Raw genomic sequence first — 144,179 nt, forward strand, 5'->3', positions numbered from 1 at the left:
TTTTGCATTAATAAAAAGGTTCTTTGTAATTCCGATACATCTAGTTATTTTTACAAATTTTATATTACATTAATGTTGTTATCCTTTCATCTGTGTTAAAGTCATGATTATAATGGGATTGTAATCATGACTTTAACATTCCCTGATATTTCATCAGGGAAATTTTTGGAGCTTGGTCAAGGAACATCAGGGAATTATCAGGGAACTTCATTTCCCGGATTTTGTTACCACCATGTAATAGGAAATCACATTGTTCTGTCACAGACTTTTGACTTTTTAAAAAAATCACCATAGTATACAATTACCATAAGTATTCAGATATTCTTGGTCATCTGTACTTTGGGTTTATCTTGAAAGCATGAACATAATTACTCATTCTACTGGTTGAGTACCATCATTGATAGGAATGTCAATGGTGATGCTTGATTGTTGGAAATTCAAAAGTTCTTTCTCTGGTAAGGACACCTTATATTGCTTAGCATTATTCAACTGGGTTTGGAGAGCTATCACTTTTGCTGCAATAAAAATAAGCTATTATAAGTATGTATATATATATATATATTTCTTTATAAGGTTACCTTTAATGTTTTTAATGCTTTATAATGGGAAAAAATGTGATATTTTTATGTATTCACTTAGTTGAACTTTAAGTGAAGAAAAAAATTTAATACATGAAATTCCACTTTCAAGTGTATTCATAACATGTAATTTCAGATTTAAATTAAGAGACTTGAAAGTAAGTATGGGTTTAACACGGACAAGGCCAGACGAACACTTCGTCAGTCCGTACCCCGGCACTAAGCAAAAAATTGAGAGGTGAAAAATAACTAAATCAAAGTAAGGAACGTGTCACAACATGTATGAAACAAAAAATGTTAGTTCCTTTGTAACTTTGGCTTATTACAGACTTGAAAATCATTTTAAAAGAATAAGAATCATCGGTAGGGTCGTGACCCGGAGCGGAGGGTGAACCACTCACCCCAGTTATTCAGAAAACGAGTCCACCGACGGTAAAAGTAAAAAAAAAAGGAGCAAATGAATAAAAATGACAAAAAGAGTTTTCTGTATATTTTAAGAAAATGCAGATTTAGAATATTATTTCGTAATATGTATTATGATATAATCTCTGTATTGTACGATAACCAAGCGAAGTGCCGCCGAGATGTATGTTTCAGACATCCTTTAACGACAAAATATCTGTTCATTATTCATTCGGTATTCAGTGCGTTTTTGAAACTCATGGTAAGCTACAGCAAGGAAAAAAAATTGGCTTCTTCCGAAGGAGCCACTGACATTTCTATTTCTTTTCTTTTCTTTCTTTTTTTTTTAAATTAAAATATCAACATGAAAATAACACAGCTAAGTGGAGAAAAATACACGCACTGCCGAAATATTTTTCATACAGGAAAGTTAAAATGAAGAGAGAGAGAGAAGAGAAATACACAGAGATGTGTAAAATAGTGTAATGAAAGGTTACATTAGTAGTTTTTAAATGCTTGAGGTAAAAAATAAAAGCAAAACAAGACTTCATGGAGTGATTCCGGATGCATGATAATAATAAAAAAAATAAATAAATGAAATAAAGTGGAAAAAATTACCGCATGTATCACATCACAATACAATTTTAGACTAAAATAATGAAAATATTTGCGATTCAAAAAAATAAAAATGTAAGGATGAAAATTAAAAATCTCTTCATAGAAAACTAGGGGAGAGTTTCCGATACATGTTTTTAAAATATAGATAGTAGAAGAAATGGAAATAGTGGTCGGTGTGTGTGGGGTGGGGGAAGGCGGCTTAGTGGATCCCTGAACCTAATCCGCTCTTTTTACGCCCCCAAAAGTGGCCTAAAATTGTGCTCTTAGAAACATTCCTTTGGAAATTTCCCGACTCCCCTAATACATCATGAATAATCGTCAAATTTGTTTTACAACAACAGTTTTGGAAAATTTCCCTGCAGAATCACAAACCTCATCTTTTCCTCTAAAATCATGAAAGGTTGGCTACAATTGCATTTTAAGGAATCTAATTTTGAAGTATTTCTTGGGGAAAGCCCCCATACTCCGTTATCCTTAATATCGATGAATTAAGTGAAAAATTATTTAAATTATTTACATTAATTGCCGAGTTATCTTGCCGTATTTTGTTTGTTTGCTAATAAAAGCATAAAAGACCGTTTACTTTCAGTAAGATATTTCTTCCCGTGGTTTAAAAGGGATGCAATTTTTTACTTTAGCACAGAAAGGTTCAAGAACCAAATCCTGCCCTGACACCGAGTAAATTAATGAAGTATTGTAAAACTTATACAGTGAGGAGAATTGATTGCATGAAAACAAGATTTTTTTTATATAAAAGTCTTTAATATTGATTAGAAATGAATGGAGTTCCATACCAATTGCATGTAATGCGTGAAAAGCGAATGGCAAAAAGAAATTTTCATTTAAGGAAATTAATAGAAATATGCGTCAAAAATTAGATTTCACAACATGCAAACACGGAAATGGATTTTTGAAATATTTTTCAATGAGTATCGTAAGTATTGTGACGTATTCGGTAAACATAAGTACAGGTTGATTATAGTTAAAGTTACTATATTTAGACCCAGGGCCCGATTAAGATATCGTTGGGACCTAGGTCAAATACTTTTTGGGGGCCCCCTGTATTCCAACTTTTTTCTTTAGCCGTTGGATGAAACAATTTTAGCCATTGCCTTGAGTAATTTCAGCCATTTAGGGACCCCTAAATATCGGGGGCCCTAGACCAGGGCCTAGTTGGCCTATTCAGTAATCAGGCCCTGTTTAGACGCACGTGGAGCCTATTCCAACAGAAATAAGTCATTAAAACTTGGTGTACTTAACATGGAAAATGAGGAAAGAAATCTGCAGTAAGAAATCACTTGTTCATATTTTTAGCACCTGATGAGAAATGGACACAAGAAGAAAATACAATGTTTAGAAAAAAACTTCATTTTAGCACAGAATGTGCTCATTGTGCTTTTCATTTGCTTGAATCACCTGTTCAAAGCATTTACAGTATGTTCAACAGTAGTACGAAAGGTTTCCCTATCAAATGTAGCAACTTGTTGATGAGGATTGCAATTGGTAAAGAATCCAAGAAGCAATCACCTTTGCAGAAAAAATATGAACTACGTAGTATTTTCTTATTCATATTTCTTTTTCATGTGGTTCATTTGAGATATATATATCAAGTTTCACTAGTGCAGCGAGAATTCGCTTTCTGGTGCAGGGGTTGGGCACCTCCACGCAGTAGAATCATGCGTGGTTGTTTTAGTTTAATAATATTGAAAATAAGATGTAATGAAATATTGCCATTGCCATTAAAGATTTTAAAAATCCCGCGTACATATCAGGTTGTGCGGCAGATCGCATGCATGTACTTTAGAATAATGAATACATTAAGAAAACAGTTCTTAAAAAAAATTGCACATGTACGTTTCAGGGGGTGGCGGTGAATTTCTTCCCAAAAAGCATAGACAGTAAGTTAGGAAAAATCTTGTTTACTTCTATTTTGTATCACAAAGATATATTTACATGAAATCCTGCATTGTCAGAACATGTATCTGCAACTTTTAGATCATTAATTTGTTTTGAATCTGAAATTTGATTGAAATCAACATAAATTGGTTTTATTTAACTATTCTCTACATAAATTAAGTAAAAATTTATTTTCCGCCCCAATTTTTCCAAAGACATTTATTATATATATTTATTTACTATATATTTTACATAAATAGACTATATATATTCTAGGAAATCACTTACCACTCAAAGTTTTAACAGATTTATAGTAACTTTTTCTGTAGTTGAGGAACTTGCGCTTGATGAATAATAATACTAAAGGAACTCCAACTATAGCCATAACTAAAACCACGATGTGGCAAATAGTTTGCCCTACAATTGGTTCACCTAGAATAGAAGTTGTTCATTTAAGTAACACAAATGCACAGTAAAGGATGAAAAATGCTAATTAGTTGAAAGAAAATTTTATATGCAGTCAGTAACCTTCAAAAAAAGATCTTTAATTTTGATAATTTAAATTTCTTATTTTCCTTCTGAATCAAGGCGAAGTCAATGGGGTTGTATTTTAGAAACTGATCAGCTTTGAATGACTTTTGCTTTGAAAAATAGCATTGATAAGCTTCCTTTGCCAGTTACGTTGTACAGTAGACGTTCGTTTTTCGGAATATATAATGATATAAATTTTTACTATTTTATGCACTAGTTTTGAATCCAATGACTCAAATATTTCTTTCTCTCTCTCTCTCTCTCTCTCTCTCTCTGTTTTTTCCTCTGCTCGTTTCTTTCCGAGAAGATGCAATTGTTTATTGTTAACAAATTTTTAAAACATTTTTTTTTCTCTCTCGCTGCGGGAGAATAATCGTGGGACCAAGCTACGTAACAAAATCTACATTCCGGGTGAGAATCCTGAACCCCATCCCTTCCCTTAATATCATCAAAGATGGATTACAATTTAAGACTTCAATTCCAAAAAAAAGTATATATATATATATATATATATATATATATATATATATATATATATCCAGAAACAGTATCCCGTCCCTTAAAGTCATCAAAAATGGACTAGAATTATGTACAGCAGACTCAAATTTCAATTTTGTCTCTTTTTTTAAACTGTCAAGTACTGAAACTCTATTTCCTGATTGTTCTCAAAGATGGTTCACTTAGGACTTCCCTTTCTCTAACTTTATCAGAAATTATCTACAATTGCGTTTGTAAGACTTTAATGTCGGAAAAATTCTGGGAGGAGTTCGTGATCCCTATTTCTTCCTTAACGTCGTCAAATATGGCCTACAATTACGTATTTTGCACTTAAGTTTCGAGAAATTTCTGGTATTAGAGTACCTCCTCTTAACTTGATTAAAAATCGTCTAACATTTCGTTTTTAACTCTTCAATTTTGAAAATTTCTAGGAAAAAAATCCTCACACTCCATTTTTCTAATGTGTTCAAATATCGTGTAGAAATGCGTGTTTAGAGCCTAAGTTTTAAAAAAAATGCCAATGGAGAGTCCCTAAAACTTCATTCCCTCCTTCAAACCTCATCCCTCCCTCCTTTGTTAGAAAATATGGTCTACAATCGCATTTTTAAGACATCGATTTCGAAAAGTTTTCGAAATAGAATTAGTCTCTGAATCGGGTAATAGTTTAGCCCTTAGTATTTAATTATATCGTTAAGTAGTATTTAATTATATAGTTGTAAATATGAGCCAATGAACGTGACTTTAATGTTTGAAAAATTTGTCAGAAGGACTTCACACTCCATTTTTCTAATGTGTTCAAATATCGTGTAGAAATGCGTGTTTAGAGCCTAAGTTTTAAAAAAATGCCAATGGAGAGTCCCTAAAACTTCATTCCCTCCTTCAAACCTCATCCCTCCCTCCTTTGTTAGAAAATATGGTCTACAATCGCATTTTTAAGACATCGATTTCGAAAAGTTTTCGAAATAGAATTAGTCTCTGAATCGGGTAATAGTTTAGCCCTTAGTATTTAATTATATCGTTAAGTAGTATTTAATTATATAGTTGTAAATATGAGCCAATGAACGTGACTTTAATGTTTGAAAAATTTGTCAGAAGGGCTTCAGATTCTAATGAATGCTGTTGTGTTATGCTTTTTTCTAAATTCATCTTGCTTAAATAAATTACTGAGAATTTTCTTATATATTGCGTACATCCAGAATCTCAATACATTATATTGCAAACCAATTCTTTACACTTATTCAGCGGAAATTTTATTTCTGCTTCAATATTGCGTTCACGCGACGTTTTTAATTCTCTCCGGACGCAATGCACCCGATGTTTGCCTCATTGTAATAATGATCTCCTTCTAAACTTGAAGCTAGATCTGCTCTCTAATTATCCCTACATATGTTTTGTGTACATAAAAACGTTTCAAAAGATGGGGAAGGGCGGGGGCAAACTCATGCTTTATTTCCTTAGACCATGAGGCCCATGTTAATGATCTAAGTTTATTTCGAAAGGTGATCGTCCCCTTCCATTCATGGGGGGGTTTAGTTTCATGGGTTTACTTTGGTTTTCAAATTATATGGAAAATGAAAAGCTTTCAATGGAATTTGAAAAGTTTAAATTCTTTGCACCAGTTGGATGGCGCTAAAATACGCTCTTTTAGGAAGTTAACTAGTTTACAATGTTAGAGCTTAAAGTTTTGCCCCGTCATGCCGCGATACATGCTGTTTTTTCAATATTTGTACAGCAATTAAGAAAAAGTGGAAAACATTTAAAACTTTGTAATATATTAATATATATGCGACTCAAATTCAAAAAAGTAGAATAGTTTTATTTTTAGGCGGAAAAGCTTAATCTAACAAATTATAAGAGAAAAGAACGTGTCTCCTTTCTTAGACTTCATTGTGCACATAACATTTCACATAAACGCAATTAAAAGTTATCATAGATATAATTCTTCAAAAGTTTATAGTGATGATACTCTACATTAAGTCAAATAAAAAAAAAAAAAGAATATTAAAATTAAAATGGGAAAAACATTTTAAAACTAAACAATATCAATATTTGTCGCATCATTTTTTTGCAAGAACCACGTCTTTAATCCTTTCAGATATAAATTCCACCAGCTGTTTACATTCAAGGCTACTGATACTGTTTCCATACCCTCTTCAATGCGGCAATGAGTTCAATTTTGTTAGTAGGTCTTAGGTCGAACTTTTTCATTAAATTTAACGATTCCACAAATTTTCGATGGTATTGAGATCGGTAGATTTGTTTGGCCAGTTTAATACCAAAATCCCTCTTTCTGCTTAAAATCTATGAGTCTATCTCGAGATGTGACACGAAGCGGAATCTTGATAAAAGATAAATGTGTCACTGAATGTGTTCCTGCTGAGCCTCAGCAAAGAGTATCATGCAGTAATCCAGTATATCTTGATAAACAGCGGAATTCACACATTTTTAAAGATACATACAATTGCCCAGTTCCAGCAAATCTTATGTATCGCCATAGGACGTCTGAATTTGAGAGAACGTCTTAAACAAGATTTCTCAAGTGCTTCGCTTTTCCAATGCCAAACCAGAACACCTCTTTCTTCAACAGATATTTCTAATAAAGATTCATCACTGTATGAAATACTTTTTGAGTCTTGTTGCACCCAAGTGAGCTTTTCTTTGCTCCAAGAGAATTGTGCACGTCTCTACTTCATGTTGATCTTTGGTTTTATTTCGAGAACCTGCAATTGCAATTCCATTTGATGCAATTGTCCAAGTGTAGTTGGCTTGGACAGGATAAAAAAAGATTCTTTCCAACACTTATGAATGTAAGAGGCATTTTTAAAACGACTATTTCGGACGACTCACTTTAATTTGTGTTCATCTCTACCAGTTGTTGCAAGCTTTCTACCTCATTTATTTCGGTTATTTTTTCTTTGGTCGGTCCTTCTATATTATTTTATAATTTTCGAGAACGTAGATAAAGAAATGTTCTTTTAATCTAAGATTAACTGTTTCTTTCTAACTTTAAACAATGATACAATAAGCAACATCCTTGTTTCCCGATTATCACGTTGACGACCCGTTTTCAGCAAAAGAAGAACATAAAATTGTCCTGGCACCAATCTTTATACTTGACGCAACCTACGCAGTTAACAAGTATGCAAATATATTCGTTACTTTTAAAATTCACCATTAAATGAATTGATTATTCTAATTTTTTGACCCATCTAAAAAATCAACATAATTTTCAAATGTGTTAACGACCCTTAAATTGTTAAAATATTTATTACCTTTAAGTTGTTGAAATTGTTTTACCGATTCCTCAATAACATGTTTTACTTTGTTTGATTAGCATGCATTCGTTTTACCTGACATATTGACAAGTTTCATGTAAACAGTTCTGATATTCTATTTTTTTTTTTTTTTTTTTTTTTTTTTTGAATTTGGGTGGTGCATATATAATTTCGTTTAAGATATTTTGCAATTGTTTCTACCGCAGTTACAAGTAATTTAGCATAGTATATTTACCCTTGAAACATGGTGAAACAGAAGCTGAACTTTCAGCATATTGTTGAGAATGAGTATCAATTATCAAAAATTCACTTTGAGTTATAAGTTTTTCTGAGAAGGCAGAGAAGCACTTAACCTAAGAGAAAAGGAAAACAATGATTAGTTAAGGAGAAGTTAGCTTGGAATTACACGAGCATACTTTCCCTATGTTGACAACGATATTCTTATAGCAGCTTTCACTATTAACTTAGGCAGTAGGCTCCAATATACCATTACCCAAATATAACTTTTTAAGAGTTGAAGCAGTTTTTGAGAAAAACTTACTTTTGTGAAAAGAAAGCATATAAATTAATGTAAATATGATGTAAAAATCATTCTTGCCGAACGATTATGCATCACGTTTCAATGAATTCTCATTTTTTTTAACCAGAATTGATTTTTTATTGATTTTTTATGTGAAATTTAAAATTTGAATAAATTTAAAAAATAACTATTAAGTAAAAACGATTCCTGTTCAACACTACTAAAAGAAACCAATGTTTAATCAAATGTAAAATTCTTTCTCCCTGAAGAATTATTTATTTAACCATTGCTAAAACAAATCCTTAAAAATTTTATTCCAAACGAATTTTCGCTTTTATTTTTTACTCGTAACGAAATACAATAACGAATAAGACTCATTATCAAGTTCATTGTGTTAGTAAAGATTTACTTATCTATGATAATTTATATCAAAAATAAGAGCGTTACAGTTTTCTCGCGTTATGAATTCACTTCATTTTAGTTCAATCAAACCATTTTTAACTTTTGTCAATATTAAGTATACGAGAAATTGCATTTATATCTTCGTTGATAACGTTTTTTTTTTTTTTTTTGCATCAGAGTTTGCATCAGATGCAACCAAATAGGGAGGTGCACATCTAGACCCCACTAGGAGTCTACGTACCAAATTTCAACTTTCTAGGACATACCATTCTTGAGTTATGCGACATACATACGCACATACATGCATACGTACATACGGAGGTCATTAGAAAAGTCGTTGTAATTAACTCGGGGAATGTCAAAATGGATATTTTGGGTGTCTATACGTTCTTAGGTACTTATCCACACGTGGTCGGGTTGAAAAAAAAAAAAAAAAAACTCAACGTTAATTCGGGGGTGAGCAAAATGGAAATTAAGGCCGAATTTTGAGTGAAAATTTTTTCGCGAATACTATGCTACTTTTTTGCAAAAGGAAGTAAAAACATTGTCAGTTAAGTCTAGCAAAACAGTCTACTTGGTTTAATTGTTTTTTCAGAAAAAAAAATGTGCAATTTGCATTTACAATAGTAAAAAGCATTAAAATTTTGAAATCGTGTAGGAAAAATCCCGATTTTTTTCTTCTTTTGCAGCCCTAGCTATGAGGCTACCTTATAGCATAATGCTTTAAGCTATATGCTATTATAGGTTGCTATATAGCATAGGAAAGTTTGTGGGTTCGATTCATAAATCACTGAGGTGTACTTTCCGAGATCTTCCCAACGAACGAGCTGATGTGTGCATTACATGACTTCCTTTTACTCCAATTTCATGTCATTTCCCCATTATTGGCAATTTTAATGTGATTCAATAGTTTACTCTCCAAATGTCACCAACAGTGGCCAAATTGAAACCAAATCTAAAAAAAAAATCGCCAAATTTGTCGCCAAGTTGGCGACCAAAAGACTGGCGATATATCGTCAACTGTCCGACAAATTATAACACAACTTGAGTTTACATCGAAATTAACAATGATTTTTCCCCAAAAAGGGGCAAAAGACCTCCTTAGGAACATCCGAATGCAATGAAAAGGGAAGGTGCACAACTAGACCCCACTAGGAGTCTGTGTACCAAATTTCAAATTTCTAGGACATACCGTTTTTGAGTTATGCGAGATACATACGCACATACATACATATATACGGACGTCACGAGGAAATTCATTGTAATTAACTCGGGGGTTGTCAAAATGGATATTTCGGGTGTCTGAACGTTCCTGGGCATATATCCACGTGTGGTCCGGTCGAAAAAAAACTCAACATTCATTCGGGGGTGAGCAAAATGGAAATTAAGGCCGATTTTTGAGTGAAATTTTTTTTTTTTTTGCGAATACAATACTTCCTTTTTATTTCCTGTTTTACGTTTGGGGGGGGGTGTTGAAACTGATTTTGCCGACTGACTCCTAACATTTTGCCGACTCGACAGATACATATGCACACACATTTTATGTGTGTGTGTGTGTATATATATATATATATATATATATAAATTCAGGGCCTCTGACCAGAATTCGTTACACATTGAAGTCTGGAACATGCAATTGTAGACAAACTTCAGTAATGCTAAGGGGATGCATTAATTTCATAGACTGCTGTCCTCCGGAAAAATTCCAAAATTGGCGTACTAAAAACGTGACTTTATGCTTTGGTTTATAAGAAGCAAGAGGATCGCGAGTTCATTCTCATTATCTTTTTCGCTGGAATCAATTTTGGACTTTTTTCTAGAAAGGGTAGTTTCGAGAGTTCTTCCGTAAAAATGTCTAAAAGCAAAGATTTTATGCCATCTTTACTGTCGCGAAGGAATTAATTGGGGGGGGGGGGGTTCGGGGGCCCTCCCCCGGTAGTTTTTCGAAATTAAAGTTTTAAAAACGCAGTTTTAGGCCATTTAAGGACACTTTAGGGGAGAGGGTAGGCAGTGCTGGATCTACATTTTTTTCCGAGGCGGAGCAAATCTCGAAACTGCCACCCCTATCCATCTTTCATCAAGTTTTAAAATAGAGTTTCAAAGAAAAAACATAAAAATAGTATGAATTTGCCGCCCCCTAGAAGTCGCCGCCTGGGGCAAAACCCCGTCTCCCCCTCCCTCTAGATCCGGCACTGAGGGTTGGTATTTACAGATCTCCAGTGGACAGTGGCAGATTAGCTAGAGAGAACGGCAATGAGGAATTACAAGGAATTTTATATGAGACATTCTGAGGAAATTCGAAAAAAAAAAAAAATACTTTATCCATATAATATTTAACACATAAGAACATTTTCTACTCAATAAGTTTTGTAATATAATGGTGAATTAATTATGTTGTATATAAATTTTGGGGGAAAAACCTCATGGTAATCATCCGTTTTGGTATTTTTGAGTACCTTGATTCTAGTTGAACCTTTCCATGGCGCACAAATAGGGATTTTAAGTATACAAATCAGAAGAATCGCTTGTATGCGGAGAAAGGGAGTTTGCAAAATAATTCGTGCTAATTATATTGTGTTAATAGTGTTACGCAAGAAATAGCGGTGTTCGGGGGTTTCTGCCCCTGAAGATTCTAAAAATGAAACTTTAGACAATCTTTGACGATGTTGGTGGAGAGCAGGCTCGGGAATCATGTTTGCTCCCGCTGGGGCTCAGGGGCACTCCCTGGGCAATTTTGTGAAGTTCCAGAAAGGCAATTATAGACTACCGTTAGTGATATTAAGGAAAGGAGAGAGGAATGACATCTTTTTAGTGTTGTGGGAAAGAGTGGGGTTCACAGGGCCGATCCTAGGGTGTCGGCCGCCCGTGTGCAAAGATCTAATGTGCCGCCCCTCAATAGTAATTTGCATATTTTGACTAATCTTTTACGTCCATATAAATATTTCTTCAAATTTCTATATCAAGTTCTAATTTAAAAAAGAAAAAAAAAACAAGAATGATGAACTTATAAAAAGGAAGAAAAGTTTTATAGTAATAGACTCCTAAGGTACAATTTATATCTTTGAAGAAAGTAACACATACCAAAATTTACTAGTCGTAAAAACGCATTTTATAGTCTATCTTCGGTGACATCAGAGAAAGGACGGAGGAGGGGGAATCAGGGGAGAGGGGATTGCTCCCAGAAAATTATCAAAATTGGCGTACGAAAAATAGTTTTAGTAATCTTTGGTTGTGTTTGGTTGCAAAGAGAAAAGAGTCGGGTATATTCAAAGTGCATGGAGAAATTTTCGAAATTGACGTCAAATATCGCAATTTTAGGAACTTTTTCGAGACTTCATTTGAAAAGTAATGTTGGAGTTCTCTCCAAAAATTCCTTTAAAATTGAAATCAATTCGAAGCTATTTTTTGTGACCGTAGCTTAGGAAAGATCGGCGCTCTTCCCGAAAATTTTCCGAAACTGAAGATTTAAACCAGCAGTTTTGTGTTATCTTTGTTGACGTTGCTAGAGGGAGGGAGATTCAATCACCTCCTATAGAAAGTTTTCGAAATTGAAGTTTAAAACGCAAATTTAGGCTGTTTTTGGTGACGGTAGGGGATCTGGCGACTTTCCTCCGGTAATTTCTCGGCACTATTGTTTCAAAAACCCATTTTTGGCAATATTTGAAAACGATTGGGAAACGTGAAAATATTCCTAACCGAAATATTTTTCGGAACTAAAATCCATTTAAGCAATTTTTGGGAAGGAAGGGTTTTGGGGCTCCCAAGTGGATATTTCTAAGAGCACAATTATATGGATGATATTAAAACTGGGAAGCTTTGGCGGATCTTTCGGATATTTTTCGATATTAATGTCTGAAAAACACAACTATAGACTTTTGTGCATCACACTTCGACGATTGATGGGTATATGCCCTAGCGCCGTAAAAAGTAACATAAGCCATGCCGTTCTCCTCCAGGGTTTTTTAAAAAATCGTATTTTACGCATTGTTTGATAACGATGAGACAAAGAGCGGGCGGGGGTTCAGTGTGCTCTCACGAACTGTTTTTTGAAACTGAGACAATTTCAAACTGAGGGGGTGGGATTAGGGGCCTTTCTAAAGACGCTAATTGAGACTATCTTTGGTAGTAATGTTTGGGAAGGGATTTCGGGGCCCTCCATCGGAAAAATTTCGAAAAAGAAATGCGAAAAATGTCATTAAGCAATTTTTGATGACATTAAGAAGGGCTGTCCTCTGAAAACACATTTTGGATTTTAAAGCCAATATTTTCAGGCTATGTTTGATTAAGCTAAGGTGGAAGGTGTGAATCAGAGATTTAATTGGGTCCTTAAGATCAGTGGTTCAAACAGCAAAATTTTCCGAAATTAACGTCCTAAAAATGCAACTTTAAGCCTTCTTTAGTCTCATCAAGGAGGTCATGGCATCTTTTTGGATCTTCGTTTTGGAGCTACGTTTAAATTTAGTACCCGGGGCAAGAGCCCTGTTCTGAAACTGAGCAGTTCATTCGTGATTTTAATTCGAAAAAAATGCTGTAAAAGGGGAAAATTACAAAATTTTAGTTTGTCATTCATATATGTTTGACTCTCAGGGGAGTCGCAATTTTCCACTGTCTCTCCACGCATCCGCGATGGTTGAAAACAGAATTAGTTGTTTGAAATGCTTGCAAGAGTATCTAATCAGTATAGCTTTTTAAAAATATAATGTAAAAAATATGTCTTCATTGTTTAGGTCTCTAAAAGCTTTGGGGGTAAACATTAGTGGCCGCCCTGGGCTCTGAGTGTTCCTTTTAGAAGGCTCCCTTTCATGCTTCAGGAGAGGGCCATTTCCCTCATCTCCCCTCCCCTGTATCCATGCATGATTACCGGTTCTGTCACAAATTTTGCAGCCAAATGAAGCATGTGCGTAAAGAGTAGATATTAATGGACAAATGAACCAACATCGGCACTTACCCTGATAATTAAACATTTAAAATTCAGCATATTTATTTGACTTATTATAAGTTATCTTGTGAGAAATTCTTGAGGAATTTTTGCTTGATTAAAAGAACTATATGATGCGGCCTGCGGCCGCTCTTGCTTTGGCCGCCCTTGTGCGGTGCACACGCTGCACACCTGCTAGGTTCGGCCCTGGGGGTTCATAGACTCTCCCAAATTTTTTTTCTGAGAATGAAGTTCGAAAAAAGTATTTTTACGCGTCTTGCGATGATGTTCGGGGGCTGCCCCAAGGAAAAATTTTAAGAGCATAGGTTTTGAAAAAAAAGAAAGAAACTCTGTAGCGACAGCTTTGATGGATTTGGGTAGTGGCGTAGTCAGGGGAGAGGGGCCGAGGAGCCCCGAAACGCTTGGAAAATTTAAGTCTGGTGTCCAATCGCGGATCCAAAAGAGTGCATAACCCTTCTTGGAGATCAAAGAGAGCCTAAAACCTTGTTTTTCGGCTTTTAATGTCGGAAGATTTTCGGGGGCGAGCCCCCGATTCCCAAACAGTTCTGTAATGTTTTCAAAAAAGGGGTTTTCGGAGCTTAAATTTCAAACAATTTTCGATAAGACCTTCCACTCCTCTCCCTCATCTGACGCAGCCAAACATAGCCTTTACAATGCTTTTAGCAGGACAGTTCCCGAACACCATATTCAGAAATACTGAAGGAGAAAGCATTTCAGCATTTCTGTCCCCTAGTTAAGAATATATTTTAATCACATTACTCATGCATAAATATTAAGGTTATTTATCACCTTTTATTTTACCCAGACTACCAAATAGGAGTGTACTGGTGTATTAAACTACTAACTATTAATTAATAACTAGCAGATATAAATAATTAGCATAATCTATAATGAAACCTATTTAGTGATTCAAAGAAAAATAATTAACGTGATAATCTCTTTGATGTAAGAACCTAAGAACCTGAGCCTCTTCCGAATTAGAATCTTGGCTACGCCACAGGATTTGAGAAAGGAGGATCGGAGTGTTTGTTTCCCCAAACGTTTTTTGAATTTTAGTCTAAGCATACAGTTTTAAACGTTAAACGACTATTGGTGATGTTAAGAAAAGGTGATATGAAGTGATTTCTCTCGAAATTTTTTGAAAATTGAGGCCTTGAAAATGCGATTGTAGGCCATCTGTGGTAAACAAAGTTCAGAGGCTCTCTCCCGCCAGCTTTTTGAAATTTAATGCCAAAAAACGAAGTTTCATACGATCTTCATTGATGTCATAGGGCCCTCTTGCAGTAATTTTCTAGAAACGCAACTCTGACTACAATTCATTACCATAAGACAAAAAAGAACTGGTAAGGTTCTGAGATTCCTCCGTCCCTCCCTCCTAAGCTACTTCCCTAAGTCATTTTATTATTAAAAGAAAAAAAAGGTGGAAGACCCCCCAGATTTTCTTTTTCAAAAACATTTTAGCAGTTTAGTTTTTCACAACGAAATTTTCAATTTTCACTCTAATGTTTTAATTGTTTAAAGTACAAAATTATGCAACCTTAAAACAATCTGTTCACATTTTGGACTTACAGACAAAGATAATTTAAAGCTTTTATATTTTAGATTGAGGTAGGGTTAAACGTTTAACATTTGGAATACAGGTGGTATTTTTCAGTGATACCTAAGTTAACTTTTTTCTCTTTATTAAAAAATCAGAAATCCTGAATCTCTTGATAACTTTCATTTTACGTTAATTTTTTACTGCTAAACACTCATTAGAGTTACTGCGTTGCTGGTGTGACTTTTCTTGACAAGATTTTGAATCTTTTCCTCTATTTAAACATCTTCCTTACTTTTGTACTGGCGGTCCCTAGGATGCTATCATGTTTATTTATCTATCCTTTTTTTTTTTAAATTAAAACTTGTTATGTAATTCTATAACGCTTTGGCTATTTTCTTTTCTTTATTGGTTAAGAAAATGTTTGAAACGTATTCAGCCGCCTTTGGTTTGGTAATTTTAATGATGTACAAGTTTGAATATTCCTAAATAATATTTTAAGACAGCATTTTCTTCTGAAATTTTACAGCACAAAAAAAAAAAAAAAAAAAATCTTATTTATTCTTTTTTTTTTTTTTTCTTTCTTTTTCGTTTGCTTTTTGAAATCTTTAATACCCAATTTTTCATCCCAGCAACCTTCTTAGAACTCTTTTATTTTTCAATATTTAACGGAAGATATATCTATAAAAAAGGGGGGGGGTTTAAAATAATGCTTTTTGAAAATATAACGTTAAAGTAATCTTACCTTTTCTGCTGCATTTCAATAAGCGTTTTTTTCTCAAATTTAAGTCAAAAGTCAAATACTTTTTCAGATTTTTCCTTACTTGCCACAATAACAATTATTGATCGTTCACATGCGAATAACGTTCAAAACTTTAACTAGTCTTTTTTTTTTTTTTTTGTGCAATGCATAATGAATAAAATAACTCTGTGTAGGATTGTCACCCAAGTCTCAAGTCTTCTGCCAAACTCCATGCCACTTGTATCTCATCAAAGCTCCAAACGCCAATAACGAATAACCTTGTTCTTCCTTCTTCAGGCATAAAGTTCACACAGCAGGGGTTCGGGGACCCGGACAGACCGTCCTCCGTCCTAAAGCACACATCAACAGCTCTTCTCAAATGTTCCCTCGAGCTCCAACTTCCAGAGAAAGGTTTTTAACAGAAAATCCCTGAAGGTCCAACGTTTCTAATCTCACCCCCTAGCCCCAACGTGACTGCCGTCTCCACGACGGCATTTCTGAGTGCTACAATTGGCGGACAAATGTCTTGCTTTAGTTACACAATACACTTGTGTGGTCGACAAATAGGGATAACCCCTGCGAGTAGAATACTATTTTGGTTTTTACTCGTTAGCCTAGAAAAAGTGGAAATGGTGCTGAATGTGCATTCAGAAGTTGGTTTCAAAATCAAACACTTAAACTATGCACCAATGTGACTTTGTATTGTAATAAAATCTCTTTCTCTCTATTTTAATTTTTCTATCATTTCAGAGCCCCATGTATTTCTTCCATTTCTCCCACTTTGCTGTGGATTTTTTTTACTGATGATTCAATTTTATAAATGTGTCGATTGCCGACTGCCCAAAGCTATCTTTTTTATTAATGTAGTGTTTTTAAACTGAGACTTTCCGTGGGTTTCTTTATAATAATTAAATATTTTTATTTTGAAAAACTATTTGAATCGTACTTCTCGGCTGCTCACACGTAATCTTAATGTGTGATACAGATTCCCGGCTATTTCTAAATAATATGTTTTAAAGATTAAATTTTCTTTTTAAAATTTACAGAATAAACACTCATTAGAACACATGCTTAGCATAGTAAGTTTGTTAAAATGAGAAAATGTAAATGTGTGCACACTTAAATTTAACTTTTATCAAAGATATATTGAATTCAGAATTAACTCTATAAGTAAAAATTGACAATTGTAGCTGAAATTGCCGACTGAGTACAGGAAGGCAGCGCCCATTGGGAGATCCCCAGAGCTTCCATAAAAGCCTTACTCGGCAAAATGTATCTGATGATTCGGCAAATTTTAAGACATTATTGCATTTTTACATTACTGAATGTACCTATTCATGTGTGCATTGCATATCCGTATTTTATCATTCGGAAAATTGAGAATTTTCCCCAAAAAATTAATTTCGGGGTGACCCTGGATACAGTGTCGGCAAAATAATATTTGTTCAAGTAAATGTCGGTAAATTGTGCAATTAAGCAGTCGGGGATGTTTTTCACATGAATAATCGTCGGTGATCACAGGATGCACTCTAAAAGGTGAAAATGTGCTCATGGTCAAACTACATACTACTTTACTCAAAGATTTAGAATACGGAAACAACGTAAAAAGCAAAAATGCCGACTCTAGCCGAATTTTCTGAGTGGACGCCTATTCTCTCGGCAAAATGAGTTGTCGCAAACTAAGCAATCGGCATAGTGTGAGCAAAATAAAAATGAATGTAAACGGAGATCCCATTCATTATTTTCTCTTGCGCAAAGTATCAAAAGGTTAGATGTATAACTTTGCATGAATATGCTAACTTTTATTTTAAATTCCCGTCAATTAAAGCTTTGAAATTCCGAAACATTGAAAACGCCGACTGGATGAAATCGCTGGGAGGGTGAGACACCCCCCCTCACCCCCTCCCCTATGGCGACGGTCCTGTGTATCTCGCATAACTCAAAAACGGTATGCCCTAGAAAGATGAAAATTGGTACGTAGACTCCTAGTGGGGCCTAGTTGTGCACCTTCAATTTTGGTTGCATTCGGATGCTCCTAAGGGGGTCTTTTGACCCTTTTTGGTTGAAAATCATTATTAATTTCGATGTAAACTCAAGTGGTGTTATAATTTGTCGGACACTTGGCGATACATTGCCAGTCTTTTGGTCGCCAAGTTTTGTCGCCAACTTGGCGACAAATTTTGCGATGTTTTTTTTTTTTTTTTTAATTAAATTTGGTTTCAATATGGCCACTGTTGGTGATATTTAGAGAGTAAACAATTGAATCACATTAAAATTGCCAATAATGAGGAAATGACATTAAATTGGAGTAAAAAGAAGTCATGTGATGCACACATCAGCTCGTTTGTAAAAGGAAGTAAAAATAGTTTATGAAAATCGAACTATGCGTACAAAAGTTATTGGATGGAGAAGGGGTACACGGAGAACACACATTTTCCTTCGCAAAACTCTGCTTTCAATTTTTTTTTTTTTTTTTAGTTTTCAGTATTTTATTAATTATTTTAATTAACTTTTTTTCTTGTTGCAATATTATTAGAACTCCTTACGCCATCTTTTATGCATTTTCGAAAAAATTTTACTATGAAACAGCTCAAAACATTGCGCAATATATTTACTACTATCTGTCCTTCACGAGAAAAGCACCCGCCGTGAAGTCTGAGCCCATCTACCACCATAGAAACGAACTTCGTACATTTTCTCGTGATAGATTCTGTCCATCTCGACAACGATCTCGACAACGTTTTCTCGAAAACGAGAAAAGGGCATACCATACATCCGTAATATATGGTATGCCCTCAAGCACAGTGAAAATTTCAAATGTGGCAATTTTTGCAAAGATAGCTCGACTAACCGCAAGTCGGAAAACGAAAGTATTTATAGCAGTTGATACATTTTGAAAGAAAGTTGGCATGTTTAGGAAATTTCTGCTGTAATTGTTTCATCCTATTTTTTATACTACACTATCATATTACACTTTCATATTACGCTGACTACACTATCATTTAAAAATGGTAAAATGCTTTTCTCTGTGCAGACTTTAAAATTGAACCAATCCAAAGTAATTTGCCGACTTCATTGCAAATATGTGCCTTTTTCCTGTAGATTTATCCACGTCATGTATCAAATAACTTTATTTAATGACTTTGAATTTTCATCACGAAATTCAGCAGGACTGCGGAGTTGGACGGAAAATGACCGACCCCGACTGCAGAAATTTTAGAACCTCTGGACTCCGACTCTGCAGCACTGGCAGAGTTGCCGACTTTGGGGAGAAATAGCCGACTCTGACCCTTGGGACTTTAAACCTTCGACTCCCGACCAGGAGTGTGCACGGAGGGGGAGTGAGAACGGACATATATTGGCCCAGGCCTGAGCCTGAAAGGGGTCCGATATTTTTTTTAATAAGGGGTGAAATATATGCAGGAATTTTGGGTAAACAATATGGAGGTTGCCCCGTAAAAGTCATTTGTGACGGGCCCCAGAATTTCTGTGCACGCCCCTGCTCCTGACTCCGAATCCTTTACCCCAAAATCAGTCCAGCTCCGACTCCGCTGCCCTGTATGCACCCTGTTTGTAAGTGATACAATCCTTCAAATGTATTAGCACATTTCTTTTCCTTGAAAATGCACTTGAAGAGTGCCCACAAGAGAGGAGGGCATGGCGCAGATTGCGACATTGAAATTTCAGGGAGAGTCATGACCTCTGTTTTTGGGGGGTATTCCGTAGCATTTTCAGGGGTGCGCCATCGCTCTTTGAGGGCACCACGGAACTGTTTTCCGGAAAGGAAGGAATTTTCCTGTGTTTTTAGCAAAATATTTAGGAACTTAAAATTTTCGGATCTTAAACACTGTCTGCAATAAGAATGGTGGATTGCATTAAGCAAAAATATTGGTTTTAATCTATGAAGCATCGAAAACAAACTACATATTGAACATACAAACAAGAAAGTCTTACCTGAATTGAATAAATAGAGTCTTGCCAAAGCGTAATAACAGCCGTGTTAGTTGTTATGTATAAATGACCGGTAATGTCCAACGAGTCAATAACGTTCCACAAAACTTCGTATTTCAGAGGTTCAAAACCATTCATTTTTGGCCAGCTAATGGTTGCTTGGAGAAGTTTATTGAATGAGTCAAAGAGCTCAATAGATTGCATGTGTGGCTTCCATGTGGTGTTGCTGCTTTGCATATATGCAGCAGGAGCCATAGGTGCCAGCAACAAACTATCCAAGAAGGAGACTGCAGTGTCGGAGACTACTTCTGTTGAATTCACACCAAGCAAACGAATAATGGTGTCTTGGTCAAGGTAAGCCTTTCTGACTTTCAAAATGTGAGATGTTGTCTGGAGAAAAAAGTTTTATAAATTTTGTGATTGAGAAATCAAAAGAATAAGCATTTGTTTTAGAATCTATGTTTACTTTCTAAAATTAAAAACCATGAAAAAAAATGTTAATATTTTAAGTTTCCTTCAACAAAAGATTGAAATAGAACGTAAAACATTAAATGAAGGGCTGGGAGCAATAACATAGTAACCCACACTTCATGCAAAATCAAAAGGTAGAAACGTTGTTAAAAACAGTACTGCTGGGTTACCACTTTTTGGGATCACCGCAAATTTGAATGGTGGAAGCAATAACATGGTAACCCAGGACTTCATGCAATATCAAAAGGTGGTAACCCAACAGTACTGTTTTTAACAACGTTTCTACCTTTTGATTTTGCATGAAGTGTGGGTTACCATGTTATTGCTCCCAGACCTTCAAATTAGCTAATAAATTTGTTTGAACGTGGGCAATATTGTCCCAATTCATTGGTAAGCTAATAATATCCCGTCAAGCTATCTAAAATCAGACAAAATCGGTCAACATGAAAGCCAGAAGTAACGAACTCTTAAAATTCATTTGGGAGAAGGGGGGGGGTGCGGGTTCTGCCTATAAATGCTGCTTAAGGGCGTCAGAAATATTAGCGCTGCTCTGACCACACAAGAGCAACAAACACACGACACAATGCCAAATAACTAAGCTTAAAAAAGAATCTAAGGAGCAACAAGTCCTCAAAAAAATTCAGTAAAATCCAATGTTCAGTCTTCACTGATTAGTGAAAGGATAGTTTGCTAATTCAATCAACGCTTGTTTCAAGCAATGTAAGGCTATAAGAAAAAATTACAAACACAATGGTTAATATATGTCTAAAATTTAAGAGCAAAATACTGATCAGACCAAGAATTATGAAAATCTCTGGCATTTTTGCAACTTTAAGCATTACAATTCAGAACAACATTAAAATCACAGGATTGTCCTAGCTAATCCCGGTCGCTGGCAAGCTTATCTATGTTAGTATTTTCCAGTTTGTTTTTACAATTATTGAGTAAACAACTTACTATAACTTGTGAAAATGGTATTCAAACATTTTGCGGCAGTATGTTTGAATTTGTTGGATTTTAGACATGTTGTTCATTAACGACTGTTGATATAAAATAATTGAAGAAGTTTTTGTTGCAATTTTGCTCCTGTGAAGGGTATATTTAATTTTAGTCCATTGTCTGGACTGGACTATAATTAGGGTAGGGCGGGTCTAGTTGAGCATAAGGGCGCGTTGAGCGATCAATATATCTCGAAAGCTATTCACCTTTTGTTAGACATCAAATGGCGGAAAGAAAGGGTTATGGGAGGGGAACTCATCGCGCAATCTTCAATTGCAGCTCGACAAATAAGTGAAGTATGCGTGCACATTATTTATTTTGTGGCAAAAAAGTGAAAAACTCATTTGCCGCAAGTTTTCGTCTGTATTAGTCCTAATTTATCTGTTTTCTGTCAGGCAAGTTTTTTTCTTTCATAAATTTTCTGTACTTTTGATATGTATGGTGATTCTGGGTACAATTCGTATCGTTTTTTCGTAATCTGACTTTTATTTTAACATTTTGGCTTGGGGTTAGTTGAGCAAGTATTGCTCAAATGACCCCCGCGACTTAAAACAAAAGTAGCAATATATTTTTTGCTTTTGTTAGGATACGGACTTATTAAAAAAAGAAAAAAACTACACGATTTTCTAACACTACGAACGACTTGAATAATGCTGCAAAGGCTGTCAATGGTGAGGGAAAAAGTGTGAATGCCGCCGCAAAATAATTCGATATCAAACGGGTCACTTTGACAAGATTTTTGAAGAAATTAAAAGATGGTGATTCATCTATGGGTTATGCAAAATCGAGGCAAGTTTTTTCTTCCCAACAAGAGGACTCTATAAAAAAAAATACTTGCTGCAAATGATATCAATCTATTATGGATATTCTCCAAAAGACGTTCGTCGTCTTGCCTACGAGTGTGCTGTTAAATTTAACATTAAAATTCCATCCGCCTGGACTCCAAATAAGATAGCCGGAAAAGATTGGAATACAAAGTTTTTAAAACGAAATCCGGAACTATCCATCGACCAGAACCATTTCAGTTACTAATTCAAAAAAAAAAAAAAAAAAAAAACTTTTAAGTTTTGTTAATTTATCACTTAAAGACTACAAATAAAGAGTTGATTGTCAAACAGAAATTTTATTTCATCTCTGGTTATCATTTATCCTATGGTTTGGCTAGACATTATAAGTGCTCAACGTGTCCCATACCCTTGCTCAACTTGCCCCATCTATGGGGTACGTTGAGCAAATTTGACTTTTTGCATTCCGACAGCTGTAGTTCTTCAACGTGTGCTATTAGCAACAAATTTCTATGGACACTTTTGAAAAGGGATACATTGCTAATCCAATAGGTTGCATAACAATCGATTGAGATTTATTGTTGCGGAGCAATATCCGTTCAAGTGAAAAATTGCTCAACTAGCCCCGCCCTACCCTAAGTCATTGAATTTTTGTTTTTGCTTTGTAAAATGAAAGATAAGTACATCACTCTTCACTCATTTACAGGCATAACTGAATTCTTTTTACAGAAATTATTCCTTGCGATGGCCCTTCTTGATCTTCCTTATCTCTGACCTTGACGGCATAACTATTTTTTCTTTGTGATTAGAACGATTTTTTAAAATTCTTATTTGTTCACTATGTTTCCCCACACGAAGGGGTCAAAATATTTAATAATCCTTCATAAATTACATATGAAGCAGTGAGAAGCAAAGGGATGTAAGTGGCAAAATTAAAAATTTCGGGATAACCAGTACAAATGGTAGGTGAACTTCTCCTCTGCCTTGGGGTAAGAGATAGCACAGGTAACCCTGGTAAGTGCTGCTGTACAGCATGGTTTAGAAAAACTTTTCAATGAAAGCCTAACTAAGGCCTAATCTTTAAACGCAATTTGCTCGAAACTTGAAAATGTCCACTTACATGCCTTTGCTTCTCACTGCCTCGTACAAAAATTAATGGGGAATCAATGAAAACAAATCTTATTAGTAGGTGAAAATTGTGAAAATTATTAAAATTGATTTTTAAAAAAAATTAAAAAGTCGTGCATATTTTGTAATCAGGGGCACCCAGAGTTATAATTCTCGGGAGGTGGTAATGTTACAGTTTATCAAATGAAATCCCAAATTTTACAGAATGATAAAATACGAGCACGCACACAAATATATACAATGTCATCTAATGAGAAAGAACATTAGGAATCAATATATATATATATATATATATATATATATATATATATATATATATATATATATATATATATATATATATATATATATATATATATATATATATATATATATATATATATATATATATATATATATATATATATATATGTATATATATATACTAATTTTGAAATAATAAGAGAAAAAACCTTACTGAGATGCAATATGGTCTCCTAATTTAACGAAAAAAGAAACTTTTGGGAGGTCAGAGTGACTTCTTATCGGAGTGCCCCTGTTGGTATTATTTCCGTAGGAATGACCCGCAGCTAGTACTATAATTTAGCTCTTAGTTATTCTGAAGTTTTCCGAGCTGAAAATCTGTCTTAAACGAAGTGATTAAAGTGTCAAATATTTTGACAAGCAGCTTTTTTTTTTTTTTTTTTTCAATCTTTACTTTTTTTGCGATAAAAACCTTCATGTTTACCTGAGATATAACACGCCAAAATTGATTTGAATCTTTAAGAAGCAAAACATACAAAATTGCTCCTTCGCTCTGTATATCTTGTTCAGTGATCCATTCAATGTTTACATAGTTGCGCTCAGGGTCATATACACTTTTCAGATTCACAACTGAAGGATTGGATTTTCCTATAAAATTAAAATGTTGTGGTTAATCTTAATTTGAACTTATTTTGTTGTAATTAGTAGTGAATTGTTTTTAAAACTTTTAATTATCCTTGTAAAAAGAAGTAAATAAGTAAATAAACAAATCAATAAACAAATAAATAAGTAATATGTATAACGCACACACACACACACACACACATATATATATATATATATATATATATATATGAATCGATGAGTTCAAAAACCTGTCATCTCCCCATCAAAACTAATTTTACAGGAGAGACAAAAAACTAAATTTTTTAATATCCATGTGATGTGACATATTTAGCTTTTTTTTCCCCCGCACAATATGGCTGGCTGTTTACCTACGATTTCATCACTTCTGTGGGAATGTGATATTTCCTGTTTGATTTAAAAAATAATTAAAATTGGAGATGACTTGTTTCATAGACGGCTGGTGCAACAAAAAAATGGGAGGGGGGGGGGGGGGAGACTAAAGAAGTAAGGGATGGTAAGGGGACGGCGATCCTGAAGCTGATTTTTTTTTTTTTTTGGAAAGTTGGGCTAAATTATTGAATTTTAACTTTAGCTGATTAAAAAACTTGTAAAAATAAGAAACGTGGCCTCAAAAATTAGGACGGATGACAACCGATCCGATTTTTCCCATTCCAATTCAAAGTTCTATTCTTATAAAGTAATATGATAAAAGCATTTATTTGTAATTTGTCGTTTTTATTTTCGTGAAATAAATCAATCCACATCGTAAAATAATCACTTTTCAGTCGATAATTAATTTTTAACTCTAAAAAGTGAGTGGGCAAAGCCCCTTTGCATTAGGAAGTGAGGGGGCAATCCCCCCCTCCGTAGAAGCCGCCTATGACTTGTTTTCGAACAAAAGCATTACAAAATACTTTCCATTACTTTGACAAGGAAAATAATGATAATTTTCATATAAAATTTCAAATGAAACTTATTATAGTACTTTTGAAGTAAAGAATCACATTTGTTCCGTCATACTTATACTGTGCTATGCGTATTTTAATCTTTTTTTCTCCCTCTTTTTTCTTTTCTTTTCCCTTTTCTTTTCTTGTTCTTAATTATTCAATCCTTTGTTCACTGTTTAGCTTACCACTTATAAAACTATCGAGAGTTTGAAGAACTAAATTAACTTTTCGCAAAAATAATTATTGAGTTCTCGATATACTTTGTCGCAAAAATTCTGTTGAAATAGCCAAATGGAGAAAGATATTTAAACAAAGTCTTTTTTTACTTTGCTTTTGGTAACACGGAATTATTTTTATTTTAGCACTTGTAGCATCCCCTTCTTTAACAGAATCTTGATTAAGAGTGACATACATTTTAGTTCATTAGTGATTACTTCATCGAAAGGAACTCTAAGTAAGTGGCCCTATGCATTTTAGGGGAACTTATTGCTTAAAGTGGGATTCAAACCACTAGGGAATTGTAAGAAATGTTCTGATCAATTACATCCACACCCTGGCCAACGTTTGAAGAGCCTCGTGCCACTGGTCTTGTTGACTTCTTTCATATTGGCAAAAAAGGATGGCAACGAAATCTCCCTCACAGCATTTCAACGCTCGCGCAGTATACTTACCATTGCTATCACAGAATAATTCAAGATTAAAAACTCATTCATTCAATCTTTGTCGCTATCGCTGTATGTAGCACTCAGTGAAACTTTTAGCACACTAACTTGCGACTTGCCGCCTGGCGACTAAATGTCTTACTTTGAAGACTAAATAAACCCAACTGGCCACAACTAAGTTTTAACGGAGTGACTTACTTCATCCATATCTATTTTCTCACACTTAGTTTGTGACATAAAAACGATATATAACGAGTTCCGAAATAGTGCATCCCATATTGCCAACGAATAAAAAAGTCATTACTTGTTTCATGCCAATACTTTATTCCACAACTTATTTTTTACTGTAGTACCTCTTTGCTTTTATTAAAAAAAGTAAGAGTCCTGACTAAAATGGCTACTAATGACTCAAAAAAAGTGCTTACTGAACTAAAAGTGTCTATCGGCCGCTGGTGATTAACTAAAAATTTCAATCTTCAGGTTTAATCTTAAATCAATTACTCCACGCCCTCAAAAACTAGCTAGTGCAAACGCAGCGGGGTCAAACGTACCTTGGGAGCAAGGGCGCCTATATGGGGGGAGGCAAGTAGGGGCTCAAGCCCCCCCCCCTAGAATTTAGAATTTTCTTGCTTTTAGTACTTTTTTTTTTGCAAAAATGTAAAAACATTTCTTCAGCCGTTAATGAATAAGTTATGAAAAATGTCAAATTTTAATAAATCTAAAATTTGCATCCATGGGGAAAATATCCTGCTAAACCATGGGGCAAATATCTGAGTCTCCCTTACAATTTTGCATATGGGCGCCCTTGCTTGGGAGTAGGGGAATATAGAAAGAAATGCAAATGAATGACAATGCAATTGGGTCCCATATGCCAATACTTTATTAAACAACATACTTTTTAGTGTAGTACCTCTTTGCTTTCACTAAAAAAAGTAAGAGTCCTGACTAAAATGGCTACTAATGACTCAAAAAAAGTGCTTACTGAACTAAAAGTGTCTATCGGCCGCTGATGATTAACTAAAAATTTCAATCTTCAGATTTAATCTTATGTCTTAAAACGATGTTTGACTCTGAGAAGTCAAGAGTGTGTTGAAAACACTGCAAGTCAGTTTAATGATACACGAAAGTTTAGAAATCCGGATGAAGTCACACATTCGAACAACTCATGGGCATCCATATGTGCAATTTTAGAGGAGGACTAAGAAAACTTCACTGTTTTATAATGAAAAATAACTTTCTGTTTAATATCTTCTGGTTATAAAGTGCGTAAAAGTAATATTCCTCTCCTTCCTAAAAGTTTTTCTCTCAATTTTTCGACATGATACTTCCAACCTCAAGCAAAGGGATTCATATTTTTGTTTTCTTTAGAAGAGAGTGAAAATCTGATACCTAAAATACTTTGCCATAATTCTGAAAGCAAATTTAGTGTCATTTAAAATTATTGATATTTTTTACAGTGAAAGAATTTCGAATAAGTCATTCATTATTGGCTTTTGTAAAAAGTTTTTATATTTATGTTCAAATTTTCAAAAAATATGAGGTACTAATGATTAGAGGGGGTCTCGAGCCCCCCTCTTCCTCCATTTATGGACACCCATGGAACAGCTTCAAGTACCCTACACAGTCAATCCTTTTAAATCATGCTTTTATATTTAACCAACTGTACTTATTATATTCATTAGAGCACATGGAACGTCTACAACGATACATCAGTTTTCTAAAATAGGAAATTAAAATTCACTTACCGTAATCTGAATATGACTCAATAGATTTGCAAGCAAAGGCGCATCCTGGGCTCTAAAAACAAAATAGATAAAATTCAATTTACCTTTTGAAGCTCAAAATCTCAAATAATTTATATGGGTTCAGATTTGATACAATGTAAATCTCTAGTAAAGCTATAAGTTAATTGGTTTAAAGAGTTCATTGCTTATTTGTAAAGTCTATTGTAATATCCAAATTTAAATATCATGTGCACAGGGCCGCCGAGAGAAAAGGCGGGTTCTCTGTCACTTTGCTCTCCGGAGTCTCCTTCCCCTTAAAACTTACAAAAAAATTATGCTACTCGGATTCCAAGCCGGGCTCTCACAAGAGACGGGACTCTAGTTCCTGATTTTAAAGAATTTGATTTCTGCTAGTTACAAATAAATTAAAGAACATTTAACGGGATTGTAAAATTAATTTTATTTCTTTTGGGAGGACACCAGCCCCTGTGCCCCTCCCCCCTAAAATCCACTATTGGGAAGGGTTGGGGGAGGGGAGGAGAATTGACTTTTAACAATAATCAAACTTATGACAAATCGCAATACATCATTTAAAACAAGAAAGTGGGTGTAAAAAAGAGAAAATAAGAACATTTGATTCTTCTCCTCGATACCACGTATGTGTGTGTGATGCCTATCACAATACTTATGATAAAATATATCTAGGTCAAACAGCCTATGCTTTCTATATATGATTTTCATAGCTGTGCAAAAGAATAGCAATAAAAATGTATTTTCTTTTGGATTATACGTATTTCGACGCAAGTAAAACAACTATAATAGTTTTATATTGTCATTACAGAGATTCGGGACGATATTCCTCATCTCATTGAAAGTTGTATAAAGTGATTGCATTTACTACTATTACAATAATTATCTTAATGGTTATTATTATTTCCTCTCCTTTAAGATGCGCATATTAATTGACGTTATCAGCGTTTGACATTACAATTACTAATCAAGGTAATAACTATCGCAAGTAGTAGTGCTGTTATCAAATAAATTATAACACGCTTTAACATTAGTTATTGGACTACCAAGCGTTATGATGAACATTTAACGATATCCATTATCTTTTCTTAAACATATCTTGAGCCGCAGGTTAACCAAGCCACAAAGTTTTAGTTGAACATTTTAAGTGGATGTGGAGTTAGGACTGCCAACAGAAATTAGTAGCTGTCCTTGATGAAAAGCCTCAACATTCTTCTTTTAACTCAAAAACTTTTACTTTTGTTTCTCTGTTTTTACTAAAATGGGCAAAAAAATGTCACTATTTCGGAATAAATTTAGACATTAATCTCAAGCTTCGCATTAAAATTTTTTAATGAACTTGTATTTTCTAAATTGATTTTTCACGTAAAAGCCGATTTCTTTCTAATTGATTTGAGCATTAAAAAAAAAAATCCTTTCACATTTATAAGAATGAGAGAGAGAGAGAGATTCATTTAGCACTTTTTCTAAAGCAATTTTTTGGAAATTTATGTTTTTTTTTTTTTTTTAAATTTTTTTACGCAAATATGTTTACAGCATCAAGTTATTGATGTTTTTGTGACAAATCTGTAGTTTTAAAACTTAGTTTCTTTTGAAACTTTCTCTCCCAATAAAATCAAAAAATTGCTTAGTTAACACCAAATACTTTTCAATTTTTGTCTTAAAATTAACTATTACTTTTTCTCTCTAGCGCTTTACGTAATTTACGGATGGTCCCATGCAGCGAAAAGGAAACAACGAAAATAGAACAAAGCATTCATTTAGGCAAAATATTTATTCTATAAATAAGTACATAAAAAAAATATATATATATTTTTTTATATATATATCAGTCATCAGTTGATTTTATTTCCCCCCCCCCAAATCCCGTAGGGAGGGGGGGAAATAAAATCAACTGATGACTGAATCAAGAGGCCTCTCGCTTATCATCAGCGGTGGCTGCATAGAAGGTTGAAAAAGTGAAAAATTTTCTGCTGAAAAGTATTTGAAATATTTATTGACAAGAGATAACCGAATAAATACTGTGGATTATGAACATATATTATTCTGCAACAGTTTTCAACAGAGAAACGAAATTTAATTTTTATTTTTTATTTTTCACAAGAAATAAAATAAATTTTTTGTCGGAGTTATACTACTTAATTTCGCCACTGTTTTTGTTACGACTTTAATAACGTATTTACATACTGTTTTTCCTGTCTGAACACGTGCTTTCCTTTAAAAAAATTTAATCCATAAATTACAGTATAACGAACCTTAGCAATTCCCGAAGAAAGGGGGTGATTTTTACTTTGAAATTACGCAGTATTTTTTTGAACCGTCGGTATAATATCTAATATATGTTTTTTTTTTTTTTTTTTTTTTTTTTTTTTTGCAGCCCAACATTTAGCTCATTGATATACAGGACTCCAGAGAATATAAAATTAAAAAAGCTCAAACGTTATTTTAAAAAAAAATATAGGCATTAAAAAAAAATTAACTCTTTCTGTGTGTGATTCCAAGTGAAATCTGTATGCTCCACCGAGTGTAACATTTGACCGTAAATCACAATTTTCTACTTATATGCAAAATGAATAACTTAAGGTTTTCTGCTCTGAAATGCATTTTTCTATATGCATACAAAAGTGTCTAAAAATGTTTAATGTTTTCAAAAAAAGCTTGATGTTCATTATCGTTTACGTTTTACTCTGTTATTCGTTCATTATATTGAAAACGTAATTACGGCAAAATCGAAATTTTTAAATGGATCCTTTCGACTTAGTTCTAAACAGGCGCGACGGTATACGTATATAAAAGCTGTTATATATAATAGAATGCTTTAAAACATCTACGTTATGCATCTAATCTTTTTATTGGCCAAAGGCGAAATAAGTTTGAAAAAAAAAACTTTTTGCTTTAAATTCAAAATAAAACTCAGGTCAAATATGGTTAATGCCATATTTGAGCTGTATAGTAATAAATTGTAATTCCTTTAAAAAGATTTGACAAATAACTTTGGAAGAAATCACGAAGAAAGTATAGATAAAGATAACTTCTTACGTTTCCCTTAAAAAATTTCACATTGTAGGAAATATACTGCCAGAAAATCTATACTATTAAAATCTGCTCGCGTCTGTCTGTAAGTCTGAAGTTCAATCTTTTCGAGAATCGTTGCAATTCGAGAGCCGAACGAGGTACCGATCGATTTAAAATTCTCCAAAGAAAACAATGAGATCAATCTCGTAATTGTACTGCTTTAATTAGCGGAGTTATGAATTGAAACGTCAATTAACAACACGTTATCGAGAATTTTTATTTCTTTTCTGTTGCCATTCAACGTATGGGTTAGAAAATAAAATTCTAATAATAATTGTTTTAAGAGCGCAATTTTTTGGCTGCTATCCAAATCTTAAAACAACTGTTTTGTCTTTTTAGAATTGTAATTTAAGTTAGCTTCATTTCTCTTTTACTCTGATATACACTCTGTCGCAAAAAAATATATGCACCCAGAAGAAATTGAGTTACACTCACGAAACCTGGCAGGCAAGTAGTTTATAAGGAGACAAGAAGATGATTAAAAATTCAGAATAAAAGATAATTTTATTAAGCAGTTACAGCATGCAAAAGGTTACAAATCAGTAAGTAGTAAAGCCACCTCTGGCAGCTATACAAGCCGAAACACGACGTGGCATCGAATCAATTAGGTCACTTATGCCCCCTGTGGAAGATCATGCCATAATCTTTGCAACTGCGTCGTTAATTCCCCTGTATCCCGGGATGGCTGCAGTTGCCTTCCCAGCACGTCCCAGACATACTCTATTGGCGAAAGGTCCGGTGGCCTGGCAGGCCATGGGAGTACGTCATATCCCTGAAGACAATATTGAGAGAGTCGCGCAGTATGTGGACGAGCATTGTCCTGCTGATAAATGGCATCTGGGCGACTTGGTAGCATGGGCAGAACAATCGGCGTTAAAATGCTGTCCATGTATCTGCGAGCTGTCAAAGTGCCTTGAAGAACAACTAGAGTTGATCGTATGTCCTAAGAAATCGCTCCCCACACTGTCACACTTTGTGAAATGACTGTATGCCGGATCGGAGCAGTGACTGGTGCGCCTCCACACACGTGTACGGTGATCATCAGCACTGAGACTGAATTGGGATTCATCGCTGAAGATCAGACGCCTCCAGTCTGTTACACTACAAGCTGCCCGAGGTCGGCAAAAATCCAGTCGACACTGCCTGTAATGTGGGGTCAGTGGCAAGCGTCTTAATGGACGTCGGCTCCTTAAGCCAACTTCAGCCAGTCGTCTCCTAATGCTTTCCTTTGATACCACCGGATGCCTGGAAGGAGGTAAGTGACGTTGAATCGATGCTAGCGACGTTGTTGGTGCCGACGTGGCCGCTCTTCTGTTTGCACGATCCTCGCGTCCATTTGTGTTCCTGGGAAGCCCTGACCCTCCGCAACGTAGCCTCTCCCTTCCATGATCCACTGTTGCCAACACCGAGCAACTACCATATCACTCGGGCCGTGGTAACCCGATCGGTAGAGTGTTGGATTCGGGGCCGGAGGGTCCTGAGTTCGAACCTCGATGGTCGAAGATCCACCGTCGTCATTAAAGGGGACTGGGCGACGTTAAATATGCTCGTGGTCTCAATGTCCTCCAAGTGAAACGATACCTCTGGGGATGCTAGCACCAGGTAGCTATTAGCTCCTGGTCTAGTTCTAAATTCTCATTAACTGTTCGATCCGGTGATGGTGCTGCCATCTATCGGTATAAAAAATAATGGAGGCAAGGCACTTAGTATGCAGTCCTCGACATAAATACAGTTGTAGTCAGTTGTGACTCTAAATCGAAAATACCATATCACTCCGACCGAGGTGGCGGCTGATAATCCTGTTTGACCAACCTGCTTCTCTGAGGCCTATAATACGGCCCCTATCAAACTCCGTCAGCTGTTCGTACTGCAGCCGGTTACGTCTTAGAGGCATCTTAAGTCACAATAGTCTACCGAAGTCAACAGATTCGATTGAATAGCCCTACGGCACAAGTACTCATGCTTTTAAACTCTCCCACCTGTGCAACTCATATGCTCATAGCGCGCTTAGCCTTTTTTCATTGGCGCTGAAATTTTAATCATTTGCATATCAGCTACCAAACTGCATTTGTGCCGAGTTTCATGATTGTGGATCTAATTCTTCTAGGTGCATATATTTTTTTGCGACAGAGTGTAATATATATCCTGAAACTATTTTTAAAGCAATTTTTTTGTATAGAATTATATTTTAAAAACTAGCTTCGTTTCTCTTTTATTCTAAGCAGTGATTTTAATTTCTTTCTGTTGCCATTTTACATATGTGTTAACAAATAATATTTTTAAAAATATTTCAGTAGGACTGACGTCATTAAAACAATCAATCGGACTAACCGGTTGCTCTATTCAAGCATAAGCTTCATTTATCGTCTGTCTTTCTTATTTTTAATAACCAACGCTGTTAACTCTTTTCAGCATATAGAACATATTTTTCTTTAGTTATGTTTATTTATTGTAGCGTAAATTTTGTAGTGTAAATTTACCATAACTAGCCTCATATCTTGGTAAATTTAGAAGATGCGTCTAATTATGTTTATTTTGTTGGACTTCTTCCCTTCATATGGGTGAGTTTTAGAATTATAATAACTCTTTTTTTCCCTGCTGTTTTTACTTTAGCAATACATTTTGTATAGTTAAAAAGAACACGTTAAATTAAGATTGTTTAGATTTCTTTAAATGAAACAGAGTTCCAGAACAAAAAAGTTGATTTTAATGATTTTAACTAAAGCTTGGTTGGAAGCTGTTGACTTGGTATTAAAGGAATGCAATTATTGGTACTTAATGAGTCCTGATGCTTTAGTTTCACGTAATCGACCAAGCAATATGTGTCATTTGATGATAAAAACTGATTGTTATTGTACATAAATATTTCAGATATAGTCTATCAGATGCAATTCCGTTTAACGTGAGAACAGATTATAGTTGATAATGCATATATTTTCATATTTCGTGGTTATTGAAAGTACTCATAACTTGTATCATTGATAACTATTATTGACGTTAGTGAGATTTTTGCCAAAAATATGTTTTGCTGGTGTTTTGCATACCCTGCATTTATTTATTCCTTAACGCGTTAGAAACTGATGTTAGAGTACTACAAAAACATCAACTGGACATCTCTTTCATTTTTTAAGTAGCCGTACAACGCCGGGCTACGCAGCTAGTCTATATTGTTAACGGTAAGGCCTAGAAAACGGTAAGGCCTAGAAAACACTTTTTTCTTTCTTTTTTTTTTTTATAATATAAAACTTTTTTGGGAAGCGAGAAACTCTATCGTGGTTTTTGAAATTTTTATATTCTACTGTTTTTATGTGTAATTTGTGTTTATATGTACGAGACTTTTAAGACTGATTAAGAAATCTTCCTGGACAAATTTGATTGAAATCTTAAAAATGTTCCATTTTATACTGTTTTTTTTTTTTGAAAAAAATTAATTTTGTTGTTCTAATATACAAATAATTTTAGTTTCTTTTCGTATTTTAAAAGTTACTTTTTTGAACAATTTATAGACATAAATGTGCATTCCTCGTATAAAAAATAAAAAGTTGAATCTTCATATACAAGAAATTGCATATATATATATATATATATATATATATATATATTTATATATATATATATATATATATATATATATATGTATATATATATATATATATATATATATATATATATATATATATATATATATATATATATATATATTTAATAATCAATTAGGAAATTAAAACTTGTATAATATGTTCACTGCAAAAAAATTTTAGTGTATCTCAACACCAAAAACGGTGGCAACTACTTTACACCAAGTTTCGTGTAGTGAAACACCACAGATAATTATTGGTGTTAAAAACACCAAGACGAATTTTTGGTGCTGTCAGACACCAAGAATTCTTCCTGGTTTTTGATAACACCAAAAATTATCTGGTGTTTCACTACACTATACTTGGTGTAAAGTAGTTGCCACCACTTTTGGTGTTGAGATACACTAAATTTTTTTACAGTGTTAAAAATTAAAGATGCTTATACTCAAAAATTGAAATAGTGTTGAAAGCTGTTTTATTAATTAAAAAATGATTTCTATATAGTAGAGCTTAAAATTATTGTTAAAGCTGTAAAACAATTTCAGATACGTGGTTTTAGTTATTTTTATTGATTTTTATACAAAATACCGAACTGCTCCGCTAAATTTTAAATTGCTCCTCAAAATCACCACAGATGGTTCCTCCAAGGTTGGCAACCCTGGTTTAAACTCATCAATTGTTACCCTCTGCAGGCGACTCTGAGCCGCTGTACGTGGCGAGCGGGGATTAACGAGCGAAGTGAGCAGGGGGCGTTGTCCCCAAGTATAACAGTAATAATACAACACACACCCACACACACACACAAATGTCGTTTAAGGTCAGGACAAATAAATGTTTCCCCCAAAGTTGTGCGGTGTGTACAGTTTCATAGCACTTTCTTAGAGAGAGATGCCCAAGTCATTTCATAATTTCCAATAATAGTGGCCCATCGGATTTTTCTACTCTATAAGAAACATCCTTTTTTCAAACTTGAAGACAAAAAACCCGGTTTTGATTTCGGCCGTATTCTATAATAGGTCTGGTTATAGCGATCGTTCTTACAGCTTAAAAATAAAAACCAAAATCGCTATATGGGGGTCGCTTTAACGAACTACAACTACAATTATCCCAAGTTGCAAATTAGGCAAATAATGATGAGTCTTTGCGCCGAAGGAGAGGGTACATTGGGAGAGGGCACAAATTCGTATGTTCTTTTGCGTTACCATAAATTATCTTCGCGGTAAGTAAAGAAAACACACATTCGGCTATTAACATTTTGATTAATAACTGCCTCCAGGGAAGGGGATGGAATGATGCATAGTCTTTCGATCTTAAGTAACATTCTACAAGTTGCTGTGGAAAGATTCTGTTCTTTAGGCTGATTGGAACCCTGATTTAATGTTCAAAAAACAGGATGATGGAAAACTTTAGTCCTAGGGAGTGATGTTGTATGTATATGAGACATCATTCTTCAATGCACATTTTTCTTCTTCTTCATTTTGTTTATTATGAATGGAAACCAGATGATTTAGGAAGGCAAAATACTTGGTGCACGTGACGTCTTTCATCATGCAGCGTAACTAACAATTAAATGCTTAATTAAATATATTGATAAAATGTATCTGACTGAAAATTCTTACGGATGTCGAAGTGACGAGGATTCTGACTGACGATTAGGAATGTTCACCTGATGTGTTACTTCATTTGAGTTTTTTTTTTTTTTTTTTTGAGGGGGGGGGGGGTCTTTTTTTTCCTTGGTCGTTGCGCTGAGTTGACTGACAAAAGTAATTGCGAAAGGATAAATTAATGAGGTTCTAAGCAATTTGTATTAAACATTGATTCGATTACTTAGTTTTCTGTTGGCATAGGAAACATAATTTGCATTACGAGAAAATACTTCATTTTTAAAGCATATGATTTGATTTTTCAAATTATATCGGTATATATACTTTTTAAATAAGTTTATAAATTGAAAAACATAAAATTTGTGCTCATTCATATGAAGCAATGAGAAGCAAAGGGATGTAAGTGAACGTTTTAAATTTTCGAGTAAAACGCGTTTAAAGTTCAGATCCCAGGTAGGCTTTCATTTTTCTTTTTTTTCTAAATCATGCTGTGTAGTTGCACCACAGCTACTAGCACCATCTCTTGCCCTGAAAGAGAGAAGAGATTCTCCTACCGTTTGTACTGATTCACCAAATTTTTAATTTTTCCACCTATATCCTTTTGCTTCTCGCTGCATCATGTGTACTATATTCTTTTTTTTAAACTAAAGGTATATACATTCTTAGACGGGGGGGGGGGCAACGGACGACGAAACTCTCCTAATTATTAAACTATTATTCATAATAGGAGAACAACAAAGGTGCCAATCGAAATTGGTGTCATCGACAAGTCTTCTTCAAAAGAATAGAAGCACAATTTTGATAAGGGCGTAATACAATGAGCACTAACTAAAAAAAAAGAATACCCTATTTTCGAAACTAAAAATGAATTCAGAAGTCTGCTCAAATTAATCTAACTACTGAATTCAATTACTTTTTGACTATTAGAGTGGATGATATTCCCAAGAGAACCGTCAATATTTTTAACATGTCCGTTTACTACTCGAGTTTCATCAAGCAATGAAAATAAACGTCAATGTATTTGAAAGAGAAAATATATATTATTTGTTATAACATTATGACTTATAATACGTTTTCTGAGTAACTCCTTACGAAAAATGGTGGTGTTCTTAGGATTTCTGAGTATTTCCAAAGATGAAAAAGTCAGCACTGGTTTACTACCCTTAAAAGATGATTTTTTAAAGCATCGCAATGAAAATATTGTGTGGTTTTAGCTGAAGTTTTGCAAATCCATATTAAAGCCCTTCCACATTAATTATTATCCGAATTATAATATTGTTTCAGATTTTTTTTTCTCAAATACTAATTTCAGAATTCTTTACAGAAATAAAAAAAGATATTTTTGTGTTGATTTATATTTTGAAGTACAAAGAACAAGCAGTGCTGTCACCATAGTAGTTCGAATCTATTATAAGTAAAAGTCTCAAAATGGTTTTTAGCTGTACGAATTAATTTAATAGGGTCTGGTGGAGGAAAGTGGTCAATGGGGGTAAAGTAGTCATAATTCAAATAAAGGGCTATACCTTAGAAATAAATGTTCGAATGAATGTGAAAATTTCATTTTAGAGTAGTGCAGTTAGAAACTACATTTTGAATACAAAATTTTACAACTGGCAAAATTTTATTTGGTAAAAAAATATTTTGAGTGATTATAAATTTTTTTAAAATATAAACACCTTTTTTAACTTCCTTGGGAAATTTTGTTTGTTAGAATTATGAACAGATTGACTGCGCAGGAAGCTTCCTACATGTCTCAAGAACTCATACTCATTAGCAGTTAGCTGAATCTATTTTGAATAATTTTTTAGAACAATTTTAGTAAGATGGGGTAAAGTGGTCATAATATTAGGCTTAACGAATATTGTTCTTTTAAAATCACTTAATCTTTAAGTATAAGGCAGGTATAAATTAAATATTAATTTCACTTAATATGTATTGTTTTTACAGTAAACAAGGTTAAATATATGAGTATATGCGCATGCATACGCATATACTCGTGTAAGCACGTAAATATACGTATTCACATAAATGCACCAATAAACACGTATTTGGGTATCTCGTAGTATTTTTTATCTATACAGATATACATTCGACTATACACGTATATACCCGCTTATACTCGTACATATACGAACACTTATATACTCAGGTAGACACGACGTATATACACGTACGTACTCGAGCTGACACTTACATACTAGCATATGATATACATGTATGCAGGGTGAATTTAAACTCTTGGGCAAATTTTTAAAAGGTGTTAGAGAGGAGGATAAGAAGTAAGAATCATAAGAAACATATGGCCACAAACTCAACGCTGACGCGCTACATGCGCGCAAAGCCAGAAACTAATGAATGCAAAACAGATCACAAATTTATTACAAAAAAGACAATTTTACACAACGACTTAAGAAAGTTTTAAAGTGATTGATGAAACTTGCGCCCGGCATCTGTAATACATGCGTCGCAATCACTCTGTTGCAATTACGAGACTCTTGAAAAACTTTCATCAGTCGCTGCGCCTTTGTTGCGATGCGTGTATTAGAGCTACTACAGGCCTTACTTTTTAACAACTGTATAAATATTTCTTAGGAACTAAAATATCGGGTAAAATCATCTTTGTGTAACAAATTTGTGACCTGTTTTCATTCCATCGATTTCTGGCTTTGTGTGCATGTAGCGCTATGATTCTTTGCTTCTTATCTTCCCTTTTCACACCACTTAGATTTTGCCCAAGATTTTGCAGTCACTATGTGAGCATACATGTATATTATCGGATATACTCGTAGATATACGTGGATACATGTACTGGTGTTTACACGTAAATGTACGTATATACGTCTAACAAGTATAGAATCGTGTTTACACGTAAGCATACGTATATACTCTTGCTTTCACATATATATACATGAGTAGACACGTACCAAACACGCACTGGATATATCCACGAATTAACTCGTGTATACCCGTATATGTATGTAAGTACACTACTGGCCGTTAAAATTGCTATACCAAGAAGGAATAGTCTGAATGAAACAAAATTGTGCACACGTGATGGCAACATTGACACTAGAAAACGATTACAAAATGAAAGCAAAATGATATTTATTAATGGAAAAATCTCACATGAATGGAGGTTTAAGTACCCTGTTGCGCCACCTCTAGTTGGAATTTAAGAACCGATACGGTCGTGCATTGATGTACAGCAGTTTCGTACAATGTCTTACGTCTTCTCGTACCACAGTTGCTGTAAACGCGCCACTAATTTGATAAAACTTACAGGCTGTCCAATTTACCGTCTCAAGTGATCCCAGATATGCTCAATTTGTGACAAGTCACAAATCGCAGACCAGAGCATCACGCAGACCAGAGAAAGTGATTATGCGGAAGATTATGCCTTTACACCCTTGCTGTGTTTGACCGAGCATTGTCATGTTAAAAAATGGTTCCTAGGAGCCCCGTCGTGAGTGCTAACACGTATGAGTTTGATCGAAGGAGTGGCACGTTTACAGCAACTGTGGTACGAGGTGACGCAGGATATCGTAGGAGACTGTTATGTCTCAATACCCGATTGTTTCGCTTCAAGTACATCGTACATTCACGCTAGAGATGGCTTAACAGGGTACTTAAACCTCCATTTATTCGAGATTTTTCCAACCATAAATGATCAATTTGCTTTAATTTTGTAATCACTTTCTAATGTCAATTTTAATATCACGTGTGTAAAATTTAGCTTCATTCTGGCAATTTCTTCTTGGTGTAGCAATTTTAATGGCCAGTATTGTATCTATGTGCACTTATATATGCGTATATACGTCGACTATACACGTATATACTCAGAAAATCAGGTATGCACCTATATACTCGAGATACATGTGCAAACACGCAAATGATGTTCGTTTTGCGCGTATATACTCGCATATACACGTGACTCGTATATACTCGTATAGACACGTATACACTTCTGTAGGCAATCACGTATACATGCTTATATGCTCGTGTATACACGAATATACTTGAGTAGGCACATGCATGCATGTATCTGATGTATACATGTATTTATTCATATATGAACATGTTTACTCATGTTTACACGACACGTATATACTCGTGCATACCCGCATATACTCGTACATATACTTGTAACTATAAAAATAACCGAAATATACAAATAATAGAGTTATTTGTAACAGTTTTGCAGCTGTTTTTGACTATGACCACTTTACCCCATGCTATGACCACTTCCCCCCCCCTCCCCATGGGGTAAAGTGGTCATAAATACAAAGGGAAATGAAAATGTTATAAAACTACTTAAATCAATATTTTTTTTCCTGAAATTCAATGTACGTGTTCTTTAATAATGCAATGTAAAATAATAACAAAAAAAGTTGAAGTATTTAAAGAATTTATTGTATTTATTATCCACCTAAGTTGAAAACCTACGATTTTATGACCACTTTACCCCACCAGACCCTACGTATTTAATAATTTAATTTTATACGTATAATTTTCTCAATAAATATGAGAGAAAAAAAATAAACTGTCGAGGATACTGAACAAATCAACGCGTTTAAAAATTCAAGTAAATGTATTCACAAACTGTGTGCTGCATAATAAAAAGGCAGGGCCGACGAGAGGCCTTGTCCATCTAGTCGAAAACTAGGATCCCTGCCCTAGAGGGGGCTCGACTCGGAACCGGAGTAGTCTAAATTTTATAACTTTTGGGGGGGGGGGGGGGCTGGCATCAAGACTGACAATGGGCCCGCCTTGGCTCTCGGCGGCCCTGTAAAGAGGAGAGGGGATCAGGATAGGACCACGTAATATTGTCATATATGAGTAGTCACACAGACTCTCCCCAAATGTTTGACATTTAAAGATTGGTACTGAAATGCATTTATCAAGTTTCTCGAATACAATAATTATTGTGCCAGTTTATTTCAGGGCAACTATTTTTATTATTATTATTAATATTATTTTTAATTCAGCGAGACCTCAATTAAATACCGACTATGGTTGTATTCAAAGATTGGTTGGTTGTATATTCCACTTTGTACTGCATTATTAAGAGCCCTTGGTTATTATCTCTGAATTTTTCATCAGCCCTAAGAAAGAAGTTTGCCTTTTTAAAAACACGTGTTTATTTTTGTTTTGTTTTTTCTTCTTGAGCATGTGGCGCCAAGTTTTGCTATAAGCCAAGAAGTAATAATTACTATTGAAAAAGTAGTATTTCTTACTACAAGAGTTATTATTCATGAAACCAGGTTTAAATGTCATAAAAATACTCGATTAAAAATTTACAAAGTAAAAGGACGTTTTCCTGCATTAAAGCACCTCATAAAAACGAATTGAACCGATAACCAAACCGCACTATCGTTTCACCTATGGCAATGTAGTAAGCATGCATTTAAAGTCGGTTGTCTACAACCAAGCCTATCGTGAAGAGCCATTAGTAGCGAATCAAAAAGACATAAAATCTGTTATTAGTGGCAACAGTACGACTAATGGCAGTCGCGACAAGCCAACGATTCCTACATCGTTACGAGCTACATCCAGTCTCTAAATAATGTTATCGAATTCACGGATGTCGAAAAAACTGAGTTGTTTTTAGGGAGGAAAAAAAAACGAGGGATGAGAAGGGAAGCGAAAATAAAAAATAATAATAAAAAGAGAAACTAAACATTCGTGGTATTTTTACGAGTTGAAGAGAATAATGCCTATCGCTCGCTTTTTGTCTATACTTGCGAGTCATAATACTTTGCTTTTTTTTCTACGAAAGTAATGATTATTGTGAAATTTTGAAAAGATAATTGCTTAACCAATTATTTTCCTGAATTCAGGACAAAATGTCATTCGCTATAATCATATCGTTTACGAAAATTGTTATGAAAATTGCTTTGAATATGAAAGCTTACAATTTTTAAGACTGTAATAGGGTTTTTTTTCTTCCATATAATGGGACGTTCATCGTACTGATGATTTTTACTTGGGGACAACGAGATGATCATTCTAAAAACTGTGTTGTCCCATTCCAAACGTGGTGGATGGTCAATTTATGTAGACTTTCTCTAGGGTAAACATGGGGGATTGATCTGCTCTTAGAAAATCCCAAATGCTTATGTTTTACTGTTGAAGAAATTTTCCCCTTAATTTATGATTGAAGTTTCTAAATGTTATACAGTGGAATTTTACTGTTGAAGAAATTTTCACCTTAATTTATGATTGAAGTTTCTAAATGTTATACAGTGGAATTCCGATTTTACGTTGCCCGTTTTGTATGTAATCCCGCTTCCTACTTCATTTTCAGCTGGTATGAGAAAGGCTATACTGATAATGTTAAAACACTCCATATTTTACTTTACACTTTTTCAGAACAAATCAAAATCGTTTTTCACCTACAAAACTCACACAAACTGTTTTTTTTTTAAGATTTTTAGCTGCTTGGAGCGATTTTGACATTCTTTTGCTCTTTTGATTGTTCATTTTTTCCTCTAATTCATTAGGTGTCATTTTTTAAACAATATGCTTAGACTTTTAACCCCACCCCCGATTTTACGTTTTCCAGCTTGGTAAGTTTTTTATGTCCCTGGTTCGACAGAAAACGTAACATCGGGGTTCCACTACAACAATTTGTTTGAAACGCGTTTTGTTATGCGAAAATTTATGCCTACAAATTTCAGTTCCAGAACGGGATAGTCAATGCTCAGTTTCTCAAAGAAGCAATAGTTTTTAAACGGTGGCAAGAAGACACAAATCCTTAAAACGATGCCAATATACAGCTTGTAAAAGAGGACGACAACGTAATTTTTTCAGATGTAGTTTGACGGAGCATGCTTGAAAAATTTGAAACAGAAAGAAATTGGGTGGTAGCTTGTACTGTTGGACTTAAGTAATACTGTTAGACAGTAATACTGTTAGACTTAAATATTGGAAAAAATATCAGCACATTTTTATCCGTTAGGCACCGAAAAAGTGGTATTAAACTAACCCACAACCTAATACCCAGCAGCTCTGGCTTAATCAAAACAGGTTTAAACATGGTTGGGTCAACATGGACTGGTAAAACCTCAGCAAAAGCATCTTCTGTTGAACGAAACTCAGGCCACAAAAAAGCGACTTACTCCAGTTGTTGCTTTATATATGCTAATAAATTGCATGTTTCGACTTCACATCCCCGTTAACGGAATTTTTTTCAGCATTCTGCAACGCAGATTAAAAGAAAAAGTCTGAAAACAAAACTGACATTAGATAAATCGTAAAATCTATATCGGCACTGAGGAATAATTGAAAATAAGATACTACTAACAAAAATACTACATGCTACCTGTGCTCTGTGTTTGATTATATCTCAGAAAATACGGTACACATCTCCAAAAACTGAAATTGTAGATTGTTTCGTCCATTACATAGAAATAGTCTGCAGACTTTCCCAAGAATCTGAGACGCACGTCGCTCTGTTCCTGTTACCGGGTTCATAACTAATGCTCACCATATTCATGCTCAAGTCTGAGAATGCTTAACATGCTGCACGCTGTTTTAAATGGCAAAACGTAGCTTAAAATTTTAGCATTGTTTCTAAAGGAAAAAAGAGGAAATGATCGAGATTAAGAAAAAGGTAGGAAATAAAACTAACAATAAATATCCAAAATACCTCTTAATATTTAAAAAGAGTTGCGCTTATCTTTAGGAGTGAAAGAACTTAGTTAACTATGAAAGAAGACAAAGATAAATTTTTCTAATAGCTGACAAATGTCGACATTACTCATTTCCGCTGCAATGAAAGAGTTAGCAGGTGAATGAAAGAGGTGTTTGATATCGTCGAAAAATTAGCATAAATAAAGGAGGATGGTAACTTTGTATTGTAATTCAGTCGAAAAATGGTTTCCATCTTTAAATCACCACAGAAAATAAAAGAAAGGAAAGCAATAAAAATAAGATTAAAGACCGATTCATGAAAGTAATGCCGCTCCCAAACATGAATTCTTTATTAGTATCTTAAATCTGCGCATTGCATGAAGCGAGGGGTAATAGCATCTTTATGAATAATGAGCCAATTACTGTACATGAATATTCAAACTAGATTGTCATTTTGTAAAAAGTTAGTGATCTCCCGATTTGAAACATCGAAATTATGCCAAAATGTCACGTAAACTTTTAACTTGCTTCCGACAAATTATTCACCCCACCACATTCTAGGAATTATATTCTTCCACTGAGAGAAAAAATATGTATACTAATATCTAAACTAGGGTATTTAATGTAATGGAAAAAATCAAACGTTTGAAAATTGCGCGGGAGCTATTGAAAAAGAGAAGTAGCAGATCGTAGTACTGTAGAACTTCGTTTATTCGGCTCCCGTTTATCCGGATCTCCGATTTATACCGATTAAATTTGTAGTTTTAGGAAAACTGACTTAAATCATAATTTTAAATTACGGTAACAAGAACGGAACTATAAGTACGCTAAACGTTCATTTATTACTTCGATTAACTGTACAATTCCTGCATATATAGTACTATAAATTATAGTAATCTGACATTGCATTGCATTGCACCCCGAAGCCCCCCGTGCCTACCGCGTTTGCAGTTTACCAGTTTTAGATGTCCAAAATGACTCGGGGCAAATGGGGCCACAGGGACAGTTCAACCCCGACTTGACCCCATAGGAAAAGACGCGCTTTTGCCGAGAGTCTGAAACCGAGAACATAGCTGTGTTTATGCCAGATGTGATTACAAAGTTTTGTTACAATATTTACTTGCTTTTGAGCCAGAGGGATGTTTTACGTTAATAATGCAACATGTTACATGGAGGAGGTGCATAATTCAAATAACAAACAGATGGAAGTTTCTTGTATCCATGCAGATGAAAAATTGCACAATTTCACAACGTTCAATCAACAAATTATAAAATATAGTAATCTGACATCACGGAGTACTTTGAAGCGTCAGTTCGACACCACTGCAGCTGAACTATTAATGATAAAGTTCTAGCGCAAAATGATCCTATGTAATTTTCTTTAAAAATATTGTTTTGACTGTAATAAAAAATGCGTTGACGTATCTAAGGATTTGTTTTGCTTATTACCCACATTTGCCGGATTATCTGGGTTTTCGTTTATCGGGATTGCTTTTGGTCCTAGTTAGTCCGGATAAGTGATGTTGTACTGTACTTGAAATATTAGAAGGAATGGATTGATAATGATTGGAAACAATGATATCCATCATTTCCAAAATATCGTACATTTCGTCTCATTAAAATGAAACTATTTCATTAATTTATGCATGATCCCAATTTGTCGTATAAATTTTCATTTAATCATCATTTTATTTCAAAAGTATAGCACTGCTTCAACTAGATTAATGGTTCGCAAACTTTATTCGGCTATGCTCTACCGAACACAGGCCCAACGAGAGGCCATGTCAGCCTAGTCGGAAACTAGGAGCCCGGACCTTTTAGGGGTCCGACTAGGAACCGGAGTAGCATTAATTTTATGCGTTTTATGGGGGGAGGGGGGGCCCGGCGACCAAATTGACCAGGAGCCTGCCTTGGCTCTCGGCGGCCCATGAGCTAACCATGCCTAAAATCTTGATGCCCCGTACTTTCTTGCTTTAAAAGTATAGCACTGCTTCAACTAGACCAGTTGTTTCCAAACTTTATTTGGCCATGCTCTATCAAACCATGTCTAAAATCTTTACGCCCTTTACCCTCTTCTATAGTAATACATAACTCATATTATTCGAAAACACGAGGATCATTCACATGACTATTAACTTGGTTTAAAAAAGTTCTGAAGCATATTAAAATTCAAAGATATTATTAATCAAAATAAAGTAAAACTGGTTGTTAATGTAAAAAAACAACAAATTACTCATTCTCGGATTCCCACTTAAAAATCAAAATGCTCCCTCAGTAGACATGCGTCTCAAGTTATTAACGCTGACAATTTATTTTTTTTACTTTACAATATTTTCTATCATAAAATTTTTATCCTGAAATTGAAACAAAACATAATTAACGTTCCCGAAGGACGTTGTTTTTTGAACAGTCAAATTAGCTCATTTTTTTTAAATAAACATTATGCTTTTGAATAAAATGTTTGTTATCAAAATATACAATCCACCTCACGATTGTTGGTATTCATCTTCGGATGAATCTACTTAAAAACTAAATCTAAGCATTGTCAAAACAAGTTTTCTTCTTGAAGCACCTTAATTTTTTACAATTTCTCCACGACGTGGAAGTGAAATAATTGATTTTTGTATTTTGTGTGCCGAGGGCTAACAATAGTGAGACGGAGTGTAGACTTAAAATGAGGCTTTCATTTAGCTTAACTCCGGTATTTAGCACATGCCATTTGACAAGGGACAAACTTCTTTACTTTTACTCGTATGAACATCATTTTGAGTTGTTAAACTATTTCATCCTCATAGATAATTAACCGTCGCAGGGTTAATTGTAAATCAACTCTCATCTGTGTTAAGGATTCAAATCTGTGCTTTTATGAATAATCTCCAACAATCATGATGAAACATCCATCATTTAATTATAACGAATTAACTTCGCTTTGTAAATTGCAGCTTTTAATATCAAATATAAATAGGGTAGACCGGCCAGTGAATGAACACCACCCAGTGAATGAACACCTCGTATTTTTTGTGAAAATGTAAGGTTTTAAAACTTTTTTCTTAAGTGAATTGACAGTAGTGCTTCCCTTGTACCCATTTCCAGAGAGAAAACGACTTTACCATGTTATGTTTGTTAACTGGTCGGGGTGTTCAATTACTGGATCGGAGCACTTTTTTCCATTTCAACCCTCCAAAAAGCCATAATGCAGAACCATGAAAATTCTCACAAGTTTTTAAAAAATATCTGCATACATCAATTAATACGATTTCGCTGTCATGTGACAAATACTGCAATACTTAACGATGCTATGAATTTTTGAAAGTGAAAATTTGCTCAAGTGTTCATTCACTGGTCAGTCTACCCTAGTACTATATGACGAATAAATAATCTCTTTAGTAAGAAAGTTTTGATTGATTCAATAAAATTTATTTATAAATTGTACTCACACAAATATCTCTAATTGCACACATAGGTCCCCACAGTTTGTAGTTCTCGTTCAGCATTTTGCATGTCTCCCAGCACTAAAAAAGAACAAGAGAAGTCTTGAACGTAATTGGATACCGAAAACAGTTTTTCTCACTAAGTTTTCATCTATGTTTTACGAAAAGATTTTCTTGCTAATGACTAGGTCATTACGCATTCCTCTGAAAATAAGTTTTACTAGGGAAATGACTATAAGTGACTTTAAAAAAAAAATGATTGCAACTGTAGTATCGTCAATTGGGAGGGGGATAGGAGTTTAATCAGGATTAAAAAGGGAAAATAGTGGAGAAATCAAATAAAAATTTTATTGGGCGTAAAATTTTCGTTCAGTAACGCTGAATATAAGGGCCTGATGTCTTTTTTAATGTTTAGCTTTTGTTTCTTTCTATAACTGACGTGTACAGCAAAACTAATTTCATGGCTTAATTTCTAATAAAAAAAAAAAAAAAAAACTTTTCACTCTACAGCGTCAGTTCAGTTTCCTATATGTTCCTGAACTTTTGTAATACGTAAACAGTCTGAACTTTGTCTAATATCAAATGTAATAAATCCTTGAAAAACCAAAGTACAGGATCTGAGCTTCCGTGAACTCCCATGCAGCGCAAGAACACAAAAAATAAATTTGCCATTTTTTGTTCGTTATTCCTCTTCTAAATTTGACTAGAACTATGGACGTATATATTTTGGACTTAATGTTACACATGGAAATACTTTTCAGATAGAAACAATAGTTGGAGTTTTTAAGTAAAAAATAATTGAACCATAAAATTTCGATCAAACCGCCAGTAAGTTCAACTGACCGCCAGTAACCTTAAAATTTCGATCAATGTGTTCCTTTTCTCAATTTCACCATTAAAAAAAAGTAATAAATAAAATAAAATAAAAGAATGGGGGGAAAAAAGAAATCTCTTAAACAGCTATTTCTAACTTCTGTTCATATTCAAACCACGATTTTTTAATTACTGCATCGTATGCGCCTTCTTTTATTTATTCATAAAAAGCTAATCGCAAAGAAAATTTTCAAAGCAATCTTAAGAAATAAAGCAATCATTAAGTTATGACACTTGAAATGCAGTTTAGAATAAAATAAAATAAAATAAAAATATTTGATGAGAGTTTTAAAAACTGCTTTGGCAGTAATAAGGATCTCTGCATTCCGTGAAGCCTGCTAGGATTTTTTTTAACGACCCCCCCTCCCCCCAAAGCATTTTATGAAATCACTATTTCAAGATCATTGTTCATAACATACAGTAATGATGTACCGAACAAGTAGTCGTTACGTGTTTTTAATGAGCGTTAGGGCACATTAAGCACACGTTTCTTTTTTATTTGATAACTTCTTTGTTTTCAGGAAACAATCCCCTGTAGCCCATAAAATAAGGAAATGTTTGCTTACCATGAAACATTCAGTTTCTTTTTTGCAAGTCTCTTCGTTACGGATGATATGGCTGAACTGAAAATAAAAGAGTATTTTGCATAAGAGCATTGACTAAAAAGATTCAACTTATAATTATTAAAATTAAAAGTGGCGAAATTGCGTAATTGAGCTGAAGCTCTTCATGTGCATCTCACCTTAATAATTAAGAGAAAATACCATAGAAAACTTCGTGGGATACAATTCTCACAGACATTTTACGGTAATTATTACTGTGGGCAGAGCTGTTAAATAATCAACACATCTGTTAAATAAAGTCGGCTGTGTGAGTTTGAAATTTTTCTCCGTGAAAGGGTTAAAAGAATCTTTTTTTTCCCTTCTATTGAATGTTTCTATTTAAAGAAATGTACGTTATTTATATTAAAGACAAATTGTAGCTGAGAAACTTATTTTTCTTATGTCAATTTTATAAACGATTCTCTCACTTTAATACAATACAAACTATTGTAAAATACTGCACGGGTTAGAGTTCTTAGAGACATTTTACAGTTTGTGTTTAAAAAAAAGCAATTTTTAGATAGATTAAAAATTTTTTACCGCGTCTCTTTGTGAACCAGGGGCTCCGTCCCCTGCTCGTTTCGCTCTCATACAGCTCATCAATGCTTACTAACAATATCATTACCATTTTTATTATTTTTATTATTATTTTATTGTTATTATGAAAAAAAAAAGATGTGACGAGCACTTATTCATGTCTGTCTTCATTTGTAAAATCAGGGCAATACTAGGTATTAATGAAACAAAATGAAATGCCTAATATCATTTGAACTGAAAACACGGGAGGTCACTGTGACACTCCAAAAATTTTCTTATTCGGTGAATTTGGTCAGACGATTCAGCAAAATTGTAATTAAAGAAAATAATTATCTATACTATTGATGCAAGCCCCATACAGCCGTGCTAAGCGCAGAAGCCGTATCTGCAGCCGAGCTCAAAACGAGAAATGGCTATTTACATTTTTGCGCTTTCATTTGTTTGATGCGGATGCAACCTTTTTAGATTAAAAAAAAAAATGTTTACCATTGACGAATGACTATAAAACGTTGTATTTAGGTGAAATATGTGACAAAGAACCACCTGGTGACCGTAACTCAATTTTGATGAAAAGTGCAGATACGGCTTTTGCGCTTCGCACGGCAGCATAGTTTATCATTAGGTAAAATTCGGAGTTTCATTCGGCAAGTTGAAAATTTCCCCCGTCCCTAAAATTTAAGTTCGGGGCGCCTCTGCATATCAGATTCACGACGCTTCTACTGTAAGTAAAGGTGAAATCAAAATTAATCTATGATTTTCTTTTTCTTTTTTAGTTATGATCTTGCCTTTTCTGAGCTGGACGTTAACGCTATTTTATATCGAACTTTTGCTTGCTTATGAATTGTTCGTATTTGTAATGATCTCGTACAAACCATACTCGTAATGTATAATGTATTTAACAGTGAACCAAAATTTGGCTTGAAAATTGTCCGTATTTCTTCGTCAACTGGCAGTAACTGAGCTTCAAATTGATGTTAGTTACTATCCTGGTAGCAGAACTTTTTTCAGCAGTATGCAACGCAGAATATAAAAAAAAATAGTCTGCAATATAAACCGACAGTAGATTAATCGCAAAATCTAAATCGGCGATGAGAAATTGTAAAAAATCAGATGCTAATACAAGTATATGCTACGTGTGTTTGATTATGTTCCAAAAAATGCGGTTCAAAGCTTCATTAACTGAAATTTCATATTTGTTTTTCTTTAAAAGTTTTAAATTTTTTCTCCCCCGATTAAGAAATAGTCTGCAAACTTTCTCAAAAATCTGTGACGTACGTCACGTCACAGCGTTGCGCTGTTTCTGCTATCGGGGGTTACTATCAAACTAACGCTGGTATACGAATTGCTCGAATAATTCGTCATTTCGCACTAACCGTCGTCGGACTTAATACAATCAAATTGTAATTAATGTTAGTGTGTGTTGATTAAGTCAATAGTCGTTATTTTGTATAAATCGTGCCGGTATATCCAACTAAAAAGCCCTTCTGCTGATGAATTATTCACAACACCTCGTGATCCTTTATTAACATATTATGCTCGTATTAAGTGATTTCTGTATTGTTTAAGGACTACATCTGCATGTAGCGAATGACAGAGCTATAGCAGGGAGGAAAAATGGTTTAACGACGAAATTTGGGAAGGGGCAGCATTATTAACCTTCTCCGACCTCCTTTTATCATTTTATCACTGAGACCTTTTTTTCCCCAAAATCCCACGCCAGGGATAACGAACAGATGGTTTCGTGCACTGAGAAGCAGGGAATCTCGCGGGAGATCCCTATCCAAAGAATCTGCGGAGGGATCAGGAATTCTGTCACGTTCAAAGATGATTGCTGCTGCCGTAAACGATAAGGTGATGAAAAATGAAGCGTGTTTAAAAAGCACCTGAAACTGGATTTTTTTTAAACTTTCGATCATTGAGATACTTTAAAAAGTTACAATTATTTGGAAATAAAAAGTGCAGTGTTTTGATTACGTCGTAAGAAAAATGTTGCTGAGCTCTTAATGCGCTAATGGAGTGATAGTAGGAAAATGCAACTCATGCATAAGAATCTGGTTTTACACACGAAATATAAACAGCTAAATTTGGAAGCTCTTTTTTAAAGACAGAAAGAGAAATGATACTGGAAACTAGGAATTTAACTTAAGGTGCGTATAATATATATGTACACATAAAGGGAGAGAGATAGATAGATAGTAAGACGGCATATGTACAAATAAACGAATCAGTTCTAAGATCTTAAAGCAAAGGTATATAAAAGCGATGAGTATATTAATCCCCCCCCCCCTAAAGTGGAGAATTTTCACTTTTTTTTCAAGGGGCAGAGTGAAAAAAAATTTTTTTTTTCAATGAGAAATTGTCTGTTTGGTTGTTAAAAATATTTCTGATCAATTAATCGATTATGAAGCAATGAACGAATAAATAAATAAATTAATTAATTAATGCATAAGAAAAAATAAATGAGTGAGTAAAAAAGTAAATGAATAAGAAAATAAGTGAATGAAAAGTGAATTTTATTAAATGAAGTAATGAAAATGAGTAAATTAATAAATGAATGCGTGAGTGATTTAATAAACGATTGAATAATTAAGCGGAATGTATTTCACTTTGCCCCGCAAACACTTGACTAACTGTATAAAACAATTAAAAGAAAAATAATCTTAGTATTAAACCAATAAATACCGCACCAAGTACTAGGTTTTACTTATTATTTAAAATGTTAATAACAAGAACTCCTCATCATTTTATTCTGAAAAAATAATTTTTGATTCACAACAAAATATTACAATATGACAATCAAGTTTTGAAAATTGCTCGTTTAATCGTATGCTTTGATCTTCAGAAGTAAATTTTCTCTGACTGGAATAGACAATATGTGTAACTACATAGTTGAAACATTACCAGATAGGTAGCGCTAAAAACCGAGTAAATATTTCACCTTTTCACTTCAACCCACGTTCCCCTGCTTTGAGAGTGTTAGTTTTGTACAATGTTTTATAATTACTTCCTTAAGTATGTATTTGATAATTTCATGCGTCAAAAAGCTTGATTCTAGAAGCAAAATTTAAATTTAAGCTCAATAATAAAGAGAAGATAAATAAAGAAGAACTATTAATAAATCATTAACACTTACTTTTATTAATGCCTTATTATTATTTCTAAAAGTATGTATTTTATAATTTGGAATGGGGGCATTAAAAATGACAATTTTATACCAAAACCAAATTTAAAATTTGAGCTCGATAATGAAGGGAAGATAAATAAGGATGAGTCCTTAATGAATAATTACCACTTACTTACATTAAGGTCTCATTATTATTTCTCAAAGTATATATTTTATAATTTGGAATGGTTGAACTAAAAATAACACTTATCATGAATAAAGATTAATTACTGAATGCTTCATTAACGCATTTTATTATTTATACCAATTTATTTATTTGTAGTGCTATAAAACAAAAGCGAAGATCAAATCATAGATTAGAAATGAACGTTACTGTAGTGTGCATGAAATACATAAAATGCTTAGTTTTTAAGAGTAGTTTTACTTAAACTTGAGCTCCTTATTTTTTCCCTCCCATATGAGATTTGTTTTTTTTTTTTCAACTCACTTGCAACCGTAAAGATCCTATTATATTAACAAAAATAATGGTGGGGTGGTACGTTTTTTCTTCGTTTATATTTCTTCGTCAATCCGCCCACTGGGCGAATCACGGCGTTTTATCTCTATGAACTCCACAGCTCAATCCATCACTCAGGGAGGACGAAATATATGAGGGAGGAGTTTTCTAGGGTGACTCTCTTGTTTATGGAGAATGGGGAACGCACACACACTCCATCCAACACAGGCAGTCAGTCTACATACCTCTTTTCATACCCGAAATTGTTCTATTGTGGTGTTGAAAACTGACCCTTATCTACTACGATAGCCGGAGCCTATTAGCAAGGTGTAAAAATATAAATAAATAAATAAAATGGCTATTCTCTTGTTGACTTTGTCTAGGTAAATTGTACTTTGTTAGTATAGTAGTAGAGGCTTAAAAGTTTGTTTCCTTTTAAAACTACTTCTTCCATTATTGCGTTCATTTATTTGTTAAATAAATATTTTGAAGAAAGGTACGAAGTAATTTTAAACATTTTTGCTATAAATTTTTTTTTCTAACTTTTCTCTCTCTCTATCATCTATTTAATAGGAACTTTTACAGAATTGCACCTGGTTCATGTAAATCATTCTGCTTTGGAAATTATTATTTCATTTTGAATTGTTTTGTAAGGCATTTCACTGTGCTATTTGAAGTTTTAGTAGCATGACTTCTGCAGTTGGTTATTTTTTGTTTTCGTTGGTTCTGGAGGAAGGGGGGGGGGTATCAACTCCACTATTTCAATTTGGTCCCTTAATTTTTAAAGGGTCAAAGAAGAGGCATTCGTTTGTTTAATCATCACAACTACAATGCAACTGAAAAAAAAATGTGGGTTAAACTGGTCTCTTACATACAGTTTAGTTTAACGAATGTTAAACGATTGTTATCTGTGTTCTGTTTTCTTTTTTTTTTTTCTTTTTTTTTTCTCCCTCGGAGCTCCTGCAGCAAATTAAAATTCCGGATAAAAGAGAGCACTTAAAAATGTCTGCTGAAAGACCACAGAGACTTTGGATTTAAAAGTGTACAACTTTGCAAAATAACTGCTAAAATGTAGTGTCTTTAATTATATTACCATAATTGTAAATAATATATTTGTTTAATAAATATCACTAAGTCCGAAACGGCAATGCAGATGTAATAACACATAATACAGTTAACACATTTTCAATGTCGTATTAATAATGCAATTAACCTAATTTTTCGTTTTTTCATTGTAAACAAAATTACCCAACTAAAATAGATACTAAATAATACAATCGTTTACTTTCCAATTCGATTGCTTTCGAGTTTAATAACATTTTAAAACTAGAATTGTTAAGTGTTCCAGAAATTTACTGATAGGTCTGAAAAAAAAAAAGAAAGGAAGGAAGGAAAGAAAGCAGAAGTGATAAAAAATGAAAGAATAAATTCGATACCTGTAGTTTGAATGGCAACCTCCGACGTTCACAAAAAGTTGTTTTTTCGTTACCAAAATAATAATAATAATAATAAACTTAAGGTAACCGACTTCGCTCAAACGAGGTTCCGTTTTAAAGTATTTCGGATAGTTAAGGGTTTACTGTCTTTTAATTTGGGTTTCAAAAGTCAAATTACGCTCATCATTTTAAATTCAGAATTCAAGAAAAGAAAAGTTTCTAACATTAAACATTACGGTTTTTAGGACTATGTATTATTTATTCAAGTTTGAACTTTTATCAGCAAAATTAAACATAAAATTGCCATGCTTAAATCTGTGGGTATGGGAGAGGGATGGGGGGGGGGGTACTTAAACATTTTTTCGCAAAGAAATTGAAGAGCAAGAATAAATTTTCTCGCAAAACTTTCTTTTTAGTGTGTCGTTATGAATTTCTGAATAGAAAGTGATTTTTTGTTCTCTTTTATCGAGGTAAGTGACCTTGAAGTAATCTCAACACTTCTGATCAGCCATATTAAAAAAAAAAAAAAATACTGACAAGCTATTTCTGAGAATAAGAAATGAAAAAAAGAAACTTTTTATTCAGAGAGAAGACCTAATCTGTGAGGCTATGTTGAGGGTTTCGCCCTACTTTCCATCTAAAGCTCTGTCATGCCAATGGACAATGTGACAGAGGAGGAGACTGGAGAGGGAGAACCGGAGGAACTTGAGAACACAACACTCCCGCCTCCAGCTCTCTCTCCCCTCTCTCTTTCCGATCTTTCTATAATTTAGTTCTAGAAGTCAGAAGTGGGCTTGGAGTTTATTACCAAGGGTGGTTTGAGTCTTGGAGTTCATTACCAAAGGCGTAGTTAGGGCCATCCTGGCCATGCCCTGAGCCAAGAGGGGAAAATGAGAAAGAAATTGCTACAAAATGTACTCCCGTCTTCCTACTGATATTTAATTAGTGAAGTTAATCACCGTAGCAATTTGAGATGCACAAACAAGCTCATATTTTAGGTAATGTATCAATAAGAAAAGAAAAAAGGAAAATGGAGTGCGATACCAAATGTGCTGATACTATTATGTGTGTGTGTGTGTGTGTAGTAATTCGCAAAATTGCATTACTAAGCCTTGAGACCTTCTGAGATGTCCTAAAATGTTGTGCAAAATTTAAAAATCATATACAAATGCTAAAAAAATCGTTCGTAATTACGCTTTCCTAATATTAAAATCTACAATTTTAAATAGTCAAAATAAATAAAGGAAAAACAGGCAAAACTCATCAGGTGATTTTTGCAGCAGCATTTCATAAACGGGCCAGTAAAGTCAAAATAGTATATGATTAAATTACGCGCAATGTGATTAACGTGTTAAAAGTTTTTCTAATAATAGGTTATGCTTAAATATACGTGATGTGATTTTGATTATGTGGAGTTATGTGTCACGTAATGAAGTTACTCGTACATCTTACGGCGCATATAACAAAAGTAACCGAGAACTTGGAAGAAAAATCCCTTTTTGTCCCTTATCAGAAAATGATTACTTTATTCCCTGTTTCCCATGTTCTCATGCGCTTTAACCCGAGTTATCATGCGCTGTCGCATGACGCGAGACATGCGACACACACATATGCGACAAGACATAATACTGTATCAAAGAGTTAAGAAAGTTTATTTAAAAAAAAAGAAAAGTGTAAAATATAGGAAATTTACAAAATAAAAGGAAAGAAAAGAGTTAATAAACGTTGAATTTATTTACTTTTAAGGTCGTATAATTAAAACTGTCAGTAAAGTGGAAACAAGTCAAATAAGTTTTTTTTTATTTTTATGTAATTAAAAACGTAATCGTTTCATTATATTGAAATTAATATAACATCGTTCCAAAAGAAAATTTCGTGATGACGAAGATTTTCATTGTAGCTGTGGCTGTGATCATGTTAACGGAATATGTTCATTGGCGCCCACAGGGGTGGGCAAGTGGGGGCTTAAGTCCCCCCTCCCTTACACACAGAAACTTCCTTGAATTTAATACTGTTTTTCTTTGCAAAAACGTAAGAACTTTTCTTTTCCGGTCATTAATGAAAAATTTATTAAAAATGTCAAATTTTATTTTTTCTAATCTTTACTGAAATTGGTTTCCATGGGGAAAATATCCTGCTAAGCCATGGGGAAAATATCTGAGCCCCCCCTTAAAATTTTGCATTAGGACGCCCATTAACACGTTATGTTATTAATCCGGAATAAGTACACTGTAATACATCCGAAAAATTAGTTTAATGTCGTCTAAAAAGCAAATGTCGTATTAACGATATTTTTCGTAGTTCGTTTTTGCGAAAGCGCAGTTTTCAGCTTCTTCTGCAATCCAATCTAATATTTCACGTTTCCGTGCATACTAAGTGCTACCTTTCTCTGTCTCTCTCTCTCTCCCCCCCCTCCCCAATTTTTCTACTAACGATAAAAAAAATGTTCATTAAAGAACAAAGATTACGATTTGCTCTTACTGTATTATGCATTGAAAGTGGTGATTAATGACTATGGGAATTTGAATTTGAAAAAAAAAAAATGATTTTCTGCTTTTCTGTTTATTGATTGCGTGCGGAGCACAATTAAATTTTTTGTACTGACCATATTTCTATCATAATTTTGTGATCTATTTACACGGCTCTATTGCAAGACTTAACTGCTTCAATTATTTAGCTGTTTTTTTTTTTTTTTTACTAAGAAATATAATAAGTCATAGTACAAAATGATGTATCTGATTTAGTTAGTTTTTGCGATTTCATCTATAATTTCATGAATTTTTGAATTATTGAAACCTGGTACATCGCAAAGAATCGTTACGATGATTTGTACATTTTTAGAGTCCGAAGGATGTCTCGGATCTTCATGATCCAAGTAGTTTTATTTTTTTTATTTTTTTTATTTTATAAATGTTAACCTTATTTTTCAAAAAATCAATCAATCAATCACAAAATAAAGTAAAAATAAATAAATAAATATAATTAAAAATAAATAAACGCATGTATCAAGTTTTTCGCACTATTGTTTATACTACTGATCTTTTACCGTTTTCTCCCCCCTCCTTTTTTCACATCCCAGAATCTTTCTTTGATACTGTTGGAAAGAAAGATTTTTGGGTTCTACTTATTTTTGAACTTCTTGTTAATTTTTTTTCAATTTTTTAAAATTAATTAGTTAATTAACTAATAGTTATATGTTGTTTTTTTTTGTTGGTATTATCATTTATGCTAAGTCTTAAGCCAAAACATTTTAACTTGAAACAAATGAACACATTTTCTCAAAACCAGAAAGATTCCTCGACTCAAAAGTCCTCGACTTTTTTTTTAATAAAAAATATAAAAACTTATAACACGATTGAATTAAATTTTAGTTTCGTAATGAACTTTTAAAAACGAAATTTATTATACTGAAATTCGCCTTAGACATATTATCCGACAAAAATTGCCTGCAGTAAAAAAACTCGTAAATTCAACTTCATGCGAATTAAAATACAAAATGTCACTGAGAGTAAACAATATTCTCGACATGAAGGAATAAAAGCACGTAGTAACAAGAAATATATTTAAATAAATTTTTACGTTAGATTATTGTTATCCGACAAATTACATGCAGTAAAAAAATCGTTGCACATTTAACTTCATTTAAATTAAAGTACAAAATACTATCGGTATTTAAGAGTATAGGTATGTATAGTAACAAAAAAAAATTTAATTACTTTCTTGATAATTCATTTAAATTGATAGATGCTAGATTATTATTGCTATTGCTATTCGAAAAAACCTGTATGATTAAAGGAAACTAGTAAACTCAACTTCATGGGATTATAACTCATAACATAATTGATATTAAACAATGCCATCGACATAAAGGAGTACAAAAACACTTCGTAATAGGACATGTATTTAAATTACTTTCAAATTTTAAAATTCATAAAATTTTAATAACAATTCAGTAGGCACTTATTTTTCTTTGTATTAGCTATTTATTGTTTTAACCCATAACAGGGGAGATAAAATAAGTAGGACATATCAGGGAACGGGAGGTCTCAAAGACTCGCGGGCATTTTTGAATTTTTTAAATTGAAATAAACCTTTTCCGAGTTAATTTTGCTGGGGCCATAGGATTTTTCGAGATAAATCGTATGATGCAGCAATGATTTTACTACTAATAATAAATACGAATCTCTTATTTATTAATGATTTTATTTCAGTTATTTAATTTTTGCTAAAAAATTTAATACCAGAAAACTGAATATAGCACATTATGGAAAAATTTTGACTGTACCTTAACTATTTGCACATTAACTAACCTCACGTCTTATTTTCAGGAATAAGTTAGTCCTCATCATCCCTAGAACATTCATTGCCTAACTTTTGCAAACATTCCAAACAACTACCAACTTCATCTAGAATATTTTGCATCTTTCCCGCATAACAAGGATCAGATAAATGAATCCATGTTCGTGGACCTAACGTGAGACCATGTGTACTACTGCCGAAAATTGTAACACTGAAAGGTAGAGAAGGTGATGTCTATGTAGACCGCTATGAAAGTATTCAATTAAATTTCAAACAGATGTACATGCCAAAAATGTTAATGAGAGAGGGGGATGTTCTAGGTCTCAAAACATGAAGCTATAAGGTTAAAACATATCAATCGGACTAAGCGAGTATTAGGGGTGGTAGAGCGAACATTTGATCGGCCTATGAGACCGCAAGTCCTCTGTTATGAGTTAACATGAGTAATTAAAGTAACATAAATAAATGAAACTCCAAAACTTTTAGTAAAACCAACAGTTGTGTAACCGGAATACTCCTTGAATGAGAATAAGGAGAAACAACATAGTACAGTGGACGCCGGTTTATTGAATCAGTGGTTAATTGAATCCACAGTTTGAATGAATCAAACCGTCAAAAACAGAAGAAAATCTAGTTTTAGTGAATTAGTCGCTTTATTGAATCAGCCACTTTTTGGAATCAAAACTGCTTGGAACGAACGTGATTCATATAAGCGACGGCCACTGTAAAATGATTCCAACAGATATATTTTGGCATTTTTCACAATCGTCAAAACGTATGACAGCAAAAACAAATATAACTTTGATTTTAAGACAGTTAAATTGACAAAGAATAAATGAGCGTTTTGCATCACTTTCATGTAAGATAATAAATGCAAAATGTAAGAGATATTTTTGATAATAGAATAATTTATTAAGTCTTAAAGTTACAGAAAATTCCTATCTGATTTTCTTGTGTGGCAAAAATGTTTTTCTCTCTGAAGATTTTTAAGAATTTAAATTAAGAATTTAGTAACAGACAGCAGTTGACTAGTGCTTCTCTTAGATTTAAAGGCACATTCAACAGAATACTATGGCATTATTTATGAATACTAGTAATTTGTAAAGGAAAGACACATTAAAAGAAGCGAAAAATGTGAAATACGTTGAAGTGATAACAAAAATCTTAGAGAGATAATACAGTATAACGGGATGCAATAATAGACAGGAATATGGGATAGTTATATTAATTTCCGAAACAAATATTAAATTAATTAAAAATTTACATTTTTTTAGAACTCAGAAACGTAGGGAACAAATTTCAAATAAAATTTTACATCAATAACAAATTAACAAAAAAAAAAAAAAAAAACTTCAGATACGTAGGAAAAAGTATAGATGAAAAACAATATGCTAGAGTTAGTTTTTAATATTAAATGCATTCAGAAAGTGGCGTAAATATATTACTGGGAATAAACTTGGTTATGCTTTAAAGAAGACCAATTATGTAAGTTGTTTTTAGTTGTAATTTATAATTTACGCGTTCAGATTAAAAGAAAAGAAAAAAAAAGATAGACTAAGAATCAGGATACATTTACTTAGCGATTTATATTAAACGGCAGCCACAAATTAATAAATTAAAAATAAAATTCGAAATGTGTCAACGCGATAACAATAATTTTGGAAAGATAATACGGGATAACAGGATACAATACGGAATAAGGGATAGTTGTATTAACGTCTGAAACAAAAATTACATTACTTTAAAATCAACATTTTTGAAATACTTAAACGTAGAAAAAAGTTTTGCGGAATACAATATGATATAATTTGTTTTTTAAATTAAACTCATTTTAAAATCAGAAATTCAGAAAAATACATTATCAAGAATATCCTGGCCATGTTATAAGTTACAATTCTGATATTCGGATTAAAAGAAAAGCTAAAAGATACTAACTAAAAATAAGATACATTTACTTAACGATTCATATTGAACGAAAGCCACGAATTAATTAAGTAAAAATCAATTTCGAAATATATCAAATCGATAACAATAACTTTTGAAAGATAATACGGGATAATGGAATACAATAATGTGCGGGAATAAGGGGATTTCCGAAAAAAAAATCATGTCTTAAAAATTAACTTTTTGAAGCCCTTAAAAGTAGAAAAAAGTTTTGCGGAATACCAATATGTTATAGTTAGTTTTTCAAATTAAACTCAGTTTAAATTCAGAAATTCAGAATAAATACATAATCAAAAAAATATTTGTTATGCTATAACTTACGATTCTGATATTCAGATTAAAAAGAAAGCAAGAAGATACAAACTAGGAATAAGGATATATTTACTCAACGATTCATATTGAGCAACAACTAGAAATTACTTAAGTAAAATTAAAATTCGAAATATGTCAAAGCAATAACAATAATTTTTCGCGTAAGAAAAAGATAATGGATACAATTATCATCTGGAATACGGGATGATTATATTAATTTCCGAAACATAGATTACATTAGTTAAAAATTAACATTTTTTAAAACTCAGAAACACTAAAAAGTTTTAAGGAACACTAATATGTTATAATTAGTTTTCAAAATTAAACGTATTTTAAAATCAGAATAAATACATTATTATAAATAATATGCTAGCGTACAGATCAGAAGAAAAGAAAATGCATGCAAACTAAGAGTAAAGATGCATTTGGATAAAAGATAATCAAAATACTTCTTGCTAACTTTTTGATTAAAAGGAATAAACGACGCGGAAAAAGCCCAAATTTTCAAGAACATGCAGCTAAGTTTCGGACAATTTTTGCTTAATTCACGACATTTTTTCATTCTAGTCAAAAGGACATTAATCATGTTGCCACAAATCAATAAAGTAAAAAGAAAATTTACTTCTAAACGAAATTTAGTTTTTAAGAACCTAAACTTAAGCTATTCGATTTCCATAAAACGTCACATGCAAAACGTAAAGATAATTCTCCTTTTACCCTGAAATCATCTTCCTGAATTGTTGCATAAAAGATGGTTATCACTTTCGATCTCGATATTATCCAGCTCAGATGGATACTATGTAATTAATGTAGAAAACATCCACAATTTTCTCCGGTGATGCTTAAAACCCTCATTTATCTCTGTCATCACTTCAAAGATGCACATACCTCATCAAGGCAGGCCGCTCGGCAGCGGGTAACGGCAAACACAGTTTCGGTGTGGGAAAACTCCTCATCCTCAGCCCACACGGAGCCGGCAATCAACAAGAAACCTGCGAACGTAACCACTAGCGGACGCATCTTCACCACTGGAGTCGGACACAATGTTTGAATGCGGGGCCGGCGAAGCCCGCGTCTTTTAAATAGCTTCCCTCCCCTCTTCGGTACTCTCTGAAGTCCGGTTTCTGATCTTGGCGACGGTTCGCCTACGGATGGATTTCAACTTGGTGGAAATCTTACTTCTGAGCAATTAATGAAAATGAAAAAGGGGAGAGTTTATGAAGAGGATTTAGATCCGCGATATATTTCTTGACTTCTCTTTTGTTCGGAGACTACATAGTAGGCAGTATTCTGCATCGGAAGTTGGAAAGGAAGTAACTTGCGTCAATCCGTTTCACTCTCGGTATTTCAATCGGAAGTGCAAAAAGAGATCACCTGCTGGATCTCTATTGAGACAGAAAGCAGTTGAGGATCAGGCATACGGCTTGGATGTCAAAAATTAAATCTTTTTTTTTTCTTTTTCTCTGTCGATGTTAGTACTGCTGGACCATTCGGACTTTTTATCGTCAGTAAATTTCTCAAATATGACTTTTCTGGTGAAAAGGGGGGAAAACACATCAAACCGCTGCAAATCATCAAAGGCGAAGAACGTTAAAAACGGAAAATAGTGTATAGTTTTAGCTTACGCTAAATCAAATAGTTTGAATAACTAAACTTTTATATATATATATATATATATATATATATATTTTTAATGCTTCTCTTCAATGGGCGTAAACTTATGACAAGATAGATAACTGTCTAAAACACACACACACAAAGCAACAACAACAAATAGTTAAATAAAAAATAATACCAATAGTGATTTCGAGAGAGTATTATGAGATTTTTTCTTTCTTTTTTTCCCAACAGGCTATCTCACGGACCTAGATCTATGTACTCGCAGACCCCGCAGTGCAAGGGAGCCTACATCACTAAGGGGCCCTGACCCAAGAAACCAAAGAAACATTTTACAAAAAAAAAAAAAAAATATAATAATAATAATAACAATGAACTATACTTAAATTTTAACTAAAACACCTTTGCTATGCGAAAAAACTGAAACCCAACACATATTACTTAGCACATCACTTTATTTAATTAATAAATTGAAAAAAAAAAGGAGAAGTAAGATATTTATGTTCATCTGGAAATTTTTATTAGAGTTTGAGGGTTCAGTGGGCCTGCACACTTTTCTTCAGACCCCTTACTTGTTCATACATAATAGCGAGCAAAGTATTTGTTAAAAAAATCATAAAATATTCGAAAAATATTTTAAACTTGATACACTTAATTTAATCTCAGAAACAAAAAATATGATGACTATTCTTTTTTCTTTGTCAAAAAGCACGCATTTCTACATTTTCTTGACAACTTTCTTTTTTGTAAAAATATTATTTATGTAAAACTCAGAATATTACAACAGTGGTAGAATTATCAAAAAATGAACTAATAATGGAGCTATTCATCGCTAGATCAAAAAGTATAATTGTTGAAGTGGTGCTTGAACAAATATTTAGATGGATGATCTTGGTCGAAATACTTTTAACCAGGGCTATGAAGTCAGAGTCGGAGTCAAAAAGTTGGAGTTGTTCTGTTTTTGGTGTAAAGGAGTTGGAGTCGGGAGTCGAAGGTTTGAAATTTCAAGTGTCGGAGTCGGTTATTTTCTCACAAAGCCCGCAACTCTGCCAGTGCTTGCTGAATCAGAATAATAATTTTAGGAGAAATTTTTTCATTAATTGATTTTAAATGAAAAGAGTCGGAGGCTCTAAAATTCCCGGATGAGTATGAGCCAGAGCCGCAGTCGGTCAGTTTTCCTTCGACTCCGCAGCTCTGCTCTTACTAACTACGTCTCTCTTACTTTGTGAACTTATTCCTCTCTCTCTGTCTTTAAGGAAAACGTACTTAATACAAATGTTATACCTGCGCAATCGGATATAATTATTTTGGTTTAGAAACCGAATCGGATTGCCGAAGTTTAACTCTTATCATTAGACGTGTGAATAATTGCTGTTCATTCCTTGTATTTGATACGGCGCGCGGCGCAGATAAGTGGCATTCCTTCTTAGTATTCCTTTTCGAAGCCTAGTCTATTTAATGGGAAGAGATACTTAGTATTGAATAATGAACCCAAGAATATCCGGATTCACTTGAAGCATTTGAGGAAATCTTTATTTGATTTCAAAGATCGCTGTCTATAGACTTTATGGTAGACATTCCTTAGATTCTGCTCATGTTTAAGTCATAATTTATAAATGTTACTTTAATAACTCTTTATACATTCGTTGCTTATTCTACTTATCGTAGTCTCTAAAGCAGAGAATCATAGTATATTTAAAAAACTTTTTTTGCATTACTAAAACCTTATTACGCTTATTAATTGAAAGCCTTGATATGCGACAATATCCGATGTTAGGTAATGGGATGAAATGCAATGTGTTGGTGACTTAACTTAGGGGCTGACACCTATGATGTCACACATTTTTTAAAACGTATTTAACACCCCTCTAAGGCACACAGGTTTGAGAGCAAAAAAGAAAAAATAAATGAAGGAGCACATGTTCGAGGGAGCAAACAAAATAAATAAATAAATAAATAAAATAAAAGAAAAAATGAAACGAAAAAAAAAGCTCGGGGGAGGGGGGGGGAACCGAAGGCGCACGGGCTTGAGGGAGCAAAAAAAAAAAAAAAGACCCGAAGGCTCACAAGTTTGGGGACGCAAAGAAAATGAAGGCGAACAGTGAACAGGTTCGAGGGCAGAAAAAAAGAGATGAAAGAAAGAAAAAAAAAACCCAAGACGAACACGTTCGAGGGCACAAAGACATCGAAGGCACACAGGTTTTAGAGCGTTAAAAAAAAATAAATAAATTAAAAAAAAAAAAAAAAACGAGACGCACACGTTCAAATGAACAAATAAAACAAAACAAAATAAAATGAAGGAAAAAAGGTTCGAAGGGGCAAAAAAATTATATTAATTTGCATTTTTGGCATCTTGAATTCAAATTATGCTTTTCGCAATCACGAGCGTGTGTGTGTATGAATGCGCGTGTGTGTGTAGGCGTTCATGTGTGTGTGTATGTAGGCATATGTGTTTGTGTCTGTGTGCAGGCGTGAGTGTGTATGTGTGTGTGTTGGAGTGTGTGTTTGTGTCTGTGCCCAGGCATGAGTGTGTGTATGTGCGTGTAGGCGTGTGTGTGTATGCGTATGTGTGTGTAGGATATGGACGCAACCTGGAGACGGTTTTCGCAAGAGGAGCAGCATCGAGGCCGGTCGACGCGACGGTGGTGCTGGCAGAGGGAGGTGGTGGGAAAATAAAATGATAGAAATTCAAAACAGTCAAATGAGAACAAAAAGCAATCGTGATTGCTCAAAAAAATAAATAAATAAAAATAAATAATTTGAATTTTTGGCATCTTGAATTCAAATTATGTTTTTCGCAATCACGAGTGTGTGTGCGTTTGTGTAGGCGCATGTGTGTGGGTGTATGTGTGTATGTATGCATGTGTGTGCGTGTTGTGTATGCAGTGCTGTGTGTGTACGCGCGTGTGTATAGGCGTTCGTGTGTGTATGTAGGCATATGTGTTTGTGTCTGTGTGGAGGCATGAGTGTGTCTAGGCGTGTGTAGGATATGGATGCAACCTGGAGACGGTTTTCGCAAGAGGAGCAGCATCGTGAGGCCGGCCGACGCGGCGTCGGTGTTGGCAGAGGGTGCTGGTGGGAAAATAAAATGATAGGAATTCAAAACAGTCAAATGAGAACAATAAGCAATCGTGATTGCTCAAAAAAAAGAGAAAGAATCAAAGGTGCTTAGGTTCAAGGGCGCGAAACACCGAGGGTGCACAGGTTTAAGAGCGCGAAAAAAAAGTTAATAAATAAATAAATAAAAATTAAAAATTAAAAAAAGAAATAAAATAAATAAATAAATAAAAAGAAAAAAAAAACGAAGGCGCTCAGGTTTGAAGACGGAAAAAAGCCCCGAAGGCGCGCAGGTTCGAGGGTGCACCCAGGGCCGTCCAAAGACCTGACGGCGCCCGGGGCGAAAGTTTCCTGGCGCCCCCCCCCCCTATACACACAGAAAAATCAAGTTAGTTACAGCATCAGTGCATAGTACATACTTGAATATTTTACACATTGATAAACAGAACAATCAAAGGGCTATGCATAATACAAATTAAAACACAAGCAATGAATCTGTTTTTGATATTGGTAAAACATTAATGCTCCAAATATTTTTCGAAAAACGAAAATGTTAAAAATCCAAATATTTATCTAGTAAAATGTTATCCCACTAGATAAAAAACAAACAATTAAAATTGAATTGGTTATTCATATTGATCAAACTAAGAACACGAATATAATTTGCTGATTATAAAGAGAAAATGTATTTTTCGAAGTAAATTACATCAAAATTAAATTTCCATCTGAACTGATCCAATGATTCTTTTCAAGAGTTTTTTGGTTTTACTTGTACCAATTTAAAATCAGCTTTCTTATATGTTATAAACAAAGATGTTATTCTTTTGCATAAAATATTTGTAAGTTTTAGGGAGAAACCCACAAACACTCAACAACACCGAAAATCGCTCAGAATTGCGTTTTTGGAGCTATAATTTCGAAAAATTCACTGGCCCTAATATTACAAAATATGGCCTTACAAATTGCTTTTAAGAATTGAGTTTAAGAAAATATTCGCCCACATGCCGCCTTTCTTTAATATATACAAGCAATGGGTTTTTCAAACAACACTTATAAAAAATTTCAGTGGGATAGCTCCTGAAAGTAAAACACTGCTTTAATTTTTTGACCATAATTTTAACAATTTTCCTGGGAGATACTCCAGATATTCCTATCCATCAAATCTTCCAAGTTTGTCTAAAGCTGCGTTTTTGAAACTTCAATTTCGAAAACTTCAGGGAGAGAAGGAATTGATTTTAATCTATTTAAAAAAATAATCGATCGGAAACAGTCTCTGAACTCCCTTACCCTAACGTCAATAAACATGACCTATAATCGCGTTTTAAGGCTAAAATTGCGTTTTTAAAACTAAAAGTTACGAAATTTTGACTGGACACCTTTTGACATTCTTTCCTATCCGATCATTAAAAAAAAAAACATTTTTTTTTTTCAAAGTGACCCCTTAAAAAATTTCTCTCGTTACGTCACTGCATGCAGGGGCAGAACTCAAGCAAATTTGGCGAGAACTAGACAAAAGAGAAGTGCCTTTTGCTTGATTCTAAACAGTTATGTTCTCAGAAATTGTATCTGTTTCAATGATAGAAAGGAAACGAATGCTTTGGGGACTGAGAGACAGGAATATTTTAGTGCCATAGAGCAAAATAGAGAACCATTGCAATGATTCTTTATTTTGTGTGTCTGTGGCTGCGTATCTATGTTACCTAAAATGAGGGGGCGCCGTAAGGCGCCCCTAATTTTATACAATCGGGGTATTTTATACGAAAAGAGGCACCGCAGGGCGCCCCTCATTTCGTGTAAACGTCATCGTGTTCCGTCCTCATTTCGTGGCGCCCGGGGCGGTTGTCCCGCTCACCCCCCCCTTCGGGACGGCCCTGGGTGCACCCTCCCCCGGAAGGTACACAGGTTTGAGAGCGCAAAAAAAGGGGGAAGAAAGAAAATAAAACGAAGGCGCGCACTCCCGAGGGAGCAAATTAAATAAAATGAAGAGAAAATGATTCGGGGCAAAGAGAAAGAAAGGAAAAAAAAAAAAAACGAAGGGGCGCACAGGTTTGAAGGAGCAAAAAGAAAAGAAAAAAAAGAAGAAAAGCGGAGGTGCCTAGCCTTGGGGGCGCTGAAAAAAAAAGAAGAGAACCAAAGGCGTTCAGGTTCAATTACGCAAAAAAATAAATAAATAAATAAATAAAAATAAATAAATAAATAATAAAAAAACGAGAGTGCACGTTTTTAGGGCGAAACAAATGAAATCGCACAGGTTTAAGGGCACGGAAAAGGCAAAGGCCCACAGACTTCAGGGCGAAAAAAAAAAAGAAAAGAAAACGACGCATACGTTTGAGGTCGCAAATAAAATAAAATATGAAACAAAAGGTTTGAAGGCACAAATAAATAAATAAATAAATAACGAAGGAGCTCAGTTTCAAGCCCTCCCCCCCTCAAAAAAAAAAAAAAAAAAAAAAAAAAAAAAAAAAAAAAAAAAAAAAAAAACGAGAATGCACAGGTTTGAGGGCGGGAAAAATCCCCCAAGGAGCACAGGTCCAAAGGCGAAAAAGAAAAGGAAAAAAAGAAAAAGGTGCCCAGCCTTAAGGGAGGCAAAAAATAGAAAGAAAGAAGGAAAGAGTGCGCTTAGGTTCAAGGGGGCAAAAAAAAAAAAAAAAAAAAACGGGGGGCGTAGTTTTGAGAGTACAAAAAATATAAAAAGAGGGAGCGAAGTTTTAAGTGCGTAAAAAATGCCAGGACTCAATAAAAAAAAAGAACGAAAACGAAAACGTACACCACGTTTGAAGGTGCAAATAATAAAAAATAAGAGAGGCTTAAAAAAATAAAAATAAAAAAAAACTGAAGGAGCTCAGGTTCAAGGGCAAAAAAAAAAAAAAATGTCGCACAGGCTTGAGGGAACGGAAAAAAAAAAAAAAAAAAGAAACGAAAGCGCTCAGGTTCAAGGCGTAAAAAAACCGAAGGCGCCCAGGTGTAACGGCGGGGGGAAAAAAAAAAAGGACGCACAGGTTCAGAGGCGTAAAAAAAAAGAAGGAAAGAAGCGAAGTTGCACAGGTTTGAGAGCGCAAAAACCAAATGAATAAATAGAATAAACGAAGGCGCACAGTTTCGAAAGCACACAGGCGGGAGGGCGCACTGGCCTGCGGGGCGATGGGCGGTGGGACTGTCCGCCATTGGTCAGAAGCATTTTTAAAGGGTTTTTTTTTGTTGCCACAGAATGTAATCATCTGTTAGATGAGATGATGAGAAACAAAAATTTTACTCCCTTCAAATTTTTGCACCCTTAAATTCTTAATTCCTTTTTATTAGGTCGACAACGAAAGCTTACCAAAAACTTCTGGGTAACCAGTGCCCTATCCGGGGGGGGGACGTCTGAAGATATATCCCTCCGAAAGACAGAGAGAGTTTTTTTTTTTTAACCGTAGAAAATGACTGAAGCCAACAATCAACAATACACTTCCCCCTTCCCCCACTAAAATTCATCCATATCTCCCCCGATTTTTTTTTCTGGCTGCACTGTTTGTTGTTCATACGAATAAACGATTGGCGATTCGGTTGACCACTTTTCACCTCGACTAGCAAGGATCCCTTTCGTCTAATTTTATTTTCAAACATTCCTTTAACATTTCCGAAACAGAAAAATAATAAATTTCTAGAAACGATTTTATTACCCCATCGTTATATTTCGCAATGCCATAAAAAAGTTTAGATTAGAGGAAATGCTTTCGATACCAAATGAGGGGGTGGTAACGCACAACTCAGCTGATTATATGTTTGGAAAAAGTGATTAGATTATAGAGTTCGCTTTCGCGTTTTAAATATTTTTTGAATTTCTCCACAAAGTTGTTTATAGTATGTCACAATTGACTGAGCAGACGTAGGAGGGATGCTGTGATTGTACCTTTGGTATTGCACATCTGTAGATAGGGTTGCCATTTCTTTTAGCGCTAGGTATAACTGCCTTCTTTGGAAAGGCTAGAGACTAAAAGAGATCCTTGCGAAATGTGAGAAAGTTGAAAAAAAAAAAAAAAATTTCCTCAGAAAAGTCCAAAATCTTTTCATGCCCCCCCCCCCCCCCCACGATGTATTTTTTAATCAAAGTCCACCGAAGCATTGCAAAAGTTTACGTTTCCCATGGTCAACATTTCAACATGAAAATAATATCTAGGTGGTCGCATTCTCGTTTGCTTCGGCCTTTTCTTTTTTGAAACCATTTGGTTCGTGTTCGTGATGCAAAGTTTATTATTTTCATAAACAATGGCGTAGCCAAGATTTTGTTTAAGGGGGGGGGGGTCTTCCCTCAAATATACCATCATTGGGGGTTTTTTTCCCATAAATCACTAATTAAATTGACTTCATTTTGCAAAAGTTTACAGTTTCCCATGGGTGCAGGTTTTCAGATGAAGGCCCACAGTAATTTTGTAAACACGTTTCAACATGAAAATAATATCTAGGTGGTCGCATTCTTGTTTACTTCGAACTTTTCTCTTTTTCTTTTTTTGAAACCATTTAGTTCGTGTTCGTGATGCAAAGTTTATCATCTTCATAAACAATGCCAGGATTCTGTTTAAAGGGGGGAGGTCTTAGCTCAAATAGAGCGTCACATTGGTTATTTTCATTAAATCACTAATTAAATTGACTTCATTATACACTGTAAAAAATCTCGGAAAGCTCTCTGAATATACAAAAAAGCTTTCCGTAATAAACAGATTCGTACGCCCTCAGCAGTTTTCTGCTCTTATCAAATACCTTTCCCGTTTAACAAGAAAGTAAGAGTCGACGCCTGCGCAGCTCACACGGTAATTTTATAGTCCAGCACCAAATCCAAACTGAAACTCGTGAAAGCACGCAATGAAAACAAAGAATCTTATTGCGCAAGAAAAAAAATCGGTAATTTTTTTTTTTTTTTTTTGTCTCAGAGAAAAATTCTTTGGAATAAACAAAATCCTCCTGTCAAATGAGTTTTTCTGATCTAAAGTAATAAGTTGTTCTTCTCTCTAGAAAAGTAAGAGGAAGTGATGACTCATGTGCGAAGTAACACTCATCAAGGCCATTAGTAGAAGTTTTGTTCCTCGCATGAATTCACTGAACATAATTTTAAAGTTTTATATTTTCTTGCTAATGTATCGTCATGAGATTGAATTTGAAGCTATGCCACTTATTTTTAAGTACGAAGTGCAACTTCTCGACGCATGCTCGCGGAAGGAATACAAACTGAAATTAAAAACCAAATAACTGCCGAGAGGACGCCATGTAAATTCGTTGCGTCGCATAACTTGTGTAGGTAATTTACTTTTTTCTTGGATACTTTTCTTCTTTCTAACAAATGGGTAATTTTTGTAGGCAGAATTTTATTCTGTCATAAAAATCACCTTTTTGGTGACCAAAGCCTGCAAAAGACCACCACCGACGAATAGGTAAGTCGCTTTGCAACTCTATTACTTTAAAGTGATTTAGTTCATATAAATCTCGTTAAAAAAAACTATTTTCCTCAGTATCATTTTTTCGTTGTGAACTATTGCAATTTGAAAATATTTTACATTACATAGAACACATATTTAAAGTGCAAGTGTGTCCCAGGTTTATTCTGTAAAATTTATGAATTGAAGATTATAAAAAACTTTAAATGAGTTTTTTTTTGTACTTTGTTTTTAAGTGTCAATCTCAGTTAATATTTGGCTGAACATTTATGTATCAAGCATTATGAATTAAATGTTATAATATGCAAATTGTCAGGTTTGATAGTTCGTCTTTAAGGTTGCATGTTTTCATTCTCTTGTAAACAGTGTAGCTAGATTGTATGAAGTAAAAAAAAAAAAAAAAAACTATCTCTTGTAATTAGGAACATAGTGCTTCAGTATTATCTAAATGACGATATCTCTTTAAATATTTGCATTAGCGAAACGCTTTAAATTAGTTAAATGTGTATTAAATTCTTTAACAAATAGATTCATATATGTATTTAAAAGTGTCTTCATTTTTTTCTTTTTACGAGCCTCAATTTTACCAAAAGCAAAAAAAAAAAAAAAAGGCTTAATAAAATAAATAATTTTGTATTTTTACACCATATTAAAGTATTTGACTTATAATTTATATGATACTTTGATTTATAATGTATATGATACTTTGATTTATAATTTATATTATACATGAAATATTATTTATCTCAGCAGAGCTTCATTAGTACGATTTATTTTAGTTGCAATGTACCTGCCCTTAAGGGAAAGAAGCTGCAAATATAACAAACAAGAATTATTTCTCAATAATATATTTTTGTATATATATGAAATACACAAGCAATGAATAGCAATGAGAAAAAGAAAATTAAAAGTAGCAATTATTAGAATAAAGTTGAAAGGTTGAATTCGGAGCTCATCAGCCGTGGAAGATTCGATAAATATGGTCAAAAGACCAAAAGATATTAAACTACTTACTAAATAGAGAGTGTTTAAGCTCTAATATATGCATTACATTGGGCCAAACGCACCATATGCTAAACTATATGCAATAAACAAGAGCTTAAACCTAAAATTAAAAGTAGGGGTTTTTTACCTCGGCTAAATTAAGAAACAAGTCCCTATAATTTGTCTTCCTCAGGACAGTACCTACTGCATGCATACTAGTTTAATGTAGGACAGTCAGGAGGAATGAGTCAGTGGCAAAAATGGAACAGCTGCATTTACATGCCAAAATAAAAAGTAATATTATTTCATGTCATTGTTTTAAAAGTGATCATTTTTAAAAAACTATGTTATTAATATACAATGTACATATGGGGAGAAGACGAGGGGCGTTCACCACGCAGACTGTGCCATTGACATTTTCAGGGGGTTGCTTTTTTAAGGGGAGGGGGGCGCTTTATAGCATTTTATGGGTGCACCATCACTCTTATGGTGGGGGGGGGGATTCTCGTATATATGAAACGGAATAATCATGTAATAGAGTTCAATGTTTTGATAAATAAAATATATATTGCATTTTGCGCACACTGTAAAAATAAAATCAGTAACCTATTTTGAATAAGTATTTATATTTGTGATGAGCTGGAAAAGGGCAAGAACAGAAGAATCAACCCGAATGGTTCCAGCAGGGGGACTTGGTGTCATATTTAAATTCATCAATTTCTCTGTTGGTACTTTTCGGTACACTTTGTTCGTCAGAGAAATTGACTTGAGGTGAACGAATTCCGGAACGCGAAGGGTAGGTAAGTCCTGTCAGATTTTATCCAAAGATAAAAGCTATCAAGTTTGATACAAGATATGTTTTTAAGTTCTGCATTAAAAATACAATATGTTGATAGTTTTGTCTTGAAAATATTGAGAGAAAAACTGAAGTTTAAGATTGTTTAACAAACAATCCCCACTTTTCAGAAGGTACCCCCCCCCCCTCCAATTCCCCGACGATTTTGTGATTAGGAATGAAACTACTAGATTATTTCATAATTTTTCAAAAATTTATAATTGTGCATATGTTATGCTGTTAACCATGCTATTTGTCATTAGAAATTCAAAAAAAAAAAAAAAAGAAAATCCACGAATGATTCTAAAATTGCTTGTATTATTGCTCTTAGATATGAAAGAATTGAAACTGATATGGTATGCAATACTATAATAAAGAATTATATTTTAGAAAAAATCACGAAAAAGGATTCCGAAATTCTCGGAAACGTTTTTGAAAATTGTTTGGAGAATTCCGAAATACTCGGAAACGTTTTCGAAACTTTCATGAACCACAGCTGCACAGAATACTCAGAAACATTTCTGGAAATTACGGAAAGAGGATTCCGAAATACTCAGAAACGTTTCTGAAAATTACAGAAATAGGATTCCGAAATACTCAGAAACGTTTTTGAAACTTTCATGAACCACAGCTGCACGATATACTCAGAAACGTTTCCGGATTTTTTTTACAGTGTATATTACAATAATTATTGATAAATTCTAATTATTCATTAATAATTAGTTATTAAAGAATACCAATTCACTCCTGTTTTTGATTCTGGGTATTTTTATGAGGGATAAATAACTTCAAAGTACACGAATGATTAATTTAATTAAAATATTTCTTTTTTGAATAGAAGACAGAAATGATGAAGTGTTGATACTGGAAGAGTTTATAAGTATCAAGAGCAGAATGTGAATATTTGAAACTGACATTAGAAATCATAAATTTAGGCAATATTTAGTAATGTTGCGGAAAAGGGAGTTGGAGGTATCCTCGCAAATTTCTTTCAAAATTGAAGTAAATTTTAAGAGGTCTTTGGTTATAATTAGGTGGGTAGATAGCTTCTCCCGGAATTTTTTTTTAATTTAAGTTTTTAAAATGCAATTTTAGGTTATCTTCGGAGACATAAGGTGAGAGGAGGGAGTTTTGGGAGTTATCTCGGAAAGTTTTCAAAGTAGAAATTTCAAAGGCACAATTTCACGCTACTTTAAATAGTAACGTTTGGGAAACTATGAGGTTCGAGGACCCTCCCACGATTTTTTTTTTTCAACTGAAGTCCTAAAAACGCGCTTTAGGCAAACTTTGATGACGTTAGGAAAAGGGTTGGACGGAGCTCAGAAGATGTTTCCCAAAAACTCCTTGATGTTGTAGTTTTATAAACACAATTTTAGGTTATATGTACAGAAGTTATAGAGAGGGGGTATTGTTCAAAATAGAAGGCTTGAAATGCACTTATAGGCTATGTTTTGTGACGTTAGAGGAAGGGAGGGGAATCCGTGAGTCTCCCCTGAAATTTTTCAACATTTAGGTTAAAAATGCAATTTAAGCCATTTTTGTGATGTTTGGGGAAAGTGTAGGATATTAGAGTGATTTCTCTGCTAAAAACATTGTTAATGAGCTATGTTTGGCTAAGTTAACTGAGGGAGAGGGAAGAGAGGGGGAGGGAGGCTTCTTACCGAAAATTGTTCGAAATTGATCATTAGGGAAGTGCTCAAAGACCGGAGGTTCGCCCCGGAAGTTTTCCGAAATTTAAGGCTTAAAAGCTCAATTTTAGGCTCTCTTTGATCTGCAAGAAGAGTTATGCACGGTAGAGCATTTTGAGAGGGAGATGCCCCCCTCCCCGGGTCCCTTCCCTGGGTATGCCAATGCTCATAAACGAATTGTGTTCTTCCACAGCAGGTTCGCTTAAGGAGGTTCGTATAAGGGGAGGAGGACAACATCCCCCTCACTGCTAAAAGTAAAGTGGCTTTGCCCCTGACCAAAAGTTCCAAGTTAACGATCGACAGATAAATGATAAAACTGATTGATTCACGTGTTTAAAGAAAAAAGAATTGACTTAAGAAGAGGTGTGTGTTTTGTGTGTTTCATTTTTGCCCATGTTGTTATTTCGTAAAAATTAAAATGGAGGGAACCAATGGGGAATTGGATGGAGGGAGTCTACTGTATCATGTGTCTATGACTCGATTAAAATTGTAGGGGTCCGATTAACGCATGGTCCCACGGGCCCGTGAAGCTGGGGACCATAATTTTAGAACCACCAAAGCAGCATAGATTTCTTTCTACCCCCCCCCCTCCTTTTTTTATTGTCAGCACAATTCACATTTTAACAATTTTAGTGCATATATTAGTCGGATTAGCATACATTATGTTAGTATAAGTGTTTGACTCTAGTATGCAAAAAGTACTTTGAAAATGTACTGTTCTTGTAATACCAGGACTTGTGCACCACTTTAACTTTTGTTCGGGCGCTGGCTACATTTCGCGGAGATAGTTTAAATTTCTGTTCCTTTTGAGAAGCCAGAAGCGATTTATTCTAATTTGTCTTGATACTTAATAGCAGGAAATGAAGTACCAATTTTTCATCGATTAGTGACAAAAAAAAAAATTAAAACTTAGTGCACTTTAAATTATTAGTTTATACTTTAATTTGTGTTAAATTACCGATGAATCATTTCAGTGATTTTAGAGAGTCGTAGAAAAACTGACTTTTTTTTCTTTTCTTTTTCTTTCTTTTTCTTTTTTTCTTTCTTTTTTTTTTTTTTTTGACGCTCATTGACTTTATTTAAAGCATGGCTGTTTATTGCAAACACTTCAAAATGAATATTTTAAATGAAAATTACATTTGAGAAAAAATTTCTAGACAATTTAAAAGAAATACGTGTAGGGTAAAAGTAGTCTAAAAAACAAACCCTACAACCTTTTTGATTTGATTATGAATAAAATATTGTAAATGTTTCTTAGATTTGTTTTTTCCCTTTGCAAATTTATGAAGTCTCTGTTGAAGCGACTTAATGATATTCCTTTCTTGTATGCTTAAAACTTTTACTCTTCAACAAATTAAAGATTGTTTTTCGGGTCAACAAGGCTATCACGAAATGTGGTGATTATTCCATCGTAAAAAAGCGAATTTGCTCCACTGAACTTGATTCTTTCTCTTGGCGAGTTTTTGGCGATGACTCTTCTTATGTACCCAGCAACCCTATAACTCATCCATTTTTTTTCTTATTCTTTCGTTTTCTTTTCTTTTTTGACTTTTGAGTTAGGTTGTTAGGTAGGGAGGGCTCACGGCCTGGGGCATCCCAGTAGTAGATGCAAGGCCACAGGTAGAGCCTCCGCCTTTGCTTTCTCTCTTCTCCCCTGCTTTGCACCAAATATTTCTTTTTAATGGCCAGGCCGGAAATTTTCCAGAAACCTTATTATGTTAGATGTACCCTCTAATAATAATTGAGAAAGGAAGAAACTTTCGGAGATCAAGTTTTGTACTTTACTCAAACACAAAGGACGCTTGATCAATGCTTGTAGTCAAAATGGTTTTCCTCGAGATGCTATCGAATTATTTAAAATACAAAGAATATGAGTCATAATGACATAGATTAATACGAGATAGGTAAAGCAATGCTTTTTTTTTTTTTGGCACTTGCAAAATTTTTCTTACATCTAAGAACTGATGTTGGATCGTGAAATTTTTATTTGTGGGTGAAATATTCTTAACATCTGTAATTATTTTAGCAGTATGGCATAGCGCTTATTCTTTGAATCTAGGATCTGCACAGGATCCAACTTACATCATATGTGGCAGTGAGAAGCAAAGGGATGTAAGTGGACATTTTCAAGATTTGAGTAAAATAATTCTCAAGATAATAGTCCAGTCATTATAGTAAGTTCACCTCGGAATTCGAGATACCCGGCTGTAAATCTGTAAATACTTGTATATTGACATCCTAAAAGTTGTCTCAAAACTTACATATGGTAGGGTGTACGCAACTATTAAATTTCAAGGTCCAAGGTCACAAAAATCGTTTTTTTGCCCTTTTTTTGTAAATATCTCATTTCCTATGGGTTTTTTGCTATTTGTATTTATTATCAATATTGTAGAATACAAAATTCTCTACAAATTTTGTTTAAAAATTTTTTTTATACGGTGAACCGTTTTCGAGATAGAGGGCGGAGAGCGCGCGGTCACAGGATCACTTCAGGTCAACGGGTGCCTCCTGTCGAAAACGCGCCATATATAGTTGATGAACTATCGATAAATCAATGATTATAAATATTTGTCAATTTTTATTAACTATTATATTATATTTTATCATTTTTTTCCTAACCTATCCACTTTTTATTCAGTATTAATTTACTTAACAACACTTACCTGTCCATGTAATTGCAGAATTGTTAATGAAAATATAAGAATTATACTTGAATTTTAACCCAATAGACCAAGAGCTGACCCCCCAAAACGCGATTTATCTCTTTTATGGCTTGTGGCCGGTTAAAATAGTAAAAAATGCAATGAAAAAACTTTGGCTCTAATGCCCCCCACTAATTTTGGGTCACACGGCTGCGTGGGTGGATGAAAGGTCAAAAAAAAGAAAAATATTAAAGTGATGAGTTAAATGGCTAAAAATTATATAATAACATTAAATTAATAAGGAAAAACACGTAGCGAATTTCTCCCCCAGCTATGTTGGGGCGAAAGTGGTGCCCCCCAGGGATAAAGTATCGATTATTAAACTAAAAAAAAAAAAAGATCACTTTCGTGGGGGGGAATTTTACAGGGTATTAGTTTCATTATTTTGATTGCCAAAAAAAATTCCCCCCCCCCAGTAACTATGGGTCAATTTGTCAAAAAAAAATTTTTTTTTGTTCCTCTTTATTTGGTCCAAGTCGAGTATTGTTCGAATGTTTAAGTTGCAAAAAAAATCCCGAAGTTTGAACGTTTATTCGTTAAAAAAAACTCGTAGCAATTCCCCCCCCTTACACACACCTATGGAGGGGGCTGCTACGCGGTGCGCGGTTTTACAACGTGGTGCCCGCCCTCCCCCAGGGGTGAATTATCGATTGATTAAATAAAAAATGATCACTTTCGTGGAGGGAATTTTACAGAGTATACATTTAATTGTTTTAATTGCAAAACAAAATCTCCCCTCCCCAGCAATTATGAGTCTACTAGCTGCATTGCCCGACGTTGCACGGTCTACCTCAAAAATGTACGTGTATTCGGCGTTCCAAACATTTTATACAATTATATAAATTTTCCCGTTTTCATTACATTTCTTATTGCTGCTCCACTGCTATTAGTCAAAGCGCAATGTTATATAGCCTATAGCCTTCCTCAATAAATGGACTATTCAACACAAAATGAATTTTTCAGTTCGAACCCGTCGTCCCTGTAGACCAAGAGCTGAGCCCCCAAAACACGGTTTATCTGTCTTATGGCGGGTGGCCGATTAAAATAATAAAAAAATGTAATTAAAAATTTTGACTCTAATCCCCCCCGCCCACTATTTTTGGGTCACACGCTGCGTGGGTGGATAAAAGGTCAAAATAAAAGAAAAATATTAACATAAGTGAAATGGCTGAAAATTATATAATAACATTAAATTAATAAAAAAAAAAAACACGTAGCAAATCCCCCCCTCCAGCTATTTTGGTGCCGAATGTATGAGCCCCCACCCCTCCCAGAAGTGAATATCGATTGTTAAAATTAAAAAAAAAAAAAAAGATCGTTTTCGTGGGGTTGGGGATGGGGAACTTTACAGGGTATTTGTTTCATTATTTTGATTGCCAAAAAATCTCTCCCTCCCCAGTAACTATGGGTCAATTTGTCAAAAGAATTTTTTTTGTTTCTCCTTATTCGGTCCGAGTCGAGTACTATTCGAACTTTCCCATGACCTCTTAAATTGCAAAAGAAAATTGCAATTATTTATTCGGTAAAAAAAAAACAGGTAGAAAATCCCCCCCCCCAGCTATGGGGCGAACTTGTTGCCCCCAGGAGTGAATTATCGATTGATTAAATAAAAAAAAGATTACTTTCGTAGAGAGGGGGGATTTTCTCAGAGTTTACATTTGATTGTAGCAAAAAAAAAAAAAAAAAAAAAAAATCCCCTCCCCAAAATTTTTTTTTTAAATTTAAACTAGAAATTTTGAAATATTTTTCAAAATGAAAGGAAGCAATTCATCGTCCGTACATCAGTGTTCAACTGTAGCCAACACAGTGAAGTCGTTATAGCTGTTGGTTTTTCTTTTCGGAGCACGCTGCACCGCATCCTTAACTGAAAACGTAAAAAAATCCTTTTTTCAAAAATAAATTTTGATGTTTTTATATTATGAGTGTTTTAAAGGGTAATTTTAAGTGTAGCCAGCCATTAGATAAAAGATTGAATGTCTTGACAGAAACTTTATTTGAAGGAATAAAAGTTTCAAAGATTCGAAAACACTGATCACTTTTGTTTGTGAAATAAACTCATAATTACTGGGGTAGGGGGAGATTTATTTTTTTTTTTTGCAATTAAAACAATTAAATGTATACTCTGAAATTCCCTCACGACAGTTTTTTTTTTTTATTTAATCGATCGATAATTCAATCCTGGGGGGAGGGGCACCACATTTAGTCCAGTCAATAGGTAGAAAAAAACGGGCTTGCCTTACAAAAAATGGGGTCAAAGATTTTATTTTTTAAATTTGTGTATACTAGTGCCAATATGAAAAAACCAAGTTATCCAACACGAAAGACCTCGGGAGAACTTTTGGGGGCCGAAAACACCCAAAAATTTGTGACTTTTTGTAGTATTTTCAAAATATCTCAAAAATGGTTAAAATTACGAAAAAACTTCCAATGCAAATGTTAAAGAGTATTAAATTTCCTTCAACTTTTGTCATTACAACATTTTTGTAGCATGAAAAGCAAGCGAGTTACAGCTTCTTGAAAGTCACACTTTTCTGAACCCCTTCAGCGAAGTGCGTGAAAGCGCATCGGATAACGGAGGAAAAAAGGAGAAATGCCGGCAGTCTGACCTTGGAAATCATTTGTCTTTCACAGCTGAGGGTAAATGCTTCCGTTCCCTTTAATTTAAACAAAACACCCCCATTCCATCCCCCCCCCTTTTTTTTTCTCCAAATGAGATGAATCGACTCAATAGCTACTCATGTTGGTCACTTCAGGGTTTGAGCGAGAGTATGTTTTATCAATTTGTGTGTTCTGAATTACAATTTTTTCCTAGAAATGATTACGCCTGACCAAGGTGTTTTTTTTTTATTATTATTATCATTATTATTTGCGAAATCAGTTTGCATGAATGCGAAATAAAGATTGTGAAGGAGAAGGGAACAGAAAATCTTCAAAGATGCAGCGCAAAACGGCAAAATGAAGAACATCAGCGTTTTTTGAAGTCCTTAAAAGAAGTGACAATTCACACTGCCTGTCACAAATGCTATATCAATGAGCAATCAATCTCTTCCCTTGAAGTAATGGTTGAACCTAACATGTTAACTAAATTCCTTAAGAAAGATTTCTGGCAAATTATAACAAAAAGAATTGTCTTATTCTACTTCTTGAGACATATTTCGAAGAGTGTGGCATTGAAGTCAGGCAGACTCAAGATGATGCCGACTCACTCACTTACTGCTCTTTCAAAGGCAAAAGAAATTGAAAAGGTTGTTATAGTGAGCGAGAGGACTGATGACAGCTTTAGGACAGCCTTTCAGCAACTTGTTCTTTTTAAAACCTGGAAGAGAGAATGCTTGTGATTTGTTTTTTTCCCCACTAAATCTTTTAAGTTTGACCACAGCAATATTCTTTTCATCCATGCGTCAAGTGGGTGTGATACGACTTCGGCAATCTTTGGCCAAGGCAAAATTAAGTTGTACAAAATAGTCAAAAAAAGAAAACAACTCCTAAAAATTAAGGAAGCTATTGAAGTATTTATGCACCCAATCTATCATCATGATGCCTTCCTTAGCTGCAGCTGGAGAAAACATTTTGCAAATATTATACACAGGTGACGTAAAATATTTGAACATATCTTTGGATACTTTGCAATTTAATCTTTTTATAAAACTAGTATACAGGGCTAAGATAAATCTTGCAGGGATACCTCCAACGTGCGGGGAGGGGGGGGCATGCTGGACGTTATCACTCATATCGGTTCTACCACCAAATTCAAAGTTGGTTGGGCAACATAATTGATCCAGAGAAATGGGGTTGGGAACGCAGGACGCAAGGTCTAAGGCATGTTGACACGAAAAGAGATTCAGTTACTCAGAATCTTTTGAAGATTGTACCTTGTACCTGCATGAAAAATTGTACTGGAGCCTGTTCTTGTCACAAGGCAGGTTTAAAATGCTCCAGCACGTGCAAACACTGCAGTGGTACAAATTGTGAAAATGTTGCAGAAATTTCATCTTTGGATGAGACTGCTGAAGAAGATAATTTGTTCCAGGAGCTTTTGGAATTACCGCAACAAGGAGATGAACAATTAAAGGACTACAGCTTCTTTCTACCCCCTACAGATTCTGAACTGGGAGAACTTCAAAACGGCTTCGAAGAAGATAAACAGCGTATTTTGTTGTTATTTCTCTATTTGCTTTAAGGTCGAATGAATCTCTCTGTAATTTAGATGTATGTATTAATCTTCAACAATTGGATTTTCATTTTGTAAGGTAATTCTTTTGTGTTTTTCATGCCTCAAAAAGTCAGTTTCTGCAGAATTTTTTCAAAGTGTTCATTACGTATTACTATTGTACCTTTATTTATTCATTTTTATGTTTATTGTTTGTTTATTATCACCCTAATATTTATTCATTCACATTAATATTCGAATATTGCATTTTCGCTTGTAATAGAATAGATGGTACGAATTATGTGCTTTAAATGAATGAGAAGATTTTGTAATTCAATTACAAACTGCATATAAATCATATGTTATTGGAGTCTGACTGAAGACTACCTCTGTCAGAATAGAAATATTAGTTCGTGAGCGGTGGGGGAGGGTTTATTATTATTGTATCAGAGCATAGGATGCATGACTGTTTGATTGTTTGCTTATTAACTGCCTAATATTCATTCCTTCACATTAATATTTAAAAATCGCATTTTTGTTTGCAATAATTAGACTAGAATGTACGAATTATATCCCTCAAATGAATGTATATTGTCTAATCCAGTTACAAATAACAATATATCATCTATTATTGGAGTCTGATGAAGACTACCTCTGTCAGATCAGAAAAGTTAGTTCGTGAGCAGTGGGGAAGGTTTTTTTTAAAATCATTATTGCATCGTCGTATGTGCTTTAAATGAATGCGTATATATGTATTTCAGTTTCATAATACATTGTTTGTTTTTGGAGTCTAGTGGGAACTAATCTGTCAGCCAGAATTGCTACTGTGTCCAGCGGGGGGGGGGGAGGTGAGCAAGAAACTCAAACTACTCTAACTGTCGATAAACTCTCTGAAATTAAAGTTTCTATTGAAGTTCTAATAATTATGACGCCTTCCTTTCAGTGTGAAAGCTTTTTTTTTCGGAGTGGAGGAAAACTGCCTATTTTCAAAGAGCTATAGCAAGCTTGTTATTTGTGCTACAAAAAAGTTGTAAATACAAAAGTTGTAGGAAATTTTATGTTCTTTAAACTTTATATTTAAAACTTTTTTCTAAGTTGAACCATTTCGGAGATATTTTGGAAAAAACATAAAAAGTCATAAATTTTTGTGGTTTTTCGGCCCCCAAAAGTTCTCCCGGGGTCTTTCGTGTTGGATAACTTGGTTTTTCCATGTCGGCACCAATATGTACAAATTAAAAAAATAAAATCTTTGACCCCATTTTTTGCAAGGTAAAATGTATCTATTGACTGGACTAATTGTAAAACCGCGCACCGCGTAGCAATCCCCCCCCCCCACAAATAGATGGGAAGAATTTGCTAGGAGTTTTTTTTATTGAATAAACATCCAAGCTTCGTTTTTTGCAATTTAAGCGGTCAGGCTAAAGTTCAAATATTACTCGACTCGGACCAAATAAAGAGGAACAAAAAAAAAAAAAAAAAGAGACAAATTGATCCATAGTTACTGGAGGGGGAGGGGGAGAGATTTTTTTTTCTTTTTGAAATTAAAACAATTAAATGTATGCTCTGTAAAATTCCCTCCACGAAAGTGATCATTTATTTTTAATTTAATCAATCGATAATCCACCCCTGGGGGGGGGGGGCACCACATTGTAAAACCGCGCACCGCGTAGCAACCCCCTCCATAGGTGTGTGTGGGGGGGGGAATTGCTACGAGTTTTATTTAACGAATAAACGTTCAAACTGGGTTTTTTTTGCAACTTAAACAGTCATGCGTAAGTTCGTATAATACTCGACTTGGACTAAATAAAGAGGAACAAAAAAAATTTTTTTGACAAATTGACCCATAGTTACTGGGGGGGAATTTTTTTTGGCAATCAAAATAATGAGACTAATACCCTGTAAAATTCCCCCCCACGAAAGTGATCATTTTTTTAAAAGTTTAATAATCGATACTTTACCCCTGGGGGGCACCACGTTTGCCCCAACATAGCTGGGGGAGAAATTCGCTACGTGTTTTTTCTTATTAATTTAATGTTATTATATAATTTTTAGCCATTTAACTCATCACTTTAATATTTTTCTTTTTTTTTGACCTTTCATCCACCCACGCAGCCGTGTGACCCAAAATTAGTGGGGGGCATTAGAGCCAAAGTTTTTTCATTGCATTTTTTACTATTTTAACCGGTCACAAAAGCCATAAAAGAGATAAATCGTGTTTTGGGGGCTCAGCTCTTGGTCTACAATTAATATTAATAACTTCTTACATGATGAAAAAAAAAAAAACAAATAAATTATGAATTAATCTTTTTATTAAAAAATAGCATTCAATACATTTATTTTTATTAAAAGTAAAAAAATGGAATAAAGTAGAGTACAAAAACTACAATTTATAATTTTAATCATCTTCTTCCTCTTCATCGTCGTCTTCCGGCTGCTGGTAAATTTCAAACTAGTCTTCATTATCGTCTTCAACGACATTTGTCTCAAGTTCTTCCATGATTTCGGGGTCAAAGGTTCCATCTTCGTTAATGTCGCTCTGATATGGTAGAGCATTGATACACGCTTGCCCATTACATTGGCCACAAGCTAAAGAGCATTGCAAGCCCGTTTTCCTGCATCCTCATCGCGAATCACAACCACTCTTGCAGTTGCAGAAAATTGTATTTAGCAAATCTTCTGGAGCAGGTGGTAAAATTGTCATGATAGGCTCCAGAAAATCGTTTCGCATTGCCCAACCCCATACCTGGGGTTCCAAATCATGCCCTAACCAAGTTTGAACTTAATAATATACACGTTTGAAATGTTGATGAGCAGCTGCACTTGTTGGTGGAATATTTGAAAGCTGCACAGGTTTATTAAGTTTTGTGGACTTGACGTAATGCATATAACGAAGATGATCGAGACTTTTCACAGATTTCGGAGCATTATAGACTGCCAATAAAGTTTGAGTTCCACTCTCTAATAATCTCTGGGCCGAACAATTTTCTTCCTCAAATGCTGCAGCTAGTTCATCCAAATTTGTCAGTTTCTCAAAACTTTTAAAAATGATTTTTTTCCTTCTTTAAAAAACGCAGTTGATAAAAATTGACAAATATTTATAATCATTGATTTATCGATATTTCATCAACTATATATGGCGCGTTTTCGACAGGAGGCACCCGTTGACCTGAAGTGATCCTGTGACCGCGCGCTCTCCGCCCTCTATCTCGAAAACGGTTCACCGTATAAAAAAAATTTTTTAAACAAAATTTGTAGAGAATTTTGTATTCTACAATATTGATAATAAATACAAATAGCAAAAACCCATAGGAAATCAGATATTTACAAAAAAAAAGCGCAAAAAAAAACGATTTTTGTGACCTTTGACCTTGAAATTTAATAGTTGCGTACACCCTACCATATGTAGGTTTTGAGACAACTTTTAGGGTGTCAATATACAAGTATTTACAGACTTACAGCTGGGTATCTGGAATTCCGAGATTCTTACCTAATTTAAGCTTAAATGACTGGACTATAAGGTCCTAGGTAGGCTTTCATTGAAAAGTGTTTATAAATCATGCTGTATAGCCTACCAGTACTATCTCTTGCCCTGAAACAGAGGAGAGGTTCACCTATTATTTGCACTGGTTACCTCCAAATTTCAAATTTTGCCACTTACATTCCTTTGCTTCTCACTGCCTCACATGAAACAGTGAGAGGCAAAGAGATTTTTTATGCTAAAATTCAAATTTTGGAGATAACCAGTACTACTGATAGGAGAACCTTTCCTCTGTTTTGGAGCAAGAGGTATTTCTGGTAGGTTCTGCAAAACAGCATGATTTAGAAGAAAAAAATCAATGAAAGCCTACCCAGGATCTGAACTTTAAACGAGTTTTACTTAAAACTTTAAAAAGTCCACTTACATTCTTTTTTGCTTCTCACTGCCTCATATGGGTGGATAACCAATCTCTCAGGAAGCCCTCTGCCAGTCAATATGAAGTCAAAAGTTTTATAACATGCCCTTTAAAATATATCCACGCTGCCACATTTTCCTAAAATACTTTTAAATGCGCAATAAATTTATAAAGATATAAAAAGAAGTACAACGCTTTTTATGTGTTGCATAATATAAATAATACATAATTATTTTTAGCAAGGTGTCACTAAGAATGAATTATGACATAGCGCTTCTATACCGCTATTTTCATATTGTTTGGTAAATTTTTAAAACTCAATAACTGTATTTATTTTAGAAATTTGAATGACACATCTCTCTCATGGATCATCTCAAACTTAAGTGTGTGCTGTGTCTTAAAAATTTCTATCACAAAGGAACTGAAATTTTGATCAAAGCACGCAAAAATGAACCAATCAGAGTCGCAACAAGGTGGGAGGAGTTTCCCCACAGAACCCTTGACCGGATTGAAAATCCTAGAGTGGTGATATATCGTCGTTATAAATACAAAGTATGAAATGTTAAAATCACCTCTTTTCAGGAGACGAAAAAAACACTTGTAATATGAATATCAAATTAACCCATACACCAAGGATGTTGATGATTTCTGCATTATTAGGTACTTTCAGTGGTGTAGCGAAGGGGGAGGGGGGGTAAAAACACCCCCAGAGGCATTGGTTTTCACATAAATGAGTAGTCTAATACAGTAGTTCAAACATATGAAAGGATTGTTTTGATCAAGAAACCATCCAAAAGGTATTTTTAATCAAAAAATCCCCTCTATCAGGTATTTTTGATCAAAAAACCCCTTCCAGAAAGTATTTTTGATCAAAAACCCTCTCCAGAAGATTTTTCTGGATGCGCTAGTGGGTACTTTCAGAATTGTTTTGAGACTTATATATTCACCGTATTATAATTATATCGTTTGTAATACGATTTCTTGAATTCAACACTGAAAAACTCACTTTTTCATAATCGATACTTTGCATTTATATCGACGATACACACTAATCAGGACTGATGTGAGCTGATCTCCCTCCAGAAGATGATCTTGCTTTTGTTAGTTGCAGCAGTACATCCAAAATTACATGGTAATTCCAAAACGACATGCTGAAATGCAAGGAGTGGTTGATAACAATCCATCGGAAATTCGTGTGGATCTTGGCAATCAGTAAAGTTTCTTGTTACTTTGTTTATACGGATAGGGAGTGGCGTTTTGAAATGAGTTCTTACTTTCGTCATCAGCAATGGAAATTGACTGTGAAGTGATCCGGTAAAGATTCACTTCCGATAAACAGCTGTTATCTTTCAATTCTTCCTCACGATTTAACACTAATCACCGTGCGAACAGGGCAATGTGACAAGGTGGTCCTTTTCTTACGGTTAACTGTCACATCAATTTTTGTAACCACACAAAACCATCCCATTTTCATGGGTTTTTTTTTTTTCACCACCAATAAAATGTTTCTGATCGTAGAAGATCAGACTTCTCTATTGGAAAAATGAAATTTGAAATTATATTGCATTTTGGTTTCGTCAACATCCTTCAGTGTTCAATTTTGTCATTGTCAACAGCAGTTATTGAGCAATTTCGTCGATTACTTACAGAATAAAGCATAGCTTTCTCGAGGTCTAAAGAATATCTCAGTGTCCCAGCGATTCATTAAAATTATAAAAGCTATACAAAGGGTTGGCAGAGAAATGATACTATCATCTATTTTCCTAACCACACATATTTTCCTCGCATATACCATATACCCAAAACTATTTTTCTATTTTAAACTAATCGAGCAATATAAACAAACTGTCGTTCTGACAAGTAAAAAATAACAGGTCCCAAAAGATGTCACGTTTGCGAAACTATCGGGAAAAATACTTTAAAGTGAGAGCTATAATTTGTTCTTGTATCAGGTTTTAAAGTCCAAGCAGAAAGGTATTTACTGGCTCTATGTGAAAAAAAAAAAAAAAAAAGGCTCATTAAAAACAATTTTAAAGAATAGGGCGAGAAATTTAAAAAACTATCAAGAGATCGTAATCCCACACAATTTCTGAAAAATATGGATGGTTTAACATTGTACATTAATTTCAACATTTTCAGTCACCACGTTATCCGCATTGCAGGGTTGCTGAGTGCGAACTCTTCTGTGCGAATTTCTGTTGTAATTTAAATGTACTCATGCTGTTGGTGGTGGTAAATGGCCGTAGACAACTAAAATTAACAGCCTTTTTTCTGATTCAGTCAGTAAAGATCCAATTCATGAAATGTGCCATTTTAACATTAATGTCATAAATATGACTACTGACACTCTCCAGAAGAAACGTGATTTTGACCGAAAAGTGTCGTAGTTGTTGGAATAGTTACTTGCGCATAAAATCCAGAACAAATTATTTGGATCCTTAACGCAAATTATCTCCAAAATTACACATTCTGTAATCGCTTCACTCCGTAACGGTCGAAATTAATACTTTTTTTTTTAATCAACAAAATGTGATTCCGCCAAAATTACCACCGTGAATATTTTGTTGATGAAAACATGAAGAAATGTGTAAATATGGAACATTGCTATAGCTTGACGGATAAATTGCGGATCAAGTCTGGAAGTGGAAACGGTGCACTTCATTTTGTAGTAGGTATGATCCGCTGATTCCATCTCCTACAAAATGAAGAAGCCAAGTTCTGTTTCCTCTTCCAGGTCATCCGCCATCTTTGCGAGATTAAGCTATAATCTAATCTAAAACAAAACTAACTTATTCCCCCCCCCCCTCACACACAGTCATTCAGAAAATGCAGTTTCCGCTAATTAGATCAGCGCTTTTGATTTAAAATTCGTGGCTTTCTTGTTGTGAGAAAGTGTAGACTACGACACAACACGACAGTCAGTTCACAAGAATTAGTGAATTGGGGGCTGCCACTGAGTTCCTCTACTAAAAATAGTTGTTTTACAAGACTGTAATGTAAAAAAGTCGTCCTCAAAATAGTCGCCAGGCGCGGAAAATAGTTTCTAAACCAATCTGTCTAAAAAAAAAGAAAAAAAAAACAGCATTTGTGTTATAATAATGCGATGATGCCTCAATAACTAATCTTGGCTTCTTCGTGGTATGTATACAGGCATATTCAAAGCAAGGGCTATTCTAGGGACAAATTTTCCAAAAATTTTCCTTGAGCAACTTTAAGAGAAAAAAAAAATCCTTAAAAGCACATTTTCCAGATTTTAATCCATCCCTTTTGAATAAACAAGTTCTGGTGCATTCGCGTTTAATTTCACATTGCATGACCATTAATTCAAAGACAATAGTAAAAGATGGTCTGCATAAGAAGCGCTAGAAATGCGAATTCCCGATACTTCCGATTCACGAAGAAATTAGCGCTCGTTTTCAAAAAATCAACGAAAAGGCGAGAAGAAATTAAGCTGCAAAAGTTTACTGAGATTAATTCAAAATAAAAATATAACAGTAAAAAAATATCGTAGTCACGGAAACGAACTGTTATCCAAAAATCGGGATCGCCGAAACGAAACCCTTAAAAAAATCTCGATCACAAAAATGCACCTTTTCGTTCTAAAATATGAACTTCACGAATATGATTTTCCAATTTTTTGAAACACTTTCGTTCAAAAAAAAAGAAAAAAGAAATACTAATAATAATACTAGTAATAATGATAAACGCAGCAAAACATTTCCTAATATTTTTCAAAAAATAGATGCAAATTTGTAGGTAGATTTCTATTTCTTTCACCCTGGGAAGAAAAAAAAAGTTTTTTTGCTTTTCAGTAGTCTTTTCACAAAAATATTTGCCTTTTTCTTATAATTAACTGCAAAATAGTCGTTTTTTTCCCATTTTGTGACTAAAATAGTCGCCATAGTCACCATTGCTTCAAATTAATCGCTTTAGTGGCTTTTTTAGTTGCCAGTGCAAGCTAGCCCTGAATTGACTTCAACGCAGTAGAGACTAGATACTTTCCAAAATATCTGTTCAACCCTCCATGCAATTTCTCGAACACAATGGTTTTCAAAAATGCCTCAAGTGAGGAAATCTAGTTGGATAGGATTTAAATAGTTTGCTTTCAGTTTTTATCGTTTTTAATGACTCCTTTTATTGCTTGAAAGATAATTCCTTTTTCATAACACAGAAGAGAAAAGGCGCAAGGGAGCTAAAAGCACTTCATTACCTTTCTGAAATGATTGAAAAGTTTTCCCTAAGATTGTAAATATAAATTTCATTTGATAATATTCTTGACTTTCGTTTCTTTCAGGCTTCAAGTTAACGAGACTCATATTGTTTATGCATAGGGCCAAATATTTCAAACGAAGAAAAAATACTTTGGAAAAAATTGTTTACAACTGAACAATTTTCTGTCAAAGAATTTTACTGATTACCAGGCTACACACACACACACACACACACACACATTACTTTTTCTCTTTGTTTTTCCATTTCTTTCTTTTCTTTTTTTTTTTAGAATGGAGGTGCATATGATACGAAGCATCCTATAGTGTAAATGTACCAAATGTGTTATATATATATATATATATATATATATATATATATATATATATATATATATATATATATATATATATATATATATATTCAGTCGAGATTCGACTTACGCGAGGGATGCGTTCTAAGACCCCTCGCGTAGGTCGAAATTTCTCGTTGTGAAAAAAAGGGTATGCATCCGAATTTTTCCAGAAACATACCCCATTATTTTAGACACTTTTAAACACTCCTCAAACTATTTCAGTCCATTTCTGTACTATATATTACCGTTTCTTACATAAAGAGATGAATCTTTACTGTATTTTGTTTTTAATTGCATAATTCAACATAAAATATTCTTACGATGCACGAAATCAGTGATAAAATAAACCAGTACGTTACATACATTATGTAGTAATAATAAAGCACTGCACTGTAATAGTACTGTACAGTAGATACAGTAATAATATTTATAATTTAAAAACTGAAGATGATGATTTATGCTGCGCAATCAGATTGTTTTTGTAATAAATTTTTAAATACAGTTGCTTCGCCTTTACTTTTATAATGTTTCCACCTATGGTTACACCCCTCTCCTTTCATACTGTTTGCATTTTGCTTAGACACTACTCTACGAGTTTCATATTAAAACTAAGATCTGAACTTTTACGGATTGCCTTTTCTTGACTTTTAATTGTACGTATCGAAGATTCCCCCCCCCTCCCATACCTAATTGTTGTTCTACCTTCGATCCGATCCATTTTTTAGTTGTTCAGGTGTATTTGTTGCTCAGGCGTATCAAGAATCTTTACTTTGTGACAAACTTTTTCTATTCATCTCCACTAACTTTACATGAAACAGCGTGCTTTGCTGCCACAATAGTTTATCATTTTTTATATTTAGAACTTAAAAAAATAAATGAAAAAGTGGAGTGACTATTTATACACACTGACAAAACGATGTTTAGGATAGTGCGGGGTGAGAGCTTGCGCAGTCAGTGATGCTAAAAAGATGAAAGTACATTCACGAAACTAATATTTAGCAGTCAGTAACGAAGCCGACACTTAGTGCTATTCCTTTCCGAAACTTTTTGTTGTGGGTAAGGAATTCGCGTTAGCTCTAAAATTCGTTACCCGAGAAAAACTCTCGTTATAGCCATTTCACGTAGGTCGAATCGCGTTGTAGCGGGAGTCGACTGTATATATATTTCGTGTAACTGCAAAACACGTATGTGCAATTTTACAGCTGATTGTGCCATAATTTCGCTATTTAATTTCTTGCTAAGTAAAAGTAATAAATTTCAATTAATAATTTTAAAAATTAAAATGTACCATTTATCAAAGGAAACGGTAATTGGTGCTGAGTAGGAGTTGAACTTTGATTTCAATTTCAAAAAAAAGTATTTCGACATGAATCCGCTCCAATTACGCTTTCGTTTTTCCCTAAACTCCTCAAAAAGGGTAAATATTGTCAAAATCATAGCTCAACTTTTTAGAGTCCCATAATGAAAGAGAGTTCTGTGGGTGAATATTTATTGCTTAGCGTTTTAAAAACGAAACGCAAAAACTCTATATTGTAGCAGTATGAAGCTTGAAGAAACTAATGAGATCTAAAATTTGTTTAAAAGTTCCAACAATAGTAATAGCAAATATGAAATAGTAGATGAACGACAAATAATAACAACAATTTCTAAGCGGCTACTTCATTAGTTTTTGTTGATAGAAAAACTGAGTTCCTTCGCAAAGAAAAAAAGAATAGGAATATTATAGAAACTGGTCCAGTTTACGTAAATGACTCTGAATTTCTTTAGTGGTCGCTACGAATGATTTTTTTTCTAAAACATTTTGTTAAACAAAAATGCCGACTAGCAAAATTCTTGGGAGAAAATGGGGCTGTAAGGAAGTCCAATGCCCTTTTCTCTGCTATTGTAAGTTGTTTGAAAAATCCCATTACAATCCTAAAAATAGGATGTGATGGCTGATGATGAACAATTGATTAAATTTCACTATAGTTTTCTAATTTCTCTCCAGCAATTTATTTCTCGAATCTGTTAGATTAAATGTGCTGATTTTTTAAAAATGCTTCGTTAGATTTGATGATCGAAGTAATTGTAGTTACGTACTATTCTGAAGTATTACAATGATTAGTTATTTGTATTTAAAAAACGTAAAATAGTTACTATAGTCAAAATATCATTTAATCTTTAACGTCCCTTTTTTGAAATAAATTACTGAAATTATAAAAATATTTAGAAAAATGCATTTAACAAAAAAAAAAAAAAAAGAGTCTGTTGAGGGTGAGACTCGAGTCTTAAGCATCCCAAGCGGTACGCATGCGCTATTAATGTGAGTTGAACAAACAAAAGGAGTATTACCTACTATTGCATAGACTCTCAACCTCCAAATGAATTTCGCGTGTCGTGCACTCCTCTTGTTAAACGATATTGTGAAAGGTTTCGTGGGGAGGGGGGAGGTGTCTTTTCAAAAATAAACTTTTTTTTTGCGCAGGGAAAAGGATTACTGGTAACCTCGACACTCGTGTCTACAATTCCTACTGATTTTTGGGCATTTTTGAGTGTTATATTTTAACTTATTGCAAATAGGTAAACTATTTAAACGTTAAATTTAACAAAAAATGAAATTCCCATTTTAATAATTCCTTTTTTTTTCTGTGTTGTGAAACAAAATAAATAAATAAGTAACTAAATAATTAAAACAAAATTGAAAATGTAATTTTAGAATATATTTTTTCTATTTGTCGGTGCAAAAAAAAAAAAAAAAAAAAAAAAAATCTTTTTTATGCACTGTGTAGATAAAAAATGTTTGACTTTCTCCAGTACGGGCTATTATTATTATTTTTATTTTTTTGATTCATCAAAAAGTACCCTTAACCTTTCAGGCGGAGCATCCGGTAGTTGAATATACACTACTGGCCATTAAAATTGCTGCACCAAGAAGAAATTTCCAGAATGAAAAAAAAATTTTGCACACGTGATACAAAATTGACATTAAAAAGTGATTACAAAATGAAAGCAAATTGATCATTTATCGTTGGAAAAATCTCAAATGAATGGAGGTTTAAGTACCCTGTTAAGTCACCTCTAGCGTGAATGTACGATGTACGAAGCAATACAATCGAGCATTGAGGCACAGCAGTCTCCTACGATATCCTACGTCATCTCGTACCACAGTTGCTGTAAACGTGCCACTCATTCGATCAAACTCATACGCATGTGTTAGCACTCACGACGGGGCTCCCAGGAGTTATTTTTTAACATGACAATGTTCGGTCACACACAGCAAGGGTGTCAAGGAACTTCCTCTTCCACATTATCACTTTCTCTTGTCTGCGTGATGCACTGATTTGTCACAAATCGAGCATATCTGGGATCACTTGAGACTGTAACTTGGACAGCGTGTAAGTTTGATCGAATTAGTGGCGCGTTTACAGCAACTGTGGTACGAGAAGACGTAGAACATCGAACGAAACTGCTGTACCTCAATGCTCGATAGTATAGACTCTTACATTCCAGCTAGAGGTGGCGCAACAGGGTACTTAAACCTCCATTCATGTGAGATTTTTCCAGTAATAAATGATCATTTTGCTTTCATTTTGTTATCGTTTTCTAGTGTCAATGTTGTCATCACGTGTGCAAATTTTTTTTTTCATTCTGACATTCCCTTCTTGGTGTAGCAATTTTAATGGTCAGTAATGTAGTTTAGGGTGAGTAGTAATGAATGACGCTCAATGCCCGATCAAGTCAAAGTAATGCCCTGCCTAGATCCCGGCATAATTTGATGCCCTACGCAAGAGAAAATCTATTCGTTTTTAAAGTAGTAGGGTAAAATGAAAAAGTAGTAGGCAGGAAGAAAGAAATTCACCCTATTTTGAGCCCAAAACTTCTGGTGCCCAGGTCCACGGACCCACAGAACCGAGCATTAATCAGGCCCTGGTGACGGTGTCCATGAAAGTTTAATAACAATGTTTTCTCTCTTGTGTTTTATTATTATTATTATTATTATTATTATTATTATTATTGTTATTATTATTATTATTATTATTATTATTATTATTATTATTATTATTATTATTATTATTATTATTATTATTATTATTATTATTATTATTATTTGAGTTAACCTAAAAATAAGTGAAACAATATTCAAAAATGCAAGAAAAACACTACCCGTCTCAGAGACGAATATTCTTCGCAACAGAAAATAAATAATTCGAAACAAACCGCTTAATCAAAAGTTAGAGAGGAGGTGGGAAACAGATCCGCAGACACATTCTCGTCTCAAAATTCTTTTATTTTATATTTCTTATATTTATTTATTTTTGACTTTTCGTCTTTTAGAGACATTTTTATCATACATTAATTTTCTATTTTCCAATGTCTAATTAATTTATTTTTTGACTTGTTTGTTGTTAGATGCATTTTTATCATTAATAATCTATTTTCCAATATCTAATTAATGATTTTTTTTTTGACTTGTTTTTGTTAGGCGCATTTTTATCATACAGTATAACTTTTTTTATTTTTATTTTTTAGCGGAGAATCGGTTAAAAACTAGAATTATATTCCTCACGCAACAATTTAACCAGCTTCGTAGCAAAGAGCTTAAGCACCTTTTCATTTTTTTTTTTTTTGTAATCTACATTTTAAAGCTTAAATCCACGCAGAAAAAAACCTTTGAAACGAAGTTCAACATCCATTGTAAAGGCGCCTTTTCCGGAAGATCACAACAGTAACTGCAAAGCTTGCATTACAAGCAAGATCGCGACAGGCAGAGCAAATATGAACTAGAATGTTTATTGCTCTGAGCTAAACTCAACATTTTCTGTTTGCTAAGTAATAAGGAAAAGGAACTGCGAGGAACAGAAGTAATTATTCACACAAATCGCGAAATATGTTTCAACACAAAGAAAGGTGCGCCAAAATACGGACAATTTTGTACCAAACTGTCGGAGAAGTTCACCGCTAATTTACAGGATTAAGTAGATGTATAATAGCTAGTGTATAATAGTATAATTGTTATAATTATTAGTATATAATAGATAATATAAAAAATAGTGTATAATAGATAGTATAATAGAAAGTGTATAACAGAGAGTATAATAGAAAGTGTATAATAGATAGTATAGTATATGGGTAATAGATAGTATAGTATATGTGTAATAGATAGTATAATGGATGTATAATAGATAGATTATTCCCACCAGAAATTTTACACTGAGTTCTTTTTCTTTTATTTAACACTGATTGTTGAATACGTGTCACTTGACATAACTTTTAACTTCGAGGCAGACCGTGCAAAGCCGGGCGACGTAACTAGTAAATAAAAAAAATAAACCAGGGTGCAATGGGCCTATGGTCGCAGTGAACCAACACCATTTAAATCTAAAAACAAACTCATTTTGTTCATATGATGACTCACAGATAACAGCTTCGTTCTAGTTCTATACAACCAACAAAACCAAATGAGAAAAGATTGCCATTTTGTGCAGATTTCACATTTTCAACTGCTAAAAGGAATTTTTCCATCTTGAAGATTTTAAATTTTTATCAAGACAGAACTACTGACTAATTTAAACTACTGATAAGTTTTTTTTACTGATAAGATATTTCTGTTTTCAAACTCCTAAAAAATAGTTGCATATTTATAGCTCAGGTATAATTTTTGTATTGCTTTTTGTTTTGCTTGCACATGGGGCACAGTGAACCACCTTGACATGAGGCACAGTGGGCCACTGTTCAGTGCACCTAAACGTGCAATATGGACATAATAGCTTACTTATTTTAGTTATATCAATACATACAAGAATAATATAAAATATTTATGTCTGAATATAATAAAATATAATTTAAAGTAATAATATCTAAATATTTTTTAGGATTGAAAAAAGAAATTTTCGACAATAATAAATATTTAAATACTAGTAGTATAATAACTATTAATATGTGAATTTAATCAATATGCTATGAAGAAAAGATTTAAGAACGGTATTGAGTAATAATAAATGTATGTGAAATAATTAAATAGTTCATTATTAATTGTTTTAAAGATGGCACGTGAAAGGCAAAGGGAATCTGATATGGGATGAACCTCCAGAATAAAATGAATCGTACAAATACGTCATTATATGTACTAGTGTTCGCCCAGTGGTCGAAATTCGACCATATTCATAAATGAATATTTGAGAAAACTTGTATGAATTTAACTATTTCTAATATTTTTATTTCTACTCTTACTCATGTTTACTGCATATCTGGAAGCATACAATTTTTATATGTACACAAAATAACAAACAGAAATAATTTATTTCAATTTTGCTTTTTGTCTGTTAATCTCAAAATAAATGAATGAAAGGGGATATTTCGGTAATGGAGTCATTTCCGAAATTTTAAAAGTATTTTTTTTTTCTGAAAGAGCATGCTTAAAAACAAAGGTTTTAACCATTTTTTAAATAATTTGAAAAAATTTAATATTATTTAACTATTATTTTAATCGATGAGCAGATTGAAATTCATTTTTTACGCCATATTGAAATGCCATTCACTGATGTCATTTGCGCACAGCGCAAATTATCATAACCTGGAAACATGGTTGATAGCAAAGCGTAAAAATTTTGCTCGGCTATGGAGTAGCGCGCCAAAGTACATCACTTGTAACGTCATAAAGACCACGCTTTATTTCCAAAATCAAACATTAAAAAAATAATAATAAAAACTAACTGTCGGGAAAATAAAAGTTTTTTCTGGCTCCACGTTATTTCTTTTGCTTATTCTATCAATTTCATTGACTAAAAGTAGTACTTTAAGCCGAAGAAAACAACCCCATCAAGAAATTGGTGTGGTCGTCATATTCCTGGCTTGAATAATTTTATTTTGGATACCATGTTGTTTTGTGCTTACCCTATGCAAATAGACATTTCCCTACTCTTTGTTTACTTATGCAAAGGAAAAACATTTTTCGCGCTGGCATTGGAAACAAAAAATTTCACGCCAATGGATAAAAAATCGCCAATCATCCAATTTTAGAATGGAATGACGCAGCAAAACTCAGTTTATACGTAAAACTTCTGCGTGAACAATATTACTTACAAAACTTCTACTATTATTGAGTAATTTGCTTTGACATCGTCATTAGAAATATAAATTTTCAAGTATGAAATGAACGAACTCTACTCGTGGCAACATATAACTGTCCATTCGAAAACACTGGACGTCGCAAAAAAAGTACAATTTTAAAAAAAGGTCGTCTTTGAGATTTGATTATGGTTAAGGGCGGTGCATAACTGATGTCAATTTTCAACACTTTCGACCCTCTCCCCCTTTTGTCACAAATTTTGCACTTCACCTTACTCCCTCTTCCCTTAGTCACATGTCACACTGTTTTCCATAAACGTTCCTATTCAAAAAAAAAGCTTGTCACATTCTCTCTATTGTATTCCTCTCTTGTCATGTCTTTCCTCTCCCTTGACACAAACTGTTACTATTTCGTGAACCCCACCTTAAAGCGGGACTTCATTCGTGGACAGCCCCTATTTTGTGGCAAACGTATGCAAATATACATTTCCCTACTCTTTGTTTTCGTATGCAAAGCAAAAACATTTCTCGTGCTGCAATTGGTGCCAAAAATTTGACGCCAATAGATGAAGAGCGCCTGCCAATTTAACAATTATCGAAATCTCCCCGAATGAAATGATCCTGCAAAACTCAAATTTTACGTAAAACTTCTGCATGAACAATGCTTCTTTTAATAAGTTTAATATTATTGAGTAAGTTGCCTTGTCCTCTGCCGTTAGAATTATTAAGTTCCAAACAGTCAAATAAACGAATCCTACTTGCTACATTAAAATTTTTCCATTCAGAAACACTGGACGTCGCAATAAAGTGCTATTTAAAAAAAAAAAAAATCGTGTTTCTGATTTGTTTACGGTTTAGGGGAAAACTGACAAATGCACTTTTTAAAATTTTTGATCCCTCTACCCTTTGTCGCAAAGTTTCACACTTCACCATAAACCCTCTTCCCTTTGCCACATGTCATACTGTTTTTCATAGATGTTCTGATAAAAAAAAAGCTTGATGTCTTTTTCTCCCCATTATATATTCCTCTAGTCATTTATTTCCTCCGCCTTGTGACGTCATCAAGACCACGCCTTGTTTGAAAGATCGGACATTTTAAAAAACTAATTAAAAAATAAATGTTGGGAGAATGAAAGTATTTTCTGGGTCCATGTTATTATTATTATTTTTGCTTATTCTATCAATTTCAGTGACAAAAAAGACTGATTTTGACTGAAGGAAACAACCCCATTACAGAAGTCGTTCTGAATGAAATGATGCTGCAAAACTCCCTTAATACGTAAAACTTCTGTACAAACAATATTCTTTGTAAAAGTAGGCATGATCTTGCAGTTAAATTAAAATTTCCAACAGTCAAATGAACGAACTCTACTCACGGCAACATATAATGGGGTCGTTTCTAAAATTTTAAAAGTATTTTTTTTTTCTGAAAGAGCATCCTTAAAAACATAGGATCTAAACATTTTAAAAATAATTTGTTTAAGTTTAATATTTTTTTTAAAATACTTAAATCGGTGTGCTTTTATTGTTTACGCTTCTGACGATGACATCACAAATGATGAAATGCCATTCACAGAGCAAAATATTTTATTCGCATCTTTACTCATATGTATTGGCAACGATATGGTTGATAGCAAGCGTAGAGCGCAATTTTAATTCGCTTCTTGATTATCATAACGTGGAAACGTGGTCAAAAGATGCGCCAAAGAACATCATTTGTGACGTCATCAAGACCACGCCTTGTTTGAAAAACCTGACATTTTAAAAAATTAATTAAAAAATAACTGTTGGGAAAATAAAAGTATTTTCTGGATACTTGTTTTTTTTTTTTTTTTGCTTATTCTATCAATTTCAGTGACAAAAATACTACTTTTGACTGAAGGAAACAACCCCATTGTCCATGCGAAAGCACTGGACGTCGTAACAATACACCAATTTTATCAAAAGTTTCACCTTGAGATCTGTTTGTGGTGATAGCAAATGCAGGTATTATTGGGAGCTGGAACTGAAAGCCGTCCCTCACTCCGTAAAATGATTTATTTAAATATTAAAATCGCGAAAACATAATCAAAATGAAAATATTTTAAATGCCCGTAGTTACCCAAAAAGCCTCAATAATAAAAACAAATGCAAGTATTTCATTTCTTTACGCTCAAGCGAGAATTGGCAACACCACAATATTATCCAGCAATTTCTTCACGCTAACTATGCCGCGTGAAAAAGCAAATAAAAATAAATTTTCACTAACTTTTAATTGCTTCTAGCGCGTTTTCTAGCCATTTTAGCGGATTGGCATTTTCGAACGGTAAACCATGTAAAACGTGTTTTAAAGTATTTTACACGAGGCTTTCCAACCATACCAAGCTCGAAGCGTTAAAATGCATTTTTCATGTAGAAAGAGCTGTTTCAAAAACCAATTAAAACTTAATGTTTCACGCTTCCAACAATGAATTTCAACAATAGAAAAGAGATAAAATTAAAATTTTTGAGTTTCGCTAACTAAAAAACGCTTATAACTTTTTTTCTAGTGGATTTAGGTTATTGGACCTTGGGCGCCCTGAATTTTTTTTCGTTAGGAGTGTTTTTTAAAGACCTTTCTAACCATATCAAATTCGAAAAAATTGGACCATCCGTTCGCGTAGAAAGAGCCATTTAGGACGAAAATGCGTTTTTTATTAATATCTCCGTTAATTAGCGTTCGATTTCAAAAATTTTTATTGATGACACTAAAACTCGGCAATAGCTACCGAACAAAAAAAGAATGAAGGAAATTGGTTCACAAACAGAGGAGAAATCGGTACGGAAAGAAAACGACTTGCCTATTAATGTATAAAGATTTTTAGCTGATTTTAACATTCGTTTATTTTCACTTAATAACTTTTCCTTAACTTTTGGTAACTTTATTTCACGAAAATGCTTTACATCTGTTCTTTAGACTAGAATAGTAACAAAAAAGTGTAATATAGTAGACCTTCGTTTTACGCGGGGTTAAGTTCCACGGAAATGCCGCGTAATTCGAAACCGCGTAAATTGAGAACTAATAATAGTGTTAAAATAGGTGTTTGGTTCCGTAGATAACAAAATACTTCATTCTAGTGATGACTAATTGTATAAGTTTAATGTGTACTTATATCGACTTTTATGCACAACATGCATAAAGAAACCATAAATTAATTTCTTGTTCTGTTTATAAAGAGGAGCTGGTTATGATAGTTTTTTGGCAGTCATTAAGAATTTTTCTCTGTAATTCTTTGCAGAGCATCAACGTATCCATGATCACTTGCGTCATTTTCATGATAGACTCTTCCTTCACTAACAAATAAGAAAGATCATTTCTATTGCCTAGGAATGGCTCAAAATTTTCAATGTGAACGTTTTTGGTTATGCGTCACCAACGTCGGTATCCTCGTTGGTTTTCAACTCCTTTGTCACTCCTAAAAGCTCTTCTTCCAGTGAGTTCCGAACGGTATGAGTTTAATAACGTTACTTCTGGAAAGAGATCTGGAACCAATCGCATAAAATGTCTCCAATGGCCCAAGCTCATTATTAGGACACCAAAATGCAGTTGATTACGCGTAATCCGCAATCTTTAGGAGTTTAGATTTTGAAAGCGGGAAAATGTTATCTGTTTGCATTGCCGCATCCGCGTAAAACCGAAACTCATCCGCGTAAAATGAAATAAAGGTGTCAAATCTTAAACCGCGTAAAATAAACCCACGTAAAGCGAGGGTCTACTGTAAAGCAAAACAGTAATTTATACCAGTTTAATATAGATAGTAATTAAGATTATCCACTGTACCTCGGGGATGGGGCACAGTGGACCACTTTATCAGTTCCAATAATTTAATTTTTTTTACTCATAATTCATTGGAAATGTTGCTGTAAAAAATACAAAATGACAAAAAAATCTCAAAGAATGTTTCATAAATTTTTCAAGTTCATTACTTCTTTCCTTATATTCCCCTTATGAATAGGCAATTTAAATAAAATAGTTCTTTGATTATAAATTCTATTATAAAATTTAATTCCTTCGATCCTGCATAAATAACAATAAACACTAAATATTGCATAAAAGCTGTATAAATAACTAAAACGGAAAAAAACTTCGTACATTGACATTCAGTTACTTTCAAGGATAAAGAAAAATCAAAGCGCCGATTTTATTTCAATTAAATGCACACCGCGTTCAAAAGATGCACTTGTGTGTAAAACGACGTAAACAAACACGTTAAAAATTTAATTATTCTTCCTTTTAAATTAACTCTCGTCGCTTTTAATGTAAACAAAATGAAAAATGTAATTGGATTTTCTGGAGCTAATGCATTCGGTATGATTGCAGCTGGCGTGATTTCGGATCACGTGTTACGTTTGAAGGCGTCAATGAACCCACCCCTTCTTCCAACTTATGTTTGAAAAATCGTAGCTACACTTTGCAATTTTCTTTTTCTTTAAAAGCTCAAAGAAATTTGATTTTCTTTAATGCATCAGCATTTTACTATTATAAACTAAATCTTTTGTTCTGAAACTTTTAATGTTCATTCGATTACTGACATTTTTGCATTGGTTAAGAACGAGTTTCTGAATATGTATGGTTTCTGAACGAAATGTTCGTTAAAAAATGCTGCAAAAATGATTCGGTTGCTCATCTTTAAAGTACTTGTGACCAGGTTCGGATTTACATATTCGCGGTGCGGGGAGGGGGAAGGGGGTCGACACCACGGGGGGTGGCACCACGGTGGTGTCTGCCCACTCCTTCAAAGACTCTGGGCCGGGGCGGGGCGGTCCAAGCTAAGCGAGTTCACGCCTCTGGGCCGGGGCGGCCCAAGAAACAATTTTTTTTTTTTAAACTCAACTAAAGTATCAGTTAAAAATATCTTTGTAATGTTTTGGTTAAAATTTGACGGAAAAATGAAACTCAACACATATTACTTGAGTACATAAGCGAAGGGAGGGGGGGGGGCAATGTAAAGTCATGGGAGACTTGTATTCTTGCTCATATGACTTATAAATATAATGAGTTTCGAAAAATCAGGATAATAAAACCCACACAGCTACCTAGAAACGTTTAAACAAGTTAAAATCTTTAAAATAAGGATTATAATAGATAAATAAAACATTTAAACAAATCAATTCAAAATTTAAGTAGAAATACAACCATTTGTTATGCATTCCAGTTGCAAGCCATCAACAGATGTATATTATGTGGAAAGCTTCCACGGGTACTATATCAATGGATACTGTTGATTAATTTCTTAAGAGTTCTACTGGTAAGTTTCTAGTATTCTCCCCCCCCACTCCATATACCCACAAAGATCAAAACATGCATGACTGATATTTATCTGGCTCGCCATAGCAAATGATTTGCCAAAAAATGTTTCATGGAACACCTGAAGAAACTTAGAATATTAATGATTTAAAAAAAAAGGAAGTTCGATTCGTAACAGCAGTATTCAGACAATTTTCCACATTTTCACCCAAAATCAACGCAAAACCTCAAGACCATAAAAAGATTTCTGCTTCGATGCGGAGTTTATCATAATGTAGCAGAAAAGCACGCCGAAAAGCATACAAAGAATCGAACTTTTTTGCAACTCCTTTCATTGTATTTTTGGTAGACTCATAAATATTCAGTTTGCCCGTAAACAACTGAAGCAAACAGGTAGGCGCATATCCTTCCTCCCCAACGTTTAGAAAGCTGGGGTGAGTCCCGTACGCAGGCAACCCAACAATTTCGAATGAATACCCGGAGGAAGCATTCTCCTATTCACTATGGGGGTCCTTTTAGCAACATAGATATTTTTAGTGCTTTGTCAGCGTGTGGTGCACCAGATATAGACCATTTCTTTTTCGCTTGGGAAGAGCTTTTAGCGAACAAATGCTTTTTTAACGAATTTGGAAGTATAATTTTTCGCATCCTTTTGTACGATTCCTTAAAAGCGTAAACCTCGGTTACGCAAAAAGTTCAGTCTTTGTCATAAATATACCGTAAGTCAAATGCATTGAAGCAAAATGTGGTGCGCCTCTGACATCTCCATCCTCTCAACAAGATCAGTTCTGTTTTCTGGCTCGTGAATAGTTTTTTTTTTTCTCCTGAAGTGAGTTTTTATTTAATCAACTTCGAAATGTATATATAATAAGCGTTCTGTATTTTGACACTTTAACCTCAACAACAGAAATACACAAAACCGCTCTCTTACGATCGACAATAGAGTGACACAGCTCAATATTTTTCAAAAACGCTAAAAATTAATGATTTAAAATCTGATTTTAAAGCTATTTCCTTTGATAATACTGATTCAAAGTTTTCATAACTGGTGCGTGGCGACAAATAATTTATGTAAGTGGTAAATAATAAATTTTTAAAAAATCTGATAATATATATTTTTTTATATAAATGAAACCACTGCTGAATAAATTAGCAATGAATTTGCTGTCGGTAAAAATTATGCAAAAAAGCAATTGTAAGATTTAGAGAAAGGTAGAAAGAATCAGAATAAAGGAAAAGCAATTGAAATTAGTTGTTCACCAGAACAAAACGTGCGTAAGCATTAGATTGAAAAGTAAAAATAAGAAAAATGTACCGACAAATAACAACAAATGACGGGATGATGCCAGTTATATATTAAAAAAAAAAAAAAAAAAAAAAAGAATGAAAGAAAAAGAGAAAAAGAAAAAAGGAAAATAAAGTGAAAAAAAAAATTTCAAAAATGGAAGCTAAACGGAAGACAATACTGAATTCCGAATTTTAGCTAAAATATGTAGATAAGTCCGTTTCCTCAGAATATAGAAAGATTCGCTTAAATCAAGATCTGTTGAATTTGGGCATTGTTGGATATTTGACTGGGAGTTGAAATGAAAAAAGTAATTCGAATCCCAACAGCGTTGGGAAATTAGGTACGGGGGATCCTGGAGTGAAATATGAAAAGTACTGAGAAATGCTATACCTATTTAACTGTTGTTTCAAAATTTTGCTTACATGTTTTGTTCTGTGATCAACTAATTTCAATTGTTTTTTCCTTTATTCTATTTCTTTCCACCTCTAAATGTTACAATTGCTTCGTTACATATTTTTTTCCCGACAGTAAATTTACTGCTAACTTATTTAGAAGTGGTTTCATTTTTATATGGCAAAGTTTATTTATCGTATTTTACAAAAGTTTATTACTTGAAGTTTTTTTTTTTCTTGGAAGGAATATTGTAATAAATTTCGTCTCTATATTTCCTTTTGTTTCGTTTGTTTTGTTAATCTGCAATTTTTACTACTTAAATTCTCTACTGTTCAACCCTTTGCTTTCCTCGGCTAATTTGTGCTTTGATATATATGTTGTTTATTATTATTACGAAGCCCATTAGTTAAAAATGAGTTTCGGAAGCAGATAGAAAATTAGTATTAATAAAATGAGCATGTTGTAATGGTTTATGCTGTAATGATGAACAATTTGGCTTGCAATTTCCTTTTACTAGTTTTCATATGTTATATAAATAAAATGGAACCTTTCTGTATCATAATATGAAGTATCGACTTTCAAAAAAAAAAAAAAATGTTGTACATAAAACATAATGATTTGTTCCTGTTGCAAGCTCAAGCGTTACTGCACGATCACGTACAAATCATTATTTTTCAAGTTGTACAAAAAATTTGTTTACAACGTTGGCACTTCATGTTATAATGCGTAATGGTTCCTTAGGCTCGAACCTGTCACAATTAAAAACCAAAGTTTGAAATTCAATAAAGTGCAAAATATGCTTAAAAGTGTCATATTAGTACAAATGAATTGAGCAAAATTCTTGATTCAAAATTTTGTCAAGAAAGTAAGAGGCATCCAGTGTTTCTTTCAGCCCTTTTTCTCCAGGGGGACACGTTGAAAGTTTGGGGGGGGGGGAGGCAAGGGCATATTTTAGGAGACAGGGCACTCTAAGAATTTGGAGGGGTCAAGGGCGTAGTGACACACAAAGTAGTGAGACACAACCCCCCCCCCCCCAAGAAATAAATTTAAAACTACCAACTCTGAATAATTTTATAATTTCAATTTGTGAAGTTACCTTCATGTTTGGCTTGTCTGTCCCTCTTCAAATAAATCCCCGTATGCGTCCACGGGAGGAACGGTATGAGTTTTAAAGAACATTCCTGGTTCATTATATCGTTCTCATAAAAATGATACAGATCAAAATACTAACAGTACTGCAATATAATGAAAAACAAGTTTTTATTGGAAAATACTAATAAATAAAAATGATGATGAAAAACAATTCTTAATCATTAAGATATACACAAAATCACTCTAAGCGAGAAACAATATTATCAAGTTTCATATTGACAGTCCCCTGTCCCACTGCAAATGCATAAGAAACTTTTATATTTATAAAATACGCAGCGAAGCATAAATATCATGTAATAAAAATAATTTAATATTAAGCACATCTATAGAAACAAATATTCGTTGAATTGCTCCTTCTGAAGTCAAATTTTGTTTCATTAAATTGTCTTACAATTCCTAAAACTGACAATAACATGTAATAAAATAAAAATTGCAAATATAGTGGAGAAAAATAGCTCTTACTAAGTTTTACTGGAAAAAAAGACAAGGAAAATTGATTGAAGCCCGGATTATATGCACTAAAAAATCACGAAAAAATGCATGTGTACATATGCACTAAAAATACTTAAAATATTCACTGAAAGCTAAAATATATGGCGTTGAAAACGAAAAAAAAAATGCTCTTCCTCTTTTTTTAACGTACGTGAAGAAAGAATGGAAGAAAAAATCTTGTGAAAAACACAGTAATATGATTTTTTTTTTTAAATTACCGTTTTTATGCATTTATATGCACTAAACGTCAAAAAGCGGCCAAAATTACCGATTACATATGCACATATGCAAAAGACGGTTTTATAATATGTGCGTAAATAAATAACTAATTAAATAAATAAATAAAACTAAAGTGAAAAAAACCTTATGTTAGGGTTTTTAAAAATTGAAATATTTTTAATTTTTCGAATTGAAAAAATGGGTAATATTACTAAATTTGAACATAAGTAATCAATTGTCAAAATAAGCACGCATGAGAAATTTTCAGAGTTATTTCTTTTACTTAAAATTTACAAAAATGTTATGATTGTAATGTAATGGGACTCAAATTAGTTTCAATTTAGGATTTCGATTGCAACGTAAACAGACTATTTATTATTAAGTAAATTAAAGGTTTTTATTTAAAAAAAACATAATATGTATAGAAGTTTATTATTTTTTAAAACAACTTTATAAAAATTAGTTAATGATTTCTGGACACCCTTGTAAATTAAACATTGGAGTTCATTCTTTTATACAATTTTTAAAGCGAACAGTACAATATTATCACGAGTGATTAATGTAAAAAAAAAAATTAAATTAAAGAAGAAAAATATATTAAAAAACAAAAACTTCCCTCAAAATATTTTTTTTTTTTTGACTCTGATTGAAAAGATGATCGCTAAAGACAGTAAAGCGTTCTGCAGGTGGACTTTTACGAGTTCACACGTTAGAGGGCTTCAAGTTCTAGAATGATTATGAAACAAATCTGTTCTTCAGAGAAAATCCGCGTAGATTTTCAAAAGTTTTCTAATTGGCTCTAATTCTTGTCAGCCGGAAAACTGAGATGACACAAAGGGGGGGGGGGGGGGTAGTAAAAGGTGCCATTTTCAGGACATTTCTTTCGAAATGAAGACGTTGAAGACACCATGTTATTTTTCAGATAAAAGAAAAACGAACATTGACAATTATAGGCATTTCCATTACAGCCCGCCAAAGATAATTCACAGCCACTACCCCTTCCCCCCCCACACAATGATCCTAATCCAGGAAACTTTTGATTTTCAGCGAAATGCACCTACCATGAGTGCCCACAGAGTAGGGGAACATGGGGCAAAGTGAAATAGCGGGGCAAAGTGAAATGGTAAAATATTTTCTCTGCTTTTAGCTCCACCTATCTGGTATTATTTTAACTATATAGTACCATATGTAGCCTATTCCAGTCAGGAAAAAAATAACGCCGAAAGTTAAAGCATTTGGTAATACAGGCAATTAAAAAAAAAATGATACTTATATTGAAATATTTTGTTGTAAGTCAAAATTTATTTTTGTTACTAAAAAAGGATAAAGATCTTGTTATTAACATTTTAAATATTAATTGAGTCCCCCTAATATTCAATGCAGCATTAATTTAGTTAATATTAAGCTTATTTGTATTTTAAACAAATTGTACAATTAGTTAAGTACGTACGGGGCTAAGTGGATGGGGCAAAGTGATAGTTTGTTTCATTTGCTCGCTCAATCATTTAAACATACTTACGACAATTACGTTTTCATTTATTAATTAATTCATTTGCATTCCTTCATTTAGTAATTCACTTATTTATTCATTCATTCTCTTATTTTCCTATTCATTCATTCTTTTACTCGCTCATTCATTTTTCTTCATACATTAATTGATTTATTCATTTAATTATTCGTTTATTGTTTCATTATCTTTTCATTTATTATCATTCAACCTATTATTTACTGATTCTTTTGATCAAAAATATGTTTTGTAATCGAATAGAAAATATTTCATTAGAAAAATATCTTATTTTTCACTTTGCCACATGAAAAAATAAAGTGAACATTTTCCAATTTTTTTTTTGAAGGCTCAAATTTACTGCCAAAAATTAAAAAATACTGTTTCAAACTCAAGTTTTACTATAAAATACAATGTTCTTTCTTTATGTACTGTAATTTTGAAAGCAAATTTTCGGTTTATTCAATTAGTGGGTGGTAATTTACTGAATATAATATGCCTTGCCATCAATCTTTGAGTTGAACCGAATCATTGCTTCGGTCACTCGTCTGGTCTGTGCTAATTCTATTTTAGCTGCCAGTTTTGTTTGACACTCTAGCTCAGTCACTTTCCTATGCCGGGCTGAAGAGTGCTAATACGCACGAAACTGCAGTCCTCGGCTGAAAATGGACTGAGCTGGCAGTGTATTTCATGAAATTTCCGATTTGTTCATTTTGAAAAAACTCTGGTCATCTTAAGCATTTCACTTTGCCCCACATTCCCCTACATGTTCTAAGGTTCCGATACGATCCTCCCCAATACGTGAGTTAACAACTAGATATATAACAGATAAAATAGTTCCACACAGCAAAAAAATGGACATCAAACAAAAAAGGGTAATAAAAAGGGAGCAACATATCTTGTTTGTTAATTAACTGCACGTATTTTACCAGGGAAAAAATGTTTTTTTTTTTTTTAAATAGCAGTTTGTTGCTAGCGAGGGACTTTCTGTCGACAGTGACAAAATGGAGGCCACAGAGACCGACCCCACCCCCCCCCCATGATACAGTTTCGAAATTTCTATAATTTCCTTCTTTTTTTCAAAATCTTTCTCATAGTAAAAGAAGTGTAATCCAAATTTTTCTTCGGGGAGGCAGTTGGCCTCCGGAGAGACGCATAAAAGAAACACTGGAGGCATCTAAAAAACTAATAAGAAAGCTCTTTAAATTTGAAGCAATTGTCGGCGGATGCGGTTGAAGAGATTTTTCGCCACCATCGGATCCCCTAAAAAAGCTAAAAATATAAGAAATCGTGAAAATTAGGGCTTTCGGAAAGTGAACAAAGCGTTTTCCGCTTTGATCCTGGTGTTGGATCGAAAATAACCACTAAAATGGCGTCTTTAAGGAAAATGCTGTAAGCAGCAAATTTTATTCAAAACTAACTACTAAGCTATGTGAAAACGTAATGAGCTCGAGAAACTGCCGGTAAAACGCTTTCTTAAATTTGAAAACTATTGTTCTATTATAAAATCAACACACTCTTATTTTCTTTATTATTATTTTGATGTGGCACTGCTTTGTGCTTCCTTTGATCCTTTGGGGGATGTTATGAATCATTCCTTAGTTAATTTCAAGTTTTCGCAGGTGGTCGGAATTTTAGTTTTTAAAGTTAAAAAGTAAAGAATAGCATTTATCGACGTATATTTAATGCTCATTTTCGATTTCTGTGGTTTATTTACTCTAAATCAAGCGCACTATCTTGCTGCGAAATAAAATTCGCGTGAAAGAAAACCCTTTGTAAGTGAGAATAAATGAAAATTAATACATAAATAAACTGGATCGCACAATGGCTCGTTTTATTGTAATTCCAGTGGACAACACATAAAATTTTGGCAACGCTTTTATCATATCTTGAGGTAGAGATGAAAAATTATACTTAAAAGTCGAATCACTGTGTTTACTCAGAATTCACCTAATTATGTGTTGATAAATTTTTCTTCCCTTCTGCGGGATAAAATGCCCTTTTTTTACCTATTTGAAACTCAGAAGACGTAAACCTTGAAATTATAGGGTACTTATGAAGCTTGAATTATTAAAAGATGCTTATTTCGTGTTGTTGAATACGGACGGAAAAATGAAAGAGTGGTTTCGAATTTCTTTTGAGGGAAAATGAAATCGAAAGGCGAATGCTATTTTGCCAAATTGAAAAGCCCAATGTGTTTTTTTTCCTTCTTTTGAAAGATGAGGGCTGAAAAGTCATTTTGTGAAAATTGAAGTTATTTTTCATTTTATTGAAATGAAAGTCGAAAGTTATTTTAAGGAAATGGAAGTCGAATATCATTTTGTAGAAATAAAAAGTGGAGGTTATTTATAATATTTTGATGATTGAATCAATTACACTTTAGCCACTAACCTTTTAGGGTTCGGTAACAATCATGTCCTTCGCTCCCCTACCCTGATAAATGTAAGCCATTCACGTTTTGAAGCATAGTATTTGGGACGATGATGAGTTTAGCTGGAGAAAACCAACGTAATTATAGCACTTCTCTTGCAAAAAGGCGATTATCTATTTCTCGATGATGAGCTTCTTCCTATAAGTTAAAAACAGTCGAACTTGCTTATAACGAGCAAGAAGGGACCGTGATACGTACTCGTTGTAACAGAGGTAAAAATCAGGTTTGCAAAAAATAAAAAAAAAAAAACAATAAATAAAATGATAATAATAAAATTAATTAAATAAAATAAATAAATAACGCTTATAGGCTCATACCTCCTTGGTTTTTTTTTTTCTGTTCAGTTCCAAACAAGTTGGTTAATTTGCTTTTAATTCTTAGTCTCTTACTCATGTTATTGTTTTTCGAGGAACACTCATGGCCCAAGAAAACAGTGCTGTTTGTTAAGTCTAGCGCGGCTTCAAATTCTGCACTTCATCGTTATCGTCGTTTTTTTCTTCTTTTTTTTTTTCTTTTCTTATTTTTTTATTCTTTTTACTTTACCTTGAATTTGAGTTTACAGTATCATAGGAAGTAAGTATCTAGGAAGTCATTCGGCTTTTAATAAGTAAATGATTTTCATCTGCTTCTCTGCAACACAAGATTTTGAAAAATGGGTTGTCATCCCTCATTCTCAGGATTTATGACTCACTCATTTTAGGTTGACTTTTTGAATGTTAATGGAATTTTTTCAAGAAAGGATAAGCTGCTCAACAAGTCAACAAAAATTTTACTAATCTTAAAAATGTTGATCGTTTTAATCGGGGTTTTCCCATTAAAACCGAATTATGCTCTCAAAGATATTGCAAACAAATATTTCTGATTTCTTCGTGAAATCCGGGCTCTCGTTAAATCAGAGTTAGTTATGACTGAGTTCGGCGATATATTGACTTTTATCTTTCATTTTTACTGTACAAATGGTTACTTGGAATATCATAATTAGAGACCAACAAAAACTAAGATCTTTTGAGCTAGTAGAAATTTTTAAGTGGCAGACGAAGTATTCTAGTTTAAAAGAAAATTCAGTGTAACATGGCTTCTGAAAGATTCTTGTTCTGAAGAAACTAGTCGCCAAATTATCCTAGTTGCCTAGTAGCCAAATTAAAAACTAGTTGCCCAGGATTTGTCGGACCCTGACCATTGTGGTGGTTTTTCCACACTTCATTACAATAAGTAATTATTCTAATATTTTATGAAAGTAATATAGAGAATTAATGAACGTATACGTTTTTAATTCGGGGTAGAAATGTTTTAAAAATCTGCGTAAAATACTGACAATTTTTATATTTTGTGCTATTCAAAAAATAGTGATATTGCGCAGTTCCTAACCACTATAGACCGAGGCAATTACTGTTTTTTATTACTGTTATTTCTTCATAAAAAAAACATTGCTACTAAAAAGAAAATCAAGTAAACAGGCACGGATTTATTTACTTTATTTTTAGCAAGAGGAATCTGCATCCAGATAAGATTTTTTTTGGTAGCGTTTTTCGATCGAGGATTGATTATATCAGAGCTTGGAATTTTAATAACTTATTTTCGTATTTCCCGGCCTATTAGACGTACGGTGATTTATGAGCTTAGAATTTACGAAAATTTTTTGGATCATACAGGGAAAAGATCAAAGAAGCTATTTTAATGATATTTATACAATGAAAACGAAACTGTTTTGTTAAAATATCCGCAAATACTTCCCACTCATTCATCATAGATTAGTCAGAAATTCCTATCGGAAATTCACTATCATTTTCACCCTGCTAATTTCATGCTCTGTTGGTTAAAAACAGTTATTTAGTGTTTGTAAGAGGTCAAACTCATATCGTCACCTCAGAGCAACACTAAGACATCTAATCCCAGAAATAACATTGAGATATCCTACTGTTGCTCTGAGGCTACGATATTTAAAAGCATAATCATAAAACTATTCTTTACTTGTTAAAAAACATATTTCTTACAGCTTATTCAGTTGCTCAATTATAATTTCCTCCTCGGGAGGGGGGGAGGATTTATAATGTGAAGCCTAATGTGAACATATTTCAACGTATTTTCCTTGGAAAATCAGATTGTGTCTCTCAGATGAAATCTTCTTGTTAAATAATTTTCAATTCAATTTAACATTTCTTCACTTTGTATCTTGATTCCTCTTTCCCACAGGAAAGATAAAATAAGGATTACATTGTAATAATATGAAATGCATTAAAATAAGTAGAGACCGACAAAACTTTTGTCACACTGTTTCTGAAAAACCCTTGTTCTAAAGGCAATAGTTACCATGGTATTTTTTTTTTAGTCGGGCAACCTGGTACCTAGAATTTGTCGGACCCTGTAAATAGTTTTCCAAACTAAAGTTTTTAGAAATTAGTTGGTGATCAAGATTAAAAGTTTATTGCTTCTGTTCGGGAAGGAAGAGTATTTATTAAGGGGGATCTACTATTTCTGTTTTATCTAAGAGTCGTATGTCTCAGATAAAAGCGCCATATTGAAATCGGAAACGATGTTTTTGGCGTGCAAAAATAAAGGATCTATTGTTTTTTATTCTGAGTAATTTTTATATTTGATGACTTCTAATCTTCTTTTTTCTTTTGATTTCTAAAATCTGACTAAACAAGATTGTTGAATCTGTTTTACCTTCGTTCGCTCAATCGACTTTATAGGCATTACAGAATATTTTCTCCGCGCTTCTTAGGTTTGAGGAAGAATATGAATTAGCAATAGCTAATAGGACCTTTTCTCATTATTAGTGAACTCTTACAAGTTCCAAGGCCAGGTTAAAGGGAGCACAAAATATGTTTCCATGCTTTTCACATTTGCAAACAAATAAACTGTGTGACCAAAATGGGAAAATAATAAATTTTCGTTTGATAGCAAGATAGTTCATTTATGTTATTTAAAAAATTTGTTGCTTTTTATTATTACGTATATTTTGCACTAATATTGTCAATATGTTTTTTAATCCAAGCACTACGCAGTATTTTTTTTTTAATGAATAAAAGTGCGTGCGGATTTTTTAATAACATCAAATGTAAAGTTCTATTTTACGAAATTTTACTCAAGAAACTAGACTGGAATTTATTGCAAAAGAAAATTATGTGCATCAAATAAATACTTCACTACTTCATTGCAACTACATTCTTCGACTTTATTATGGGAAATTCATAAATGACATCCTTAAAAGAAAAATTTATATTTTGAGTTAAGCTTTCGAAAAATTGCCTCGCTGTAAAATTAAAAAAAAGTCTTGGTATCGCATGTTGCTTAAGAGTCGTATCGCAGATCCTCAGTAAAGAGCCTTCCTGTATTATTTATATTTATTCAAGTTACATTCTCAGATATAATAAAGATTAAAAATGAAATTAAATATGCTTGTACACTCCTGTTTGTGAAAATTGCAACACCACGAAGGACTTACGTGAGTGAGCTGAAAATTGCAGGAAATGTAAAGTAGGGCATGATATGCAAATGATAAGAATTGCAGACCGGTAACGCATGTGTATGCTGAGCAAGCGCCCTCTGAACAATCGAACCGAATATTAATAGACGGCTGTAGCGAGGCGTGTATGATTATCGGTGGTTATATGCTAGACGTATGCTAGTTGATTGAATCTTTACTATATCTCTTCGACGAAAGAAAGCGAAATTTGAGCAAATTTCGGAGTTTGAACGGGGCAGAATCGTCGGCCTTCGTGAAGCTGGATTGTCTTATCGTGCAGTAGCCGCTCGTGTGCAGCGTAATAGCAGCACAATCATGCGTGTTAGGAAGCAGTGGACGAACGAGGGTCGGACAGCTCGGAAATCCGAGAGTGGACCCCGAAATGTGACATCAGCTCGCGATGACAGACACACCTGGTGCGTATGGCGCTGACGGACCTCACAGCTTCTTCTAGACAGTTGGCAGCACAGTGGTCAACAGCTACAGGTGTTTCATTGTGTGCTTCATCAATTCGGAGATGTCTGCTGCAGCGTGGGCTGCGCGCAAGGATTCCTTTATACAGGATTCCTCTCACGCAAAACCATCGCCCCCTGCAGCTACAATGGGCCAATGTGCATAGAAGCTGGCGCGCAGGTCATCTTTTCTGACGAATCCCGTTTTAATTTGTGGCACCATGATGGCCGAATTTGTGTCAGGCGCTATGCCGGTGAACGGCACATTACGGAGTGCATTATCGAACGCCACAGTAAACGAACACCCGGAGTTATGATCTGGGGTTCCATAGCATATCATGGACGATCACAATTGCTACGAATTGTGGGCAATTTGAACAGTACCCGATACATAAACGAAGTTTTATAGCCAGAAGCTTTTCCTTTCCTGCAAGGATATTGCCAGGGGCTGCTGTATTTCAGCAGGATGATGCCCGTCCACATGTCGCCAGGACTGTCAAATCCTACCTTGATTCGCCGCAGGTACAGCTTCTTCCTTGGCATGCATATTCCCTGGATATATCACCGATTGAACATGTGTGGGATTTCGTTGGGCGGCGTCTCGCTCGTGATCTTCGTCCTGTTGCTTCGATAGACGAACTTTGGTTGCGCATACAAACAATATGCAATACTCTTCCGCAGGCAGATATTCAAACTTTGTTTCACTCCATGCCGAGTCGTGTAGCTGCTCTTATTGCGGCGCGTGGTGGCTACACAAAACACTAATTTCTATCTCTTTTTATTGTTTGTTTGGTTTGAAAATGTAATCATTTATTTGTACCATTACCACTCAACTGTGTATTAAATTTCATTCAACCATGATGCTTTCTTTATGGTGTTGCAATTTTCACAAACAGGATTGTAGTATTGCAAAAATGTATCTATAATCCAGGGGATGAGTCACCTCCATTGTTTATTACTTTTTGACATAGTGATAAACAATGGGGACGATGCATCTACAGAAAAATGTAAACGCTTACTAATGCTGTAATATACAAAACCCACAAATTAGGATCAAACGCAAATATAGGGATTTTTAGAGCATTGTCATTATTTGCTAGTCTCTCGTGGTTTTATGCGGTGACATCTGATTTTGCTTTAGATGCTGACAACTTATAATTTTAGTAAGTTATTATAGTTAACTGAATAGTTACAAAATTATGTGCAAGCGGTTAACTGTTACAAATTGAAAATTGAAATTTTACAACTTTCAAATCATCGCGACTCCTAAACATTCTCCAATTCATCCAAATTCTGGATTGGTAATTTACTTTTCATAGTAGAAAAGGGGTAGAAATGCGGAGATAACTATTTACAAATTTTATTTTTCGTATCATTTTAGACCACCCTATTATTAGAGAGAGAAAAAAATCTACCTCCTCCATGTTGCTGTTTTTTATGGCTAAGATGAAATAAAAAAAAGGGGGGGGGGAATAAAATAGTGCCAAAATAAAACACGGGTCAGAAGGGGTTAAGCTTTCGTTTGCTTTTATGACCGCGAATATAATCAGAATTGGCGTATGTAAATATGAAGCTTCGCGCAACCAACCTCAAAAAGATTTTCAACTTTCTTTTTTAAAAAATACTACAGGCGATTTTTTCTTTTTTTGGATCTGGCTTTCATGGTGAGATACAACTTTTTTAATAACCCAGCTTCAAAACTACGGTAATTCAAACGAAGCCGACGAAAAAAAAAAGGGCAGTGAAGCTTATAGGATTTCCTGGTGTGTGAAAGCACCATCATGTTATGCAAATCCTTGGGTTGAACGCGCCTACGGTTCTACCTGCCTTATTAGATACTGTTGTTCTTGAGTTTTTCTGCTTCATTTATGTAACGGTACCTTTAATGATGATCCAAAGAACTGTATAAGTTAAGAAATAGATATTAATATTTGTGTCTGGTAATAATATAAAATGTTTTATAATGTAGAAGTGTTTATGTTCTCTAACGATTGCTCAAACCTAAATGATAGCTTTCAAACAATTTTGGGAAGTATTTTTCTGCTTATGGAGTGACGAAGTGCAAATTTAATAGAGAGAAGTAGGATAGTGTAATTTATTCGTACAAATACATTTAAAAAAATTCCTAAGTTTTTTTTTTTTTTTTTTTTTTTTTTAATGTAAAGCATCATTACGCTAACTAATGTACTTAAAAAAAAAATAAGGTTCAAATTTGCGCCAAAGCAACCTCAATTCATGCGGAAAATATTACAATTTATCTGGATAAAACATTTAATAGCCTTTATAAGATTAACAGTTTGATATTTTAATTTTTAACTCCCCCCACCCCCTCCATATACAATGTAGTTACAGTAATGAAATAAAATTTTATGGTTGTCTACACAACTGTGGAAAACTGGCTTCCTATTTTTCTCTTTCGCTAAAACTTATTTTTCATGATAATCTGATCCCATTTTAATCTTTTTAGAAGGACAGAAAATGGTTGCTGCTTAATTTTTAAGAATTATTTTTTTTTATGTACCTGTTTAGGCAAAGCTCTATTTTGTTAACCAGAAGATTTACAACTCATTTGAATTTTAAAAAAATCAAAGTTGAAACTTTCAGGTAGAACTGTATGCTATATTTTTTAGTCGGGTTTGAAAAGCTTAAAACAATGAACCCCTGGTTTTAACATCTGTGCAGAAATTTAGCACATGAATATCTTCCATTTTAACAAAATTAAATAACTGGATCATATCTCTTCTTCATTTCCTTTGCTTGCCTCCTATATTTCTTAAGATAAGGTTACTAAACCTGAACAGCATACTCCATATGAAGTATCTGTTAAATAATCCATATTAACAATTACTTTATTGCTAAAAACCTTGATAAAAATTTTTTCTGATTTTGAAATAACTTTGAAAATTTTAAGGAGCCTGTAGGTATCTTTTTTATGACCATTCAATTCTGCTCGTCGTGGTACAACTTTAGCCTGGTTAGCTAGTCTCGTCTCCACCCGATTCGTCTAGGCAGTTTACAAAATCCAGTAAACGAAGCATGTTATGAATTTCCGTTCTGCTGTCAAAAAGGTTGGGATAAGCCCCTCATCAAAAGATCCGTGCACAACAATCTTGTGTTGCGCTCGGTTATCGGTGTCGCCAACAATAGCCTCCCTCTTTTTATGCGATCCGGGAACTGTTGGCTGGACACAATGGAATGGAAATTTCGCACAATGAAAGTAGTTGCGTCTTTCTCTTGCTGCCCAGAATAAAGAGCGCGCCCACCAGATGGCTTTTCTTCTGACAAACTGGACATCCGACAGCTCCAGATAAAAGCCCGAGTTTGACCCATCGGAGTTATACATTCGTGAAGTTAATTTCAGAGATGGCGCAAAATTTGTTGCCGTTTACGGTAGCCAAAAGGGTTGAGTAAAAGGTGTTGATTCTGGAAATTTGACTTTCAGAATCAGTAGATGTGTCAAGATGAAATTAAAAACATTTTGGGAAAAAAAAAAGGGAATCCGGTGATGATTACATGAAAAATCAATTTGTGTAAAGGGATTTAATACCTTATTTTTGCGTAATAAACAATTCAAATGTTTTTGATTTTTATGATAAGAACTGTATGAATCTCTTTATTAATTGGGTTACGAAAGTTTCCGAGAAGAATTTCATTGTCGCATAAGTAACGTTATTTCCTATTAATTATTGACATGGAGGGCTCGATTTTGGCAATGATGATTTCCGTGAATGCTAGTGCGGTTTTGCGACCTCATATGATTTTTGAAACGTGACTCATGGCCTTGAACAACGCTCGCACAGTTTTTTTTTTTTTTTTTTTCAAAGCTTGGACAACATTTATATACGAACTTTCTAAGAACAACAAATAAATAAATAAAATAGTTTATTCTAAATAAATATTTATGCATATAATGCATAGAGTTGTATGATACCGTTTATACAACGTACTCAGAAGATTATTGTCGAGTGAAACTCTGCACGATATTTTTATTTTTTTTTTTAATTCCAGCTATAACAAGTTATGCAAACGTTTTACTTTGATTATAACGTAGCATTAGATAAAAAAAAAAGAAAAGAAATAAGGAGACGAAATTTCGCTTATTTGTTTTCCGTGTCCAAATCAGAATGTCATTGAGGTGTTCCGTGTAGCCTACTGGTTAGTGCGACTGTCTTTCACCCAGACTATCAGGGCTCGATTCCCGGCAGGGTTTATGGGCCGAACCAAAAGTTTTCATGTGTCTTTGTGACTTCACTATGAAATGTAGGGAGTTATTGGAGATATTTCGATCTTAATGCTCTTACCTGCTAAAACACTGGCGCAAAGTGAATATACGTAACTGGTGCGGCGTGGCGTATAAACGGTATAATCAAGAGTATCATATCCTTAAAATTTCACAACTTAGAAGATACATTTGCTAATTTTAATGATACGTTATCAATTTAGACTTTGCATCGGATGTGATAGGAGCCAACTAAACTCCAATTCTGGTGCGGTATTTGGGTGTCTGCATGAGCCTGATTTCAGTTTAATGGACTTAGTTTAGATGCTGCTATCAGCCAAGTGGAATAAACCACAATCACACATTCAGACTGCAAAAACAACCAGTAACATCCTGTAGCCAGTTGCACTGATTGAACGGAAAGAGATAAAAGCGGTGAGGTGGGGATTGGAATCGGTCTTCATTCTTCTCAGGCAACCAACTTCTGTTTCGAAACAAATATTTCAACGACGTCTCAAAACTGAACTGCGGAATTAACCGTTTTATAGAAATTTATTTTTTAGCAAAAATGTATCATATCACTTACCGTCAGTTGAATGATGAGAAAAAGGTGTGCTAATTATTTTAAAAATACAAAATTAGTTCTAACAATTATTTTTAAGAGCAAGAAATATGTGTTGGACTGTTAGTTAATAATTAAACACAAATTGTAAGTAATGGAGGGACGGCTTGTTGGGGGAAGTCGATAAATAACCCTGAACATTGGTGTTGACAGTTTGGTTGACAGAAAAAGAAGTTTGTTTACTTTGTCCCCCAGAAGCGCATTTCTCATTTCGCAGACTATCCCACCAGTCAGAGAAACATCTCTTTCCGATGGAACAGAAGTTGCCATCACTATCAAATACTTTAAAGCAACTTTTACCAGCTCTGAATTTTTAAAGTTATAATTTTCACCGTAGTAACGGATAAGATTTTCCTCTAGTTTAAGAACTGGAGCCTTGAAATAGACTGCAAGTTCTGGCACCAGACTGCCAGTGTCAGGTTCTTCCAATAGCTTTAACCGCTTCCTCACTTTCTAGTTAATCTTCTACTATCTTGTAGTGATCTTCACAGAAATAATCCTCTACACAGAAAAATTGATCTTATAAAATGGTTGCAAAAATGATTTTTTTTTTGGCAACTCCATAAGTAAATTTAATTACCTAGCGAGAAAATTGGAGCAAATTTTATGATAATTTTCAATTAAAATGCAAAAACATCAACATCGAAAAAATATCGAAACCAAAACATCAACACCGATGTCGCACCCCTACTGCAGACACTGTTTTTAATAATTTTCCGGTATTCTTGGAGATGTATTTTGCTTCAATACTCAGGTTCCATTTATCCCCTAGTTTCATAGGATCAATTCCGCCCAGCCCCCCCCCCCTAACAGCCATGCCCCTTCGGTTATTCAAAACCACGATACTATAAAATGTTCCCCAGTGGTCGCAAACTTCTAAAGGGGACAAAGACGCTCCCAACAATACCCGTCCAACAAACGACTAATGGGACATTTTTGGGATCTTTTCTTCTCCGGCGTCCCTGACTGGGACCCCGATACAGATCCTGTGGGTCAGAGAATGGCTGCTTTCATATCAACTGAATCGAACGAATTGTAACATCTATTTGGATTTCTCAATTTGAGTCTGCTCAAGGTGGATGCTTCGGAGCTGTCCGTCCAACTGTCAGTATTATTTTAGCGCTCTCCGAAAGAGGCAGGCTTCGGAAGGATGAGAGGAGCATTTTAATATCATACTTACTTAGATCTTTGATATCAGACATCAGTCGATCCAAGCCGTGGTCGTGGACCGTGGCTTTTAGACATTATGATTAAATGTTTCAACGTAGCTTATTCTGGAGTGCTTATACGGAGGCGGAATGCAATGATCACGTAAATCTGAGTCCTAGAAAATAAGTTTTAAAATGTTGCTTGTTGTAAATATTGCTATATTGTGAAAAAGTTTCTTGTAAACTAATGCTACCTGTCATAAGTATATAGCTCGATTTGGCGATTTGAAATATTTCTTGTTACAGTCCTCTTTCCATGAATCGCAGATTTGAAATGAAGCTTTGAATGTCACTAACTGAGCGATGTGAATCTGTCTGAAATCCAGAGATAAAGTACCGTAACTAGTAAATATTGGATTGAAAGAATTTCCTAAAACGATTTTACCTACACCATGACAATTCAACAGAAGAAAAAAAAAATCTTCCCCAGCTCAGATTTTTTTGAAATTTTACAGGTGCACTATCGGTATGAGCTTTTAAAAATATGAAAATATGCCAATACATGTGCGTTCGGTAGTTCGGTTTTTGATTTACAGGGCTGCAAAATTTGTAAAATAATGAGGTTACAAGCAAGGAAGAGCTCTTGAATTACTGTAAATTTTTCCCTAAAAGAGACAGTTGCATGAAATATGTCCCATTTTACAGCCTTTTGTCTAATCTTTTTCATGATATGCAACATTATATCGGTTACAATATTTAAGATTTTTTTTTCTAAAAATTGAAAAAAAAAAATTAACTTGATGTTTTCGCCAAGTACATAATTGAAAATTCTGAAATTTATTCCATGAATACTTAGTGACTTAGGTACACAAGAACTTAGAAAAATGAATATCACAAAGAAACATAAACATTAAAAACAAACATAGATATGTAATACATATGATTACAGAGTTCTTGTTAGTCACTGGACTCTTCTCATGTTTTATGAAAATGAAGAACTCCGATTACTTAATTACCAAATTAAAGAAGGTGTATGAATAGAAAAGCACCAATTTCAGCTTTTCTAACCATTAATGTGTGATCTGTTACGAATAAAATCAAAAACGCAATCACCATTATTACTCAGATTATTAATATGCACTTAAAATACTTCCATACATCAGTAAATTCAAATTTTTGTTAGTGTATGCGGTTTAGATAGTCTTCTCTGTTCTGAAACTTCTAGTCGAGATGCTTCATTTGTTCTTTTTCTAGTAGACTCCCCAAGGAATTCAAAATTTCCAAGAGTAATTTGAAATTAACTCTTCAATTAAGTAATTGAATTGATGAAAAGAAGTTGTACTGTTTCATGCGTAGCAATTGCATATTTATTGCATGCTGAGGTAAACCTATGGGTCAGAATACTTCCTAAGATCAATAAAGTAGAAAAATTGCTAAGTGGGAGTGGGATGATGAAAAAGTTTGATTGTACAACGGAATGATGGAAAAAACTTGGAACTAATGAGGGCCGTTTCCATGGACACTTTCGACCCCGGAAAAAAAATCTGCTTTTCACCGCATTCCGGTTTTTAGGGTTTTATTTGGAATCTTTCTACTCCTGCTAGCTTCTGGAGTGAAAGCGGTGTTTTTACCAGGGCTGTGGAGTCGGAGTCGGAGTCGGAGTCGAAGAGTCGGAGTCGGATTGATTTTGGAATAAAGGAGTCGGAGTCGGAGTCGTTGGAAAACATGCCGACTCCGACTCCGACTCCGGGCTTCTTTTTTTCTTTCCTTTTCACTGACTCTCCTTGCATTTTTTAAAAATTGATTACCAATTGGTTCGATTACATGTATAAAAAGATACTAATGAGAAAATAACTGCCATTATGGCAATCAGCTAGCTTGAATGCTTACCGAACTTTCTGTAGCCGTCCCCTAGTTTGCTTGCTTTTTAACTTAACTAATAGCAACTGTCAGCAAACGGTTTTGTTGAATAACATTTTCAAATAATCACTTTCAAATAAAAATAGAAATATAGTGTTTTGTTCTATCTCAGTTTAAAATAGTAAAAGAAACGTAACAAATTAGTAAGTCGACGCCTGTAGCTAAGGTTGAAACGTTTAAGTGTGATCGGCAAATTCAAAGAAGTTCTGGCTCGAAAGCACGAATCCAAAAGATTCGATGAAATAATCTAATGTTTTTTTCTTTATTAAGAGTATTTCTGTAAGCTTGGTTCTCACTAAAAAGTATGTAACAAAATAAGTGTAAAAAATTTCTTGATTACAACACTCAAGAATTGCAGTTAATCTTAAAATCTTCATATTTAGGTTAATTCTAAAGCAGCCAATAAAATTTAAATTAAAAATTTAGCGAAGAAGAAATATAGGTATAGTAAAAGCTATTCGTACAAATTTGTATACCGCCGCGTTTTGTGTAAAATTAGCTCCTGACGCATATGTGCCCTATTTTCGTTGAAATTTTATTGATGAAATATAATTTCAAATATATTCGTGAAAATTTTCAGAATTAAAGTATTTATATTTTTTATAAACTCTGAAATTAACTTTGGGTGTCATCTACTAGATGGATGTCACCAGGGGCAAACCACTCCCTCTCAAGAACTTGGATTTAGAAAAAAAGTTTTTTTTCTCTTAAGTTACAGCTTTCAAAAATTGAAAACACACGATTTGATCAATATATATTTGTTAAACATTAAAAGGGGGCAAATTACACATAATCATTTTCAAAATTTTTAAAAGGGATTTTTAAGTCATCTCACTTTTTAACTCGTAACTATTGGAAAGTTTGATTTTTAAATTGAATTTCTAACGTTGTATGACGTCTTGGGTTTACAATAAAAAACAAAATGCTAAATTTTCTTAAAAAGGAATTAATATTCAATCTCTGTTAAGAGGTTTTCCCCCTTCCCTTGAATGGAGAGAGGGAGTTTAAAAAATACAATTAAAAAAATTTAAAAAAAATCCGGAGTCGGAGTTGGAGTCGGAGTCGGGCGTTTCAAAATCCAGGAGTCGGAGTCGGGGTCGGAGTCGGCCATTTTCCTTCCGACTCCGCAGCCCTGGTTTTTACCCGGAATGCATTACGCGAAACAAGTTCGTCTAGTAGTCGTCGTAGCGGCTAGTAGAGAAAAAAATCCACATTTTCCCCGCAAATAACCGGACTACGGTGAAAAGCAGGTTTTTTCCGGGGTCGAAAATGTCCATGGAAACGGCCCTAATGGAGAACCTCTTTTTACATGGAAACAGCCCTAATGGAGAACCTCTTTTTACATGGAAACAGCCCTAATGGAGAACCTCTTTTTACATGGAAACGGGGAATTTTTCAATCAGTTTTTTTGCGGAGACAGAGCGGGAATTTACCGGGTCGAAAAGTAAGTTGTGAACGAGGCTATGGAGTAATACGAATCTAGTGTCAGCTTTAATATCGATATATGGTTTATTTTTCAGCTCTCTTCCCCAAAACTAAGGAAAATTATTGAATTGATAAAATAATAAAATAGGTAAAATAGAAGCAAAGTTAACTTGGAAAAAAGATTTTTTTCAGAGTATAAACCGAGAGTTTTTTTTTTTGACAAGACGAAGCTAAACATTTCCGGATTCTAATTCCGACGTCAGTAAAATTTCCCGATTATTATAACCATGTCATTTCTTGACAATTGAATAAGATTTTGTTTACTTTTTTTGTAATAATATTTTTAGCAGAAGTTTGTTCAAAGTTCATTTTGATACATAAATATGCTTACTTATCAAAGACATGACCAGCAAAAACCGTACAGTATTTCCCTACAACGAAATAGCTTATTTAAAAAGTTCTACACAACGGTATGCTGAATTAAGACCTAAGACGTGATAAAATTGTACCATCTAATTTTGACTCTATCACTTGAGATTAGAGAGTTAATCCTATCCCCCTGATCATTAACTAAGAAAAAAAAAACTAAATTTTTGGCGGCATTCTAGAAAACATATTTAGAGTAAGTTTGTCTTACAAAAAGTACTGACATAGAAAATGATAGCACGCAGATGCAGGAAACTAACATGGAAATTTTAAATTAAAGTACTGAATTATAAAGTGAAATCGATCATAAATTGAACCAAAATCCATTCACGGAAAATTTTTAAAACACTGCACTTTATTGTAACAAATCAAAACTGAAAATATTGCTGAGTTCATCAAAGAAACGAAAGATGGTTGAAAAGGTGAGGTGTTTCATGTTTAAAGGTAATATGCGAACATGTCCACACGAAAAATTTTCACTTGCCCAAAAACATCACTTTAGAATGTTCAATAATTCACAAAACTCATCAACTATTACTTCAAAGAACTTGAATAAAATAAACGGAAACAGAGAACCAAAACTATGAGAAACATTCAAAACAAATTCATTGGTACATGAATTTTTCCAGTGAATAATGCTGCATAGATTTTTTTTTTCTTTGTTTGGACGATTGTCAGAATCTGCGTTAGAATTCAATATGTGAAGAAAATCAACCCCAAAAACACAAATTAATATACTTTTTTTAAACTAGGACATCATCGGAGATAGCTGTGAGCAGTGTTGGGCATCAACTAAAAAAATCAACTAAATTTGTAGTTGATTGATTAGTTGAATAAAGTAATCTGACTCCCATTTAGTTCAGACTAATATTTTTTAAATTTAATTCAATTGCAGACGAAGATTAACGTTAGTTTAAACTAACTCGTTAGTTGATTAAAAAAACTAATTTAGTTCAGATTGATTTAGTTCAGATTAAATTAATCAAATTGAATTTAGTCAGATTAAAAGTAATCAGATTAAAAGTAATCTAATTGATTTGATTACATTTTTAATTCAGATTAAATTCGTAAAATATAAATGTCACATGAACAGAGACACATTTGTATTTCTACGTGTATGTGCATATTTACGCAAGCATACACGAGTTAATACGTGTATATACGACTATGTGCGTAAATATATGTATATAAACGTGTTATCCCGCGTATGATCGTGTACGGAGGTATATTTGAATTTTTAAGTGAATATACATATTAATGTGTGCATATACGAGTAAACACGTGTATATACGAGTATGTACGTGTATACAAGAGAATATGCATATGGATACGTGTAACCCCGAGTATACTCGTATACTGAAGTAAATTTGCTTTTAATTGTGTATATACATACTTATGCGTGCACACAAGCGAAAATACGTGTATGCTCTTGTACACATGAGAAGATGTGTAAAGATACGTGTTACCCCGAGTATACTCGTGTAAAGAGGTATTTCTAAGTGTTCATGCATATTTAAGCTTGCATATACGAGAAAGTATTTGTATATACAAGTATGTTCGTGTACACACGAGAATATGCATATAGATGCGTGTTAACCCGAGTATACTCGTGCAGAGAGGTACATTTGTATTTGTACGTTAATACGTTAAAATACATATTTATTCTCGCATACACTTGTATATACGAGTAAAAACATGTATAAACGAGTAGTTTTGTGCATATCCGTATATATACGTGTTATCCCGAATATTCGTGTATACTGGAAATTTTGTATTTCTACGTGTATATACCTACAAGTACGTGTAAACACAAGTAAATACGTGTGTATATACGAGTAGATAAGTGTAAACCCTTTTTTTTTTTTTTGGATTTCTACCTGTTATCCCGAGTATATTCGTGCACGGAGGTAAGTGTAATTTCTAAGTGTATGTACAAATTTATTTGTGCATACACGAGTAAATACGTGATTACACGGGTATGTACGTGTACACAAAAAATATGCGTATGGATACGTGTTAATCCGAGTATACTCGTGCACAGAGGTAAATTTGTATTTAAACGTATATATATATATATATACACATATTTATGCATGCATATACGAGAAAATACGTGTATATTCGAGTAAGTTCGTGTACACACGAGAATAGACTTATATATTCCTTTTTAGCCCGAGTATACTCGTGTACAATGGTACATTTGAATTTCTATGTGTATATGCATATTTATGCGCTTATACATAGGTAAATGCATGTATATACGATTATGTATGTTGAACACACGAGAGAATATGCGTATAGATACTTGTTACGCCGAGTATACTTGTGCACAGAGAAATTTGCTTTTAAACGTGTATATACATATTTATGCGTGCATATAAGAGAATACGAGTATGTACGTGTTCACACGAGAATATGCGTGTAGATAAATGTTACACCGAGTATACTCGTGTGTAGAGGTACATTTGTATTTAAGATTGTACATATATTTTTATGCGTGCATACATGAGAAAATACAAGTACATACGGTGTAGATTTATTTCAATCTCTCTAGATTTAGTATAAAGTTTAATCTGACGAAGTTTAATCGCTTACTTTAGTTGACTAAATCAATCTGATTAAATTAGTTTGACTGAATCAATCTGATTAAATTAGTTTGACTAAATCAATCTGATTAAATTAGTTTGACTAAATCAATCTGATTAAATTAGTTTGACTAAATCATTCTGATTAAATTAGTCTGAACTAAATCAATCTGAACTAAATTAGTTTTTTTTTCCTACAACTAACCAAGTTAGTTTAAACTAACGTTAATCGTCGTCTGCAATTGAAAAAATCAGATTAAATATAATCTGAACTAAATGTGAGTCAGATTACTTTAGTCGATTGAGGATTTAGTTGATTAATGCACAACAGTGGTTTGAACGTATATTCTCGTGCGTACACGTACATACTCGTATATACTTGTCTTTTCTCTTACATGCACGCATAAAAGTGTATGTACAATCATAAATACAAATTTTCCTCTGTGCACGAGTATACTCGGGTTAATACGCATCTATACGCATATTCTCATGTGTACACGAACATACTTGTATTTACACGTACTTTCTCGTATATGCACGCTTAAATACGTATAAACACGTAGAAATACAAATGTAGCTCTTTAAACGAGTATACTCGGGATAACACGTATGTTTACATATATTCTCGCGTGTACATGAACATACTTGTATATACACGTACCTTCTCGTTTATGCACGCATAAATATCTATATACACGTACAAATACAAATGTAGCTCTTTACACGAGTATACTCGGGGTAACACATATCTATACGCATATTCTCGTGTGTACACGAGAATACTTGTATGTACACGTACTTTCTCGTATATGCATGCTTGAATATGTACTAGTGATGCTCCGGATATCCGTATCCGTATCCGCGGATATCCGTGGGAAAATAAAGATCTGTATCCGTATCTGTATCCGTTACTTTTTTGGCGGATCTTAAACGGATATTTTCTATTCTAAAAATTCTTTAATATTTGAATAAAGGACTTGAATTCCGTTTAAATTAGATTTTATTCCCTATTTAAATTATAAGGGATCATTTCCGAAGCCAATTTCTACCCCCCGGCGCAAAAGGAAAGGGTAATAAGTTTCAAAAGTGTGTATCTGTGTGTCTATTTGTGGCATTGTAGCTCCTAAACAGATGAACCTATTTTGATAACTGCTTTTTTCCTTCAAAAGAGAACTTGCTCGAAAGTGTTCTTAGCTTGACCTTGTTTTTGTAGAACTTTAATTACTGGAGATATTAATTCAAAACCGACTTAACGTTTTTTAGAATTATGGTAGTAAAAGCTACCCGTACGTAAAAATATTGACCCTAATTGAAAGAACGAAGTTTTCTGCGTTTCATATTTATTTGGAACTTTTAAGTTATATACAGTAGGAGCTATAATCTTGTTAAGTAAATTTTAAATGCTATTCTAAGCCTTTATACGCGTGATTGGCAGCGATTTCATAGTCGGAAGATAAGGAGAAAAAAATAAAAGATTTAAAATTTCTATCTGCTGTCAGTTCATATTTGTCAGCAATGCGTGCTCTGACCCGCGACGTTCATCTCAATATGAGGTCGGCCCTCTGGGATATGTTTTTTTTTTTTTTTTAAATATTTTTAACTTAATATTGGTTTTGTTATTGTTGTTATGTTATTCTTCTTTTTGATTTTTCTCGGCATCCTTCAAAAAAGTGAGACTAAATTCTCTATTCACTGTTTGTAAAGGTGTTCCCGGCTCTGCTATTTCGTTGGTCAGGGTAAGTCGGGTGGAATGGGTCAGCGCTGCATTTATGCTGAAATAAAATGCAAAAAAATATTTCTAGCCTGTCCAGAAGCAGCTTTACATTCTTGCTCCTGTATCCTACATCTACCAAGCTATCTAGAAATAAGCTTACTCCCCCTCAATTTTAACGGATATTTCTTTAATGAGTAAATTATAGTCTTGATTATATTTTCGCCGTAGATGACATTTTTTGAAGAAACAGTTCTATTACCCTAACGGGGATACTTTCCGTAGCAAATTCTACACTTGGGTAGTTGATTTGGGTAAAAATATTTTGAGATCCGTATCCGTATCCGCGGATCTTGCCACTAATGATCCGGATCCGTATCCGCGGTTCGACTTTTTTAACGATCCGGCACTTCACTAATATGTACATACACGTCGAAATACCAATGTACCTCTTTACACGAGTATACTCGGGGTAACACGTATCTATACGCATATTCTCATGTGTACACGTACATACACGTATTTTCGCTTGTGTGCACGCATAAGTATGTATATACACAATTAAAAGCAAATTTACCTCTGTACACGAGTGTACTCGGGGTAACACGTATCTATACGCATACTATCGTGTGTACTCGTACATAATCGTATATATATATATGTATTTACTCGTTTATAAACGCATAAATATGCATACACACGTAGAAATACAAATGTGCCTTCGTACACAAGTATACTCGGGTTAAACACTTATTTGTCGTGTGTACACGTACTTACTCGTATATACACGTATTTTCTCTTATATGCATGCATCTATATGTATATACACGTTTAAATAGAAATTTACCTCTGTACACGAGTATACTCGGGGTTACACGTATCCATATGCATATTCTCTTGTATACACGTACATACTCGTATATACACGTATTTACTCGTATATGCACACATAAATATGTATATTCACTTAAAAATTCAAATATACCTCCGTACACGAACATACGCGGGATAACACGTTTATATACATATATTTACGCACATAGTCGTATATACACGCATTAACTCGTGTATGCTTGCGTAAATATGTACTACATACACGTAGAAATACAAATGTGTCTCTGTTCATGTGACATTTATATTTTACGAATTTAATCTGAATTAAAAATGTAATCAAATCAATTTGATTACTTTTAATCTGACTAAATTCAATTTGATTAATTTAATCTGAACTAAATCAATCTGAACTAAATTAGTTTTTTTAATCAACTAACGAGTTAGTTTAAACTAACGTTAATCTTCGTCTGCAATTGAATTAAATTTTAAAAATATTAGTCTGAACTAAATGGGAGTCAGATTACTTTAGTCGATTGAGGATTTAGTTGAATAATGCTCAACACTGGCTGTGAGCCGTTTTTCATGGCTCTAAGTGAGATAGATCGTCTGGACGCACGGAATCACTTTTTTATGTGTAGACTGTGGACGTGGAGTCGAAGTTGTAAATTAAAATTTTGAAATAATCATAGTTCGTATTAAAAAACTTTCGGATTCAGATCCTTTATGACTGGGAATTTCTTCTATTTCTCGATCAGGATGAATCGTCCCATTCCCTAGTCTGCACTAATTTCCTTTTTTCGGCACATTTCGTTTACGTGCGTATACCTATTGTCTTGAATTTAGTATTATTATCATGATTACCAATAGGGAAGTTTTCGATTTTTCAATTTTATTTTTATGTGATAGAGTAACATGTATAAACATCATAGGTGAAATTTTTTTTTGCGATACGATAAGTAGTTTTTTTAAAATTAATTTTTAAAGTTCAAGCCCTTGTGACGTCAAATGGCATAGGAAGTGACGTCATCCCCTCTTCCGATAGGGGAGAAGCGAAGGTCACGCATTCGACTTCGAAGACGAAACGTAAAAGGCTTATCTCCTCGCATTGAACTCCTCGCGTTTCTGGAACATTAAACCTCTCATCCTCTCGGAAATATTCGAATATCATCATTGATGTTACATGAGGAAGATTATTTAGAGTGTGCTTTAACGAATCCGGTCTCCATAGTGTGTTCAAAAGGATTATTGAATTTCTAAAAAATAAAAATATCAGCGCGCTCAAAATGTCCGCAGCGAAAACAAGGAATCTTCGGCGGAAGGCTGCCCATTCGCGCCCTGTGACGTAGGCTCGTGACGTTTCAGAAGCGCGCACTTTTGCGCGTGGATTTTTAAAAATTCATTAAAAATCAACCACGGTGTTTTAAAATTCGGCGATGGTGAATTTTTTAGTTTTGAGGGTCAATTAACAATATCCAATAGCCAAAATATGAACATTTAATAGGTTGCAACTTCCCTATTGTTTTTTCTTTTCAATTTTCGTTTTGTTCTCTTTGACTGATCAATGTTTTGCTCTTAACATCGCTTTACGGTTTTATTTATTTATTTTTCTATTTTTCAAGCCACAAGTTGTGACACAGCAGTTTTTAATGCACATTGCTTAGGGGCAAAGGTTATGTGAACTGTAAAAAGAAAGTTTAAACTATCCTAATAATAAAGGTAATGTTTGTGTGGAGAACTCTTCTGTTGACAGCAATTTATTTTTTTTTTCTTTGTTAAGCTTATATTTTTACTTCTTCAGTCTTAGTGTTATTCTTAATGTGTCTCTAAGTGATTTTTTAAACGTCAAAGGAATGTTTTTAGAAAATAATATGTAGGGTGCTCCGAGAAAATTCCTGATCAAAAATGTAAATATACATTTTGTGATAAAACTGTTCAAAACAGAATTTTAATATTTGGAAAAAGTTAGATCACTTATGGGAAAAGTTCCATGGAACTTCTTTTTTTCTTAAGAAGTAACAAAAAAATAAATGAATGAAATGAAAGAATTCAAACTTTCAGCGCATGAGGAATTACTCCTGCAGCGGGGTATTTCTTGCTCACTTTTGGGGTGATTAGGAGCACCTAGTGTTTTATTTATTATTCTTTTTATTACTAAAAAATAACCGTCATGTTATGACGGGGACCAATTGCCTTTTTATGTGAGAGATTGGCCTTCGAATTTGACGTATTCCAATAATTATCTGTATCTTAAAGCCAGACTAACGTAAGTCACATTTTCACTATTTTTCAGGAGAGCGTAAAAACGTTTGTTCACTGCATACGAAGGTAATGACATAATGCCCTCATGCTAAACATTTATAACCAATGGTTTCGCACTAAAGAATGGATTGACAGATATAAGTAAATTCATTTTATTGCGAGTTTCATTGTTGGCGACGTCAGAGCGTTACTCGATAAGTGATTTTGGCTGATATATATGTGATGATTTAATTATTACTATTATTATTTTAAAAATGCATTTTCAAAATGGATATGCTACAGTAATTTATAAATAATACATTAGATGTAATAAATGAACTCACAAATCTTAGTTAAGCAGCATGCAAAATTATTTTTTTGAAAAAAAAAATCAACACCTTAAAATCTCGTTATTCTTAAAATCAAATATCATTGAATCCTGTTCATTAACCTTTTGTTGCTTTTTTGCACATTGCGTAGTATTCTTAACCTTTTTATAGTTTTTTCAGGTGATAAATACTGTCACCTAAAATCACTAAAGTTACGCACTTATCCATTATCTTTTTCCTCGATATACACTGCTCGACATTGAAAATGCAACACCAAGAAGGAATGTTCAAAATTTATGCAAATTTTAGAGTAGACGTACATCACTGAGTTATGTAAATGATGTGAAATGCGCAGCTCTCCGACGCACGTGATGTAAGATATAAGGGAAGGAACTTGTAGAATGGACAATATTCGTGTCGTTATTTCTGACTGGAGAATTATCGAAGAAATTTTGTTTTTGTCTTGGAGGATACGTGTAACACGAGGGAATGCCAAGCCCCCGTCAACGAAGGCACTTCCAGCAGATAGACGATTTTACTAGGGGTATGGTGATCGGACTGAGAAGGGGAGGTTGGTCCGTACGTCAAATCGCAGCTGATACCCACATGGATGCGAGCACGGTGCATCGGCTGTAGAACAACGAAAGATGGAAAGATTGAGGGATGCAGGGGCAGCCAGAGTGACGTCAGAACGCGTGGATCGACGCATCCACCGAAAAGCTGTAGCAGACCCACAAGTCACTTGTTCCTCAATTTTGCAGCTGGTGCAAGATACCCTGAATGTTCCCGTGTCAACCAGAACCATTTCCCGTCGTTTGGTCGCACGTGGTCTGCAATCACGGCGTCCGCTAAGAAGACTGCCATTGACCCCACAACATAGACAGCAGCGTTTAGTATGGTGCCGGACTAGAGCAACGTGGATGACAGAATGGCGAAATGTCGTTTTCTCAGATGAATCCCGCTTCTGTTAATCCAGTGATAGTCGCCGCATACGTGTGTGGCGCTGACGTGGAGACAGATCTAATCCGGAAGTAACTGTGAAACGTCCCACCGCACGAAAACGTGGCATAATGGTTTGGGGCGCAATTGCGTACAATTCCATATCACCTCTAGTTCGTATTCAGGGCACTATGACGGCCCAACGATACTTGGATAATGTGCTGCGGCCGGTGGCAATCCCTTACCTTCAAAGGCTACCTAATGCAATTTTTCAGCAGGATAACGCCCGAGCACACAGTGCTCGCATCTGCCAACATGCTCTCCAAAGCACACAGATGCTTCCCTGGTCACCATCCTCTCCTGACCTGTCACCAATCGAACATGTGTGGGATGTGATTGGACGCCGTTTGCATACTCTGTCCCTGCCTCGTTCAAAAGACGAACTGTGGCAAATGGTTGAAAGGGAAAGGAGAGCCATCCCTCTGGAGACCGTCTGCACCTTTATTGACTCTATGCTTAGACGTGTTTCTTCGTGTATCGCTGTCCGCGGTGGTTCTACATTCTACTGAGCCGACGCCGTTCTCGCTCTGTATTTTGCCTATCATTTTGAAATTAAGATCATTTATTATTCCTTGCTGTCTGTGTCTTTTTTCCAAATTTCATCACTTTCTGACCACTCCTTCTTGGTGTTGCATTTTCAATGTCGAGCAGTGTATAAAAGGACCATTTTTCAAAAAAAATTTCTGGAGAAGTAAGACCATACCGTTCCTGTGTGTTACAATTAAATATTTAATTTAAACTAAAAAGATCAAACAGCAAACATAACGTCATAAATGTTTTGCACACTGTAATATATTTGAAAATAAATCAGTAAAGTTCTGTATTGCGTAAAACGTTGATTTTCTCCAATACTGTTTTTCGAAGATGTACAATTGTTGTCGCCAGTGAGTGATATGTGCCTCCCTTTCAAACATCTAAAACATACCAATGTGTCCGATTGAATCCTTACGATTTTTGAATTTTTAGTTTGGGGAGTTGGGTACCCAAAAACCTTAAAAAAATCAATTTTTCAATTCTTATGTACCCAAAATATTCAAACCAAAAGCTTTCGAGCGACACTAGGTTCATGTTTTTACGGAAATTAGAAGTTGCTCTATTTATTTATTTATTTATTTATTTAGAAGCTAAACAGCTTCACATACATAGAAGACTGCATGCCAATCGCCATGCCTTCGGACACACACAGGAAAGATTTACAACACAAGAGAAGGAAATAACACCCAGAGCACCGGCGGAAAACGAACCCGCAACCTCCGGATTAGAAGACGAAGTTTCTATCACAGAGGCCCCAAGTTGCTCAATTTAATTATTTAAAATATGACTTGTGATCAGCTGGCCGACCACGCAACTCTTTTTGACAGATGAAACAGTAAAGAAACCCTCTTTTTTGATGAGATTTTCTATGCTTTGCTCCAGGAAAGCCTTGTTTTTCTTTTTCTTTTCTGCTTTACCTACATTAACTGTAACTGTTTAGAATGGTTGTTTACATTTAGCCGATTTCGTACTCGTTTTTTTTCGACTGATTTACCGCTATTAATTTGCTCTTACGGTATTGATTTCCTGTGTTTCTCAGCGTTGAAGTTCGTAAAGATTGACTCTTAAGTATTTGAAATTGTATTTTGTAGGCTACAAAGTATGCCTAGAACAAAACGAGTTTTTAAGAAACGTAAGGGAACATTTTTTAGGGAAGATCTGCAGCTGCGAAATAATCTGATGCTCCTTTCAAGATGTTCCTTCTTTTGATCAAGAAAATATCAAGGAAAACATATCTGTAATAGAAAAGAAAATACCGAATGTAGATGCAAGTTTTTCTTCGTTTAATGTTAAAAACGGACTCTTCAGCCTGATTATTGACTCAAATATTTTAGGACAAGTTTTTGAACACCATGTGAGATGCAAAATGTGTAAAAATGAACTTGACAGTGAAAAGGAACATTGCTGGTTTGAATGTGTGTTTCGTTCTAAAATGTACTTAGTGTGAATATATTACTGAATTTAACTCTTCTGAACTTCATGAAAATACTAAGACTGCTGTTGTAAACACACGCTTTGTGTATGCCTGAGGGCGATTGGTAAATGAGCAGAAATGGTCGAATGTTTTGCGCACTATTGAATTTGCCAAAACCTTCAACCCGATTTTCTTTATATAATAATCGTATCTTGTGTGCTACTAAGGAAGTATGTATGTGAACAATCCATGTCGCATGCTGTCGAAGAAGCTATGGAGGAAAATGATGGTAATCGGACTTTTACTGTAGCCATCGACGAATATTGGCAAAAGCGAGGCTATGTATCGCTTAATGGCGTAGTCACTGTATCCAGTGTCGATACAGGAAAAGTGCTTGATGCGGAAGTCCTTTCGAAGCACTGTGTCAGTGAAAACAAAAAAATCACTCCGCAAACTGCAAGAGAAACTTCAAAGGCGCTAGTGGCGTGATGGAAGTAGAAGTCTACCTTTCGAATACTTCAACGCTCACAGGCTTTGCTTAACTTTCGGTATACGACATATTTGGGGGATGGAGACTAGAAAGCTTTCGAAAACATTGCCAGGAGAAATATCTAAGGAACTGAGTTTACAATTCAAAAATAAGAACGCATAGGGCATGCTATGAAGCGTATGGGGGCACGTTTGCGGCGTTTGATAACCGGCATAAAAAAGAAACTTTTGTCAGATGGCAAACCTTTATGCGGAAAAAACCGCCATACAATGGAAAAAATCGACTTGTTACAAAAATATTATGGCCTTGACATTAAAAGAAACTTTAAGATTGTAGAGGATATGCGACAAGCAATATGGGCAATTTTTTGCACAAACTTTCCACAACGATGAACACCCTCAACATGGCTTTTGCCCATCCACAGAAGATACTTGGTGTGGGTACAAAAGAGGAGAACAGAAAGGATAGACCTATAAACATAAAAATAGTCTTCCAGAACCCGTAGTTGAAGCAATGATACCTATTTTCAAGGATTTATCTCATCTGGAATTATTAAAAAAAAGCTTGTACGGTAAGACAAGATTTCAGTGAAAGTTTGAACTATGTCATCTGATCTCGTGTACCAAAGGCCACGTTTGTACATATAGAGACACTCTCACTTGGTGTGTATGATGCCATATGTTCCTTCAATGAAGGTAACATTCTTAGACTTAAAATACTTCAGAACTTAAAACATTGAGCCTGGAGAAAACTGTTTCGAAGCCATGAAATGCATCGACAGTGAAAGGCTAATTGAAGCGAAATCTGCCTTTAAGAGCCAAACAGAAGAGAAAAGAAAGCAAAGAAGGATCCAAAATAATCGAGAACAAGGTTATGCTGACAAAAAAATTAAAACAGAAGGCTATGGAGCTGGAATATATTAATGTAAGTACAATTTAACTTTTAAACGCAATTTTCTCAAAACGTCATCTTCATTAACTGATGTTAGTTTTTCCAAAAAACTACTTTTTATATTGCTATGATATTTGTACCACATGTTACATATATATTCATGACTATACTGAAGTGAAATTATTAAGTTAAGTAGTCTTTCTTAAAGAGCTGTTTTCGTGGTCGAAAACACGGCTTTTTTTTTAATTTAAAAAGGGTTTTTTAATAAGAGCGCAATAAATCAGCAAATAAACAAAACTGCTTAAAACTTTTACTTCAGTAGACTCTTGAATATCTATTTTCTACTCTGTGAAAATTTTGTGCTTCTATTATAAATCTTTCCTGGGAAAAAGGTACATAAAAATTAGTAGTTTAGCATTACTCGCATACAGGGTACCGACTCCTCTTAATATGATTTGATCTCTTAAACTTGCTGCGGAAGGTGTGCAGTGCACAACACCATGATGCCAGATTTCAATTGGAATAAATAACACAGAAGAAACACTGAATGTAGGATAGGCAGAAACCACTTAATAATCCCAATCAATCAATCAATCAATCAAACACTGAAATTTTAACTTTCATTAAGCCGATCCGATAAAGGGGCATATATATAAAAAATCGATTGTGTTCGATTCGATCGAATTACTGCTACGAAAAAACAAATGCCCTACCCGCACAACGCAAGGAAAACGAAACGGGAACACTGCTAGTTTTATTTATTGATAAATATTTGAATATACTTCAACTTACACTCCCGTTGCATGACTTCCGTTTTCGTTGCATGATAAAAGTACACACTCATTCACGGTAAAAAAAAAAAAAAAAAGTGTATCTTCGATACACAATACCTTATACAGGGCACAGGCGATATTCATCACATTCATTTGTAAAATTCGTAGACGTCTCGTAAAAATCAGCAAAATACATACTAAAGCAAATATTTGGAAATAAAAAAGATTACAAATAAAATGTAAAAGAAAATGAGAAAGATAAATTTCGCAGCTGGCCGAAATAGAATGCTTGACGTCGTTAAATTCTCCCTTGTCTTTTTTTTCTTCTTTTCTTGATTCTAAAATTCAAAGTGCAGTTGGACTAAAGTTCGGACAAGAAAATAAATGTTCTATGGTAATGCTATTTGTTTTATGTTAGGAGCGTGTTTTCTGCTTTTTTAACGTTTCTTCTTTATTGCGCTTATCTATGGACTGGAGAACCGTAATTTTCCAGATCATGGCTCAAGGAAGCATTTAAACTCCCCAGAAAATGATCTCCTTTATGTTTTTAGGTTTACGTAATTATTACTTGCGCGAGGAGTTTACGGCGCCGCTTCGCTACAGTTGTTTGAATTGCAAACTGTAGCACATAACGACAAATTGCTACCCAGAATTTATATTTTTATTTTTTGCTGTACTTTTTCACTTGTGGTACCATTTCGCTAAGCGCAGGGTGCATGATCAACTCAAAGTGTGAAATGCATTATAAATAATGTTTTTTTCTTTGATAAAATCTGTATAAACAGATTGTTCATAATGAAAGCTTTCCTGTTTAGGTAAGGTGACCAAACGTCCCGTTTTGAATGGGATAGTTCCGTTTTCTCGCTATCCCCGCACATTGTGTCGGAACGCAGAAATGTCCCGTATTCTGAAAGTAAGCATCCTATTCTAAGAAATTGAAGAAAAACGTGTAAGAAACTTGAGCACATCTGATAAAATATAGAGGGACGATCAAGTTTGTCACATGAGTGAAAAAAAAGCAGTAACCAATCGAGCAAAGTAAGCATATACGCGATTAGCCATGCGATTAGTAAATCAGTGTGTTGAAAATGGCCACCATACTCGGCAAATAATAGTCAATTTGGCTTTAAAAAAAATCACACTTGGTAAATTAAAAGAATATCAAAGCAGCAACTTTTATGTCACCTTCGCAATTTTGTGGGTAAAAGTATGTAGAATGTCTTATAATTAGTCAAGTGTGTTCATACAATTAAAGTTTTTAAAATTGTGGAAAAATGGTGCAGTTCTCACACAAGTCAACTATTTCAAGTGTGTCCATTAAAATCTGAGATACATTTTTTTAAATCTGTTAATTTATAATAAGCGCAAACTGTTCAAAAAATGTTTTTTTTTTTTTTTTTTTTTTAAATTGTAAAGCATCTGTTCCCTTAAATTCTAAAAAGCGTCCCGTTTTGAGGAAAAAAAAAATTCTGGTCACCGTATGTTGAGGACTACTTAGAGAGTGCTCTAATTAACGTATTTGATTGAAACTTGATATTATGTTACATAGGCAAAGGGAAAAGAAATATGTACAGTTTTTTAATCCCGTTACAACGAGCTTTAAGGTACCGCAAATTTTGTTCGTTGTAATGAAAATTTCGTTGCAGTGGAAATCAAGTAAGTAATGGCAGTTAAAACGGGACTCAATTTCGCTCAAACGGATATTTCGTTTAATTGGTATTCGCTGTAATGAGATTTTACTTTAATGAGAAAATACTAGTTAAAATGTTTTGCCTAAAGGCTGGGTCATTTTGGTATCTTTATCAATTGCAATCTTCATCGCCATATTGCTGCAATCGATAGCGAAACTTTTCGCGCTTCTGTTGAACATGATGTATATGAATTGCAAATTGATCAACTTTTAAGCGATCGAATTTTAAAATAAATGCACTTAACCTTTTTGTTTTTTATTTTTTTACAGATGCAGTGTTTTTTTTTTTTTTGCTGTTAACTGCCGAAAAAAACCCCCATAAAGTTTAAAGCTTCTGTGTGATATGCCTTTTAACATATTCAGACACCCGACTCGCTTTATGAACTAACGACTTTATTGTTCACGCAAATAGATAAGAAATGGTCAGATTTTTTTTTTTTTTACAAACTGTTAGAAAGGATAGAATATATCTCCATCCATCTTGCGTTAGAATGAACTTCTCAGCAAGAAAGCCCTTTTTTCAGAGAAAAAAACTGGACAAGGTTTTTCATTATACTGTTTTATAATGTACAAAAAAGAAATTTTGTGCTGCGCTTTTGGAAACATATTGCAGCGAGATCACTAGGTGGTATTGACTTAAATCACAGCATGGTAAATATCCGTATCTCTGTCGGAGGGATATTCATATTCATGGAGAATGGTAATTTAGTGGTGATGCTCATTGCAGGGTATTCATTTTCGCATTCTTCATTTCCATAGATTGCTCGTCATTAACCGAGTCAATGAAAGCATAAAATGGGATTTTCATGTATATGAGCATAGAACGTAAGTTGTAGGTTTAGTTCCTTAAAGCAGTTTCCTTGTATATTTTCCGGGGAAGTTTTTTTTTTATAGATATTTTAGAGAGTTGGAAGTATAGTTGATTATCTATATCCGCATCGATGTTTCACGTACTGCATATAGGTAAAACTTTCTGATTTTTTCCATAGTGCTTTAGCTATTACCATATATCACGACTAATTATTGTCTTTTTCTGATTAACCCCAGTGATATTCCATTGGTCCTCAGACAATCTTGACTGCGGACCTCTCTGTAAGGTTTGATGTCACGAGGATACTAGTCCAATCTATTTATTGTCATAAAGTTTTCACAACAGAAGATTGTTTATTCAGTAAATTACCGCCCATTAGCCTGGGCTAAAGCAGAAATACGTGAAATACACCGCCTGCTCAGTCATTGGAAATGACTGAGCTGGCGGTGTATTTCACGTAAAAGATAGCTTGTTTAAAGCATTATTTTCTCGTTATTTTTTGCGTTATTTTTCTCTCATTTTACATACTCTGTATGATGCTGACAAAACAAGGTTTCTAAACAATGCAGTTTTACATAAATTTCAAACTATCGTTTTAGTTTTCTTTTAAAAATTCAGCATAAGTATTAAACGAAATGAACATTCATAAATCAGAACACTTAACAAGTTATACCATGATGTATAAAGCAATCAGAAATGAATCATCCCTCGCATTAAAAACTATACATTTGCAATATTAAATTAAATGTATGTTTAGTAAAAAGGAAAAGATGTATACATAAAATATTACTGAGTAGTAGAACTAGCACCTTTTTCAATTTTGTTTAAACATTACAAACCGCTATTAAGTAATGTTAGCGAAAAAGAAGAATGAATAAAATGCGAAAAGATGTGCCATAAAAAAAAAAAAAAAAAGGAAAAAGGGGAGTAAAATCGCTATAACGTTTACAAAACCATAATCGCTAGCAATTCGATTTCGAGTTTGAACTCTGATAACGCCATTTCTAGTTCTAATTATTTTTGAAGAGGCTAAGGAATATCCATCTTGCACATAAAAATTCTCTTTTACGATTTGTAATAAAACTTTAAATGTATGAATGTGTTTTCATTGCCAAATTTTCTAAAGAATGTTTGTTACCTTTTAAATTAATGTCGCCATTAATTACAACCCTATAAAACTCATAAATATATCAGATCCGGGCCTCATTTGATTTGAGTTCCGTAGTAAATTCTAAATGTTTTGATATCTGTCTAGACCCATAACTTCCGGCCGTTCTCGAGGAGATAACAAACAAACATGTTTATTTGAAGAATGGTTCTGAAAAAGGAGTATACTCCGGGTACAGTATTATGAAAACTATTAAAAATTTGATTGCTTCATAATAAAAAAAAATACGTACGAATAAGTACGTCCCGCTATTAAAATACAAGGTGTCCGAAAAGTGCTTGGCACATTTTAAAAATTCATAGAAAAGCAACAAATTGTCGTATGAATATGCGGTTTGTGCCATAATACTTCTCTTGCTCAAAAATTTTTTCTTACATCGTAAAAAAGTGGGGAAAAAGAAGAAAAATGTGTAATTATAAATAATTTACATTGACGACTGTATATGGTCACAGTAAGAAAACAAACATTATTTGAGGTAAAGGGAATAAGAAATAACAACGTCCATAAGCTAATTTCTTTTGCATTGAAAAAGGCGTTCCTTGTAACGTCGAAACACGTATCTGCAGTAATTTGTAATTTGTGCTGTTGACGTTGTTATTTCTTATTTTACTATCATGTGAGGTGTTTAATCGTTTTATTTAACTGAAAGCAATAAACATTTCATTACTAAAGTCCAATGTGTGCACCGATGTTAACTGACAACTCACTAAATCCTGAGTTAAACACTAATAAGTTAAACACTAACGCGAAAGTCTTTAAAACTAAACCTGCTCAGTTACGTTAGGTAGTAGTTTATAGGAGGCCCCGACTTCAAATGATTATTAAAAATTAAGAGATCGTATACAAAAAGTTAGGTATTAAAATAATTCATCGTATAGTAATTAAAATCAGTGTTTATTTTATAATTGGGTGTTTAGGAGTTGTAAAATAAATTTGATTTATACGTTTGGGTAGGAAATCGTATGCAAGTATGACCAACTATTTTTTACTTTTTAGTTCCTCTTTGTTTTTTGAAGTCGGTTCTTTTTTTATTTGAAAATAATTTTTCTTACTGTGATGATACAGCCGTCAACGTAAATTACTTGTATATTTTTTCGACTTTTTTTCTTTTTTTTTTGCAATGTCATTAAAAAATTCTTGAACCTGTAAAGTATTATGACACAAACTGTTTATTCATACAACTGTTGTTTTTTGAGCAATCACGATTGCTTATTGCTTTCATTTGACTGTTTTGATGTGCTATCATTTTATTTTCCCACCAGCACCCTCTGCAGCATCACCGTCGACTGGCCGCCTTACGATGCTGCTCCTCTAGCGAGCAAAGTCTCCAGGTTGCGTCAATATCCAACACTTACACGCATACATACACGCACGTACACAAACACATACACACACATACATACACCTACACACATACACAAACACATACACACACTCAAACACATACACACACTCAAACACATACACACACTCAAACGAATACACACGCATACATACAAACACCTACACATACACACACAACTACCCATACACTCATGCCTGCACACACATACACTCCATCCCACACACAAACACTCATACACACAACTACCCACACACTCATACCTGCACACAAACACACATGCCTACACACACATACACATACTCCCTACACACAAACACACATACCCCCCCTCCACACATGAACACACACGTCTACATGTCTACATACATACACACTCGTGATTGCGAAAAACATAATTTGAATTCAAGAGGTCAAAATTCATTTTTTTTAAATGGATTTTTAAAATGTGTCTTCAAAATGACTTTTTGGGCACCCTGTATTTGCATCTGTTTTAGAATAAATCGCCAAAAGTGGCAAACTTTACTCGACTTCTTTTAAGTTTCAGGGCAGCAATTTTCAATGAATGTGGCTGAAAGAATTAAATAAACTGTTTTACCGAAGCGACTCTCTCCCGACTGAAAAAAAAAAAAAAAAAAAAAAAAAAAACACCCTGAGTAAGATTATACTATTCAGCTAACTAAAACATTACGATACTCTCACAACAGAAAAAATAAACATCCAGAGTAAAATTACACTTTTCGGCTAACTAAAACATTGTGACTCTCTCTCGGTAGAAAAAAATAAACATCCAGAGTAAGATTACACTTTTGGGCTAACTCATATCACTAATTTACTTGGTGCTTTGTAATAAAGAACAAAGTAGCAGTGATGCGTAAGAAATAAATTTTTGGTTTGACAGTTTGTTTCAACAACTCTGTCATGTTTTCGGCTTCGGTAAAGTGAGATGTTTACAAGCGAGTTTAAATTTTGTGAAAGAAAGGAATTGCTTGGAAAAAGTAACTATAGGTTTGTTTTATTATTCATTCATGAAACATAAGTAAGGATGTTTAAATAACTAGATTAGTTAACGAAACTTTTCCGCGAGTGAAACTGAATCTTTTTTTTCCTCATGTTGTGAAGCATTTGAGTTTTCTCTTTATTGTCACAAAACGTTTTTGTGCAAATAACAGTTGTGAAGCAACCAAATTAGATTAGAATAAAAAAAAAAGCAAAAATAAAGATGAATTTGATTCTTTTGAATTAAAGGTTTCGCCAGAGACTGCAATTTTGATGCATTGTATTTTATTTTTTGGAGCGTTCTGTTTTTCGCATTTCGAATGTTAATGCATCAACCATGAGGGGAAAAAAAAGAGAAAAGAAAAAAAACCCGTCTAAGTCATTTTCAGTGTATGCATACATATATTGTCCCGCAGGGGGAAAATGATTGTACTCATAATATGCTACTTATTTTACCTCAAAAAATAATAAAATGTAAAAATAAAATGTAAATTTTTTTTTAATGAAGGAAAAAAAAAAACTTTTGGCAGATTTTCACGTCAAAGATACTGACTTTTCTATCTAATAGATGGGGGATAGAAACTGTTCCCAGTGGCGTATATTGGTTTGAAGTAACAAGGGATCCGATATGACCAAGCTTGCCCCCCCCCCTGCACTCACGCATTTATTGTTTTTTTTTTCTTTTTGCAATCTAGAGCATTTAGAGGGAGGTGGGAGCTCTAGGGCCAGATCTTCAATTTTTCTAAAGTAATAAAGAAAAGGAAAAAGGGGGGAGGATGAGCTCCTACGAAGCTTTTCGGAATTAATTGTAAGCCATCTTTGATGACTTTAAGGGAAATGGGGTAGATTCGAGCTCAGTCACCCTCCCCCGGAAATATTTTGAAATTGATGCCCTAAAAAACTCATCTTAGGCTATCTTTAATGACATAAGGGAAAAGGTCAGGATTCGGGAGCCGCTTCCAAAATTTTTTGATGCTGAAGTCTTAAAAACATAACTTTATGCTATAATTTGTTGAAAGGAAATGAGAGAGAGATCGGCGGTCTCTCTCAGAAATTTTTCGAAATGTTGCAATCTATTTGTGTGTAAAAGTATTACTTTTATTTTATTTTATTTTTTCGTAGTTAAAAGCTCGGAACTGATTTATTCATAAACGCATCACATTTTATTTTTTAAATTAATTCTTGATTTTGGGAGGACCCTGAGCTCATCCCATCTATACGTATTTTGCTGCCCTTCATCTATATCTTAGAATTTCTTTTTTATTTTATAAAGATAACAATTGGGACACTTCGTTCGGTAAATCACCATTATTTTAAATTTCTGAGGTTATTCCTGAAAAAAAAAAAAAAAAAGTACATTTTTTTTGAAGAAATCTACTAAGCTTCTTGTCACTCATACATTGTCAAGTCTGTTTCCAAAGCATAATTTAACAAAAAAAAAAGTTGACAATTTTGCCAAGAGATGCCAATTCGTGTTTAATAAAAACGCTTATACTAGTGGAATATTTACCTGAAACTATTTGCTTCTGCAATTGAAAAGGAACAATATAGTAGTATTAACATTTTTTTTTTTTTAAAAATTAAATATGAGTATATTTTTATTCAATGTCAAGTAACCTAATTTTCTCTGTTAAAAAATAAAATTTTCGTGTGTTCTTTTGCTTCGATATAATTTTTTAGTTAATTTTTAAAGATTTTGCTTTGTTTCTTAGTGATATTAATTACCATGTAAACCTTTGAAGATATTTTGTTGTTACTGTTAAGTCCGCTAAAAGTCAAGTCTGTTACCATGTTACTGGTAACGGATTTGACGGTTTTCCAAATAACTTAAGTGGTTTTTATTTGAACTCCAATAATCACCAACTTTATAAGATAGTGCTAAAAAAGTTAAAGGGACACAAAACCTAAAGAATGCAAATGAGTTTAAGATATATTTAGTTATTCGTGTCCTTAAAAACAGCGAAATATGTCTGGTAACGGATTTGACAAATGAACCCAAAATTTTGAGGAAAACAGTTCTCCAAAAATATAAACAAAGTACTTAGTTATATCTTCAGATACACAGGGGAGGGTGGCCCAAAGCGGGTAGGTTTTCGAAGAACGCTCGAAAATTGTAGTTTTTGGATTTTTATTGTAACAATTTCGGTTTTCTTCCTAGCAGGAATCTTGAACTTCAAAATAAAAAGAGATTTTTGTATTATTTCAAACCCAATATTTATTTATTATCAAATATTAAAACCACTTGGAAAACCCGCTTTGCCCTATCAGGGGGCCCAAAGCTGGTAAGCTTAACTAATTGTGATTTGGTACATTTGCCAATCAAATATGAAGTTATAAATGATTCAAATAACTGACTAGCTACCTGCCATTATAAAAAATATATATAAAAAGTTGTACTTATCCAATTTAAATCAGCACATTTGTTTATAAAACAAAGAAATAACTGATTAAATTAATCGACTAATAAATTGCCATCCTAAAAAACAACTTTTTAAAGTTATACTTATCCTATTGAAATAGAAAATCTAAGTCAGCACATGTGTCAAGAA

At 33.9% G+C, this 144,179-nt stretch overlaps 1 protein-coding gene across 1 annotated transcript; it reads right to left on the reverse strand.

Moving 5' to 3' along the window:
* Nucleotides 1–2,798: 2,798 nt before the first annotated feature.
* On the reverse strand, nucleotides 2,799–61,468 carry LOC129219032 (uncharacterized). Its single transcript, XM_054853352.1, has 8 exons — nucleotides 61,337–61,468; nucleotides 48,265–48,321; nucleotides 46,832–46,906; nucleotides 27,497–27,548; nucleotides 24,000–24,163; nucleotides 19,893–20,279; nucleotides 8,034–8,151; nucleotides 2,799–2,815 (listed from the first exon to the last, which is right to left on the reverse strand). The coding sequence occupies exons 1-8, from the start codon at nucleotides 61,466–61,468 to the stop codon at nucleotides 2,799–2,801; spliced, it is 1,002 nt and encodes a 333-aa protein (XP_054709327.1).
* Nucleotides 61,469–144,179: the final 82,711 nt, after the last annotated feature.

This window comes from Uloborus diversus, chromosome 3 (assembly GCF_026930045.1).
Source record: "Uloborus diversus isolate 005 chromosome 3, Udiv.v.3.1, whole genome shotgun sequence".
Taxonomy (NCBI): Eukaryota; Metazoa; Arthropoda; class Arachnida; order Araneae; family Uloboridae; genus Uloborus; species Uloborus diversus.

Bases quoted from the DNA above. Each gene is read 5' to 3' on its own strand.
- LOC129219032 (XM_054853352.1), bottom strand. From the start codon at position 61,468: ATGCGTCCGCTAGTGGTTACGTTCGCAGGTTTCTTGTTGATTGCCGGC. The intron at 27,549-46,831 runs GTGAGTACAATT...TTTTGTTTTTAG, and splicing joins GTGCAATTAGAGATATTTGT to AGCCCAGGATGCGCCTTTGC. The intron at 20,280-23,999 runs GTAAACATGAAG...TTTTTTCTCCAG, and splicing joins TTTGGCGTGTTATATCTCAG to ACAACATCTCACATTTTGAA.